The following is a 139,148-nucleotide window of genomic DNA, read 5'->3' as shown; positions in this document are numbered from 1 at the left end:
TCCTGGATTAAATCAATTTTGTTCCCTACCAGTTCACCCCTGACGTTAAGCCCCAGTTTACTCAGTGACTAACAAAACCAAACAAAGGTCTCAGCAGAGCATGGCTATTAACCCCTTTGCTCCCGCATTCAGAATCAGTTCGCTCTGAGATCCAGGAGCAGCAGCCCTGGGAAGTGAGTTTGGGCGTGGGGTCGTCAATCCAATATCAGTGCCTGGAGCAGTGACACTACCCGGGACACTAATGGGCAACACGTGGGTCTTTAATTGGGGTGAACAAGGTGAGAGCACTAGGGGGCAGGAATAAGCCACTCCCAGAGAGCGCCGCAGCTTCTGCCATCTACCAATGCCCACCCCACAAGGATGATGCAGGGGAAGGAGCTAATCCAAAGACACCTGGCTGGTAGGGGGAGCTCGACCTGCCAAAGCCAGCGAGGACTCATCCCCCACAGCCCCAGGTCACTCAGCAGGGGAACAAGCTGGTCTCGCCACAGGGCAGCTGGGAGCGGAGAAAAGGACCTCAAAGAAGGGCATGATATGCCCTTGTAGAGTCCACCACAGGGGCCGTGCAGTGGGACCCGGAAAGGGGCAGAAGGGCTTTGTTTCAGGATGAAGAGCTCCAAAGCTCTCCTGCCCTCCAGGGTGTGTGGGCGGGCATGGAGCTGTTTGAGGTCCTTCCATTTCTCCCCAACCCTCTGGTGGCTGTAGTTAGCGGGGGAAGAGAGCCAAATAAGGGGGGAGGCTGACGGCAGAGAGAGAGGATGACAAAATAAGAGAACAGCCAGACTGAGCTTGGAGCCTGTTCGCTGTCTGCATGGAAACGTATGTGTGTGTGTGGCGCAAGTCAGACTGTGCGTAAAAGAGACAGTGGCTGAGATCCAGCAGACTCATTCCACTGATGACCTAAGGGCAGGACTGGAGAACTTTCACTCCTTTCCTCTCCAGCTGATGCCTTATCATCATCATTGTGGCCCCGGGTTTCCCAGTGACTAGTGATTTCGAGAGATGCTTTAAAGGGGGCCTGTCAGACACCCATGCTCTGGAAATCAGGCCCCTCCCCAAAAGGGCTCATGTTGGGCCCCCACAGTCCCTGGCCGCTTCTGAAAGCCCTGGCCTATCTCTATGGCTGTAGCACCTTTGGGCCCAAGTCAGGAATCAGGGCCCCAACCAGGGTAGATATGGCCCCTGGCCCAGCTCACAATTCAGCACGTAGTGAAATATACCCCACCTTTCTCATTACGCCCTCTCCCCCCACAAACACAGGCCCTGGTGGGCTTCTTCTGCCTGACGCAAGACCCACCCCCCTCCACTCGGCACAGCCACAAGCTCGCTGTCCCTAGCCTGGGCCCTGGCTGCCAGCTGGCACCCCAGAGCTGGCCAAGGGGCCGAGCCACAGTGCTAGAGAAACCCTCTAAGGAGGGGAAGAAGTCAGATTGCAGGAATTCTCCTGTGCTGCCAAGATTCCTGATACTTCAAGCCACCGAAGGGCAACATGGACGCCTCTCTGATCTCCTCCCCTGGGAGGAGATCGGTCCTGCCCATGGGCACCTTGTGCCCCACCCCTCGCCCCATCTGAACCCCCTCGTGGCTTTTGGGCCTGCTCCAAACGCGCACCACAGGTGAGCAGGCGGCCCCAGAACGGCGGTCGCAGTACCACCCTGCTGCCTGCTGCGACCGCAGCTTCCTCAGGTCAACGGGCAGCCGCCCCGAGCCGGAGCCACAGCTCAGAGCCAACGGGAACCTGCCTCTGAGTGGGGCGGCTCAGAGCCCCCAAGGCCTGGCACTAGGGCCCAGCCTCACCTCCCATCGCCTCCTGCCCCCTCCCATCATCACCAGTGAGGACAAAAGCATGAGCACTGGAGGCTGATTTTATCCACCCACAGGCCAGGCCCAGCACGGGCAGGGCTGGTGCCAGCTTCTCCCAACACTGCCCTGCCAAGGGACCTGTGGAGAACTGATTACTCATATGGTGCTAATTCTCCTCCTTGTTTCAACCTGTGGAATCATATTAGAAGGCGGCTAAATACCCCCCTCCCCCCGTTACTCATTTTCTGCCTAAGCAGTCCGGCTGCTGCCATGGAAATGGTCTGAGATCTCCAGTGGGACTGGAGGTGGCCCGTACATTCGTGAATGGGAGGGAAGCACCCACAGCAGGTGGTAACAGTACCTGGGTTTTCTGGGAGGCTTCCTTCTGGCCCGGAGTTTTAAACCCAAATTTTCAAAAGCTGTCCCTGATTTTGGGTGCACAACCTGAGGCAGACACCTGATTTTCCGAGGTGCTGAGCACCCACGGGTCCCATTGATGCCGGTGGTGGGTGCTCGGCCCCACTGAGAATCAAGCCCAAGATGCCTTGAATTGGGTACCCAGAATCGGCGGTCACTTTGGAAAACATGGGTCTTGCAACAGGTGTGCCTGCCACTGCATGCACAGGAGGAGGAGTCAGGAAAGATTCTGATTCACGTCCAGGTTGCCCAGCTTTGCTTCCCTTACTGCTCTTTTCCCCTGGCGCAACTCCAGAAACCCACAGCCCTTTCAAAAGCAGCTGCAGGAGCCGGTTCTGAGCCGCTCGTATCATTACAACCTGCGTAACATTCCCTGCTACAATCAGACCCAATGGAAGAGAAAACCTCTCTCAAGAGATAACTGCTGTTAAATTAGTATTTTGTTTTCTCTCAGGGCCTCAAACCACAGCCATCAACACAAACTCCCTACAACCCACATGAGCAGTGTGTCAAACTCCCTACAAGCCACACAGGCAGAGCGGCAACTCCCAACATACTCCTTACAACCCAGCCAAACGGTGTGAAACTCCCCACCACACGCCCTAGGCCCTGGGAAAGCGGGAATCCAGGCCATTTTCATTTCGCAGTGACGCTGCCAAGACTCATTCATTCAGTTTTACTCATCAACCAAACAGCTTCTTCTCTCACGGTTGCTCCTAATTAACACACCCCTGCTCCTGGAAAAACTCAAATTGGTTTCCTTAATCAAAACGTTCCCCTCCATCGCAACAAACACTGTTACTGTAGGTTGGCCCCTGACCCAGGCTGCATGGTGGTTACAGCAAGGCTGCTCAAGGATTCTGGGTGGGATGCTAGGCTATGGCTGATGTAGCTATGGGTCGGTGAGCCCAAGGGGGCTAACTGATTTTACTTGCAATTAGCTATAACGATAGTTAGCTTTGGTGCTAAGATCACATTGGTAGCAATGGAGGGGCAGAGGGAGTGCCTTGTGGTACTGCAGGTTTGGACTGGGAATTATCGACTGTATTAGCTGGATCGGTAAACTGGAGGTGGGATCCCTGCTGAACGACTGCTGGTGGTGAAGAGCTTAGAGGAATCCTGCTAAGAGGAAAGTCAGTTGCAAAGGATCCTGGGAGCCTAGAAATAACCACAGCAAATCAGATGAATGGTCCACCTAGTCCAGTGTCCTGCCTGACAGGGGCCAGCTGCAGATGGTCAGAAAAGTGCCCGAAACCTCACAGGGGACAATTATGGAGTGGGCTGCCTACAGCCGGAGCATTGTGCCTGTATCAACGTGACCCTAGCAAGTGATCATAGCGGGAGAAAAGGGGCCCATGGCTTTTAATTCAGACAAGTGGTCCCTGAGAGCCCAGTTCGGTCAACCTCACTCACGCCAAGAAGTGCTTTGCGCTCCAGGAGTAACCCCAATGATTTCAATGAGGGGTTACCAGCCAACCATGGTATTACGGTGAGCAAGGGAGACAGAATCAGGCCTCAAAGCATTGTGGACTGTGTTTTTGGGTGGGAGGGGGAGGAGTAGAGAAATCCATCCAACTCGGACATCTGAACACCCCCACTGAGGAGCAAGTTGAGTCTTTTTGGACTTGGATCCGCTCCAATCTGCTCAGCTTTCCACGGCGATTCGACCCCACGTCTCTACTGCTGGAAACGGCAGAACTGGAGCGACAAACCTGGGCAGGCGAGGAATCAGAACGCAAGGGTTTCTCAGCACCTACAAGTAAATGACGCTCCAGCCTGGGGCAGGGCAGCCCAGAGAGAGCAAGAGGAACAAAACCTCCACTGCAAAGCTCAGACCAAGAAGCAACCTCATCCGCCAAGTTTGACAAACCCCACAACAGCCCCGTTACCCAAAACCTGTCACCTGCTTCCAGACTTGCATCTGAAGAAGTGAGGTTCTTACCCACGAAAGCTTATGCTCCCAATACTTCTGTTAGTCTTAAAGGTGCCACAGGACCCTCTGTTGCTTTTTACAGATTCAGACTAACACGGCTACCCCTCTGATACCTGCTTCCTACGAAGACTCTTCCCCGCTCCCCACATCCCTAAGGAGACAGAACTTAAAGCCACTTGTATTCTGCACCACGATGAGAATAACTTCAGTGACAGGGGCTACTTGCTACCTTCTGAACGGGTCTTAGAAAATCTGCTACCTGATCACTGTCTGTCTGGGCTGCTGTTGGCGGAACCCTTCCCATGTGGGTGCTGAGCAAATCCGAAAAATCAGCCCGTAAATATCCTCCTCTTTGGCAGAGCTAGGCCGAAACCAACCCCGCCGGATCAAAACACCCCCCTCCCCCCCAGACTTCCAGGCGGTCTCCAGCTCGGGTCAAACATCAGCCTTGGGAACAAACCTGGCGAGAGTTAGGACCTGGATCCACACTTTGAGGTTCAGGCCCATCTGACTCACTTAGCCATAGCCTAGGCAACAGCTATAAACAAAGCTGTGATCACCACAGCACTCAGACCCGGCAGCCTCTTGCTTAACACGAGTCCCCCGCACGCTGCAGGAAATCCCCACTGAGGCAAAACAGGGCAACAGAAAGTCTAGCTGCTTTGGGGGCAGGGGCGACACGAACTGTCAGGCACAGGAGAGGCCGGACGGCCAGGGGAGCAAGCCAGAGTGCACAGACAGGCAGTGGAACAAGCAGCTGTGGTGATGAGAGCACTCGAAATGCTCAGGCAGCCTGGCATGCCCACCCCACACTGCATCCTGCTCCCCTTCTAGCCTCTCTAGCCTGCGTCAGCCCGTTTCTTTCTCAGCTCTGCTGCCCGGGACTGGGCTCTGAGCAAAGACCCCAGATATTCCAACCCACCAGCTGGCGAAGTGCCCGACATCCGGAGAGTACAGGGGCTGCCCCGTTGCCAGCAACCCTGGGGGAGCAGAAGCAGTGGGGTTGGAAGGTTAGATGCACTCACCTGCTGCTGTCTGCCTTCTCCGTCAGTTGTTATAGGAGCCACTTTCCACACCCCCGAACGCAGCCTGGCTCCCTGCTTTGGGTCCCCAGAGCCGTGCAGCCCCACGGAGCTCAGATCACCTCTTTCCTAAAGTCTCTCTCTGGCTCTCTCAGGCGCCCCTGGCTCCTCTCCAGCCTGTGCTGTCAGATGGAGGAGCCTCTCCCCACGCGCTCCCTCCCCGCCCCCAATCTCGCTTTCGAAGGCAGAAGCAGGAAGCGTGCAGGCAGATTTCCTACAAGTTTTCATGTGCGTGCGCGCAGACAAAACTTCTTAACCCTGTAGAGCCCTGCACAAGCCCCGTGTGTCCAGATAGTTCAGCCCGCCATCCTCACCTCTTCCTGCAGCCATACTATAATCCCTTCCGGGGACTCCGTCTGAGACGCAGCTTTAAAATGGATCCACTATCTCTGGTGAATTGAGTGCTGGACTCTCACCCCTGGAGCCCGCTATCCACAGAGCAGGGGCAGCAGAGGAGGTGGTAGGGCCAAGCTCCTTCCATGCTGCTCAGCCAACATGCCACCTCTAGGGGCAGCATTCAGTGCCCGCTGCGCATTCAGTTCTTGGCATCTCTGGTGATACCGCACAAAGATGCCTAGCTGCATATCTCCAAAGAGGGGCCCCTGGTGAGAAAACCGGGGCCACCCCTACAATACAACAGGGCTGGGAGATGTCTTGGAGGTGTAGAGTGGAGAAAGCGACCGATGCTAAGAAACCAGGGACCATCCCTCCTAACCAGGGTTTGGCAGATATGAAATCAGCTTGTGCAACGCGGTCTCCTCTCTCCGGGGAACTGAACGGCGAGCGACCAACTTGTGTCATTGAATGACTCGGACGGTAACAGCCTTTGGTCGCTAATGACCTGCCTTTGGGGATGTTCACAGTGGGACATCCCTCCTTTGTAAAATGCTCGTGCTGACTTGAGCTGGCTTTTAAGATTTCGCTCCTCCCGGGTTGCAGTTTCTGAGGTTCCTCTTAATATAAAGGGTTCCTTTGGGTGTCACGGGTTCCTTCTGACATCGTCTATGAAGTGGCAGCTTGTTGGGGGTCTCCGTTTCTACAGCCCCCGCCCCCCAGCATCTCACTAGCACACATGGATGTATCCTCGCCATACCCCAGGGGAGGGAAGTATCCTCCTCCCCGTTTCACGGATGGGGAAGTGAGGAACCCAAGGTCACACAGAAAGCCTGTGGCAGAGGCAGGACTTGGCCCCAGATCTCCTGACTGCTAGTTCTTGTGCCTTGACCACAAGACCAGGCCTCTTCCTACATTACTCCGCGCCACCGCCTGCATAGCGTGGTGCAGGCAGCTGATCTGTGTTTACGAGCAGCGCACGGCGCTTGTCCGTTCTGCCCCAGGGGCACGTGAGGAGGAATACGACACACACCAAAGTGAAGGGGTAGTCGGAGCTGTGCAAGAGGTGGGTCTCCTTAAAGAGCAGCTCCGTGTTCTGACCCGTACGTCTCAAAAAAAGTAAAGAAAATAGAAAACAAATGCCCCACGCAAGGCCAACACGAGACTTGTTTTATTTGCCACATCCTCGGGAGCCTGCAACAGGACCCTTTTCATAAGGCGGTTTGCCCCCACACAAACTGTTGTCAGGGGCATCTAGGCAGAGGACTGTTGCATGGGGACTCCTCACCCTAGACTATCTTTTTTTAGCGATAAAAGGCCTACTGAGGGAGATGGCACGGTCTAGTGGATACAGCACTGGACCGGGATTCATGAAACCTGGATTCTATTTCCACCTCTACACTGACCTGCTGGGTGACCCTGGGCAAGTCGCTTCGCTGCTCTGTGCCTCAGTTTCCCCTCTCACCCTTTGTCTGTCTTGTTTATTTAGACTGTAAGCTCCTTGGGGCAGGGGCTCGCTCTTACTCTCTGTTTGTACAGCACCTCGCACAATGGGGTTCTGATCTTGCTGGGGACCTCCAGGTGCCACTGTAATACAAAAATTCATCAGCCTAATACTGCGGCTGGGTCGGGGGCCTGTTAACGGGATGCAGTGTTTTTCACCATTAGGTTGCCAGTTCAAATACAATCCAGGTTGGTAGTGCCAAGGGCTTTGTGCTCACAGGCGCTGAGCAGCCACACCACCCGCTGAAAGCAACGGGCGCTCTCTGGTTGGTCTTCGGTGGTCGTGGAGAAAAGAGTGGGTGCTCTCAGTCTGCGGCCATCCCATTGTTTACTCTACCTGTGTGTTATAACCCTTCCCTCCACGCTGCGACTGTCTTGTCTATTTAGATCCAAGTCCAAAAAGACTCAAATTTAGATTCTCAACTCTCTGGGGCTTCAGGCTCAGTCTGGCACCAGAACACATTCTGGCCCTTTGTTTTCATGTTTTTTCATTCTTTCTTTTTAATCTTCTCAGCAAATCCAAATGCCACCCAATGGGAGTTGTGAACAGGGAGGGTGACCCCAGGAACAGTGTGCCGGGTCCTTCATCGGAGCAGAATGCAATTCCCAAACGGGGCCAATGCAGCGCAGAGCACAGGTGGCAACTCCACTTAGGAGAAATCCTCTGTTCACGGTGACGTTACTTTGACTTCCCTCTTATTCTAATTATTATTGTTAATGAGCTGTACTGCGGTAGCACCAATGAGCCTCAGTCGATGGTCTACATCAGGGGTAGGCAACCTATGGCACGTGTGCCGAAGGCGGCACGCGAGCTCATTTTCAGTGGCACTCACACTGCCCGGGTCCTGGCCACTGGTCCGGGGGGCTCTGCATTTTAATTTAATTTTAAATGAAGCTTCTTAAACATTTTAAAAAAACCTTATTTACTTTACATACAACAATAGTTTAGTTATATATTATAGACTTATAGAAAGAGACCTTCTAAAAACATTAAAATGTATTACTGGCACGTGAAACCTTAAATCAGAGTGAATAAATGAAGACTCGGCACACCACTTCTGGAAAGGTTGCCGACCCCTGGTCTACATAATGCTTAGGGATGGTCATACTTAGTCTTGCCTTGAGCGCAGGGGACTGGACTATAAGACCTCTCGAGGTCCCTTCCAGTCCTATGATTCTATGAAAAAAGATGATCACGGCCTCTAAGAACTTGTAATCCAGGGGTCCCCAACGTGGTGCCCGCGGGGGCATCTAAGTGCGCCCGCGTACTGGCCGGCGGACGAGCATCCGTCGAAATGCCGCGTCATCCAGATGCATCGCCGCCAAAACGCCGCCGATTTTCGGCGGCGACGCCTCTGGATGACGCTGCTTGTCGGCAGCGACACCTATTGACGTTGCCGCTTGTCGGCGGCACTTCGGCGGATGCTCGTCCGCCGCCACGGTCCTCTGTGGCTCATCGTCTGGCGGGCGCCAGACGAAAAAGGTTGGGGACCACTGTTGTAATCTATAATGCCTTGTCTCCACTTGGAAAAGTGACTGCCTTTAGGTTAGGCATAGCCCACATGGACTAGCTAAGCCCAAACTAAACACACACTTTTCCCCCCACCTAAGAATATAACCCGTGCACTGCACTGAATCTATCTGGGTATTCCGTTCTTCTAGAAGCGAAGCTGCCCCCGATTTGGAGTTGCCGTAATCAAGTTCCACTGTACCCCAAAGCCAAAATAAACCCACTTGAAATCAAATCAAAACAGCGAAAGGAAACAGGCATGTTAAGAACAGAACTCTTAGGAGTTATTGCTAATAAGGATGGGGGACAATGAAACGATTCTGTCAATGTTCTGGACAGGAGCAATGTTTTGATAGAGAAACGGAAGGAAATGACTGGGCATCAGGCAGGATACGAGCCCTGAAATTGTTTGTGTGCCTTATTGTGTACACGTTAAAAGAGGGTTTCAAACAATTAATGTTTCCTATCAGTGTGGGTAACAAACACCTGAGATTGTTGCAGTGAGAGAATACAGAAGCTCTGAGGAGCGGCACCTTTTGTTTGTTGTGCCTGTGCAGTGCCTAACCCAATAGGGCTAAGGTCTCTAGGCACTGCCATCATCCCAAACACTGGGGCAAATTCTCAGCTGATGGAGACCGGCATAGCTCCAGTGACCTCAATGGAGTGAGACTGATTTACACCAGCTGAAGATCTGGCCCCTAATTCGCTTTTTGACGTTTATGTTTGGTTTTGCCCCAATGGTATGGAACAGCGTCCCGGCACCGTTTGTGAGAGCCAGTATGGCGTTCCAGTGTTTCTCATTACCAGGCCGCCATCTCTCCTTCAGGAGTGGGGAACCGGGTCACTAATCCTGTCACGCTTCCTCCCTTCCTCTGCCATTCACCCCCACACGCTCTCTCCAGACAATTACATACCCCACTATGTCCCATAAATAGACAACCCTGGACATCTCCGAAACAGATCACCCGCAAAGTCCCTCTCCCCCAGAGAGACACCCACTATATCCCCCAATATCCTCTCACCTACACACTATATCCCCTTACCCAGAAGCTCATCCCGAACACATCCCCATCACCAGCTCTCTAGTTCACCCCATGTACCACAACCCCCAAACATGCCCTCATCCATCCACAGCCTCCCCCTGGCATATCCTCATACTGTCCACCTCCCTTCATCAGACAAACACCCCGCCACAGTCCTTGAAACTGTGAGTTCCCCCACACTACTTTAGGGGGGGCTAGAGCACAGGACTCGACTGGTCAGTTTCTCTCATTTCTGGTCAGTTTCACTTGTTCACCTGCACTAGCACAATCCTGCAATGTCTGAGTTGCAAAGGGCCTTGCTAACTGTCATGATTTTATTGAGAGTCTTGTGATACTTGGTGGTTTTCTGAAAGCCCCAGCTACTGAAGTTCATGTTTTCGTGAGAATCTCAGCTTTCCTTTTATCAAATATGAAATTTCTGGCCCTCATGGTCGCAGAGCAAAGTTTGAAAACGTAAACCCTTATATGCTCAAAAATCACACGGCAAACAAAAGATTTCCAATGTTGTTGTTGTTGTTGTTGTTTTAATCTCATGATTCTTTGAGTACCTAGGTTTGGCAATACTGCAAACACAGAGGAAGATTAAAATTAATTAAAAAACCCTCTTTCTGTATGAATTCTTCTTGCAAACTTGTGTGTATTGACTTGGGTTTGGTAAAAGATGATTGTTTTACAAAACCTAACCTGAGAACCAAATTTGCTCTTTCCCGCTAACCTATAAGCAGATGATACATACGATCACAGTGACCTTTGGCTGAAACTCAAGAACCGTTTCTCACCTCTTCTCCGGAAGTTAAAAATCAGAAGTCACTTTGGGACTTTGGGGGCGGGGGAGGGGTGGTCTCCAGTCCTGGCCTGTGAGTGAAAATGAAGGAGACAGGAAGGACCGGTAGAAATGATCAGATTAGAGTAGACACCCTGCCTGCCCTCCCCTTCTATGAGAGAAAGGGAAGCGGTTTAGGTTTCTTTGCTGCAGCAAAGAGAGTGATGGAAACGGGAACCACGACTGTTTGAGACAATAAATAACAAGTAGCAAAAACATAACATAAGAATTGGGAATCCTTCCAACCCCAGCGACCCTGAGGGTGACCACAGATGAGAGGGGCTAGGGAGTACGATCTGCCAGCCAAACAGGGCTTTGCTCAGCAGTCTGTCCGGGCATCACACACAGCATGACACTGACAGCTGACTGAAAGGGGAAGTAACAGGAAGGGAAAGCACCCTGCCCCCACTTTGAAAAATCAGCCTGGCTCTGCTAATCTGTATTATCCATCGCTGGCTGCAGGCTGCTCGCCCCCACACACATGCAGACAAAAGCCCCATGCACCAGGCGTTCCCTTTGCTGGGAAGGCACCGGCTGAACATGGCTTCAGCCGCTTTCTGGGAACATGACCCAGCAGAGTCTTGCTGGAGGCAGGCAAAGCTTGGCGTACCTTCACGTGAGCGCCAAGGCAATCATTGCATTTATTGGCTCCTTCCTTCTCTGTGCCCCTGGATGTCTGTTACTTTCTCCCATGCACTGCCTGGCCGATGCACCTCGGTCCCACCCTGCAGCACCCTCTGCTACTCCTGCCTGGTCCGTGCGCTGCTCTGCCAATATCCCACGGTCCTGACTCAGAGCGTTCCTCTGCTGCTCCAGCCCTGGGCTCCCCCCCCCTCTACAACCCAGCTTTGCGAGTGCACTCTTCTATAGAATCCTAGAATATCAGGGTTGGAAGGGACCTCAGGAGGTCATCTAGTCCAGCCCCCTGCTCAAAGCAGGACCAATCCCCAGACAGATTTTTACCCCAGATCCCTAAATGGCCCCCTCAAGGATTGAACTCGCAACCGCGGGTTTAGCAGGCCAGTGCGCAAACCACGGAGCTATCCCTCACTCAATCCCGTCCTGCAGTCCTCTGCTCGCCCAGCCCAGCCCAGCCCGCACACTGCTCTGCCAACAACGCACCTCAGCCCTGACCCGCAGCACTGCTCGACTGGGCCACAGCTCTGCCAAAGGGCCCTGGAGGGATAAACTTCCAGCTCCCCTCCGAGCGGGTCACGCCCCCAAGCAGTTCACCTCAGAGCGAAAGAGAATTCCAAGCGAGACACTAAGCCTCACTTCAGGCTGAAGGTAGGGGAGCCAACGCAGGAGGGGAGGGGGAGGCTAGAATGCCAACCAAAAGGGCCTGCCCCACTTTCCGAACCACCAGTCCTCCAACAACCCAGGTCCCTTCCCCTAGAACAGGGATTGGCAACCTTTGGCACGCAGCCCATCAGGGAAAGCCCCTGGCGGGCCGGGGCGGTTTGTTTACCTGCAGCGTCCGCAGGTTCGGCCAATCGCGGCTCTCGCTGCCCACGGTTTGCCGTTCCAGGCCAATGGGAACTGCGGGAAGCGGTGTGAGCCGAGAGACGTGCTGGCCGCCGCTTCCCGCAGCCCCCGTTGGCCTGGAACGGCGAACCACGGACAGTGGGAGCTGCAATCGCCGAACTGTCCCGGCCTGCCAGCGGATTTCCTTGATGGGCCGTGTGCCAAAGGTTGCCGATCTCTGCCCTATAACATTCCTCCCAGACAGTCCACCCCACCTTGCCACATGTCACCTGCCCAGCGAGAGCCCTTGGAAAAGTGTATTGGTTTGGAGATTAAACACCTGGCTACCCTAACTATCCCCTGTGGGCTACGGCAAAAACCGACTGCACTTGTGACCCCGTTCTCTGGAAGGGAGCGGCAAAGCAAGGGGGGCACATATAGACCCCTCGGGACACCCGGCCGATGGGCTCGGTTCACAGGACGGAACACTGGTTTGAACCCGGTGCCATAAGAGCGGATCATAAGACCTAATTCTCTGCATGGAGAGGGGCAGTGGCCAGACTCTCATTGCTGGCTTGTCAAACCCTGGAGAGGGAGCAAAATCCCCAGGGATGTGTCTCCTTGAGAGATGGGCGAGGGATTCTCCCAGACACGTCTCCATCTGTCCTCTCAGTTGAGCAAACACAATCCCAGCTCAGGAGTGAGACGAGATAAGCAGTTCGTTAGCCCGAGGCACAGAGTTTCCGAGAGAGGAGTCTAGCCAACACCCTGCTCTCATCTGGACCAGACTCCTGCCTCCTACCATAACTAAGGGGCCTAGAGGAGAAGGAGGCCGGAGACACCTGCTAATAAAGTCCAAGGAAGCCCCGTTAAAGCCCAGCCCTGACTCCCTGCTGCCCATCTCTCAGGTTCACCTCAGGGGAAGGTTTTTCTCTTAGCAGCCAAGGAGTCTGCAGGTGAGTCAGTTTAGGAAGAGGCGTGTCCCAGCTACACGGCACTAACACGCCCATCCGCTGTGTCAGCCGGGTCTATAGTGCAGCCGGACAGCGAGAGGGGGCTTCGCTCCCAGAGCAGGGCGGGGCAGGGCACTTACTGGAGCAGCACAAGGGTCCCGGGGGTGTCGCCCAGAGGTGTAAGAGGAAGGTGAACTTGGGAACGGAAGGGCTTGATCCTGCAGCCACCGAAGGCAGTGGGAGCAGGAGCAGGCTCGGAATTAGGCAGATCCTGAGCGAACAAACCACATGAGTCCCAGGGCCGAGAGGGGAGCCCAGGAGCAATGATCTCGATGTGGACTTTGGCTTTGCTGCTGAGAAGAATGCCAAAACAGAGGGGCGGGCACCCCGGTCCCGCTAGGAACTGGACCGAGACCCCCTTCCCCAGCGGAAAGCCTGGCTCTGCCCTGAGTTGGGCAGATTGGAGGGATGAAGAAACAGCTGTATTTCCACATGAGCTGCAAGAACATCCAGGTGAGCAGAAGGCAGAAGAAAAACTGCCCGTGGCCCGGGAAAAAAAAACGGAACAAAGAGCAGAGCTAAAAAACCAATGGGATGCCAGAGGACATGGCCACGGGAGCAGAGACACATACACTGCCTGTCTCCCTGCCTGGGCACAGGCAGCGCCTCCTCTCCCCTCCCCAGCTACCACAACCCCTCCCTGGGCACTCCCACCCTTCAAGCTAGGCACAGCCTGCACCCTCCTTTTCCTCTCTCCTCGATCCCCATGGGCACAGGCTCTGTCCCCCCTTTTCCAACCCCAATGATCTCCAGCCCTGACTCATCCCAGTGCCAGACTCGGGGCAGCGTTTCTGTAAAGCAGGATATAAGGAATGGCGAATTGTCCCACCTCCGTTCATTTAGCTGTGAGCCCTCATTAGCCAAGCCATTTCTCAGCATGGGCATGACCCCAGGAAACAGGCTCAAACCAGCATGATCCCATGAAGCGGGCAGCGGGCACAAATTTACCTCTGCTCAGGAACCCTCCGCGTTGCAGTGAACCCATGTAGCTGCCCCAGAAAAGCATCCCTAGCAATTCCATCCCTACACGAGAAAGCTGCTAGATTTCCCCCAATCCTTCAGAGGCTGCCACAGACCCAGAGAAATTAAGTCCCTCTAGGTCTTATGCACGCTGATGGCAGCATAAAGCCGTTTAAGCTTGATTGTTGCTAGCAGGGCTCGAGCACGGATTCCCTGACGCAGTAGCGACCGGGATTTGCTTTGCTATGGAATATCCTCCACAGCTGGTTCTCAAACCCTTGTCTGCAATGGGGATTTAGCCACTGGTGTAGCTACATCAGTGCAAATGCCTAGGTGCATGAGCGTCTAAAGCCTCCACTCTAGGCAAGACCTAAAATCAAAACCAGAATCCTGTTGGCGACCACCACATTTAAATCCAGCTATTGCGGCGTGGTTCGGTCCCCACTGCGGGCGGGACCACAGCATAAGCTTTATCAAAGACATTTTTCTAAGTGCCAAGTGCTTTTTATTACTGAAGGCCTGGTCAGCATCTCGAGGCACGCACCCCTCCCCAGGGGGAGAGAAGAAGGGAAATAATCCAACATGTCTGTGGGCCCAGGATTTTACTATGCTACACACCGTGGCTACTGGGAGCTCCATAGTTAAGGTGGGAGAGAATTTTCACCCTCCTTCCCCAAAACATAGGCCATTAGTACTACAACTAAAGAAAATCTCCACTAACTGGTAGCAGTATAAGACGTAGGACACATAGTCGAGGTTCTAATTCCATCAGTAGAATGTTTTCTCTCTCTCACACACACCCACACACCCTGCATTTTCATTTATTACGATAGTGCTGAGCCAGCTGGCCTACTCCTGCTCTATTTTACATGTTGATTTCTATGGGACCAGTCGTGTACGTAAAGTTAAGTGCACGTGTAAGCGACTGCAGCACTGGAGCCCCTATAGTTACATCATGCTGTACATCAGTCCCCTGCATCAAGACCTTTGTGTGTGCGCCGTTATCCCCAGCTTCCTTTTCTCCTAGGAACTTAAAGAGAAATCGAGTTTCCTCCAAACCCCCAGGGGTGGGCAGCCCAGCTGAGCTTTCACTTTTGGCACATCCACCTCCCTGCTACAATTACCCTTCTTAGAAATACTTGCCCGGTCTGTAAATTTATCCAAAGATAATATCAAAATGAGCAACCCAGCAATGCACAGGGTTGGCGGTAGCAGCAATAATCCATCTGGATGCTCACCTGATCCACCCAGCCATAAAACCGACATGGTCTCCTTTATCCTGTCACACTTATCTTGCCCCTCTGCCATGCAAAAGATTCCCGCCGGAGTTGAAGGGCCAGATTCTGATCTCAGTTATGCCGGTGGACTTTAATGGCATGGTTCCAGATTTACACTGGGGTGAGATCAGAATCTGGCCCACAGACTCTGCAGCCTTTTCTCTTTCCTCTCCCTGAGCAATGCTCACTAAAAAGGAACGCTACCGGGTTAAATATGGTCCAAAATATACGTTTTGTGAGTTCAAGTCTTTACACAACCTTAGACCAACAGAAATGTTTCCAAGATTTAATACAAACACTTTTCACTGGACTTTAAAAGTAAAACACCATTCACCTTCTGTACCATTTGTATGCCAAAGGTTGCAGGGTTCTGCTAGTGGAATGTGAAACTGACCCAATACAAAAAGTGAAACTGACTAGTCAAAACTGACCATTGCAATCCAGGGAAGTTAGGAGGCTAAATACCTTTGAGGATCTAGGCCAGGTTGTCTAAAGTTAAAGCCCCATATATGGTCACCTTAAGCAGTGTTGCCAGCTCTTGCAATAATCTTGATATCTGGTGTTTTACTTAAAGCCCAGGGCTGTCAACTGAGGAAGTGAGAATCTCAGCGTTCATTATTTAAAAGAAGTAGTTTCTAGTCCTCCTGGTTGCAGAGAAAAGCCCGAAAACATGCTTCGAGTGAAACCCTAAAGGCTCAGCAACTAGAAAGCAAGTGGAAAGATAACCCCCCATTTTGTTATTAATTACATCATGTTTCAGACAATGATATGATTTTTTGAGGCCTGACTTGTGATTTTTGAATGCCTGGGGTTGGCAATCCCGCAAAAGTGGCCCAGTTTTCCAAAGGCACCGAGAACCCACAGCTCCCATTGTTTGCAGTTGGATGAGGGCACTCAGCATCCTTGAAGATCATGTTGTTGTTCTTTAAATGATTATATATGGAGCCAAGCATTAGTAATAATGAAATACCTAGCTCTAATCTAGCGCTTTTCATTAATAGACCCAAAGTGCTTTCCAAAGGGATGGCATCCCATTATCCCCGATTTACAGATGTGGAAACTGAGTCACAAAGAGGGGACATGACCTGCCTAAGGTCATCCACCAGGCTAGTGGCTGTGCCAGGAATACAACCCAGGTCATCTAAATCCCCCGTTCTCTGTCCACTAGGCCATACTGCCTCCCATTAGGGACCCCGCTTTAAAAATGTAGATCTATTTTCACTGTCCAAGCTGAGCAAAACACAAAAAAGAAACTAACAGAATAAAGAGTGAAAAATACACTTTAAAAACATCTTTTCTGTTTAATCATCTAATGTCTCATTATGCCGAATAGAGAAGGAAGTTTTCTGCAGGATTTTTAAACCCGCCAGTGTGCCTTGGGTGTTAACTGAAGCTGCAAAGGGAAACTTGATGGAATGATACCCCCTTGTATCTGGACATCTTCATACTCCCAGGCCTCAAGCACTCTCAGCACATTCCATATTCAGTTTGAGTTTTTGTCTATGCCACTATCATTAATGGCACGTCAGCATTTCCAAACCTCTAGCTTGGGGGATTTTAAGTAGACCATAAGAATGTGTCCTGGCTGACATTTGGCACAGGGAAATTCTCAGTACAGTAGGGAATTATGCCTGGCTTATAAAACTTTATATATAAAGTTCAGTCTATCTATCTATCTATCTATAGACTGAAGTTGTATGTGTATAAAAGAAAGGAAATAAATGACAAACAAACCCTAAACGTTATTTCTTAATTCATAAACTATTGTAATTTAAAATTAAATGGAACATTTATCGTGGAATAAAGTTCATAATAGCTCTTCTCTAGCAGTTTTCATTAGTAGATCTCAAAGTGCTTCACTAAGGAGGTCAGTGTCATTATCCCCATTTTACAGATGGGGAAACTGAGGCACAAAGTGGGCAAGTGACTTGCACAAGGTCACCCAGCAGGCCGGGGGCTGAGCTGAAAACAGAGCCCAGGTCCCCTGAGTTCCAGTCCTGTGCTCTATCCTCTCGAGCGTGGCCTCGCATCCCTTATATTAACACACACAAAACCTTCATTTCGTGACAGGTGAGGCCACAGCAAGGCGCCCCCCACCCCCCCTAAATCTTCAAAGCATGGCAAGAAGCAGCTCAGGGGAAAGTCCCCCGCAGTCCTTGCCACCTTCACAATGCCGACAGTGCTGTCAAGGACACTCCACCAAGCTTTGCATCCGTCTCCAACAGGCATTGAAAAGCAGCACAGGTCTTATCCTCCAACAGCCCAGGCACTCTAACCTCATACCTGAACACCGACTTTGCACTCTATTGTACCAAGAGCCTGGCACATCCGACTGGCTTGCAGCCCACACCTTTCCCTCGAACGGATCATCCCGAGTGCATGAGAAATGACACCGAATGTTCACCACCTCTAGAATATAGGCCCCTGGGGTAGAGTGTAGCAGACATTCTGAGCCAGCAACTATAGACATGGGTGTTTTTCCAGCCCCCACCCCAAACCCCTTTTAAAAACAGTGACGTAAAATCCCAAATGAAACTACAGGGGGTAGTTTTAGGCTGGCAGTGGCAGGGTGCAATTCATTACCCAAGTAGGGATTTACCCATCACCAGGCCTTTAACTACATCTCCTGTAAAAGTGCCCTAGGATCTGTAAGGCATGGACTTTGGTTTGGCATCTAAGATGAGAGCTGCAGTACATTTCTTCCCCACTATCCCCCTTAGAAATGTGCTAAGGGATTATCTGGTGTTTACTCTGCAAGGACCTGGTCCCGTTTATCTGGCTCATGTGAGTGGTGCCCTTGAGTCCATCAGCTCGACTCACTCAGGGGACACATAAAGGGTCTAACACAAAGCCCAATGGAACGACTGTCACTGACGTCAGTGAGGTTAAGATCTGGCCCTAATTCGACAGCCTGTGACCTACCCAGTCAATAACCTGCGAGGTAAAATGCCTGCAGCTGCATAGGCCTTGACATGAGATCAGCTGCGGCTGAGCACAAATAAAACCAAGCATCAGGCCAGATGTGCAGCCTGCGCTTTGCACCTCCTGCCTTCTTTGCCTGGAACTCTGACCCTAGCAGGGGTAACACCCTTATTTCAGCACCCACAAGTTGCACACCTAAAAACCTGGCAGCTTGCAATGCAAATCCTGGGCCGTGTCCCCCTCCCCATCATGGCTGAAGCGATGTTGGGTTTATTTCAAACCAACAACATTTAGCCCCTTCTGAACTTCCCAAAGCCCCAGTGGTGCTCAGTGGTGAATGGGGATTAGCGGGGGGGGGGGGGGTCAATACGCATGCGCTTGGGGTGCTCGGCACTGATCTTCAGGGTAATTCCAACACCAGGAGGATGCGAGGTCATCACACGTCACTCTAATGCAGCTTGACAAGTCTCCCTGCCAGTAATGCTGCTCCGGACGCTGGCCTTAATCCCTGTCTAGATACAGCTGTCACCACCAGCAAGAGAAAGCCTCCGGTAGATCCCCTTCCAACACCAGGGCTGGGAAGAAGCAAATGGGATGGACCACACAGATGGCAGGAAAAGGGACCATAGGGCAAAGTGATGGGGCAGAAAGCATGGCAGAGAACTCTCAGATTACATTTTATATGAAAGGTACATTTTAAAAATAGTTTATAAAGGGTTAATAAGTGATGAGCTGGTGTTTTAACAAATAGTTAATCAACTGCTATAGGACCAGTTGATTCTGTAACAAGTGATGAACTATTTATTCAAACATCTATTCATCATTTAGTAACTGTTTTTGAAATGTACCCTTCATCTAAAGTGTGGCCATCTTATGAATTCTGGGGTGCTGTTAATGGTCCATGTTTAAGGAAATAAGTATTTTTAAACCTTTCTTTTTTCTCAGAAATAAAGGGAACTGAAACTCAAACCAGCCCTTGCAACATCCTCCAGGCAACTACATGCAGGGCTAGATACCAATGTCTTGAAATCCCCCTATTCAGCCCCAGTCTTGACTTACTGCCACATTTCCCGTCAGTGAGCAGAGCAAACTGATGAAAGGATCATGAAATCATCTTGCCATGCTCTTTAAGAATAAACTTTAAAGTGCAGCAGACTTTAGGAGTTGAAAGAGACTTTAAAAAATATGTACAAGTTCCGCCCCTGGCAATAAACATACTTTAAACAGTTGCCGGTTTATAAAAGAAACATGCATAAAGCCCATAGTGGGGAAAAAATCTTTGGACCTTTTGAACGCAGCTTGGATTTTAGTTGCCAGTTTGCGCAGCTGACCTTTCTGTTGAATGCATAATATAGGAGTCCTGAACCTCGCTCTCTAACCACAAGAATACGCTCCCTTTAAGCAAGGGCTCCTACGATCCAATTCCCCTGATCAAAGCAACAGAACATACCCCCTCAAAAAACAGGAGTTCTGACTTCCGCTCTTTTGGTCTAACCCCCCGATTACAACACCCCATCCCCGAGGTGGTAACGGAACCCAGGAGTCCTGCTTCCCAGAGCCCTGCTTTAACTACCAGACAACAGCCCCCTCCCCTCTTTGTCTCCCCTGAGATTATCCATAATAACCAAGCCGCTTTCCCGCCTCTGCCTCCCCCAGAGACCAAGGGGCGAGGGAAGGGGTATACAGGTTTCTGGGTGAGGGAAGCATATTAGGTGAATCACAGGTTCTTGTCAAGCAAGTCATTAATGCTTGGAGTGTCTCCTTGGTTGCCTAGTGAGCTTCACACACACAAACCAGCCAGCATGCCATGGCACTTCTAAGTAACCACAGCAACCAAGGCTTCAGCTCCGGGACACACACACCAAGATCTGTTGCATGAAGCTGAGATTCTTGTCAAGACCCCCCCCACCCCCACCCCCACCTTTTTTTTCTTCTTCGGTTTTAAGAGTCTTCTGCACCTTGAAACACGAATGTAACAGCAATAAGAAACCAAAACAAACTCACTCAAACCAGAGGTGGCTGCCACATTTGTCTCTGTATCAGGGGGTAGCCGTGTTAATCTGTAGCTACAAAAACTACAAGGAGTCCGGTGGCACCTTAAAGACTAACAGATTTATTTGGGCATAAGCTTTTGTGGGTAAAAACCTCACTTCTTCAGATGCGTAGAGTGAAAGTTACAGATCAGACCTATGCATCTGAAGAAGTGAGGTTTTTACCCACGAAAGCTTATGCCCAAATAAATCTGTTAGTCTTTAAGGTGCCACCAGACTCCTTGTTACATTTGTCTCTGTACATGGCCAGATGTGCAAAGTTTGTTCATTTTTAAGCCCGTTTTTTAAAAGTCTCCCCCCCCCACCTTGTGGGAGGAAGGATTTTTCGGGGGGAGGGGGGGCGATGAGGCATTTTTACAGTCTCACTTCGGATTAAATCTCTGCCCCACAGATTTGCTAGTCAACTTCCGAACCTCCTCCCACTGCAAACGCACATGGGATTTTGCAGCGCGGCGGGCAGCTGGGACTGCAGGAGGGGGGTGAACCCCCGGCCCTCTGCTCGCCTTGCCTGCAGCTGGGCTCTCACCTGAGCAGACGCAGGTTCGAGTCCCCCTTTCACCGGACCGAGCAAAGTTTCTCCCGCGCTCCTCTCCTCAGTCAATTTCCTGGAGTTACAGATGGCAAACAATAGTCTCCAGCCTGAGAGGGGCAGATGGGAGGGGAGGGGCCTCAGCCCTCATTAGCATAATACATCAGATTGCCCGCAAGAGTAGCTAAAGGGCGGGGTTTTGCTTCGTATTTGCATGGCACATCGCAGGTGTCCAATCAGAGCGCTAAGGGGTGGGGTTCGCTTCTATATTTGCATAGTACAGGGCCTGTCTCCAATCAGAGATTGCAGGGGCGGGGTTCCAGGCTATTTCGCATAATATACTAAATATCTCCAATCAGAGCTGCTGGGGCGGGGCTTTGATGCAGCAGCTGGAATATACTCGGGTGTTTTCTTAATTAGTGCCTCAAACCTCTGCAGCGCCCTGGGATTGGGCAGCAAGAGAGAAGGGGCGGGGCAGAGATTCATCCCTCCCTCCCCTATTCAGCTGGACCCTCCCCTATTCAGCCCACCATATGCCCCCAACTCACCCTGTACCTGACTTCCCTCCTCTAGGGGCTGCAGCAAGGGGGGAAGTGCAGACAGCAATTCCCCCTTCTTCTTGGCTGGTGTGAAAGCTCCCCCTCCTGTTTCGCTCTGCTTCAGCTGCCCATTCCCTTTCCCTCCCCAGCCTAGCCTCGCCAGCTCATCTATTGCAGGGTTTTATGGGGCCGCCCATCACTGCAGTATCTGAGCCTTTTCCATGTTAAATCAACGGCAATAGCAGCGTCTCTGGCTTGACTCCCCTCCCTGAGTCAAAGCTCTCCTTGGGGGGCAGGTTTTTCAGGGAGGGTTATGGGGGGGCGGTCAGGCTTCGAAGGGGGTGTTCGTATTGTGAGTGTCACTTAGGGTGGAAAGGCTCTGTCCGAGAGGAAGGTTTTGCAGCGTTTCCTAAAGATAGTCACACTCTGGATTGGCCTAGTGTGACCAGACAGCAAGTGTGAAAAATCGGGACAGGGGGTGGGGGGTAATAGGAGCCTATATAAGAAAAAAAAAACCCAAATCAGGACTGTCCCTATAAAATCGGGACATCTGGTCACCCTAGATTGGCCTGATCCCCTCGGGAAGTTTGTTCCATAGCCGGATCCCCAGGGTACAGCATGCTCTGTCCCCAGCTCTCATGGGCTTCGTTCTGGGATTTGGCTAGGCATTGTCCCAAAGGAGCACCACTGTCTCACCCCCTCCTCCCTACTTCTTCTCTGCTTCCTCTCCATCTACCCCCTTCTTCCCTATCCCCCTCCTCCTGCTACCACCTGAGCTGGAGGAGAATCCCCATTTGCTTTTACCAGGACAGGGCCTTTGGCACACAGCTGAGTTGTGCTGATTCCAGCCAGTAGAGGGGACGGACAGATAGACAGACACACACAAAGCTCATTCCCATAGAAACTATTGTTCACCATACAAGGAGAGTCACTTGCGCAGTTTGCTTTCCTCCCCAGTGTTTTATCTGAGGACAATGTTTCCCAATCTCTTCTCCGCAGAGCACTTGCTGGCAGTCCATGGGGCTGGCTCGCTTCATTTCCAGCTGCTTTGACGCACGTCCACTTAATGCATGAACGACATCTAAAAATGCATCACTTTCCCAGTGTTACTTTTCCACCTCAGCACTCACTGCCAGAGGGCTGCTGTGGGCTCATGAATAGGAGAGGAGCTGGTCTGCACTGTGGTGAATGGGCGGGGAGACAGTCTCTCCAGGAAGATATGGCCCACCCAGTGGAAAAGTTTAAGAGCCCTTGATATAGGAAGCAGTGAATGAATCACAGTCGTAGGAGGCAATGCTTTGCATGTACCTCTGTGTCAGGGCCGCAGCCAGGGCCGGCTCCAGGCACCAGCTTCTCAAGCAGGTGCTTGGGGCGGCCGCTCCGGAGAGGGGCGGCAGGTCCAGGTATTCGGCGGCAATTCGGCGGAGGGTCCCTCACTCCACCTGGGAGCGAAGGACCTCCCGCCGAATTGCCGCCGCAGATCGCGATCGCGGCTTTTTTTGTTTGTTTGTTTTGGCTGCTTGGGGCGCCCAAAACCCTGGAGCCGGCCCTGGCCGCAGCTCAAAGCGATCTGGGGCTGCATACACACACAGCAACCTCAATGCTAGCCCAGCTAGTGGCGGGCATCATGGTTCGGAGCAGAACTGGTGACTACTTTTGGTTTCCAAAACAAATGCACCTACTGTACTTACCAGGTGATCTTACTCCCCCCTTCCCATGAGCAACACTTGCACCTTCTAGCCAGCAGAGGGTGCATTGTAGACATGCCAACCCCAAGAAAAAAAAACGCAGAAATTGGGCTTGTTTTTGGCTTAATTGGCTTGTGAGTTGCTTGTTGGCTAGTTTTAGGCTTGTAGCTTGTTGCTTCTTTTTTTTGATTGGCTCCCGGCAAGCAGGGGCAAAGTGGGGAGAGAGTCAGGGGTGCACAGCGGGCCCACCCCAGTCCCAGACTGCACGCCGGGGGGATCTAGTCACACAGAGTGTTGGGGTTCTTAGGGATTGGCTTGTTTTGAAATGGGATGAGCTTGATTTTTGGCTTGTTGCGAAAGCCGGGGTGCTTATTTACCGCCTGAAAGTTGGCCACTGTGGTGCATTGATCCTAAGCGATTGATTAGAAAAGGACCCAGGGCTTCCGGCAGGGAGGTGGAGAAGATGATAATATTTAGCAGACCAGGCAGGTCGGAGCGGCAGAGACAGGGTGCTGTGGCACCCGCCTTGGAAAGGTGCCGATCACTCTTACCTGGCTGTCGTGAGCAATACACGCTAACAAACCCCGAGGCAGAGAAAGAGAAACTCGCTGAATCTTCAGCAAGCGCCATTAGCCTCTCTGCATCATGTGGCTGGCTGGGCTGGGCTGTTCGGGGGTGGGGAATCGGGTTCAGTTGCCCTTGGCTGCCCAAAGGGGCAGGGAAAGTTCTAAGCCCTGCCATGAGATTTCGTGTATCCGAAGCTGATTATTAACTGCATCCCTCTTGTTCCGAGGTTCCTAAGGCTGCTGCTTGGGCTGGTGCTGCATCCTCAGTTATCTTCGGGTTCTTGGAGTCAATACCTGGAGCCAGTGCTGAGGACCTTTGCATGGGCAGTTTGGACACCCACTGGCCAACCAGTGAGGGACCCTTGAGGTCAGGGTGGTGGTACATTGACAGGAAAGGCTGTACTGGGCTGCCTGCCAGGGACGGTCAAACTGTGCAGCCCAGGCAGGGGTTCTAGCTCTGGACTCTCGTCTCTGGGCCACTCGGGCTCTCGGCTCTGGATCTGTTTGTCTATCTCTGATCTGAATCCTTGTTTTTAAATGTAAACTTGGCTCCTAGCTGTATTGACTGCACAGGAGACTGGAGCCCTCTGGCTTTCTGTGCAATGGGTACAGGGTGGGCAGTGGCAGGACACGTATCCCCTAGGTGCCCCCGCCCATGTGCCCAACCACTCTGTGACACTTTTCACCCTTGGCCTCTTTGCTGAGAGTGCCATCAGGGGGCAAATTAGTGGGGGGGACGGGGGAGCTGAGGATGGTGTTGGAGATACGCAGATCTGGTCTGAGAACCAGCAAACTCCTTTCGACACAGAGAACCCAACAGCTGCCAGGTGACCCAACGCTTCTGCACGTGAGATGCCTTGGCTCTGATGCCTGGGCCGGAGAAGCCGCTGTCCGATGCCATCTTTACAGCCGGTGCTGGCTGCATGCTTCATGTGTTCTTGGAAGGCAGAATCACCCCAGCAGCTCCCATTGCAGCTCCTCGGTAAGCAGCTGCCGCGTTCCCTCCCGTTGTTCTTCTCTGCCCAGCCGCCCGAGGTTCTAAGAACGCTGCTGGGGCACACGGTCTGTCTGGTGCTGCTGCGCTTTCTCTGGTTATCTTTCTGGGAGACACCAGAGGGCACCGTGAGACGGGATTTAACCGACTCCTTACAAAGCCATTCGCGCGCCCCCTGCCATCTGCATGGCCCGAGATTGTGTGTGACTTTCCCTCTCCCCACACTACACGGGCCTGGCCAGAAGTGGAGCGGATGATTGCGGAGGGGGCTAGGGGAAGAGGGGATGTGAGTCCCTGGGATGTGCCCCCTGTAGAGACGTTCCGGTTAGGGTGACCAGACAGCAAGTGTGAAAAATCGGGATGGGGGTGGGAGGTAATAGGAGTTTATATAAGAAAAAGCCCCAGATATCGGGACTGTCCCTATAAAATCAGGACATCGGGTCACCCTAGTCCCGGTTTCCCTGAAGACTCAAGTTCTCTCCACAAAGAGCACGAGCAGCAAAGATCACACTTAAATTTCAACCCACCTCTGGGGGCACAGGCCCCCGGACGAGGACTGGGGCGTGGAGCCTGTGACGGCACTGTCTGCAGCTGGGCCTGGTGATGGGTCCAGGGGCCTGGGCATCTGAGAGCCATGCCGTGGGCAGAGTCAGACAGCCCTGGAACTGTGCACAGGGCGGCCCACCTCTGCCGTGGACATCCCCAGGGGCCAGACCAGCGACAGGGCTTAGTAATATATCCCAGGAGAAGAGGGAGTGTTTGCAGGCCCCCCCACCCCGGCAATCACACGGTCCCCACCTGCTGGCAGCGACTCAGGCCCAAGGGCTGGAGGTTTCTGCCCTGACTGTTGGCTTAGGGGGAGAGGGCAGCCGTGTTCTCACTGGTGGGGAGAGGACTGACCCATCGCCAAGGGGGCCTGCCTGATAGGGTGCTGGGAGCAGCACGGGAATGGGAAGGTCCCTGGCTTGCTCAGGAGTAAGGCTGAGCCTGCAAGGATCTTGCTGGCTTGCACAACACAACACAGAACAGAAGAGAGGGAATATGTGTGCAGCATGCATGACCCCTGTACATGGCCATTTCTGTGCTCTGCACACACGCGCACACACACACACACACACACACACACACACACACACACCCTTTGCATGTAGCACATTTATGCTCTGCACTCACACACATACACGCCTGTGGTACACACCTCCTCTGCACACACACTGCACGTGGCACAAACGTGGTCTGCACACACACACAAACACACACACACACGCGTGCACTACACCACGCACACAGTGCCCACGCTGCTGCAGAATGAATGCATGGCATGGGGTGTGCACCTGGGTTTCTCTGTTCTCCTTCCCACTCTTTGTCTGTCTTGGCTATTTAAATGCGAGCTCTTCGGGGCAGGGACTCTCTCGCGCTGTGTCTGTGTAGCGCTGAGCACAATGGGGCCCTGATCTCCGTTGCAATTCAAACAACAATAACAACGCTTAGACTGGGGACCCCTGGGTACAAACTGTTGAAACACAGAGAGCAACCACCCCTGCTCAGAGCTGATCGCCACACCTTTGCAGCCGGCCAGGATCGGGAGAGGCGCCCACTCGCCAGCCGACTTTTTTTCGAACCCGTTAGATTTATTGAAAAATTAAAAGCACAAGCTCTGTAGATATAAATACACTGACACTGCTGGCAATTTACAAGGCATCCATTCCTGGCTGTACACGCTGGGACACGGGGCCTGGAGCCTGGATGGGGGCCTGTGCCACATGCCTGCCACCCAGCCCCCAGCGGACAAGCCCCCAAGAGAAGACATTAAACCAGTGATCACCAAAGAAATCTCTCCCCTGTTCCCCCCACTCCCACTTCACTATGCCATTAGCAGCCGTGGAGTCCCCTGCGCAGCATGTGTTGCACTAACATTACTGCACGGCAGAGCACCCTGCACCTATGGCCCGCACCCCTTGACCCCATCTGATCTCCCAGGCATAGAGGGATTCTCTGTGCAGAGGAAGGCAGAATAACAGAGGGGAGAGAGATGCTGGTGGGGCGGTGGGGGAAGGGGCAGGGTAGGGGGTGAGCTCTCAAGGATGTGGCTGACTTCCCTACCTCCACATCGAGGAGAAGGTGCAGGGAAAGACCATCTGGAATATGGCTTAAACTGGGAAATGAATCTGAACCACTGAAGAGAGACTGAGGCAGGGCAGTGCCCAGAGTAAATGCCGAGGCAGGAGATGCAGGGATCAGCTGGAGTCAGGATTCTCCTCTCTCCCACACTCTCCGTTGCTTCCTCGCCCCGCCCTCCCTTTGCCCCCACACTCTCCCGCAGTCCTTCTCAGCCCTGGGGCCCATCGCCGGCACCACTGTACCGCGAAGCACATGCCTTGGGCAGCCCGGGGCTGGCCGCCCATGTTCTGTGCCTGGAACGTGTGTTTGTGTGTGTGTGTGAGCGGGCATACGCTGGACAGGGGACAGTGCCAGCTCTGCCATGGAGGGTGGCTTCTGTGCTGGGGCGTGTGGGTGCACGTGTTAACCCGCGTGCCGATCCGCCCGAAGCCCCGTCCGATCCAGCTCCCTCGCTCTTCTGTCTGTTTGGCTCGGGGGCTGCCGAGCCCCCTAAAGTGCGACGTTAAACTCGGTGACCAGGAAATCGATGTGATCCTTCTCTTTTGTTTTAAAGGCCTCGGCGATGACACGCGCGGCTTCCCGGTGTTCCTTTCCCCGCAGCGTCGTGCCGTTCACCTCCAGGAGCACGTGCCCCACCTTCAGCTTCCCGCAGTTGTGGGCAGATCCTCCTCGCTGTAGCAGGGCAGGAACAGACGAGAGGGAAGTGCTCACGTATATAGCAGCCTTTATCCCCAAATGCTTCAGGGGTCACTTAGGCCCAGATCCTGAATGGTATTTAAGTGCCTAACTCCCACTGATTTCAACTCAGGCACCTAAATACCTTTGAGGAGCTAGGCCTTAGCCCACTCTGAAATGCAGCGATCTCTGGGGCACAACGGCTGCTTAACAGCTTCATGCAACATTACACAACAGTTTAGGACAAAGAGTGAAGAATACTGTATCCAGTCAAAAAATAGGGACCTTTAAAGAGGCAGAATGTAATTCCCTGGGTTGTGATCTGGCCAGTGGACCTGGGTTAGCCTTAGTTTTAAAGAAAGTGCCCAGGATGTTGGGACATCGGAGTAGGACACAGGAAACCCAGGGTCTAATCCCAGCTCTGGCCTGCAGCAAATCCCTTCACCTCTCTGTCATCTCCCTCCCTGTGTCTATTCATTCTGTAAGCTCTTTGAGCTGGGACTGTCTCTCGCTGTGTGTTTGTACAACGCCCGGTGCAGTGGGGCTCTGATCTCTGGTGGCCTCTTTTGGCGTTACTGTGATATGAATGAATGATAATAACAGAGGTAGTCCAATAGCATTGTGCGGTCTTTGGTTTGCCAGCTCCCCCTGATTGCTGCATTTGCGTTAGTATTTGTTACGTGCAATATACTGTTATTTAGCTGGACTCACTGATTAGTCTGGACAAGTAGTTCTCAGCCTGTGGTGGTCGCCTGAACTGTTTGCTTTGCTTTTTTGCACATTGTGGTGCCTGGCTGCTCGTATAATATCAATGCTGCTCCCTCAGTGAACCAGCTTTACTGGAGGTGCATGAATAGCGGATACCAAACACCCAGCCACGAAGGGCACAGCTTTGCCGGCATTGCTGGAAAGCCATCACTCAAATGAGTATTACGGCCACCCCAGCAGCTGAAGTGATGGTTTGGAGCTCTTTGCAAATCTGCTGCTTCATTTTTTGAGCACAAGGGGGCAGGGCTGCAGAGTTACAATCAGAGAAGGGCAAACCTTTTCCTCTCAAGCTTTTTTTTCAGTGACACATGCAGATTCGGTACATTTCACAAAGTCACGTTGGTTTCCCATCCATTCTGACCTTCTCAAAACGCAGTGTTTCACTTTGTCGGTTTGAAATGACTTTTCGTTTCCAAACGCCTTTCATTTTCTTTTTTAAATTTTTAAAAATGCCCCAAATGTTTAGTTTGACACTAAACTCATTTTTTTAAACATTTCAATTTACTGAAAATTTCAACAAGTTTTCATTTTCAGTTCGAACCAAAACAATCTTGTGTTTCAATTTGTAGGAATTGCCAATGAACTGAAAAACCCGTTATTCAACCAGCTCAATGACTTGTCTTCATCAGTGGCTCTCAACCTTCCCAGACTACGGTCCCCCTTTCAGGTGTCTGATTTGTCTTGTGTACCCCCAAGTTTCACCTCACTTAAAAACTGCTTGCTTACAAAATGAGACATAAAAATACAAAAGTGTCACAACACGCCATTACTGATAAATTGCTGACTTTCTCATTTTTACCAGATAATTATAAAATAAATCAATTGGCATATAAATACTGTACTTACATTTCAGTGTATAGTATATCGAGCAGTATAAACAAGTCATTGTCTGTATGAAATTTTAGTTTGCCCTGACTTTGCTAGTGCTTTTTATGTAGCCTGTTGTAAAACTAGGCAAATCTCTAGATGAGTTGATGTATCTCCTGGAAGAGCTCTGACGTGTACCCCTAGTTGAGAATCACTGCTCATGGACACTTAGTCCAAGACAGGCTGGGGTGTTAGTCTACCCTGCATTAGCCTGCTGCACACTAAGTGTCCACGTGGACCTGCTACCGCACACTATCAGTTCCTTAGTGCGCTTTGATCTATCTCACCTGGACACTGGAGTAGGTCAAAGTGCACCAAGGAACGGTTAGTGCGCAGCAGGGTTCAGATGGACACTTAGTGCTCGGCATGCTAGTGTGGGGTAGCTTCACACCCCAGCGTGCCATGGACTAAGTGTCTGTAGACAAGCCCCAAGTTACAATCTCATCCCCTAGGGGAAATGCAAGATGAGCCTCCTCTCCTGGACCTAGCTGACTTTTATACTCTCCTCTCCCTGAGAACATGCTCGCCCTCTGCTGGAGACGGGAAGAGCTGAACAGTGGCCCCACCCTGATATGAGAGGGACTACGTAATCAACAGCCAGCATTCTGTCGCCATCTGCTGGTGAGGGGAACGATAAGCCCAGCAGGTGTAGAAGACAGGAGGGAGGCTGGATTCTGGGCGTGTCCCTGTTAGAAGAACCCAGGTGTGAAAATCTCACAAGACCTTTCAGAGCTCAGAGCCACGCAGGAGCATCTGCATCGGACTACTCCCGTTCCCAGCACACCGTACCTGTATGGTGACTATCCGGGGCAGAGGCTGCCGGGTGTTGGCGCCGCCCTCGATGGCGATCCCCAGGGTCGGCGCGCTCTTCGCCACTCGAATCAGACATGATGTGGGCTCCAGAAGGCCAGGCTGTGGAGGGAGAGACAGCAACGCGACTGAGGAGGGCTGGGTGGGGAGCCTTCTCTCCAGGCCATCCTGCCCCGCCCCCAGAGAGACCAGACCTTGGTCTGGGGACCCTATGCCAAGCAGGTTAACCCTTTCCAGCCTGCCTAGCTGTGCTTGTATGGGGCCATTTTCAACGACGGAGGAACGTGGCGCTTGCGATCCCTCTGGCCACGGCCCTGCAGCCTGTTCAGTGACTTGGTGGGAAGAGCAGCGGAATGAGCTGATTGGCTGATGCGAATGAGACTCTGGGCTGCAGAGATCCGACATCCTCGGCTTCGCCGCTGAAGTGGGACGTCGCAGCATCCTGGGGGCAGCCGGAGCAGGATGGTCTCCAAAAGGCCGTTGGCCCTGAGGCTCACCGTGCATGGCAGCTGGGCGGCCAGCACCTCAATACTACAAACTCCGGCCCATCCCCGCCTGCTGTTGTGTGTATGGGCCCGTCTACACTGCACACTCCCTATGGTGGCGTGGAGAGTACGGACGCTGCACGCCCCCAGCACGGGGATAAATAGCAGACTAGATGGTGGGGCATGGTTAAAGCAAACAGAGTCCAGACATGCCACAATCCCCAGGCTATATACCCTGCATGGCCCTCTAAATGCCCAACAGCGCCTCCTCACTGCTATTTTTAGCAATCATAGAACCATAGAATCATAGGACTGGAAGGGACCTCGAGAGGTCATCTAGTCCAGTCCCCTGCACTCAAGGCAGGACTTAAGTATTATCTAGACCATCCCTGACAGGTGTTTGTCCAACCTGCTCTTAAAAATCTCCAATGATGGAGATTCCACAATCTCCCTGGGCAATTTATTCCAGTGCTTAACCACCCTGACAGTTAGGAAGTTTTTCCTAATGTCCAACCTAAACCACCCTTGCTGCAGTTTAAGCCCATTGCTTCTTGTCCCATCCTCAGAAGTTACGAAGAACAATTTTCCTCCCTCCTCCTTGTCACAACCTTTGACATACTTGAAAACTGTTATCATGTCCCCTTTCCGTCTTCTCTTTTCCAGACTAAACAAACCCAATTTTTTCAATCTTCCCTCGTAGGTCATGTGTTCTAGACCTTTAATCATTTGTGTTGCTCTTCTCTGGACTCTCTCCAATTTGTCCACATCCTTCCTGAAATGTGGCGCCCAGAACTGGACACAATACTCCAGTTGAGGCCTAATCAGCGCGGAGTAGAGCGGAAGAATCATTTCTCGTGTCTTGCTTACAATGGAGCGTCCTGCTGCCTCAGCCTTTCCCTGTCACATGTAGCCACACACCACAGTGTGGACGCAGCCTGCTTTTCCCTGTGGCATGTAGCTACACATACCCTAAAGCCACTGCCAGCGGTGTGCAGGGCAGACGTAGCCTCTGAGTGAAGGACCAGTGGCTGGGTCAGCTAATGCTAGCAGCTCCATCATCTCCAGGGCAAAGGGCTGCATGCTTATGGGTACGATGTCTCCACTGCAATCAGGAGTGTGACGGCCGCATGTGTAGACGTACCTGAGCAGCGAAGTGGCAGCAGCATGGACTTTACAAGCCCGCCTGGGACCCTGGGGACGCTCTGCTTGGGCTCGTGTTGCTGCTGCTTTGTTATCTGACCTCGCTAGAGCAAAGCTGGCTCAGGCCTGTCTGCGCGTGCTGCCGTCACACCTCTGACTGCCATGTAGACCCAGAGCACGAAGGGCCCCAGGTTCTAGTCCTGCCTCCCCAAGCAGGGATGAGACGTGCGGTACCTTTATACGCAGCCTGTCTCTTTGCCCAGCAACAACTACAGGTGAGTCCCACTGCCTGAGCTGGCTCTGCTGGGTGCCTCACCGGTTTGGAGGCTGCCTCTGCTGGCCCATCACTTCTCGGTGCCTCCTTGGGGCTTCGGCTTTTCCCAGGGATCTGCTGCCGGTTCTTGTCCCTGCCGCTCAGCTCCACTTCGCCGATGTCCACCCCGCTGTCCTCGCTGAGGGTCTGACCGCTGTCCGACAGCTGGGAGAGCGTGGAGGCTGGGGGAAGAGCGGGACCAGGGCTGTTAGCAGGAGGGAATGAGCAGCACGGAGGGAGACTTCACATGAATACCACAGGCTTGGGCTGGTCCACGCCGGGAACTTACACTGGCATAGCTGTGTCGCTCAGAGGTGTGAAAAATCCACCCCCCTGAGAGACGTAGTTAAGCCGACCTAACCCCCAGTGTACGCAGCGCTCGGTCAATGAAAGAATTCTTCCCTTGCCTTAGCTGCCGCCTCTTGGGTAGGTGGATTACCTACGCCGACGGCAGCGCCCTCCTGGCAGCCCAAGCAGTGTCTACACTGAATCAAACTTGAAAGCCAACACACGTTGAGCCAAAGGGTCTCCTCCTCCGTCTCTGGAAGGAAGATGGGTCCAGATTCAAGCAAACTGGGGCTAATTCATGGGGGTTGTAGTAAATCCACATTCAGTTTGCAATTTCATAGGTTTTCAGTGAAGTTTCCAGTGAGATTTGACACAGTCAGAATTTCCTTTGGGGCTTGTTTGAAAATGAATCACCAAGCACAATGTCGGGGGTTCTGCACTCAGTGGGTTGAAAGCAGGCCCCCAAGCCCCAGAGAAATGGAGCCCCCCAGTTTTGCAGAGCTGAGCTTATCTGCCTTACGCACATCAAGAAACACAGCGAGCTGCCGAACAGCTTGCATCGCGCCTCAGGCAAGCTGATTTAAGACCTTCATTTGCATACATTTGCATGAGATTTATTAACCAGCAATAAATTATAAAAAACTACACCTGCAAATTGGGTGTAAATCGCCAGTTTTTATAGACGCACCATTAACGAGGGAAACCGCATTTCCCATGCACTGCAAAGGCTGAGCAGCGGGCCCAACCTCTTTGCCGCTGCTCTGGGCAGCCTTTGATGTCCCCCTTGACATTACACTGGGGCAGCGTTCCTGCCCCCGGCTGAATGCAGGTATTTTCACCTGAAGTCCCTGCCGCATTCTGTGCAGCAATCAAATGGTTAATCACAGAACTCAGCAATGGAAAAGACCTATTAGGACAGTCTAGGTCAGGGGTAGGCAACCTATGGCACGCGTGCCGAAGGTGGCACGCGAGCTGATTTTCAGTGGCACTCACACTGCCCGGGTCCTGGCCACCAGTCCGGGTGGCTCTGCATTTTAATTTAATTTTAAATGAAGTTTCTTAAACATTTTAAAAACCTTATTTACTTTACATACAACAATAGTTTAGTTCTATTTTATAGACTTATAGAAAGAGCCCTTCTAAAAATGTTAAAATGTATGACTGGCACGCGAAACCTTAAATCAGAGTGAATAAATGAAGACTCGGCACACCACTTCTGAAAGGTTGCCGACCCCTGGTCTAGGTGAAATTCACCCCATGCAGATGGCCAGCAAAAGACCTACATGTCACTTAAACCCTCAGATGAGGTCCCATGTGGCATAGAGGCTACATGGTAGCCCGTTGCAGAGGAGAATTTCACCCATAGCCCATTCCTCCAGACAGTGCAGGCTTGTCTCCCCGCAGCCCCTGCACACAGCAACGCTTCTCTGCCGCTGTGAACCTTCAATCCCATCTGCAGAGGTTAAGCACTCAGACCCAATCAAAGTGTCGGCATGGCTGTCCACAGTTCTGGATGGACATCATCCATGGTCTACTCCACACACACCTTCAGAGAGTGGGTAGTTCTGCCCCTGAGACATTGCAAAGTAGAGGGGTTCTACCAGGTCTTCAGGACATTTGTTGGAGGGAAATGACCTCAGGATACGGTGGGGCTTCTTGACATGATTACGTACTAAGATACTGAGGTAAATGACTATGAGCTTCATTGCTCAGCTCTACTCTGCTTGGGTCCCTCCACGGACTAACTGAGCTCCCAAAGCCCTATCCAGCATTGGGCCCATGTAGAACCTGAGATGAGTTCTCTTCTTTGCCCCTGGTTAGGGCTGTCCCAGGACGTTACAGGTGCGAGGGACGGGAAGGTGAGGTGGGAGTGGTTTGTGACTTGCAGAATGCAGTGCTCAGTCAGGCTATCCTTGACAGTGGTTAGGAGGCAATCTAGGGGAGTGCCGGGAACCGGGAGAGAGTCTGTGTGTCCGCGCCTGTTTGTGCAGGAGATTGGGCTGATGTCTATCAGCAGAAGGCTCGCGGAGGTGCCTCCACCCACAGGCTCAGCAACAGGGAATCGAGGTCAGTGTCCAGGTTGAATGTATGTAACAAGAGCTCAAACTGGACTTGAAATGGGTCTTGGCAATGAAAAGTCAGTTTCTTACCAACCAAGCCACCGAGCGTGCGAGGACAGCTAGCAAGGCAGCATGCGCTGGTGGATAAGGCACTGAACTAGGACTCAGGAGAACTGGCTTCTAGCCCTGGATCTGCCACTGCCCAGCTGAGTAACCGCGGGCAAGTCATTCCACCCCCTTTCCTTTTCCATCCTGGGTCTGTCTGTATTTAGAGTGTTAGCTCTTCAGGACATGGCCGGTCTCCTATTATATCTGTGTACAGTACCTAGCGCAATGGAACCCTGACCTCAGCTAATGCCTCTGCTACTCCTGGAACGATAATAATCAGTAATAATAAATCTGAACAAACATTCTTAATGGGATTGCAGGCGGGGACTCAAACCGTGACTGGGAGGAAGAGGAGGAGGATGACGGGCTGTATCCAGAGCTGTACCTGGCCCTACGAACCCGTTAGCAATGCTATGGTGGGTGGCCAGGCAGAGCATCCTATACAGAACAGAACGGAATAGAAAATCATGTTATCCATCGCCCACCAGCAGTGACATCTGCAGTGTGTAGATGGTATCACTAGAGGGCAGCAAAGCCAACTGCATGGAGTGTTTCCAGAGCCTGGTGCCAGGAGAAAGATAGAAAATTGCCCTTTGGGGTTCCCAGGGGCTCGGGCCAGAGTCCATTCCAAGTGGGCACAGAAAGCCAGTTCGGGTGTTTCCCCCAACTGTATTTTGAGTGAATCACCAGGAGGCCTCTGCCTGCCACATAGTAGGACAAACTTTGGGGCTGATTCTCATTTACACGAAGGCCCCTTTACAGGTCTCCGGGAGGTAAAGCGAGTCACTGACAGCGTAAACAGGCCCCAGTGACAATGAGAATCTGGGCTTCTGACTTCACAAGTGCCAGAGAAATCCAGTCCTGGAGTCTTGGTCACGCCAGAGCTGGATTCTGGCCCGGGGACACCTCAGCCAGCCACAAAGGACTGGGCAGAGGGCCGATGAGGTAGAAGATCAGTTGACTCAAGCGTGAGAGCAACTCTAGGGGTGTCACATGGCAACTCACTCCTTTGGGACCTCCTGTGTTTCCTTTTGGGTAACTTTCCCTTGATGTCCCCTTTGCACTTCTCTTACCCCCCTCCACCGCCCCAAACACACGTTTAAAGGACCAATGCCTGATTAAATCTGGCCTCCAAATTTAACTTTTTACCAAGCAAGCTTTTCTCAACCCAGACACTAATGGAAAAAGTCCCGGGGTTATTCCTCTTTTCTTTTAGAATTCCATCAGAAACAGATTTTATTACCAAACGCAGCAAGACTTGCCCAGGAGACCAGAGGCAATCAGCTGCCTAGCAGAGCTTGGTCTTTAAGTAAAGGTCAGGTAAAATTGCACTGGAAAGCTTACAAAAGTTCACTGAGCACAAGGTGGTAGGGAGGCAGGGTGCTGTAAGGAGTGCCAAGCCCCTCATCCCGCTCTGACAGCATTGCCAATGCCAAGCACTCTGAAATCAGCTTAAAAATCATGGGATTAAAACAATAACATGGGACTCTTCTGATTTGCCCTCTCAGTTTTTGATCCTAAAATTTAATAATTATAATGATACAACACCTAGTTATAGAAGAGCTAGGTATTGTATCATATTAATTATTATTATTAAAGGTGATTTCAAACTTTGATTCGCAATTAGGAGAACTAGGTAAATCTGATATTCTCACATGACTCCAGCAGCTGGGGCTTGCAATAAATCGGGAGAGTTGGCAACATTGCTTCTACCACCACAGGCACACGTTGGGCATTGTCCCAATTTACCTCCTTCCTGCGGTTTAAGTAAAGGGCTTGCTTACATGAGGAAGTTATTCCAGAATAAGGTAGGGCATGAATTTAAAGTGCAGTAGCTATTCTGGAGTAGCTCCCCCTTGGACATTCTTATTCCAGTCAATTTTCCCGTGCAGACAAACCCTTCATAACAAAGGCCCAGATGGTAGTGAGGAACCTAAATGCCTTTGAGTATCTCAAGCAAGGCTGTATTTACAGATATAAGACTCAGTCCTCAAACTCCCCCATCAACTGGCTGTTCTCAAGGGTTTCTCCCTGCCCTTCCCTCTAGCTCTCTCTTGTCTCAGAAAAACTCTCAGCCTTTTCTAACCCAGATTTGGGACTAGTGGGGTGTCTCTGTTCTAGCTGCCTGGGTGAGGCAGCAGAATAGCCCTGCTTTTTCCCTCGGGGCCCTCAATCCTCACTGCAAGTCCTTAGAGGAGGATTCACTGTCCATTCCTGCCCCCTGTGGCATTTGCAATGCTAACATCCAGGCCTTGTGCGAGATCAGGGGAATCCGAGATGCAAATTGACTAGAGGGTGGCTGTAAAGAAGCGTGAAAGAAACCGACTAGTCTCATTGTCCAAACAGAGCAATGCAACAGGGGAACAGAGAGCGAACAAGCCCCTTCAGTGTTAGTCGCCTGAGTGGCAATTTGTACAGTGGTTCTTTAACCCGGCAATGCCCCCTGGGGTCAGTCCAGCAGGCAGAGCCACCCACCTCGGGCTTGGGGCAAGGATCTCACTTCGTTCACGTCCGGCTCGCTGTTGGGCCGATGCACCTCCACCATGATAAAGTGCTGGTTGATCGCTGACTGCGGGCTGCCTTTGTCTGGCTCCGGGTGCGACGGGGGATGGGGAGGGGACCGAGGAGCGGGTGCTGGGAGGCTACTGGCTGGGGTGCTCTCAGGAGATGGGCTCTTCAGTCTGGTTGGAGACTGAACTCTGGGGAAGGGGCCTATCGGGTGCTGGTTGACCAAGGACAAGTGGGCACCCAGATGCCTCCTGGAGCTGAGAGTGGCAGGGGAAACAGCGGCGTAGACGGTGCTGGAGGCAGAATCCGCAGTGGACGCAGAGGCCGAGGTGGAAGTCACGCTGGCTGTGTCCTTATCGGGGTGGCTGGGAGGCGGGGTGGGGCTGGGAGGGGCCACGAAGAAGAGGCCTGACTGGGAGGATTCAGAGGAAGGGCGCTGGGGTGTGTCTTTCGCTGTCTTTCGGAGCAGGGCAGTGGAGGAGTCCAGTGCTTGAGCCGGAGAAGGAGGTGGGGGCTTAAAGCTGGGCGGTTCCTCAGGGAAAGACGAAACATCGTCCTGTGAAAAACCAGAACAAAAAGCCATTAGACGCCACTATGTGGGACGATGGGCCCTTTCCCCTCCTGGAGACCTGAGAACTGGCCCATCACCCCCGGAGCCTGGTGTCCTGTTACCTCCAGTGACCTGCCTCAGATGTTTCTTCCTGACCTCAGGAGCAATCTGAATATCCCCTGGAGTGTGAAGATTGATAGAGGAATAGTCCTGTTTTTAGCTCCAGTAACCATGGATGCAGTTCTTACTCACAAACCCCGAGTCCTTTTTTCTAATTATGCTATGTCATTTGCTTCAATTGTGCCCTGCTGCAGTGAGTTCCACAGGTTAGTGATGGGGGAAGTATTAGAGAAGATGGTGCCTTCAGTCAGCACCCGTTTCCATTTGAGGAAGCACTGGATAGAGAAGGTGAGATATCTTACCAGGGAGATGTCCGGCAGGGCATTAATACTGCTCTGGAGTCCCTCTCCGCTTCCCTCCAGGTCTGCGGTGTTCTAGGCACACAAAGGAAGGGGAAAAACAGTCACTTTACAGTACAGCAACACAAAGCAAAGCAGAGGCCGTAGCACGAGAGGCTGCCCACGGGGTTAGGGTGAATCTTGGAAAAGCTCACACGGACAGAAAGGTTTGCAGCAAAGGGAGGTTTTCAGTTGCAACGACAAAGGTTTGTATTCATGGCAAGGTCTCCCCTGCAGCATGGGAGATCCAAGCAGAACAGCTAGGGCAAAGCAACCCAGATGGGAAACTGCTTCTGCTCCACGTGCAGACTAGGCGGGCAAGGCCTTCGGCTCAAGCAGGAGCTTTGTGGGTTCAAGCCCCGCTGACACGCATTGGACTGTTGTTACGTTTGTTTGTTTTAATAATGCAAGGGACCCCTGAGGCCTGCTGCTGCCATCTGCGTGTCCCCAACCCTCCTGTTGATTTCAGCGGGGAAATTTAGGGGAGCAAGGGATGTAACCATCCAGCCCACGTTTTTTAGCTTGGCAGCATCCCCTTTAAAAGCAGCCCTTTGCTGAAGCCAAAGGGCTGGCTTCTCTGCTCGCCCACCCCGCTGGGAATCAGGAGCGCCGCCGCTGTGAGCGAGGAGACACTCCAGTCCGGTGCAGCGTCTGCAAGGATTGATCGCCGGTCCATGGGCGCAAGCCCCCTTGAGTTCAATGGAGGAGGCACTCCTGTTAGTTAAGAGCAGAATTTGGCCTATGATCTACGTAGTGTCAAGTGCTCAGAGCCACCATGGTGGGAGAAGCGTCCTTCCAAGTAAGTGGATCTCTCAGGGCACTGTCTTTGCTCAGGCCTGGGCCGTCTTCAGAGGTGCTGCTCCAAGGATTGGTGGGGATGGAGCCTCCCAAGGACTAGGTGATGGTCGTGGTGCGTAGCTGCGCTAGACTGGGGAGGGGGTGCAGGGAGTCCTTTTCCTGCTCTAGGCTACCTGGGGAGTAGCCTAGCAACGAGGGTGGGGCATGGCCGAGCCCACACGCATTGGTAAGGTGCACTGGCTGTGACCTCGCTGCTCACGGTGTGAGCTCACCGCTGAGTGTTTGAGGCTCGCTCTCCAGGTCGGGGGGTCCGGTTACTCTTTGGACTATGGGCTTGTCGGCGCTGGGGTGGGAGCCGCCCCCACAGCAGCCTTGTGTGGGTGCCTTGCCCCTGTGACTTGTCCTGGTGAGTAGGGCAAACCCTGCTCCAGGACAGCTTAGCGCTGGAGAGATGTGTCTGCAGTTGGGGTGTGCAGAGCCCAGCCCCCGCCGTGGGCACAGCCGCAGACCGGACTGCCCCTGAGTCTGCAGTGACTGCGAGGTGGTGTGTGCGGATCTCCCTCGCTGTATCTGGGCCTCTCTCCAGGCCCAGGCCTCACTTTCCGTCAGGGATTGCAGCATCGCTGCAAAGAGATCACCCGCTTCCCTTTCCACATTCCCTTCCATTTCACTTCCTTCTCCCCCCGCTTTCCCCCTAGCAAAATGCTTCTTCAGGAGCCCACGTGCCCTGGCAGCCCAGCGCCTTTGGCTCGCTCCCCTTGCTCAGCTGAGCCAAGCTGGTGGTTTGAGCCAATCATATTTTCACTTCCTTGGGGGATCTTCCACTCTTTGGGGGCAATGAAAGGGTTAAATCAAGATGCTCCCCCCATCGCGCACGCACACCTCCCTGACACGAAATCAGACCAGACAGTCTCCGATGCAAATGCGTGCCAGATGTTGGGTGCATTGGGTGGTTTTTTTCCCCCCCCCATTATAATTATAGCCAAAATTAATTATCAAATGTCAAAATACAGCCTGGAATTTGTCAACGCCATCAGCAGAGCCTGAGAAATCAGCAAAAGAATTCAATTAGTTCGTTAGTCTCTCGGCTCGGCGGGGCTGTCAATCAGGGGCAGGGGGGAGATGGGTAACGGCAGCCGGAGGAGAGAGGCTCGGAGCTGCGAGCGCCTGGCTAATGAATTCAGGGAAATGTCATGTCCGTGCACGGAGGGGTTGTGCAGATCGGCTGGGCTGAGGCAGCACTCCGCATGCCAATGGGGCTGGCACAGGCCCAGCAGAGGGGAGGGCAGGGGCCCTGGGCTCCAATCTGACTCCAACACACAGCGGGAGCCCGGGGGGGGTGGGGGTGGAGTTTGCCTCAGATGGGCTGTGACCCCTGTCCCAAGGCCAGAGCCATCACTTTCCTGCCACCATGGCCCTGCTGATTAGAGCAGCTCCCTGTTGGGAGTGTGACTCCAGGCACTAAGCACTCGCTAGGATTTCAAAGCACCTGTCAGGGATGGTCTAGGTAACTTACCCCTGGCACAGCAGGGGTAAGGGGCACAACTTACCCCTGTCAGTCTCTGCAGGCCCTGAGTGTGAATCCAGGCACAAGTGCCCTGGAGCGTGTGAGTTCTACTGCACTCCACGCTTGGGAGTGTGAATTGTAACACGCATGGCCCCTGCTGGGTGAGGCCCCCGGCGCTGATAGGCTGGGAGCATGAATGCGGGCACCAGGGCGCCGGGGTGTCATTCTCACTGCGTGTGGGGGCAGGGAAGGAGAGAGAAGGCAGGCCGCTGTGTCCCCCTGCCCATAGTAGTGTGCTAGGGCCCTGTAGCAGAGCCTACCTTGATTTTGTCTGTGTGGAGGGGACAGAATTGGGTTAAAAGGCCAACGACCAGATTCACCCTGGTTTTAGGCCAGCGTAAAGCCCGGCCGAGGGCCCAGGTGGATGGTGGCAAGTCCTCCACAGCATCAGAGTGGAGTGGCATAGTGGGACTATACCCCCACATGTACTAGGGGATGGCACAGACTCCAAATGCTGGCAGGTAAGCCCAGAATCAGCCCAAAGCAAGTCCTGCTTGTGTAATACCAACAGAGCCCAGTCGTCGGCGGGTGGGATCGAACCTGGGACCTCTGGAGCTAAATGCATGAGCCTCTACTGCATGAGCTAAAAGCCACATGGCCCTTAGCTAAGCCTGTAGATCAGGCTCATTAATCTCTCTCTAAGTGGTCTTGGTGCCACTAAATGGGACAGAACACCACACCCTGGAGGCGCGTGGGTTGCAATTGCAGAGTAGCTGCTGCTTGCAGGGTTTAAATTGGCTTCCTCCCGCAGGAAACATGAGGGAGGGCAGTGGTGGAAAGAGCTCCTGTGGGGTGAAACTCCTGGGTTTCAATAGCACCCAGCACTGCAGTATCCAAGCCCTGCAGCCTCGCTCCACCGGAGGTGGAACTGACGCCCAGGAGAGCGCATGGCTCTGCAGTGTGGTTATAACACCTCTTGATCCCATGAGGCCAGGCAAGAGCCAATCATGTTCTCCAACACACTATCGTCTGGAGGGAACCTGGTCAACTGGATCCTCTTCTTCCCAGCCACTGAGCACAGAGAACTCCTGGGCACTAGCCACAGGCCACGAGTGCAATGGGATCTGTCTACTGGGGGAGGGCGCAGGGGGCACTGGTGCTAGGATCCACGTGCCCAGCATATAAGCACAATGGGATCTACATAACAAGGGAGCAGCATTTGCACCAGGATTCACACTCACGCTCAAGGACAATTCCCCAACCAGGTAAAGTGTGTAGCCCAGAGGGGGGCTAGTTAACAAGCAAATCAAATGTCATTTGTATTCCCATGGGAACCAGTTTATTCTCCTGGCAGGGGCATGTAGAAAGAATAAGATACAGCTCCTGTTGGATTAGCAGAATGCCACTGAAACCTCTTCTAGTTAGACTGATCTCGCCTTCCGCAATTAAGTCAACAGTCAGGCAGTTTACATCAGCAGAAACCACTGATCTAGAGAGGCTGCTGCTGCTACACGGCATATTTCCTTTCCCTCACGCTAATGAGGCTGTTGGTTCATTTGTGCTGGAATGGGCAGGGTCCTGTCTGTGTTTAATGGTTTAATGTTGTCTATTGTTGGATAAACAATTGGTTAGTTTGAATCTGTGGTGCATGTGCATTTCCCCATCTGCTGGAAAGCACTCGCCCCAAGGCCTTCCACCCGTTACATGGCTCACATCCAAAACAGGCCCAGGAGACAATGAAAAGCACCCTCGGCAGGGAAAACGTGTGCAGAAAGTGCTTTTCCTCCGTGCAGCTTTAGGACAGGGAATAGGGGACGGGGGAGAACAAGGGTGTGAATGGACATGGTTTGAGAGCAATGGGAAAAGTGGTAGCGTGGGAGCCCATCCCTCAGTCTGAGGCTAGGTCTACACTACCCGCCTGAATCGGCGGGTAGAAATCGACCTCTCGGGGATCGAATTATCGCGTCTCGTCGGGACGCGACAATCGATCCCCGAATTGACGCTCTTACTCCACCAGCGGAGGTGGGAGTAAGCGCCGTCAACGGGAAGCCGCGGAGGTCGATTTTGCCGCCATCCTTACAGCGGGGTAAGTCGGCTGCGATACGTCGAATTCAGCTACGCTATTCGCGTAGATGAATTTGCGTATCTTAAATCGACCCCCCCCCCCCCCCTGTAGTGAAGACCTGCCCTGAGAGGCCTGCAGGATTAGAAAGCAGAAAGCCTTTGTCTCAGGGCAAGGAGTTCTCATTCCCAGCTAGCCCAGTATTGGGCCAAGGGTTATTTGGCAAGGAGGACAGGTTTCAGTGGGATTAGGCTTTGGGGACAGATAGCCCCAGCAATGGATAGGGGATGATTCATCCTCAGTCCCAGCCAGGCTAGCCGTGGGGCAGGAATTTCAGGAAGGGCTGATTGCATGCAGGGTTAAGGTGGGCCAGTGGGTGTCAATGGAGGGGGACGGACAGTGATTTCAAGATGAGACAATTTTAGGGAGTGTGAACTTCAGTCAGCCCCTCCTCCCCCCGCCTTCCACCCATGCAATCCAACAGAGGGGAACATAGAATTGGGCTAAGCACCCACAGAGAGCTGCACCTTCTTACCCCAGCGCCGTACCCCCTCGAAGGAGAGAGCCGCCTAAATATCACCATCTCCTCCTTTATATGATCTCCAGCTGCTGCCCCTAAGCCTATAATCCCACCAAAGGGCTTGTCAATAACCACACAGGAAGTAGTGGCATTTCCAGTCCCCTTCACATGTCGCTGTTGGGGGTAGGCAGCTGGGTCTGTAACCCTTCCCTGGCCAGATTTTCAATTGCCTGCCTGATGTGCCAGAGACAAGAGCTCCAAGCTTTCAGGCTGCCACATGGGCCAGGACGTTAACAGTGCACCAGACACATGCAGCTCGGAGAGCTTCCAAAATGCACATGCTAGACCCCCAGCACCTTTGAAGCCTGACGTCCTGCAGGGTGAAGTCCACCGAGTTCCTGTTCAAAAGATCTTCCCCTGGCAGGATGGGTGAAATATTAAGACTCCAGAGCCTTATAAATAGGGAAGCTTAGGAGACAGGAATCGAGACCCACCTTTAACACCATTGAGCTAAAAAAGCTTCCAGGGAAGGCGGAGTGAAGAGAGAAAGTATTTACCAAGAGAGTAAAGTCTGCTCCTCCCCGCCAGGCATGTGTGGATACGGACGGCCTGACAGCTCCCACTCCCAGGAGTCTATTCTGGTTCTTACACCATGGCCATCACCAGGAACCTGGTCCAATGTGCAGTCTCAGATAGCAAGTGTGAAAAATCAGGACGGGGGTGGGGGGGGGGGTAATAGGAGCCTATATAGGAAAAAGCCCCAAATATCGGGACTGTCCCTATACAATCGGGACATCTGGTCACCCTAAGTCTCAGTTTCAGCACGACACAGGTAGGGGAGTTTGCACTCTGGTCTGATGGAAGCACATTGCAAAGCTCTCCTGTATGCCGCATGGCTGCTGCTTTCCCTGCCTGATCCGGATGCAGTTCTACTCCAGCCAGGCTATCTGCCTCAGAGCTAACGTGCTTGGTGAGGAGATTGGGTGGGTGGGTGGGTGGAAGGGAGGGAGGGAGGGAGGGGCTGTCTCTGTAGCACAATTTGGCTAGCCTGGTTCTCAGGGGAAATAAACAAAAAACGCTGCCCACACTGATCAGGGAACCCCTGGAGAAACTCTGCCAGTAACAACCAGGCCTAGGCCCAGGTGCAGCTCGCTCAGTCTGGATTATCAGCAGGACCTGGGCTTTCTGGTGACTGCGTCCTCTTCCCCTGCAGGGTGAACAGCTCTGAGTTCCTTCCCTTCCTGCAGGACGGGAGGTAGGGTGACCAGACAGCAAGTGTGAAAAATCGGGACAGGAGGTGGGGGGGTAATAGGAGCCTATACAAGAAAAAGCCCCAAATATCGGGACTGTCCCTATAAAATTGGGACATCTGGTCACCCTAACGGGAGGATTTCTCAAGGGTCACACTGCAGCAGATCTTTATGCTAACCCATAAGCAGGGTCCTACCAAATTAATGGTCCATTTTGGTCAATGTCACGGCCATAGGATTTTAAAAATTGTACATTTCATGATTTAGAATCATAGAATCTCAGGGTTGGAAGGGACCTCAGGAGTCATCTAGTCCAACCCCCTGCTCAAAGCAAGACCAATTCCCAACTAAATCATCCCAGCCAGGGCTTTGTCAAGCCTGGGCCTTAAAAACCTCTAAGGATGGAGATTCCACCACCTCCCTAGGTAATCCATTCCAGTGCTTCACCACCCTCCTAGTGAAAAAGTTTTTCCTAATATCCAACCTAAACCTCCCCCACTGCAACTTGAGACCATTGCTCCTTGTTCTGTCATCTGCTACCACTGAGAACAGTCTAGATCCATCCTCTTTGGAACCCCCTTTCAGGTAGTTGAAAGCAGCTATCAAATCCCCCCTCATTCTTCTCTTCTGCAGGCTAAACAATTCCAGTTCCCTCAGCCTCTCCTCATAAATCATGTTCTCCAGCCCCCTCATCATTTTTGTTGCCCTCCGCTGGACTCTTTCCAATTTTTCCACATCCTTCTTGTAGTGTGGGGCCCAAACTGGACACAATACTCCAGATGAGGCCTCACCAATGCCAAATAGAGGGGAATGATCACATCCTTCAATCTGCTGGCAATGCCCCTACTTATACAGCCCAAAATGCCATTAGCCTTCTTGGCAACAAGGACACACTGTTGACTCCTATCCAGCTTCTCGTTCACTGTAACCCCTAGGTCCTTTTCTTCAGAACTGCTGCCTAGCCACTCGGTCCCTAGTCTGTAGCAGTGCATGGGATTCTTCCGTCCTAAGTGCAGGACTCTGCACTTGTCCTTGTTGAACCTCATCAGGTTTCTTTTGACCCAATCCTCTAATTTGTCTAGGTCCCTCTGTATCCTATCCCTACCCTCCAGCGTATCTACCACTCCTCCCGGTTTAGTGTCATCTGCAAACTTGCTGAGGGTGCAGTCCACGCCATCCTCCAGATCATTAATGAAGATGTTGAACAAAACCGGCCCCAGGACCGACCCTTGGGGCACTCCGCTTGATACCGGCTGCCAACTAGACATGGAGCCATTGATCACTACCCATTGAGCCTGACAATCTAACCAGATTTCAGCTATTTAAATCTGAAATTTCACGGAGTTGTAACTGTAGGGGTCCTGACCCAAAAGAGGGCTGGGGAGGAGTTGCATGGTTACTGTAGGGGGGGTTGTGGTATTGCCACAAGCAGCCGCCCTGAAGTAAGGATGGCGGTGCTGCCTTCAGAGCTGGGCTGCTGAAAAGCAGTGGCTGCTGGCCGGGAGCCCACCTCTGAAGGCAGCGCCACCGCCAGCAGCAGTGCAGAAGAAAGGAGGGCATGGTGTGGTATTGCCACCCTTACTTCTGCACTGCTGCCTTCAGCCCTGGGCCCTCAGCCAGCAGTCACCACTCTCTGGCTGCCCAGCTCGGAAGGCAGCAGCGCGGAAATAAGGGTGGCATGGTATGGTATTGTCACCCTTACTTCTGTGCTGCCGTTGGTGCGGTGCTGCCTTCCGAGCTGGGCACCTGGCTAACAGCTGCCGCTCTGATGGCACCGCAGTGCTGACGGCACCGCAGAAGTAAGGGTGGCAATACCGCCACCCCCCTACAATCACCTTGCGACACCCCCCCCCCTGCAACTCCCTTTTGAGTCGGTATCCCCAGTTTGAGAAACGCTGGTCTCCCCTGTGGAATCTGTATAGTACAGGGTAAAATGACACAAAAGACCAGATTTCACGGTCTGTGACGTGTTTTTCATGACCGTGAATTTGGTAGGGCCCTACCCATGAGGATACATCCCGCCAGTTTACTCTGACAGAGACTACAGGACTCCTGTGGTTTTACACCCATTCCACCCCAACTCCATTTCGATGGGGCTGTTCCTGTTCTGGATCTCAGCTGGAGACGCCTCCAAAATGTTCTGCTGCGGCAACGGGCCTTTCAGGGAAAGGGCTGGCGGGCTGCCTGTCTCCGGCCATGCCAAGGCAGCCTGCCGGCCCTCTCTTTGCTCAGGCCTTGCCAACAATGCTGCTGACCCCGGCTGTTTTCGGTCCGTCTGCGTGGAGATATAAATATCGTTCCATTTTTTGCTGAGCTGCCCTAAAAGAGGACTGGATTTCCCTTACGCCTAATATTTCTGGGCAAAATAGAAATTGCTTCTGGCTGTAAAAGGGAATGGCTTTTAAGCAAAAATGTGCCTTTAGGCGCTCACTCTATTTTAAGATCATGTTTTATTGGCTCTCGCTTTAAAAAGGCCACTGAAGCCTCATGCCACAGCTTCGAAAAACAAGCGTTTAGAAACAGCTCTGCTCCTATCAACAGTCAATTTCTCCTCCCTCTAATGTATGTTATTCATGGATCCTAAGGGCAGAAGGGGCCTTGGTGATCCTCCAGGCTGACCCCTGCAGAGTACAGGCCACAGCGTTTCACCCACTGATTTCTATACTGAGCCCAACCTGCAGCGGAGCTAGGGTGTAATCTTTCAGAAATATACCCCGTCTTGCTGTAAAAACTCCAAGTGATGGAGAATCTACCACATTCCTTGGCCATCGGTTGCAATGGTTAATTAAACTCACTGTTAAAAATGAGCACCTCCTTTTTTCCAGTTATTGCTAACGACAGGAGCCGGGCAGAGAAAGGTCCTTCTGTTTCAAGGAGGATTTTGGTATTTGAAATCTGGTTTGATTCAGATTTAGAATAAAATTCAAAATTCGCCATGAAAGGGCATAAAGTCTCGGCGTTGGGGCAGTGTGCCCGGTGGGCTGCCACTGACTCACCCACTCCGGGGATACCAGGCTCTCAGTTCCCTGGCAGCCCACAGGCGGACTGTCGGGGAGGTGGGTAGGCAAGATGGCAGGAAACCAGTGGAAACCTGGTTTCTGTTGGAACTTCGTCAAATCAGACTGTGTCCACAGAACATTTCAGTTTTGACAAAACAAAGTTTGTCAAAGTTTTTCCAACCAGCAGTACTAACAACACAGGCACGGACACAGGGTAATAATAAAATAACTATTTATATGGAGATGTATTTTATATTCTCAAGTCCCACTGCACTTTACTGACATATATTGCTATACAACAGGGATCACTTCACCCTCTGCTGAAAGGCGACCATTTCTGGTGTGTAGCTTGACAGTAGTTTAACACCTCTGAGCTAAACTACACATCAATGTCATTTTAGCACAGGAGATAACAGAGATCCCATTAAAACAGTGAATGGGGGATTCCAAGTTAGACTTTGGCCAGGACCTGTCCCTGGTCTTACAAGCACCCGGGGGAGAGTTAATGACTGCAAGCAGTCAAGACCACCATTGTCTGCCTCATGGATGTGTGTATTCCCTAGCAAAGGTCACACAGCAAAACAGTGATAGAGACAGGAACAAGGCCTAGATCTCCAGAGTGCCAGGCTCTGGGTGCTGCCGCCCTGAATGAGGCTAAGCGTGGCGTGGTATCATCCCCTTCCCAGGGGCGAGGAAGGCTGGTGTCACCAGGTCCGCTTTGACACACAGGATCCGTTGGACTGCTCCTTAATTCACTACAATAGCAACCAGACCCTCACTTGGGACTCAAGGTATGTGGAATATGGGAGGCCGTGGTACTAACACTGTGCCCCCTTCAGCTCAGAATCTCTCAGGGACCCCACGGAGAAGGGGATTAAAAGGGGTAGCCAATCATCTAACTACCCTTGTGGTTCATTCGTAAAAATGTCCAAGAGACCAAATAACCAAACGTAGCCAAATGTATTGTCTAAAGACAAATACAAAAAGGAGATATACATGCCTTCCTTCCAGGAAGCAAATTCTTATCTTGGAGCAAGTTCACTTCCCACCGAAGGTGTGCGCCAAAGCTAGACATTTCAGCTAGTAGAACTGATAGTGTGATGTTACAAGTTACAAAACTCTTTACACATCACTTCAAATGTAAGTTTGTCCCACTAGTTTGTGCCAGCTTGTCCTTGGTACCTCCATATATTTTCCAGATCTCATTTTGACTGCTACATTCCAAGCGTTGATGAGCCATAACAAAAGTACGCTCCGGCTGTACTTGGTACGAAGTGTTCATGCATCTTTGCCTTGACAAGTTTCCTATTTTTTAATTCCAAAGCTGCCTTCAAGCTTTGCAAAGTGTTGTGGGATATCTGACATGGGTGAAGAGAATTGTGGGAAGCGCATAATACATTCAATTAACATAACTTCCCAACACCCATATATATATAAAATATATTATATAAATACCATGTGCATACTGCCTATTAACGTGCTGTATACTACACCTAACATATATACATTGGCTAACAGAACCCAAACCACTCCATCTAACCTTCATGGTGCTAACTTCTCAGACTGAACAGCACCTTTCACCAAACACTGCGCTATCCCCTCGTCATGGGAGCACTCTGACCATCTAAGTGACTTCCCAGAGAGCAGGGGTCATTAGATGGGGAGGGGAAGTGCACAGCACGAGGCATTTATGAAGTTGCTCCTCTTTCCCTAGAGATGCCCCCCAGCTCACATCCAGGGCAAGGGTCACTACGCCCATCTGCACCAATGGAGACACCGACCAGAGTTCATGGCGAGCGAATTCAGGGGTTAGTAAAGCAGCTTGAAGCCGTCCAGTGAGGTGGTTCTTATTAGCCCACTACTCACTCGAAGCTCATTTAATCAGACAGGTCTGAATTTATCTCCGCCTGGACCAATTTCAAGCCATCCAAATGCAGGCACGGTTCCACTGAAACCAATTACTACACCAGCTACAGTCCAGGTGCTTTAAGATTCCACCTGCCCTGCAGGGTGAATTCCATCCAATAGCCTTGAGATCCCTCCCTGCCGGATAGAAGGGGCTTTTAAAGATCCATTACTGGATGCGCTCAGCCTCACAAAGGAGAACTTTCAATCATTCACTGTACAGTGGGGTCTGACTCAGCCCCTGTGTGATTCCCGTGCAGGTCAGGAGAGCTGCACTGGGGATGAGTTTAGACCAGTGTTTTTACACACCTGCACCCCGTCATTCAGCCTGCTGTCGTGTCTGATTCAGCCCTGGTTGCAGCCTTTTGGGGCTCTGTGTGTCTGGCAGATGTTCTGCGGATGGATTAGAATTGCAGTACATGAGAGTGCCGGGCTTCTCCCCCAGTTCTGTCCTAGAGCCCATGGTACAACAGAACACAGTTTCAGGAGCCCCGCCCCAAAACATTTTGAGACCCCCGCCCATCTAGCCATACCGAAAAAGGAGAGTGGTCGTGCCCCCTAGGTTAAGAACCCATGCTATTATGCATTGCTCTTTATGGCACTTGAACCCAAGACAATGTGGACCTAAGACCTTCAGGAGAAAGTCATCCTCTGCCTATTCTCACCTGCCTTAGATGGCCAATGTGACCCCCCCAGCCAGGGCATAGGCTGGCTGATTACACAGAGCAGCCGACAGATGTGGTGCCATGATGGAAGGAGCAGGTACAAAGGTATCATGAGACAAGCTGGAATGAGACAGTAGGTAGAAAGGACAATCGGGGATAGATCAGATCAGACCAGGAGACTGGCGCTGCGCTTGCCCTTCCAATCTCCTACTGTTGCGCCATCAAGTGCACGGGGAGCTTTTGTGTAGACAGCGCGCCCACATTTTGACGTGGTCCGAATCGGGTCACAGGGCATGGCGGTAAAAACGTCAGTGCCTTGTCTACACTGGAGCTCCAAACATCGCTGCCCCGGCAGAGCTGCCCCGGCACTAGTGGCAGAGAGGGAGATGCTAAGGAAAAGCTGAGTGTCGGCAGAGGCAAAGGAAGTGAAAGCAAACACCGAACGGGGCTGCCGCTGTTCACACAGAGCACCGAGAGGCATCAGCCTCTGGCAGCAAACAATTGGATTATGCCCCCCCCCATCCCTTTCACTATGGAAACCACAGCACGCAACTCCCCACCCCATTGAAAGGACCCTACCTCCATCAGGTCTATTAGCCACAAGAGCCGCTCCTGGGGGAACAGATTCAAACAGACATAAAAGGGAAAAACAAAATGTTAGGGAGGAAGCAGAACAAACAAACAAAACACTGCACAACTCCCTCTCCCCCCACCCCCAAGCTCGCCATCCCATGGCACATTAATTGGGTTCTCTCCGATGCATTCAAATAAAGGCAGCAACCGCTCCGTTCAGAGAGAAGCGCAGGGAGATGGGGCCAAATAACTAGCATCGGTGGACTGCGTGGGCTCTTTCTTGGTTTGCACAGAAATAACAGGCCCCCTTGAGTTCACCCTCTGTCATCTCCTCCTTCGGCATTACTGGGCAGAGTTAAAGCAAAGGATCAGGGATTTAGGGGCGGGGAAGGAACAGGAGCTGGCTGATCTGGCCACACTGGTTGCTGTGGGTACACTAGTCTGAGGCTGCAAGTCTCACGGGTGGAAAGGAAGAGCAAGGATTGTCTGAGGAGTGGTCGTTTTGCATGCCCTAGCTTCCCTACGGACCCTGGGGCAAACCCGGGGCTGATTTACACCCCAGGCAATCCCACTGATTCCTATGGGGTCTGGCTCCATGTGCTCCAAACAGGGTGTAATTTGCAAGGGGGTTGCTCACCCTGGCTCCCGCATTCTGAAGCTCTAGCCCGTGTACCCAGAAGCAGGGATCAGTTGGTTGCTGCAGAGGACAGCCAGAGAGTGGTGGATGAAGGCAGGAATGCATCGATCTGCCCCTTTGGGATGTGAAGGGGTCACCCAATATTTTCCCAGCCTTCCCTATCCCCCTGGTAGCCATTTGACTTCAAAGAGCTAACACCACTCCTTGTCGAGGATTGTTATTTGCCAGCACCCTCTCCTGCCCTCCTATCTCTGGAGATATTTTGATGGCAACCCCCTATGTAGGGTGACCAGATGTCCCGATTTTATAGGGACAGTCTCGATATTTGGGTCTTTGTCTTATATAGGTGCCTATTACCCCCCACTCCCTGTCCCGATTTTTCACACTTGCTCTCTGGTCACCCTACCCCTATGCCCCAGAGTGACTCTGGAGTTTCCTTGTTTGGCTTGATCCAGCGTGTTGCTTTAATCCACTCCAGGTGGTGCAGGAGGTATTAACTATGGGACTCCCATTAAAGGCTGAAAAAACCACGCCCAGTGCCATGAAACTTACGCTCGGAGCTCAGACCGGGCTGCCTCATCCCCAAGAAAGGCCCCTCTGCTTCTCCCCTGTTGGCTGTAGGGTCTCCCATTAGAACAGAGCTTGGCCTGTTTTCCTACTGCCCCCCTCGCTGCGCTTATCTGGCAGCAGCCACGGTCGTCTGGTCCTTTCAGGGAGGTTTTAATTTCCAAGGCAGCTAATGCGTTTATGATGAAAGGCAATTTACGGCCGGGAAATTAATTTTGTGGCCGCGCCGGTGCATGCTTAGAGGTGATTATGATAACTTAATTAGACAGTGCACGCGGCGACGGCCCCGAGACATTGCAAAGGAGTCACTTCCGCGCCGGGAGGAAGAGGACTGGCAGGGAATGCAGATGGCGCGATTTCCACCATCCCTGCTGAGACGGGGAAGGGGGTAATAGGGAGCATGTGTGTTTATGGGGGCACGGGGAAGAGGGGGACTTGTTTAAAGGGACAGCTAGAAAGGCAGTTGGAGCCCAGACCTGGTCAATGAGAAAGGGAGGGCGGTGATATAGGGCGGGATTTTCAAGCGGGCTCAGTGTTGGTCAGTCTCTGCTGGCACTCCCCACTGACTTCAGCAAGTGAGTGAGAGGGGGGGTGGGTGTCCTTAGGGACCTGATGAAGTGGAACAGCTCAGCCCTGCTCTCTCCAAGACAAAGGGCCTTATCTCCAAGCTCTCCCAGGACCTTTAAGGAGCACTCCACCAGGTGCATCACCTCTGCGGTCCCCGGGACCCTGAAAACGGCCCTTTCCCAAAGACCGGGTGTGTCATCTCCAAGGTCCCGCATGACCTACAGCTGACATCTCCTTACAGATCCTGGACACCACCCCGAGGGCCCTAAGGACTTACAACCAGACCCTCCCTAGAGGAAAGCAGGTGCCTCATCCTCCCGCTTGTTCGGTTCCCTTTGGCCCATAGTGGCAGGAGAGTGGAGTCCAGAGGGTGATTCAATGCACTGGTCTCCAGCACAGCAGAGCTCTGCCCCCTCCTGCCCCCATTCCCACCAGAGCTCAGGGGGTGGAATAGCTCAGTGGTTTGAGCATTGGCCTGCTAAACTCAGGGTTGTGAGTTCAATCCTTGAGGGGGCCATTTAGGGATCTGGGGCAAAAATCTGCTTGGGGATTGGTCCTGCTTTGAGCAGGGGGTTGAACTAGATGACCTCCTGAGGTCCCTTCCAACCCTGACATTCTATGATGATTCTATGTGACTGCTGAATTGCTTATGGGGTGTCCATGTGCATTTTCCATGTGCTTCAAGGGTCTCTCCGTTTGCCCTGGATGGGGTCCACCAATACCACTTATACCCAGGTCAGGGGAGATCTCGGGGCACGAGTCTGATGCTTCAGCCCCCACCTGTTACTGAAGCCATGCATATGGCATCGGGGGTAGAAGTGCTGTCATGGAGCCTTTTGAAGCAAACCATATATTCTCTAGGATTATAGCTATGCCTCTGTTGTTCAGGGTTACAGGGTTTGCCCAACGAGAGCCAATCACTGGCCAATCAAAGCTAGAACCTTGCCATCGACAGTGGCACAGTATCTCTTGCTTCAGAGGGAGAGATTTCCTCTTCTCTCAAACAATTCACTCGGCTGATTCTGCCATGCTGTGGAGATGGAGGAGGGGATGGGCCAGGGGGTTGGAAGGCCGATTCTTCCTGGATGCCTGTGGCAATCTGCTTGTGCCCTGAAGCATGTTCGGTTTGATCATGTTGATCTTAGCTTCAGAGCGGTGGGGGCAGTGAATGGGCAGCACTTTTAGAGCTAAGCCGGCAATGCTATTCTCCTCCCCCGCAGGCACCACCTCAGCGCCACCTCTGCATAGAGACTCGTGTGATGTCTCCATGATGCCTGCAACCCGCTGCCAGAGTGGAGCTCCTGCACCGTGTGAGCGCGGAAGGCGGGAGAGAGCGGGTGAGCTTGGAGAGCATTTTGGAGAGCTGAGGGGGAGCAGGTTTGTGGAGGGTTGGGGGGGGGAATGGGGTTTTTACAGGAGGACTTCACAGGATGGGAGGGAAGGGGTAGGGTTTCAAGGAGAAGCAGGATGGTTTGGGAGGCTGACTGGGAATGGCAGGAAAGCTGAGCGCACTTACCCGAGCCGAGCTGACCGTGGTGGAGGTGAAGTGGCTGCTAGTGGAGGAGCCGGTGTCGCTGTAGGACGTCATGGAGTAGGAGTCCGCACTGGGCACCGAGGGCTGCCGGGCCTTCATGGACTCGATCTCCCGCTTCAGAACCAGGTTATTGAAGCGATCGAGGTCCTGGGGGGCTATCACGCCCCTCACCTCAGATAGCAGCGAGAACTGGATGTGGGGGGGAGGGAACGGCCAACATGGAGACAGTGCATGGGACAGCTGGCCGTTCGCTGCACCATGAGGCCATGCATTTTTTTAACCCCTTAGGGCCAAGTGTTGGAAATCCTAACAGCAGCCACCACCTTTGCAGCCAGGCCTCCTAAGCGGACCCCACAGTATTTTCAGGTTTGCACGCTCCCAAAATGACCATGTGTGCTCCAGCCAGCAATGATGCAAGCTGATGACCATGGTGCACGTAGAAATGCACAGATGTGCATGTGCAAATGCTGCATTTACTAACCGCGTCTGTATCAAACCCAGCTGAGCCCACAGCCCCCTTCAGAACAATGCTCTCCGCTCTCAGCACAGCGGGCGCGTTTCACAGCCGCACAGAGAAACCCCAGTAAATTGGACAGCCATTTGCTTTTCACTGTTCCTTCCTCCGGCAGCGAACTCCTTTTACTCCCCTTGTGGCCAGGAGCCTGGTCTCATTATGCAATCGGCAAAAGCAGAGTGAGCTTCTGTCCCGTTTCTTAACCACAGCGCTCCGCGGATTTAGAACGAGACCGGCCCATTGTTTAACCGCAGCGAGAGTGGGAAGGGTATGCGGCGCCTCCTACTCTGCTATCACAATGGGGGACAAAGGCTGGCCGCCCTGTTACCTGAGTCCAGTGGGGTGGAGGCTTTGTATTGCCTGCAGCAGCCCACATCCATCCGGCACTAGTTCGTTAAGAGCAGTACGGGGGGGTCAGGGCAGTCAGTGACCACCCCATTCCCAGGGAGCGGTGTCTTTCAGGATGTGCCCCTCCCACTTTCTCGCCCCTTTGCTCTGCCCCCGCATATAGCCCTGGGTGATTTCATTGTCCACCTGGTGGCTGTGGGAACGGATGCCCCATTGCCCTCCTCCAGAGACACGCTCCAGCATGTTTGCTGGACTTGCCTGGGCTTAGAGGGGCTGAGTCCAGGCTCCTGCCCTCTGTTGGCTCCAGGGTTCCCTCCCAGCTGAGAGCGAGCACAAAGAACTGTGCCTGGCCAGATCGCACAGGGGCTCTGCCGCTGTGTGTCACGGGGACCCCAGCTATCTCCAGCCGTATGGCTGGAGCGACTCTAAGCTCCTCACACCCTGGCACAGAGTTTGTGCACCAGGGCATTCTGGAGAGGTGGTTCAGGCTGTAACCGGCTGCCATCACAGCCCCTTGTTTCAGCCACTCCCTGCACCCATAATCAGTCATTAGTTGTGTTGTGGCAGCACCTAGAGGCTCCAGATCAGGGTCCCATTGTGTTAGGTGCTGCCCAGACACAGAGAGACAAAAAGCTTACAATTTAAACAGACAATGGGTGGGAGGGGAAATAAAGGCCCAGAGAGGGGCAGTGACTTGCCCAAGGTCACGCAGCATGTCAGTGGCAAGGCTAGGAACAGGCTCCCGGTCTCCTGGCTCCCAGTCCAGTGCCCTCCCAGCGGATCATACGGTATTTCTGCTGCAACTTTGGCTTGGGGAATTAGTTGGCCTACAAAACCGCCCCGTTTACTAATGGCTCGCCAGCTGTGGTGTCGCTGGAGCCGGGCTGACTTCAGCCGCTACGCGCGGTTCCATTCGCTCTGCTGTGGGTGAGCTGCGCTTCCCTGGCGCTGGGGGTAGCTCTGCCTTACCTTGGCGTGCGTGTTGAGTAGCTCAAAGAGAGCCATCACGAGGGAGTCAACGGAGATGTTGGTCTCCTTGTATTCGTCCAGGTAGTAGGCCATGGTCGCCCGCTCCTGTTCGTTCAGAAGGTGGCGAGCTTGCTCCTCTAGCATGACGCGGGTCTGGTTCACCAGGCTGCTCAGCGTCACCTGGGAGCCAGCCAGGCCCCTGTAAAACACGGGCTGAAAGAGAACACATGGGAAAGGGTTTATCCTGGGGCTGGGGCTGAGAAACTGGCCTCAGAAATGCAGCAGCAACAGTAGACAGAGGTCAACCGTAGCGCCACGTTAAAGGTTACATCCTCCCACCCAGGGCCCCTGCTCAGCCATTCCTGGCCAGCTAACACTTCTGTCAAGGCTGACCTGAACTGAGAGCTGGGGAAAGGTGCCTGATTGGCGGCCGGCCTATAGGCTGAAGGCCTCTTATCTTCAGAATAGGTGCAATATGGACAGCGGCAGAGCCATCTTCTCTCCAGCCCAGAGTTGCCGCCCCTCAGCCCAGGCCGGGAGGGACCAGGTCTGGGTTGAGAGGGGAGTGAGGCCTTCTGGTCTGTTTGATTCTCGGCCGCCCGGCTCAGGCTCCCGCTGGTGGTTTTTGTGAGGCGGACGCTGAATGGAGAGCGCAAGCTCATTTCCCGCCGGCCACCAGGTGGTATTGACTAAGGCCTCCTGTAACGGGGGAGTCCGCCACTGAGCGCAGCAGCGCCTGGTGGTCAGCCCACCCCACCGGCTGGCATTAAGGGTGCACAAGGGTCCAGGAGATACATCTAGACCTAAGGGTCCTGGGAGTGAATGGTGCTTGGGGAAGGAATCTGGACACGGTACCTCTAAAGGCCTGAAACCTTGCAGAGAAAGCAGGGCAAGTGGCCCCTCTCCTCCAGCTAACTGGGAGAAGGGGAGCAGCAAAGAGGCCGCCGGCTCCTCACAAAGGGCAAGCGCTGGCGGGAGGAGGAGTGGGAGGCTAATTGGGAAGGGTGTTCTGCTGAAGGGAGCTGGCAAAAGCCTTGCAGTTCACTTCATTCACAATCCCAGTTCCTGAAGGCCTGGGGAGGGAACTCTGCCTGAAGCAGGGCACAACCGATGGACCTAAAGCTGAGAGGCCTGGGAAAGAACCCTACCTCCAGAAACAGGGCTGAGGGGGAGCTCCTGCCTCCAGGACAGTAGGACTGACCAGTCCCAGGCAAGAGGCAGAAGAGAGACTCTTCCCAGGCCAGCTGCTGCAAGAAGGGCTGGGAGCAGCTCCTAAGAGGCACCTCCACAGCTGCCAAAGAAGAAGTGGAAAGAAGCCCTAGATTCCAGGCAGGGATGGTAGAATCCAGAGAGCTGGGGAAAGATGTTGACAGGCTTGGCAAAAGGGAGGCGCAGCCCCGGGAGAATGGCAGGGGGACTGAAGGAATAGTCCTTGGCCGTCTAAACAGGGCTGGAACCCAGAACAGAGGGCGGGCCTGGGTTCCCCTACCCTTCCCCAGGCCAAGAGCGAAGGTGTGGGCATCAGACAGAGAAGAGGCCAAACATCCTGGGCCCCAGATGGAGGTTGAGGGGCCCAGGCTCAAAAGCCACTACATTGGGGGTCCTATCTGGCACTTTTCTGTTAACCCCAGAAGGGGAACAGACTGAGCAGTGCCCTGGCCATAGGTCATGTATAATGACAGACCGTCGTGGCATCGGAAGGACTGCAGGGGGTGCTAGACTGAAAAAAGCCCTGCAACACCACACCCAGGCCCAGGGAGGCACTCTGGAGGTGAGGTCTGACAACACCCCCATTTTCAAAATCAGCCTCTCCTTTTGGGTGTCCAGCTCTGGCTCTCCAGTGGCGCTGAGCATCTGCAGTTCCCATGGGCTTTCATTGGAGCTCTGGGCACTCAGCCTGCTTGGCAAACAGCACCCACGTGCTCAGGGCTGGGCACCCACACGGGACAGCAACCAGCATCAGCGGCTGCTTATAAAAAATGTTGGCCTTCGTTATTACTGGGCTGGAGTTGACCTGGCCTCTTAAAGGGGAGGGAGCTTTGTAGCCTACGACCAATCCCCCTGAGCCATCCAATCTTCGTAGCTGAGAGCAGGCTCCTAGCTGAGATGCTCCACACCCATTACATGCTTCCAACAGAGCCATCCTCTTTATAAAGCATCGCGGGAACACAACCCAGCCCAGATTAATTCTTAGCCCTGAAACAAGAGATTCATTATCAGCTTTACGGTGAAGTGGCTGCGGAAGCCACAGGGTTTTAATATTAACCTTTTCCTCTGGTCCCAGTTCACATTCTTCCATGGGACTAAAGCCTGATATTTAAAGAGAACGTATTGATGTCCTGCACGTGGCTCGTCTCAACAGCAAGCTACAGAAATCCCTACTGTTCACTAAACAATCGACTGTAATTGCAAGGTGTCTCTTGACTGAAATCAGATGGATAGCTCGGAAAGGGGTGGTGGTGTGGATAGCTATCAGGTAAGAGCTGCTCATTAGTGCTCTGTGTAAGCTCGGAAGCTTGTCTCTCACCAACAGAAGCTGGTCCAATAAGAAATATTATTACACCCACCTTGTCTCTCATTTTTGTAGGCATTTGGCAATCTGCTTTCCTTCAGAGTTGGCAATGATCCAGACCCCCTCCATGGTGCCCAGGGCTCTGTGCCGAGATGTGTCACTCTAGTTTGAGGGGTAAGATTGAGATCTTGACCGCTTGCAGTCATGAAAGACCTCCCGGCACTATTCACAGTCCACAGCCAGCCGTCCTGGCCAGATTCCAACCTGGGTCATTCAGCCAACCTGACCTCCTGGCATTGGAACTGGTTAGGATGTACCTGCCCTGTTGCTGGGCACTGTTAAGCAGCTGCCGTGTTTCACGGCAGAGGTGGCTGCCCTTCAGTGCTGGGCTAAGTGATTCCTTTATAGAAAAGTGTAGGAAGTGCTTTGGCTCCATTTGGATGGCAGGGGATACAGCAAGGAAAGATCTTTACCATCCAGTAGAGCTAACCTTATGTTTCTAAAAGCAACGGACACCTCTGTGGCGTAGGATGCATCCCAGCTGAGGATGCATCTTCAGTGCATCCCAGCTGAAGATCTCCCGCCCTGGAGGTGAGCAAACTGTATTCAGATGGACAAACTGAGGCACAGGGAAGCAGGACTGCTCCCTCCTCAGCTGTGACTCCCCGACACCAGCTCCATCGCACTCACAACCATCTCTGATCATCCCTGGGATGTCAGCCACACCCCTCCTGCCAGGACCTGGCCTAAACACACCACCTGTTGGCCCTCTGGAGCCATGCCCTTCTGCAGGGACTCTGCTAGGAGATGAATGTGGAAGAAAGAAGCAAGGGAAGACATTGAGGAACAGGACTCGGGAGAGGAGAATTGAACAAGTGAGCAGCTAAGATCAAGGGAGAGCTGCTAGCGCCACTGCATGTGAGCTGTGTGACCTGGTGGGTCAGAAGAGGTCACTGCAGCGAAGTGAGGAGAGGTCATTCAGTGCAAAAATCAGTGGGGCTTAGAGGCCACTATGACTGTCACGCTACATGTGAGAACAGAGAAAGGTGGATAGGTACAAACAGAACTCAGGAGTCCTCACTCCTCCTCCCTTAATCTGACCCTGGACCCACCCACAAGCAGGAATAGAACCCAGGAGTCCGGAGTCTCAGGTCATTGCTCTAACCACTGGACCACACTGCCTCTGCCAACAAGTGGGTGATGTGGACCAAAATGGCAGTAGCCCTAGGTTCCTGCCAAGAAAGTAGTCACCCCCCTCCCCCCAAGATTAAAGTGTGACTATCTAAACCTATAGCTATAGAGCTAAAAAATTACTGCACAGCAGCTGGAGAAACAAAGTGTTTGCCCTGCCTCCTTCAGCTAGCCAGGAAGTTATCCCTTCCATCGCTACTGATTTAACATGTTAACCCCAGCTTGTATTGCTCCCTGGGTGGGCGAGTGCCAGGCTTCCTTCTAGGTAAAGGGACAAAGGAAGATCAACCCCAGTTCCCTCCCGCCCGCCCCCACAGATGCAAGCTCAGAGCAGAACCCAGACTGAAGAGCCTGCTGAGTACAGAAGGCAGCCAGCAGCTCCCAGCTGAGTGCCAGGGAGCGTTAAAGGGCTGTTGCTTTTGGAGCGATTTCTAACCTGACGCATTCCCTGAACAGACCAGGGGGCTGTTGTTCAGCCTTCCTACATCAAGGCTGCAAATTGTTGTAAAGAAACAAAAGCCAAGCGAACGAGACACGGGCAAGCCGGGGAAGCAGTGAAAACCTCGCAGGCTGTGAAACGTGTTTTGCCAAATAAGGAGGGTACAGCGGTTATCAGCGCACGCCACCTGTGAAACTTTCCAACTCCTTTCCATTTCAAAGGAGGACGCGGCACACAGAGAGAGATGCCGATAATCTCGGCAAAGCGGCAAATCCCCGTCGCCGGATTCCTGGCTGCGTTGTGGCATGCGGTGCTGGGGTGGGGAGCTCCCCTGTCTCAGAGGCCTGGCTCTGCTCAGACTACTGGGCGTTGGAAAGGCCCTGGGTGTGCGAACGTAACAGCTGGTCCGGCACAGGCATAGCCAGGTAGAAGATTATGCTGGTGCCCAGGATGTTTCAGACTTCGCAGCTGGCAGTGACAGGGCACTGCTGGGAAGACACCAATACTGGTTCTGCTCTGTCCTTTTCTCAGTGTGTAATTATTCTCATTAAGAAGGCAGTGTGATCTATTAGAACTCATTAATCACAGTCTGACCCCGCTGTTTTCCCTGCACTCTGAGTTCATAATTACGCCCCCCCCAGCTTCTCCTCCCAGGCACAGCGCCACTTCTGGGTTCCCGGATCACTCTCCTGCGGATGCGGCTTCGATTTTGCTCCACCTCTGGGGTGCAGCTCAGTAAAGCTGCCATAGGGAACAGCCCTGGGAGGGCCAGCAGCACCCCACCACTCACTTGCAGGAGGGAACTCACCTACTACCACTGCAGCTCTGCACCCCAGTTGAATGCAAAGCTGTCTTGGGCAGAATCAGATTGAAGAGCATCTCCGCTCTCTAGGGACTTGCCGGGCTGACTTTGGTGGGTGAGAGTCATTTAAATGTAGCCCCCCCCCAATGATCATTCATGGGAGGCGGCGTTCCATTCTTCACACCCACTGCTGCAAAACGGACCTTCAAACTCATCAGCACGTTAAGATAATCCGTTCCCAGGCCCCTCCTCTGAGCACGGATTATAGTGTAGCAGCAGTCCCGGCCCTGTCGTCTCAACCCCGAAGGGGAGCTGGCAGGCAGGTGACAGAATGGGACTGCTCTCACCCCTGGGGCGCTCCAGGGCTTTGGTGACCTGGGACAGCACCGGGTTGGATGAACCAGCCTAGGAGCCAGAGAACCCCAGGGTCTCTCCCGGGCCAACAACCTCGATACAAAGAATTTCGTTGATAGTCATTACAGCTGAGTCCCATCTCATCTTGCCTGGGGTGGAGGAGGACTCCCGACGAGCTGAACGGGGGGGCGGTGGGTTATCAAGCCATGGGATGGGTCCAAGGGCTGCTCCCTATGGCTGTTCTCTCCCGTGCCCAGGGCTGAGCACTGTATCAGTACAGCAGCAGCCGGCAGAGAGACAGAGACAATAAAAGAACCAGAGCGAAATGCAGGAGGGAGCACGCCTGCATCAGGCAGAGCTTTGCCGATCTCCCTTCTGCCTCCAGTCTCCTTGCACGGCTGCGTGAACAGCCTCAGAGTGCAGTCTAGCACAGCACATGGGCGCACGCGGCGTGTCAGGCCTGCAACGTCAGACACCCTCATGACAGACGAGACTCTCTTTCCACCCACAGCCTTGAGCAGTTTGGGCCTGCCAGGTTTGACAGGGCCCTGGACTGAGTCTGATGGTTGCCAAGTAGCCCCATAAGCTCAGCAGGTCGCTGACCTTCACTTGCGCCCACAGGCTTCCAGCAAGCGAGTATAAGCCAAGGACAGGGCTATTGTTAGAGCCGCTGAAGGGGAAAGACAGAGCTGGTGGCACATAGCTCCCTGCCACCACTCCCACCTCCTTCCCCATGCCCAGAGAAAGGGCCCCTGGATGGCTGGGGGTGGGCACGCAGGTGACGGGGTGTGGCTGCTAGCTCTGGCCTGGCCTGGCTGTGCTAGTGTGTACCAGCCCTCTGGAGCTCCAAGGCTTGCAGACTTGGTCACCCATCTGCCCCCACTGGGACCCAGACCAGTGGTACACACTGTCCCAGCCCCGAATGGCTGGAGACAGAGGAAGGGTTGTGATAATGCTTCAGGATCAGCCTGGGATGGAGATGGCTGAGATTAGTCTCTAGGATGTCCCCTCTGCCTACTCCCTTGTAGCGAGGATGCACCTGTTGATTCCCGGTTGGTCACAGGCGCTGTAAGCGTGGCAAGAGAAATCCAAACCCATCCATCATCCTCTTCCCCCACCCCCAAGAAAGAGCACTATCAGTATAATGAACTGGAGTTATGGGAGGGGGGGGAGCAGAACCCCTCTGTCTTTGCTAGTCCATCCTGAGAGTCTAATTTCCACAGCGCAATGGACGAAAGCACCGCCAGCGAGTTATCCCATTGCCCAGCAGCCTGGGTTGTCTCGCTCACAAAACCATGCGATACAGAGATATCTGCAGCTGCCAGCCCTATCCAGGGCCTGGCAAATTCACTCTTGGGTTCAGCTGTGGTCCTTTATGACTCCCCCCTGAACTGACACGTCCCCAGGGAGACCCGAAGAGTGTGGAACGTGAAGCTCCCCCTCGCCTTTGCAAGAGTTTTGCTCCGTCCTTCTAGCTTTTGTCTCTTTGAATGTCTCTTCTTTGATGCATATGAATGGCATGGGAGATCCAGAGATAGGCAACCCCCAAAGTAGCAGAGCCCTCCCCTGGAGCAGGGCTTTGGCCAGGCTTCCCCACCTCCTCACCTTTTAACCCATCTGGCAATCAACTGGATTGCCTTGCCAGATGGAAACTCAGAGCATCCCCATCCTCACTGGAGTCCCAATACCAGTCACTCCCCATGTGTCTGCAGCACTTGCACCGGTGTATGGGCAAGAGGGTCTAATGGGGGAGGTCTAGGTTGGATATTAGGAAAAACTATTTCACGAGGAGGGTGGTGAAACACTGGAATGGGTTACCTAGGGAGGTGGTGGAATCTCCATCTTTAGAAGTTTTTAAGGCCCAGCTTGACAAAGCCCTGGCTGGGATGATTTAGTTGGGATTGGTCCTGCTTTGAGCAGGGGGTGGGACTAGATGACCTCCTGAGGTCTCTTCCAACCCTGAGATTCTATGATTCTATGACCCTGACCACAGAAGGTGGCTGGTGGAAAGGAAGGCAGCAGCCAGTTCTCATGATGGAAGGGGATCAACCTCTTCCCTCTCTCCTAGAGAAGGGTCAGACATCAAGGCCAGCTGGAAAGCACTGACGAATCAGGAAACATCTGCGTGCTCTTGAAGAGCAACATCTGGGTTGTCTATCAGAGCGGGTGAAAACATGTTTGTCTCTTAAGGTTCCTTCTTCTTTCCTGCAACTTTCTTATTTCCAAGCCATCTCTTCCCGTTTTAGAGCAGAGCCACTGGACAGGATACAGAGCTAAGCACTGCATGGGACGGTAGGACCTCGCTCTGCCTGAGTTATTAAAGTACTCTGAGATCTATATCACTTTCCATCAAAGTGCCACAAAAGTGCTCTGTATCATTATTTTGTCATCCTTGGAACTATAGAATTTACCATCTGGGATCAGTCAGTTGGTCCATCCATTCCCATATCCTACCTCCAAGGTGACCAATACTTGATGCTGCTGGAGGAAGATGAAATTCCTGCCCCAGCACACAATGCCCCGGGTAATTGTGCCAGGCTGCACATGAGGGAAGGGAAGAATTACTCCCCAAGACCCTTAAGCAATAAGTTTATGGCCTGGAGCATGTGATCTGATGATCATTACACCTTAGCTTGCATGACTGCTGCTATTTCTGTTGGCCGTCAAAGCTATTTAAAAAGCCAGCCACCATATGCATGCTAGGCAAGATGCATCTTCTTTCAGCACCAGATCCTGATGAGAAGTTCTCTTCAGAGCCGACCCTACTGCCAACTCAAAGATCATTGGGAGGTGGCACACACAGATCTGTGTACCTACTACCCTGTTTTTTATCATGGCCTGCAAAACCTCTCGGAAGGTTGGGATCCAGAATCGATCCTTGGCCACTGCAGCATTTCCCCAGAATCCTTTGGACTGTCACACTATTGAATCCCAGAATCCTTTGCACTGTCACACTATTGCATCCTGCCACTGCCCTGTTGCAAGACCACCATCTCATGCCACTGAATGTCACTGTTTATCTATCACTATCAAAATCACTGTGCCCCATGAAAACCCACAGCTGATCCCACCGTTTCCCCCCTCCCCAGTGATAGGAAATGGAGCAGAAACTGCAGTGCCCAGGCAAAGGATTGAAGAATCAGGGCATCATAAATCACAGCAGCCTGCAAAACTCATCCTCCGGGGGGAGGGGAGAAGGAAGGTCAAAGAAATGGAGGGAGGAGGGAGAGAGCTGGGAATGTCTGAGGGGATAGGGGAGGGAGCTGAGAACTGCTAGGGTAATTAAGAGCAACTTACAAGCTTTTAAATGTTTTTCCACAAGATAAACCGCTGACAACTGGACGTCAATTACCTGCCAGCTGCACCCCACAGAGCAGTGGCTTCCCTCCCAGATCCCTGCTGCTCCAGTAGGCTGGCCCTAGCTTAACAAGAGATGAGCAGCTGGCGAGCATTAGGAAGAGGAGGCTATTGAAAGGAGGGGAATGGCAAGAGGTGCAATGGAACGAGGGGGCCGAGCGATGGGCTATCCCAGAGCTAGAGTCTTCAAGCTGGGAACATGCTCAACCCACAACACGCAGAGCTGCATTTCCAGCACCTTGAATTGTTTGGGTCTTTGGTTCAGCGGGCTTAAACGAGAGGGCGCTGGATTTGGATCTCCTGCACCGGTGCTCCGTTCGCTTGGCTGCAGGGACACCGCACGGCCGCCGGTGTAACAGCGATCAGAATTTGGATCAGGACCCAGGTTCGGATTCTGATCTCTCAGAGCGCGAGATATGTACTGTCTGACCAAAGAGAGCAAGGCAGCTATGCAAAGACGGCGCTCCTCTCCCCGTGGAAGCTGTGCTGCCTTTCACGCATTCCTGGGGTACAACTGGCTCTCCAGCCTGCCCAGGCCAAAGCCGAATTCCAGCCCACAGGGACCCTGCAGGCGTCCCCTTTCATCTCCCCATGTCTGGAGTCCTACCTTTGCCGTTGCCTCTGCTGTGTGATCACCAGCTGCCCTGGGAGGAGAGAGAACAACCTTTAGCACCGAGCCAGCTCAGACCAGCCCGAATTGGCAGGGTGGGACTTATTGGCATGGACCTTATTAAAAAGGCTGTTTGCCCCTCCCCTGTTGTTCTAGGTTAACACTAGAATATTAAATTGCAGGCCATACGTCTCTGACTAATGGCTTCTAGACCAGGGGGAGATATGTTCTAGACTCCATGGCACTGTCCCATACTGCTGGGTTCTAGGCTATGGGCACAGTCTTCTGGATTCCAGAATATGGCCCTAGGGTATAATTTACCAGGTTCTAGGATGGGGGTGCTACGTTTCAGGCCACGGGTTGCTGGGTTCCAGATTACAGGTACATATAACAGGTTCATGGACCATAGCAGGCCAAGTCATGGAGTACAGGCCATTAATCTCACAAAACGACATCCAGGCAACTCTGTACAGAGTACATGGGATGCTGGCTTGCAGGCCATACAAAGCAAGGTTCCACAGATCCCGCACTGAATGCATACAAACCCTGCTGTGTTCACCGGGGTCTCTCCGATCTGGGAGCTCGCTATCCATTGGGTCTCATCCACTGTGGTGCGGGCGTGTGGCAGCCTTCCGATGTCCTTCACAGTCATGATGAGGTGTCGCGACGACTTCAGCAACTTCACCGCCTCGTCGTGGGGGATGCTGAGGAAGCTTCTGCCGTTCACCTCCAGGATCTGATCTCCCACCTGCAGACACAGGGACAAATGAGTGACCTGGGTGAGCCCGGCAGACCTCCCAAGCATCTCTTCATGTTAGAGCCAAGCATTCCTCTCGCTGGTGCTAATCTGGTGTTACCAGGTATCCACCGCATATGCTGGTGTCATGCCTTATCTACAGAGCAGTGCCCCTCTCCTGGCATTACTGGGGAGGGATAGCTCGGTAGTTTGAGCATTGGCCTGCTAAACCCAGAGTTGTGAGTTCAATCCTTGAGGGGGCCACTTAGGGATCTGGAGCAAAAATCAGTACTTGGTCCTGCTAGTGAAGGCAGGGGGCTGGACTAAATGACCCTTCAGGGTCCCTTCCAGTTCTATGAGATATAGGTTTATCTCCATATATTTCCTTTCCTCTTGATATAGTTGCAAAAACCTTCCTGTGATGGTCACCACCTTGGCCAACTCACTGAGGGATTGAACTGGGGACCCGCAGAACTAAAAGCGGGAGCTACTACAGCTTAAGCTAAATCACCCAACTCATCTTCTCTGTGGACCAGGCATAGAGAGGCACCCATAACACATGCTCACCACTGGGTTACATTTCCAGGGTAAGATATTCTAAAGGGATCAGCTGCCTTTAGCAAGTGAAGGGGTGAGTGTAGTGTGGGTATCCCTACCGGTGCTAGCTTTAATCTAGCTAGCAGGGCTAACAACAGTAGTGTAGAGATGGTGGAACAGGCTAACAACCAATGTACAAGCCGGCTGGGGAACCTGGGTATGTACTTGGGTTGCTGGCCCAGGCTGCTACAGCTACGCTATTACTGTATGCCTACACCTGCTGGAATGACACCCTCCCTTGCAGTGTAGACATACTCTTATAGGGACCAACTAAGTGGCCGAGTTTTCCAAAAAGTTCAGCACATGGGGTACACACCAGGGGGTGAGTGCTTTGAAAACCTGGTGTCTAAATAAGTCTACACGGCAATGAGACACCCGCGGCTGGCCCATGCCAGCTGACTCGGGCTAAGGGGCTGTTTTATTGCAGATATTTAGCCTTGGGCTGCAGCACAAGCTCAGGGCCCCTCCCACCTCACAGGGTCCTAGAGCCCAGCCTGAATATTTACACTGCAATGAAACAGCCCCACAGCCGGAGACCAATGAGCCCGAGTCAGCTGGCACAAGCCAGCCATGGGTTTTTAACTCCAGTGTAGACATACTCTAAACAGGAGTGGAGCTCTTCTGAAAAGCCGGTCCCAACCGTGCGTGATGAGCAATCACTATCCGGTTGCCCACTGGGCACAGAAGTGAGGGATGAACGTCGCTTTGGGGGAAATACTGATTTTTTTTTAAAAATGGAACATAGTTTAGTATTTTTCACTGACTTAATATTTTCCCCTGACCATCCCTCTGCTAGCTGCTGTGGGCTTTCCCCATTATCCTGTTGTGACCTCCCACTAATCCCTCCCTCACTGAGTTCAACCTCTACATTTATACTAGCTCTAAGCTTGCCCTCAAATTCTCTCACAGTTCCTTCCCTCTTTCTCCTCTGGCTGGCGTCTCAGTATCACAAAGCTGTTCTCAGCCGGATGCAGAAATCAGTTGGATGGTCCCTGGTTAGCTGTATTTGTCACCCAATAGACATGTAGGTAATTAAAGGCTTTAGAGCTCCAGTGGGGCTGCATTGATTCCTCCAGTAACCAATCTGTGTCGCTGCTGATGGCTTCTCTAGCTGGGACCTGACATGAGCTAACACACCCTGCAACCTCTTCTCTTTGTGCTCCCTGGGGGAAATCACCTGTTTTATTACCATCCTGTCCCTGGGAGTCTAAGCCTCATCTCATTCAAGCCAGCAGGATCTGGCCCTAGGTTCACAGGCTGGATTAACGCTGTCCCCTTATTCTGTAATCACTCCTAAACCCCCAGCTGATTTCCCAGCCCCCACACGGCGCTTACAAACCAAGCCAGTTAAACAAATCAGCCAGGAGCTGGGAAAACACTCCACTCCCCTGATCAGTTTGCATGTCAGCTGTTCACCCTTCCAAGTCCGGATGAAATCTGGGCTTGGTTCCGTTTTGAGCTGCAAACCCTGCTCCGTGGCTCTGGGTAGTTCACTCCGGGGGGCGCACATTCTGCATGATACATTGCACTGTTTTTAACAACTCTGCTCTGTTAATCCATTTGCACCCGGCACCCACTCAGAGCAAGAACGGTTGCTGCCTCCCGTGGGCTGGCCTCCTGGAGCTTCATCACACGGTCGTAGGGGAAACCAATTTATAATCTCTCTGGCTTGGGCTTCCATGCTGCTGGAGACTGTCATTTTGCAGCCAGATGGTGGCTGCCTGGAGTGTCACATGGATGCATAATTTTACAGCACTGCTGAGAGTTTTATCTGCAGCAAGAAGTCCATCTCTTGGCATGACAGGGCACAGCCCTCAGCAAACAAGGGTGTGGCAGGCACCGCACTCTCACTCCGTCTTGAAAATTTAATGGGGAGTCACCTGCAGAGCGAACAATTGGCCACTTCAAATTTCTCACTAGCCTGTCAATCACGGCCACTTGGAATATCCTGGCAACAGCAGGGACAGAACTCAGATCCTGAACCTGCTGCAAAAGCACAGCCACTACCCGCTGAGCTAAGGGAGAATACCCATCAGCTGTTAGCAGTATAACATATATGACACACAGTGGAGCAGTGCGGATTCTATGCAGTAAAGGGCAATGGGGACACATTGGTCAGTTCAGCACAGTCACTGTGAACTTAGTTCTTCCTTCTGGAGTTTTGCTCTATGTTTGCGGCTTTACGTTAGCAATAGGCAGTCATACAGTTAGCCAAAATGGGCCAACCTGTGAACCTTGAAGGAGCTTGTACCCAGGGTTCCAGTCCAGACCAGGGCCGGCTCTAGGCACCAGCCCAGCAAGCAGGTGCTTGGGGCGGCCAAGGGGAAGGGGTGGCACGTCGGGCTGTTCGGCGGCAATTCGGAGGTGGATCCCTCTCGGAGGGAAGCACCTGCCACCGAATTACCGCCGAAGAAGAAAGCGGTGCAATGGAGCTACCGCTGGAGTGCCGCCGATCGCAATTGCGATCGCGGCTTTTTTTTTTCTTTTCTTTTTTTCTGCCGCTTGGGGCAGCAAAAACCCTGGAGCCGGTCCTGGTCCAGACCAATCTCCCCACTCCATTTATTAATGTGCAGTGCTCCAAAATCCCCCTTGGCTAAAGATAACTCCAAATTATGCAAAGATAGACAGAGGTCTTCTCCACCCGCTGGTAGTCCTCCTGAGCAGAACACCGACAGCTGACATCTTTTCAATCTCTGTCCCTGCCCACTTGCATGCAGTCGACTGGCCATAGAGCACCCGCCAACGTTGTGAGACTCCAATCCCTCATTGCAGCATCTGGGGTTAATTCCATAGTGTCTCACTCCTGCTTCCAAACCAGGCCAGCTTTGGGGATGAGGATGATGAGCTTCGGGGATGACTAGACTTCATCTTTCTTCTGCCTCTTAATCCTCCCTGTCCTTTAATGAAGATCATCTGTCATTTCATTTCATAGCCCATATTTCCACTGTAATCAGAGACTTCCTCGGGCTGCTCCACACTGCTTGATATGCAACATTGTTTTGGGCCCTTTTTTTTTTTTTTTTGGCTTCCAGTGTATCCAAATCAGCTCCTCCCTCCACTCTGTATCACGATCCCCTAAGTTTCTGATAAGCGGCTTCTTTGAAACAGCTCTTTCATATCTGCCTAACCACAGCCTTCTGTTTAGACCTTTGTTCTGACAAAGCTGTTGTCTTTATGCTTCGATTTCAGAGGAACAAGCCGTTACCTTCAGTAACTCCCTGTTTGGAGGGGAGCTGAAGCTAAATATAATAAATATAATAAAATGAAAAATCAATTCCAGTGTGGCTCGTTCTGCCCACCATGGCGGGGCTCAGAGCTGGCTGGCCGGGTCTTGGGGGTCCTCCGGGCGCCGTGGGGACAGCCGGGGTTCGGGGCTGCTCCAGGCGCTGGCTGTCTGGCAGGGGTTTGGGACTGCTCCAGGTGCCAGCCGGGTTTGGGGCTGTGCCGGCAGTCCAGCCTGCGAGAGTGGGGCAGTGGAAGGGGCAGAGCCTTGGGTGGAAGAGGCGGGATGGGGGCTAGCCTCCCCAAACAGGGGGTGCACGCGCTGCCCATGAGTTTTACTGCTGTAATTCCATTGATTTCAATGCGACAGGGAGCAGAATTTGGCTGTGTGTGTCAAGGATAAAGCATCAGGAGACCTAGGTTCTTTTCCTGACACTGACTAGCTTGCAAAAGTCATTTAACATCTGTGCCACGGGGTGTGGGGGTAATGATCAGTCGGCTTACGCTGCCACTGTTATCTGAGCCTCACCCAACCCTTGAGGTCTGACAGCGCCAGCACCCTCATTTAACAGATGGGGAGCTGAGACCCAGAGGGACTAAGTGACTTGCCCAAGAATTAAACTCGGGTTTGCCAAGCCTGCGACTAGCATCCTAACCACCGGCCCGGCCTCTCTTCAGAACAATGTTCACGCAACTTGGTGAAGTCCACCGAGAAAAATGCTACCCATTATTACTGCATTTATTACTGCGTGTGTCAGGGCAGGGGGGAGCTGCCAATTACCATACGCCACGTGGCACCAGAAAACATTGCAGCCTCGGCCTTGAAAGGTCTCTCGTTGGGCAACACTGGAGCAAGGCCAGTCTCTACTCTCCAACCATGAAGCTTTCAGCCTGAGTTCCCCAGCCTACCACGAAGGGTTTGAGGGGGCTGTTAGTGCTCTGAAGGAGTTAGATAATCCGGTCCCAGTGCACGCTGGCAACAGAGACACTTGCTCTTGTTTGCTTTTGTCATCCTGGTGCCATAATCTCCTGCTGAGCCCCTAAAGATGCAAACGGCTCCTTTAATTGCACTGCCTAATGCCAGCCAGCCTGCGCTGTGATTGTTTTCCCCTCCTGGTGCCGGCTACTGAGAAATTCCACGAAACGGATCCGAATGGCAGCAGGCCCAGAGGAGAATCCTCGGTTAGCTGGGTTCTAGGGTCTGGCTCACGAGCTCAGTCCCCTTTCCTTCCCAATGCTGCTCCCAGGCGAGGTGCACGTGTTCCACACAGAGAAACGGGTTAGAGGGCCAGAGGACTAGCTCGCACCGCTCCCTATCCCAAATTCGCTACGTGTAATGGACTGTACCAGGGGTTCTCAATCAGGGGGTCGTGGGGTTATTACATGGGGGGTTGCGAGCTGTCAGCCTCCACCCCAAACCCTGCATTGCCTCCAGGATTTAGAATGGTGTTAAATACATAAAAAAGTGGTTTTAATTTATTGGGGGGGGGGGTCGCACTCAGAGGCTTGCTGTGTGAAAGGGGTCACCAGTACAAAAGTTTGAGAACCTCTGGACTATGCCTTTAAGAGATTTGGTAATGGATCATACTAGGAAGCGCAAAGGGCTGGATCTGGGTGTGGTTCATGCAGAAGGAGTAAAACTGAAATAAAGGGCTGGTGGACCCTTCTGGCTTGTCTCTCTGTTGCACTGAAGCTCCACCCTGGTTGTGTTGCACAGCATTGCTCTGATCCATATGGAGGTGCTGTTCCATCCCAGAAACGGCTGGATGTCCGTCGTAGGTGAACTGATCCCTGTGTATAATTTACAAAGTGCTCTGGGTTCCTCTGGCATGAAATCCCCATCCCACAAAGGAGACTTCTAGCTAATGACTTGCTCTCTGCCTGATAAACCAGGACTCATTTGATCCCTTGAGATCTCCAAAAGTGACATGGAAATCAGACCGATATTAGTAAATGCACATAACTATGTGGCTGCGACAGAGGATTGAACACAAAAGCGTCAGGAAATGAAACCTGTGAGGGGGGAACCCAGGAGAGGCAAGATTTGTGGATGACAAAATTATTCAGACTCAGACAACAAGAAGGACCTAACAAAGTTGGGGGCTGACTGGGCAACATACTGCAGGTAACGTTATTTGTAGAGTAGTGTAAGGTCACACACATCGCAAGGAATGACACACGCACTTTGCTGGTCAGGAGAAAAACCTAGGCAGCATGGTGCACAGTTCAAGGAACATCTGCTCAATATGCAGCGGTGGTTTAAAAAAAAAAAAAAAAAGGGGGGGGGGGGGAACAAGATTTTGTGTAAAGCCAAACATAGAGAATAGCCCCCAAACTGTTCTACAGATCAATTGTATGCCCTCACCCTGAGCACACCCTTCAACTGTGGTCACTCTCGTCTCCGAAAGGATACCAGCAGAAATAGAAAACGTCCCAGAGGAGGGCAACAAAGATGATCAGCATCATAGAAAGGCTTCCAGGCAAGGACAGATTAGAAAGGTTAGAACTGTCACATTTAGAGAGCAGACACAGGAGAGGGGAGGTGGCAGAGATATCCAAAGTACTGAATGAGATCGAGAAGATGAGTCGGGTGCTTCTCACTTACCCTCTGTCATAAGAAGAGAACAAGGGGCATTCAATTAAATGGAAAGGCAGCACATTCTAAACTGATCAGAGGAAATCAATTGGGATTCCATGCACGATCTGTGGAACTCTGTGCCGCAAGTTAGCACTGAGGCTAAAAAAGGCATTTATAAGAGCTAAAGGCACAGTACTGTAACTCAGCCAACCTGGGTTCTATTCTCAGCTCTGCGCTTGGCCTACTGGGTGACCCTGAACAAGTCACCCCACCTCTGTGCCTCAGTTTCCTCCTCTGTAAAATGGGGATAAAGATACTGACCTCCTTGGTAAAGTGCATTGAGATCTGTAGATATAAATTATTTTATATCCATATAAAATAAGTCCCTGAGTTTTTCATGAGTAGATCTCCAAGTGCTTTACAAAGGTCAGAATCATTAGCCCCACTTTACAGATGGAAAACTGAGGCACAGGGAAGTGAAGTAATTTCCCAAGGTCACCCAGCAGGCCAGTGTCAGAGCCAGGAACAGAACTCATGTCTCCCAATTCCCAGGCCAGGGCTCTAACCAGTAGACAACAGTGCCTCCCCTTCTATAGTTAAAACTAGAATAAAACAAAATCTGTAAGGGATACAAGCCCTCATGCTTCAGGTCATTAACAAACCAGTGGCTGATGGGGGTAAGGCAGAAACTTTCCTTGTGAGCAGGTTATTCCATAAGTGTCCAGTGTCTGCTACAGATATAGAGTCCCAGTCTCTTCCTACGTGCAACTCTCCTGGAGTCAGAGTTAAGCTGGGGTAATGCCAGCATGAGCTGAGAATCAGGCCCAACGTTTCCTGAATTCTATATAATTGCAGGTGTGTTGGAAACCGATTCTGCCTCTCCCATCTCTGCAAAACCACCCCATCATGTGCCATTGCAGCAGAGGGCATCTGACTATTGTCTCTCTCTAGCAAACAGGTCCGGTGCAGTAACCCCAACCTCATTCACGCAGCCCACGTGAAAATGGCACTTTCCAGCCAGTTAAGAGTCAGACTGTAATAGCACCCACAACAAGAGTTCAGTCAGCAAAGACAGATGCAGCTGCTCCTCTTGGCTGGACCATTCCCCCCCTTCTGAATACCACCTCCTCCCGCATCTTGCCTGGAAGGAGCGCAAAGTGCTTTGACAAGAAGCATCATCATTATCCCCAGGCAGCAAGAATCTCCCAGCATTGAGCTCATGGTTGCGGAGAGGATCATTAGGGTTCGATTATTGATTAATGAAATGTCAGATAAGCTAAGATCAATCGGCTTTATTGGCCAGAGAAAGGGTTAATATGTTACCCAGTCCTGGGAAGCAGTTTTCAGTCTGTGTCTGCTCCAAAGGATGGGCTTCGTTGGAGTTATTTGTATAGGGTGCTTGTTTACGACAAGCAAGAGATTAATATACCTCACTCCCTTTTTCGCCTCTGTGTTCCATACACTGCCATTCCGGATGCCAGGAGACCGTAAAGTACAAATAGTATTAGACCCATAATGTGAACTACTGTTTTGTACTCCAGTGCCTAGCAACATTCATATATAATACTCCGGAGAGGATCCCACAGGCACGTACAAAAAAACCCAGCCTTGAACAATTTAACTCCTCAGTAAATTTCCTCAATAAAGCTTAACATAAATGCAAAAGCATGCAGGGAGCATAAGCATCCTGGTTCATTTTATAATACTGGCTAACAGGATGGTGGTAAAACACCAGTAGCGGCTGATGCCCTGTGTGGTAGCAGCCCCACCAGCTGTGGAGCTGCTTGGAAGAAAGGACTGGTGCAGATGAGGCCAGAGACTCACTCCAGACCACACCAGGAGTCTGAAATAGAACTCAGGTCTCCTACCTCCCAGTTAGGGTGACCAGACAGCAAATGTGAAACATCGGGACAGGGGGTGGGGGGGTAATAGGAGTCTATATAAGAAAAAGACCCCAAAATTGGGACTGTCCCTATAAAATCGGGACATCTGGTCACCCTACTCCCAGTCCCCTTTGTCACTAAGCAGAGCCCACTAGGACATCAGTGCTGGCAGTACCAGGGGAAGAAGAAAGCCAATAGTTGTAACATAGCCTCTGAAAGACAGTGATACAAAACGGAGCTGGTGACTGGTGGCCTGGAATCCCAGCTCCCCACATTTCTGTATGGCTTCTTGCTGCCTCTCCTGGGAACAGCAGCACAAGGTTTGGAGCAAGAGGCTCATAACAGTCATTCGCCCTGCTCAAACTTGCTCTGTTCCCTCCTCGGCTTTCCCCAGTGGAAGGTGCTCCAGGATCAGGCGCTGAGTTTCTACGCTGGCTCTGGAAGCAGATCAAGCTGAATGTGTCTAAGCTGGTGAGATACAGAAACCAGGCAAACTGGAGAAAGAGCTGCAGATGGGGTCAGGCAGACAGCAAACTTGGCAGCCCCGCTGCTTTGTTAGAGTGAGTTTAACTCACAAATGTCATGAGTTCTGATGTCCTCAGAGAGCAGAATTCACAAATTCCCTTCACACACCACTGGCTTTAAACCAGCGTTCAGAAAATTCCTAACCGCCATAGAAACAACTAGGGTAAATTACGCAACAGCCTAACCGGCTAAGACAGATGCACGTCGGGGTGAAGAAGCCTTGAATTAAATGTGCAATGAGCATCACCTCCTGGGCCTCTTTAATGCACTGAGCAATCCATACTGGAATGGAGTTTTGCTGCTAAAAGAAGGAGTGTCTATGGCACTGCAGTACTAAAACGATGACAATTCAAGTTCTATCAAGGAGTTTTATTGCAATTATGAATCTTTAATAGTTTTTCATATCGAGTATTAAATTTTCATTTTTTTTGTACAAGACAGAGATGCAGTTTTAATGAGCCATCTTATAACTATTTCATAGAGGTCCAAAACGCCAGCAAGCCCTTTCCATAATAAGGAGTCTAGGGAGGGGAGCAGACAAAGGAAATGAAGGAGACCTAGCACCATGATTAGATCTGGCATTACAGGTGCTGGAGCAGACGCCTGTGGTGGGGTGCAGCACAATCATTTTGTGCTGTTATAACAGTGCCTTGGGGTGACCGGAGAACACCGTCTTAGCCAGCAGTTTCTGGTGCTGTTTTGTGTGTGGTCCAGCAGAAAGGACACTAACTTGGACTCAGAAGACCTAGGCTCTTGTGGCCTCTGCCACTGACCTGCTGTGTAATCTTTGACAGGTCACTTCATCTATCAGTAACCTGTTTCACCTCCTGCTTGCCCTTTCGCTATTTAGCTTATAAAATATTCATGGCAGAAACTGTTGCTTACTATGTGTTTTGCATAGTGCCTACCATCATGAGGCCCCAATCTCCATTAGGACCCATAAGTGCTACTGGAATAATAATAAGAGAGGAGAAACTACATGCAAAATATACCTATAAGTTACAGATCCTGTAAAATAGTTATTGATGAAAAGCAAATGATGGAATACTTGGAAAAACTGAGCATACACAAATCAGTCAGCCCACATTCTACACATTTTTTGCCAGGGATTTTACTAATTAACACCAATAACCATTTTTCATAAACCAAGGACAACTAATGACTAGTGAAGAGAAAATGTAGTACCAGGTTTGGTTTGGTTTTTTAAAGTTGATCCTGGCAATAACTGTACTGTAACTCTAGCTCCAATAAGGGGAATAAAGGCAGAAATAAGAGGAGAAGTATTCAGAGAGAAAAATCACTGCGCCGGACATTGTTGGACAGATTTTCAAAGGGCTCATCACATTGGGTGTCAACAATGGGAACTACTGGGAGCTGAGCACTTTTGAAAATCTGCCCCAAAATATTGGCGCTGAGCACTACCAATAGAGGGCAATGGAACCAGCAAGATGAGTTTATAAAGAGCAAATCTTGCTGGACAATCTTGGTGGCTTGTTTGGAGAGAACTGCAAGATGACTAGATGAAGGGAGATGCAGTGGATGGAATATAGATGGATTTCAGTAAAGAATTGGACACTGCACCTTGAAAAATTAATTCAAACTGGCTTGGGGAGGACTGAACGTGAGCGAAAAGCCTTGAAACGGAAAGGTAATGCTAACTAGCATTTAATTGATCTGGGAGCGAGGTGGCTAATGGGATGCTACAGGGGTTAGTGTTAGGACTGGCCTCCTTTAACATCATTAATATACCAGAAGATGAAGGTGAAATGACATTAATATCTATTAAACTAGAAGGAGTTGCAAACCCTAGCCAAGATAGAGAACTAATACAAAGACCCAGAGAGATTCGAAACATGGTCAGAAAAGAAAAAAAAAAGAATCAACTTGGAAGAATGTGATCTAATATATAAGGGGATATAATCCGAGACGCCCAGACTCAATCGGTGGGAGGCAGTAATATTGAACAGACCTAGAGTGATGGTGGATAGCAAATGAGACCAATGCACTTGTCATCTGGCACATGCAAAGGCATCAGATGGCAGAGCAGGGAGGTCATAGCCCCTCTCTATGAGCATGGTCCAGTTAGAGGCTTTCCATTCACTTCACTGAGCTGTGATTAGCCTCTATAAGCAGCTGCTGACCAATCACACCTGGAATATTACGGTCTCTGCTGGGTGCCACATTACCAGGAAGGTGACCGGAGTTCAGAAAGCAGGAAAAGTGATCGGGGGCTGGAGGGACTGATTTATGAAGTAAGATTAGGAGAGCTAACTTGGTCTAGCTAGGCAAAGGAATAACTAAGGAGGGGCAGTCTACCTGGATGGGGAAGGAATTATTTACAGGGATTCTCAGAGTTAGGGTGTGACGTTGCAGTCTATATGATTTTATAAAAATATGCTAATGGTGAATATAATGTAACTGGAATATGCTTCATGCAAAGGGTCTCTTGTAAGGTTTCATTACAAAGCTTATAACACTGCTCTACAGTCAAAATGCTTCTGAAATAAATGTAGTCAAACTTTACTAATTCTGGGTCACTGAGAACGAAAATGATGCTTAAAATTGTTGATTGGCTCTAGTTTTCAAGATATGCTATTGGGTCAGTATATACGACCCTTGACTTGGGAATGGCGGAGGATAAGTGAGTTATAAAGGGAAGGGATCTCAATTTAAACCAGAAATGACTAAAATACCTCTTTGACTGGATCTATGAATAAATCTATGACTGGGTTTGGACAGTACTTGCTTTTTAGGCAAAACAATGAATGATGCAATCTGAAGCTGGTATTGCGTCATACATGATATGAATTGCATCATGTTATTCCTAGAAGTCATGGATGATGCAATCATAACGAAGCTTACATCACTCTGCTGAACAAATTGCCCTATATCAGCTCTAGAAATCATACAGTGTCGTGCTCTCTTATTTGTCAGTGTTTGATTTTGCAAAGGGACACATTTCTGTTTAGCCAAAGTGAGCAGAGATGCCTCGTACTTGTGTGAACAGTGCAGATAACTTCTGCTATGTTTGTGGTGAAGTGACTTTTGCATCACAAAAGCGCAGTATAACCACTATGGTTAAGAAAGCCTATCACCTTTATTTTGGCTGCAAAATTGGAGATCAGGACAAGAGGTGGGCCCCACACATATGCTGCAACACTTGTGCAACAAATCTTCGCCAGTGGTTGAACAGGAAAAGGAAATCTACGCCTTTTGCAGTGCCAATGATTTGGAGAGAGCCAACAGATCATACCAGCAATTGTTACTTCTGCATGGTGCCTCCAGTTGGGAAAGGTGTGTCAAAGAAGAAAAAGTGGACTGTGCATTATCCAAACATTCCATCAGCTATACGCCCAGTACCCCACGGAGAAGGACTGCCGGTTCCTGATGCACCAGAATCATTCTCACTTGAGTCAGACGAGGAAGAGGAAGAGGATGAAACTTCTGGTCCTGAACCATCAATGTCACAGGACCCACATTTTCTCCCATCCTCCTCCTCTGAACCACACCTCATAATACAAGGTGAACTGAATGACCTTGTCAGGGATTTGGAACTACCCAAGAGTAAGGCAGAGCTGTTGGGCTCCAGACTACAGCAGTGGAATCTCCTGGCAGGTGATGTTAGGGTTTCCATGTTCCGTGACCGTCAAAAGGATCTTGTCCCATTCTTCTTCATGGAAGGTGATCTTGTAGCCTGCAACAACATCGATGGTGTGATGGCAGCCCTCAACATCATTCACGATCCAGATGAGTGGAGACTGTTCATTGATTCATCGAAGACGAGTCTTCAAGCTGTTTTACTGCATAATGGCAATGTTTTGCCATCAATTCCAGTTGGTCATGCAGTCCATATGAAGGAAACCTATGACAACATGAAACAACTTTTGAGGTGCGTAAACTATGACCAACATCAGTGGCAGCTTTGTGGCGATTTGAAGGTTGTTGCTCTCTTGCTTGGTCTGCAGACTGGATACACAAAGTACTGCTGTTTTCTCTGCGAATGGGATAGTCGTGCAAGAGATTCCCACTACATCAAGAAAGATTGGCCACTCCGACAGTCATTGGAGCCTGGGAGGAAAAGTGTTCAGCATCCACCACTTGTTGAATCAAGGAAGATTTTGTTACCACCCTTACACATCAAGCTGGGTCTGATGAAGAACTTTGTCAAGGCCATTGACAAAACACAAGCAGCTTTCAAGTACCTCCGTGGAAAATTTCCAAGGTTAAGTGAAGCTAAGATAAAGGAAGGTGTCTTTGTTGGTCCTCAGATTTGTGAACTTCTTCGAGATGATGCATTTGACCATGCACTGCGTGGCAAGGAAAAGACGGCATGGAAAGCCTTCCAGTTAGTGGCAATAAATTTTCTCGAAAACAACAAGGCAGACAACTACAGGTTGTTGGTGGAAAACCTCCTCAAGGCATACAAAAGCCTTGGTTGCAACATGTCACTAAAGATACATTTTTTGCACTCTCATCTAGATTTTTTTCCACCGAACTGCGGAGCAGTGAGCGACGAGCACGGCGAGCGATTTCACCAGGACATTGCAACAATAGAGAAACGCTATCAGGGCAAATGGAGCCCATCAATGCTTGCAGACTATTGCTGGACAGTGACAAGAGATGCTCCATTTAATGAATACAAGAGACAAACCAAGAAGCGCCGAGTGGACACTGAATAGGACTAAACTATGTACATAATAGTTTTTTGCCTTTTGTTTCATAATAAATTTTATTTATATAACCCTTTTGCTGATTTTTAAAGTGTTACATAAACAGGACAGGTGAAATATTATCATGTAAAGCAACCATAAACACATGAAAAGACCTAGGTTTACAATTTATGATTAAAACTCTACTATCTACACAATATACATAGACATAAAATGTAAAAACTTAAATATCTTAGAAACAGTAGCCAATCAGGTGTTTTAATTGTCATATTTGAATTCAGCACATCAAAATACATAATAAATAGCACATTTTATCTCTGAAGCAGACGACTTCTCAAAAATTGTAGACCAGTGTTATTTTCACATAAGGAGAAGAGAAAACCAGCCATCGTGGAGGGAGATTGGTTCGGTCGGGTCCCTCCTCCCCACTTTGTGTCACCTTCCTGTGGATCCAGGGGGCTGGCAGGGGCTCTTTGAAGCTGGAGCCTGGAAGTGTTTCTCAAAAATTGTAGACCAGTGTAATCTACTGAGTGTGGTCATCCTATTTGTATAAATGTATCACTCTTGTATCTGAAACTAGAAATATGAAATATAACTCTGAGGGCCTACTGTAATTATGCAAAGTGTGGGCCATTAATGGTGGTTTGGAATCTTGATGGCTCCCATCAACCAGGACAATTGACTGTGGATGGCTCTGTTTGCAGGCAAGCCTTCCTGTGAGTCAGGCTGGGAGGAATGAAGGCTTGAAGTCTTGCAGTGACATGTGATCCTGTCACGTGAACTGGAATCCATCTTTAACCTGGTGTCTTTCCATTGAGAAGGAGGGGGTGGGAACCCAGAGAGGAACAAAGGATTCCTGCCTTATGCAAAAGATATATAAATGGGTGGAACAGAACAAAGGAGAGAGCCATCATGAAGAACCCCCAGCTACCACCTGAGCTGGAACAAGAGCTGTACCAGGGGAAAGAATTGTGCCCAGGCCTGGAAGGTGTCCAGTCTGAGGAAAAAACTTACTGAAGCAGCTCTAAGGGTGAGATTATCTGTCTTCAGTTTGATTAGACATAGATTTGCGTGTTTTATTTTATTTTGCTTGGTGACTTACTTTGTTCTGTCTGTTACTACTTGGAACCACTTAAATCCTACTTTCTGTATTTAATAAAATCACGTTTTACTTATTAATTAACTCAGAGTATGTGTTAATACCGGGGGGGGGGGGGGACAAACAGCTGTGCACATATCTCTGTTAGGGTTATAGAGGGCGAACAATTTATGAGTTTACCCTGCATAAGCTTTATACAGGGTAAAACGGATTTATTTGGGTTTAGACCCCATTGGGAGTTGGGCATCTGAGTGTAAAAGACAAGAACACTTCTGTAAGCTGCTTTTAGGTTAAGCCTGCAGCTTTGGGGCAAGTAATTCAGACCCTGGGTCTGTGTTGGAGCAGACGGGAGTGTCTGGCTCAGCAAGACAGGGTGCTGGGGTCCTGAGCTGGCAGGGAAAGCAGGGGCAGAGGTAGTCTTGGCACATCAGGTGGCAGCTCTCAAGGGGGGTTCTGTGATCCAACCCGTCACATAGGGTTAACCATTATCCTGGATTTTTCATTAAAGAAACTTATTGAGGCAGGTTCAGAAAAATCTGTCAAAAGTTTCATGACAAAATAAACAAAATATGACCTTGGGTATAAATATTTCAATGTTGACCATTTATAACAATCAAGGCTGTTTTCTTGACACCTGAAGAACTCTCTGTTTCACGGCTGGGATGTTCTAATGTTCTGAGGCTAGTACTTCTGAATTGCAGTAGGATTTTAATTAGCTGGGATTCGGCTTTCACCGAATGCTTTGTATTGTCCATGTAAGGATCAGGCAGCCCTTAACAAACCCTTTGCCCCTGTGAGTAAGTAGTATTGGGCTTTGAGGGTACCCAAAGCACAGAGAGGCTAAGGATGATGCTTTCAAGACTAAGAAAGTACAACGCCCAGTGGGTCTCTTGGCGGCTCAGACAGTGTTCAGCTCCTTTGAAAAATCCGGCCATGGGAGCTGAAATTTACACATTTAAACCCCTGTTTGTGCTCTCCTCATTTGTTTATTGTCTCCATTGGCTGCTTTTCACCAAATACTGTTGGTCTGTAAGTGACTTGTCCCAGGTCACACAGGGAACCTGTGGCAAAGCTAGGAATGAAACCCACATTCCCTGAATCCCAGTCTAGTACCTTAACCATAAGGCCATCCTTTAGATGGCTGATATTTGTTGGCTCCTTGGGTGAACACTTAATAGGACAGGAGTTAATGATCCACTTATAAAATTATCATTCACCATATTAAATATAGCTGAGGGCAGATAACATAGTTTAATATGCATAGAGATATCCGGTAATTTAGGACCTTATCCAATGCCAGTTGACGTCCATTAGGAGTCTTTCCATCAACTCCAGCAGATGTTGGATCATGCCCCTAGGGAACAGAAGTCTTTCTATTTTCCTGGTATAACCCGTTACTTGGAAGGACTTGTTTAACTTCAGTTTCTTTCTGCATCTTAGAATCATGTCTCTCTGTGCCTTTGCCCATATTAGCTTACGGAGTGTGCATGTGCATTCTTTAGTCTAAGTATCATCCTGTGTGGATAATAACAAGACAGAGGCCCCTTTCTGTTCCTCCCTCCACCAAATATTTCCAAATTTACAGCTTGCAGTGTATGCAAATCAGGGAGAAGGAACTATACACAAGCATGCAGAACCCGGTGTTCAGCAAAGCGTCAGGCTTCTGGCACGCACAAACCAGTTACAGGAAAACAGCACAGCGAGGAGCAAGGCATAAAGGATCAATAGGCAGAGATGTAATGTGAAAACAATGCTCGCGGCATGAAGCCTTGCATAGAAAACGCCGCCACCTCTTAATCCTCACCTGGCCAAGAAAATAACACAGGATTAGACGGTGCATTTTTATAGAAGCGTCTCCAATTATTTCCTTCCCTCCACTGCCTGGGAGATGAAATGTTAGGTGGAGAGAGAATGCAGTGTATTATAAATGGAAATAATCAGAGAGGGTGATAATAGAAGGCTGTATTCTTGATATGGCCGCTATTATTTTTTCCTATACGTATTTCCCTTGGCCCAGATGTTCCATTAGCTGCTTTGGCTTCCTGGCTGAGCTAGGAAAGCAGCAATTTTCTCTGGGTGGTGACGGGGGCTGGTTGGGGGAGCTTGGTGGAACATGGAGGCATCGATTATGAAAATCATCTCAGGGAATGGAGACCAGTTCCCCTCCCTCTCCTGCCATTAATCTTGCAGTGTTTACAAGGGGGAGCCTGACAGGTCGGTGCTGGGAACACATAGGTTTGATCTCACCTCAGCCCAGTGACTTGCATTATGTCCGAAGGCAGCCCCGGGTGGCACGTCTGTTTTCTTTTTACATTAGGGGGAAAAAATGCAGCTGCTGTGCCATGGTAAATATGAATGGGATAACGTTGCTGCCCTGAGATTTCAGCTGCCATGGAGCACTGTTCCTGCTGCCCCTCATGCACATGAACTAGGGGAAGTGTCAATGTCTCCCCAGGGCCAGGGGTGTGCCTTTATCTCAAAGAACAGCTGTTTTTAAAGATCTGGCATGTAGGCAGAGTGGTTCCAAAGGGAGAAGCCCACAATCCCAGAGGCCATGTGACAAGGGTGATATAAGAACTGAATAGAATGGGGATGGTCCAACGCTGAAGGTTTGTAGGGCCAGTTGGGAGTAGAAAGACTGAAGGAAGATTAGCTCTCAGTCTATGTAAGGTACCTACCTGGCCCCCAGCACGGCATTAATGGAGCACCTCACAATCTTTAATGGGTTTATCTGCACAATACCCTGTGAGGCAGGGCAGTGTGATCATCCCCATTGTACAGATGGGAAACTAAGGCACCAACAAGTTGAACGACTTGCCTAAGGTCACACAGGAAGTCTGTAGCAGAGCAGGAATTGAACCTGGATCACCCAAATCCCAGATGAGCCCCCTAACCTTTGGCCCATCCTTCCTCTCCAGCCTCCAATCTCAGGCAATTTAGCACACGCTGCAGTAGTGTCAGAAGGGCAGTGCCGGGACGTGGGATGAGCGCTCCGCTGCAGAAAGTTTAGCAGCGGTGGGGTACTGGGAGTAATTTGCCAGCCCATCACAGGGGAAGTGGGATCAAGGTGGATTACACCTCGATCCCTGATAATCCAGGCCTTTGTCAATGTCTTGAGGGAACATAAACAGCTGATCACAAGGAGTTTGTTATCCACCAGTCCTACACTGAAGCAATAGGCACAGTCTATTAATTCATTTCCAAGGGAACCCCCCACAACACCTTACCCTCAGTCACTGCTGAATCACACTGAAATGGAGATGAAGAGCACAAAGTTGCGATCCTGAGGAGATGGGCCATTTCGAGAAAGACCAAACAGAACTGGGTTATTTTGAGCAGCACAGCCAGAAATTACAGCCTGTAAAACCTGCTTCTGAAACACGCTCCCAATCAGAGGAGCTAAGGACTATTCCAGAGTCCAATGAATCTCTTTATAACTCCTTTACAATTTTCCTGTCTGATATTAAATCATTGTCTATTGCATCTGCCACCAAAGCCTGAGCCATCCGCTGAGCTCCTGCATTTCCCTTGCCGAGACCTCTCTCCTGGCTAAGGGCTGGGCTCAGGGAGTCCCTTGAACCAAGCAGAAAAAGGGTCTTGCCTTATGCCACCTCAGCAGTGACCGTGCACCGAACCCTGGGCACGAGGGCAACCCAGCTGCAGAGAGAATGCCATGGGAGATGCTGTAGCAGATCCTCTGAGTTCTTGTATCTCGGAGACAACCTGGAAGCAGGCATTTGTCCTAGGGTGACCAGATGTTCCGATTTTATAGGGACAGTCCCAATTTTTGGGTCTTTTTCTCACATAGGCACCTATTACCCCCCACCTCCTGTCCCGATTTTTGACACTTGCTGTCTGGTCAGCCTAGTTGGTCCTAACAGTAGGAATTGAATACGGCGATGCGGAAGTGGCCAGAAGCAGAGGCAACTCGCATCAATTTAGGCTGCCTGCAGCCGCGCACAGGCTCAGCCTTGGATTTGCCACCTACGGTGCCAATCATTAATGGAGATTATTCTTGCGAAGGTCACTGAAGCGGAAAGAAACCAACATAGACATAGTGTCGTGCCGGCTGCTGCTACTGTGAGTGCAGCCCCCACCCCCCGCATCACTGCAGCTAATGCAGTCTCCCAGGGAAGTACTGAGAGGAAGGAGTTAGGGTGACCAGATAGCAACTGTGAAAAAACGGGACAGGGGGTGGGGGGTCATAGGCACCTATATAAGAAAAAGTCCAAAAAAATGGGACTGTCCCTTTAAAAATGGGACATCTGGTCACCCTAGAAGGAGTCCAAAACTGCAGCTCCGAGTGGCTAGCAATGGCAGGTTTCTCTGATCAGGTCGGAATGAGAAAGATGCACTGGGGGGGCACCAAGCCCAGTCACTTTAATAGAAAAAAGTCTCTTCTCTTGCAGCATGGGGAGACGGGAGAGTGACACTTGCTTGTCCCTCCAGACGCCAGCCTAGCTCCTGGTGGAGAGACTTCCATTCGGATGGGAAACAAGGTCGCACGGGTCGCCACGGGGAGTGCACTAGTGCAGAACGGCAGGTGCCGCCTGCTTCGGAGGGGCTGCGTCCATTGTGTACAGTGCCCCTGCACACACACACACACACACACACCCCGTGGCAGCTCTTCCAGACTGTTTTTAACAGCCCAGTGTAAAAAAATCAGCCTGTAACCATTCATCCGTTCAGTAGGAGCAACGCCCAGCGCTAGGGGGATTGCTGAGGTGGACTCCTAGAGGCCCAGTGCAGTGGCTGGGTTACTGTGTCGGCAGCATGAGCACGGAGACTCACATCGGCTGGAGATCCTGCTCTCTAAATGCATTCCCAGCTCCCAGCTGAGCCCCAAACCTCCCCCCCCCCTTTCGCGCTTGCCTCTCACCTTCAGGCCGGTGCTTTCCGCTTCCGAGCCCTTATCCACCCCGGTGATGTAAATGCCCAGCGCATATTCTGCTCCTCCGCGGATCATGAGGCCCAAGGACTTCCCTTCGTTCAGCACCAGGTTCACCTGTGGAGAGGGAGAGCTGGTATTTACGGAGCCCTGCAGACATGCCCGGTACTTTACAGGTGCAGGGAAGAGGCACTGCCCCTACCCCACGTCTCGGACAACATGGTGTCCAACCACTGGCCATCTAGGCCCTACGTCATGGCTCGAGGGAGATGGTGTTTAGAAGACAGCGTGTACCTAGAAACAGAGAATCTAGCTGATTATGAACTGAAAATGTGCTCCTTGTACAGGGTATGAATCAGCCCCTTTGCTATGAGGAGGAGAGAGGGGGGAACGCCTCCCTAGCCGCCTCCAGCCATCTCCGCGGCAGCCCCCGAATGGTTCTGGTGTGCTGCGGCCACAGTCTTAGCAGTGGCTGTCCCTTCCCTGCTACAGCAGCTCTGTAGCGCCCCACCTGGCTTCCTGCTGCATTGCAAGGGAGGGAAGTGAGTCATTCTAGTTTTTTGCCGACTTTCCTGCCACGCTAGCAGAGTCCCGGGGAGAGCAGGATGGCGAGGGAAACAGCTGAAGTATTGGTTGTGGGCCCTTGCCATGTTTGGGTGTGTGATTATGACAAATAAAAATAGCAAAAAGAAGAAAGGTCTCTCCAACCTGGAGCAGAGAATCGATATCAGACTTCATAACAGTCTAGGTAAGACCCAAACTACTTCATTATTAAGGGCAAAGAGTAATTATAACAAAAACAATCTTTGACTGGCTAAAGAAATTTGCCTGCACAATGAGCAATGGTCATTTTGTTATTCAGCCCTGGGTTGGGGTTCTCTGTAAAGTAAGATCATAAACTGATCACCAGAATGATTCCCTTTCAGAGAAAGAGAAGCAGAAGAGAAAGAAAAGGATCAAAAGAAAAGCCTGAAAGGTAAGTAAAAGAGGCTAGGAGAGGAACGATATGGCAGACAGGAGGGAGGAAAGAGGGAAGGGATAAATTGAGAGATGGAAGGGAATTAGGGTCTTGGGGAGCACAACAATAAAAGGATTACTCAAGAAGCAAGTTGATCATGCCAATACTTCCAAAAACGGGGGCCATTTATCCGTAAATGTATCTTGCTTGTTTCTATTGCAAAATGCTGTTTGTTCCTTTGCCACCAGGATCGCCAAGTCACAGTACCATTCTTCAACAGTTGGGTGCACTTTGGACTTCCACCATGGCAGAATTAGATGTTTGGCTTCTCTGATCAGAGGTCTACCCACCCCAAGTTTTTTCGAAGGATTTCAGTTTCCAAGGTGGATTGGGTAGGCCTAGGAGGGAATGACCAGCCTGCTGTTCAGTGAAAAGAAAGCAATAGGCCCAAATAGTTGCCTCTGTCCAGAAAAAACAGATTGCAGGGCAATTCCATAGCATGTGGTATAAGTTAGTGCCTGCCACATTGCAGCACTAGCCTGTGTCAGACCCGGCTGCTCTGGACCTGGAAAGTCGCTATGGAGTCTAGAGCATATTCCTCTGCTGGATCAATCTGAACCCAAATCTAGGGAGCAAAGCTGCATATCGGAACAAATCTGATTCCACTGAACGTGGGTAAGGGAAACGGAGAACTCTTGTTCCTGTTTCCTTCCAACATTTCTCCCTAAGGAGAGGAAAAGGCACAAAGGAATCATGTTCAGTTATGTGCTCAAGATCCCTTTCGTAATCCAGCCCAGAACAGGTCGATGGGCCATTAAAATGTTCCCGTTACCCCAAACTGAAGGCTGAATGTCATTAAGGAGGACATCTAAACTTAGAAGCAACCAGATACCCGGCTTTCCTTGCGGCCACAACTGTGACGGATTTCTCCTCGGGGAAACAGGAGAAGTCTGAGTTTAGGACGGATGCTAGTGGGAGCGGGGCTACAATTTCCAAAACCAGCTGTGTGATCAAAGGATTGAGATGCATTTTGCCTATTTCTTTTATGTTCCCAGGAAAGAGGACTCCCAAGTACCTGACTTGCACCTGCTGCCAGCAAAAAGTGTTACCCAAGAGGGTGGCATCATGCACCCTTCTAGAGATACCGAGCGCCTCCGACTTGTGCCACGCCATCGATATCCTGCGATTTCCCCGACCATTTCAATAGTTTGTTGAATATGTGGGGGATGGTCTGAAGGGGTTTGCTGATGAATAAACGTAAATCTGCATAGAGGCATATTTTTGTCTCTTGGGGCTCTATTTTATCCCCTGTACCTCCTAACACTATAATTTTTATTGCCAGAGGCTCTTAGGCCCAATCACACAGGAGTGCTGACTGCTACCCAAGAAGGGGAGATATAGTGATTGGTTAAGACACAAGAGGTAAGACTGGAGTACAAAAGTCTAATCCAGAGCAAATGACAGCAGCAAGGGAAATAGAAGATAGTGCTGATTAGAAGCTATTTTCAGGTAAGTCTGTCTTTTTATTCACTGTTTGTACAGCACCTTGCACAATGGGTTTAAAATCAAAGGCCGCCAGGGCTAGACCGAGCAGCTGTTATACTTTCCCAGACTTCACCTGGAGAGACTGTCCACCCTGTTGATGGCTCAGATCCAGGTCTCGCCGGACACACATCACTATGCACACAAAGGGGCATATGGCTGTGACCATCTGTCCTAACGCAGCCCACAGAAGCAGAGTAGGAAAATGTGCAAATGGAGTGAGAAACTGTTGGAAGAGTACCTGAAACAGGACTGTCTCTCTGCTACTCAGACACCTCTGGCACGTCCTTTTGCTGTGCCAGAGGCAGGATACGATTCGCCCTGGTGAGGGTATAGGGGAGATCAGAGCAAAAGCTAGCTCTGAAGAATCTAAAAGCCCTGGACTTGCCAGGAACTCTGCATGGGATGAGGGTCAGCCCAGTCTGAATGGCCCGGGACCCAAGTGATGCAGAAAGGCAGAGGCAGGCTCTCTGGAGACCTCAGAGTAGATTTTCAAAATGGGCGAAAGCAGGATTTACATGGATACCTGCTCCCATACACTGGGAAAGAGTTCAGAACTTAGGGACCATGATGTAAACATTAGGGGGTGAGGAGTAAATAGGGAAAGAAATGCAGAAGTGCTGCATCCAAAGGGTAACACCACCTCTCAGGAGCTACCTCCATGAAGTGACTCAAGGAAAGAGCAGGGAAGAGATCACAAGATGGCTACATGTGTTTTTGGGGGAGGAGACTAAGGGAATCAAGTAAACAAAAAAGCAAAAACCTAGAGACGTAGGTAGCCTCGTGATTGAGGCCCTTGACTAGACACAGAAGATGTGGGTTCAATTCCCAGCTTTGCTACGAAAACCCAGGGCAAGTCATTCAATCTCTTGGTGCTTCAGTTCCCCACTTGTAAAGCAAGGAGAGTGAGTCTGACTTTTCTGTTGCATTTGAGCTCTTTGGAGCAGGGCCTGTCTCTAACTATGTGTTTGTGCAACGCCTTAGGGCAAGGGAGAACCTCCTCGATTGGTGCTACCAAAACACAAATCCTTGAGACACACCCAAGGCTGGCAGGGTGGGTCAAACAGCCTTTGTCTCCCCACTCCAACTCCCCCCCCCCCAACACCCTCCTAACTAATAAATGATGGAGAATAACCACACTCAACATACAGCCGTATATCACCTCACCTTCATAGCTCTCCCAGCACTTGACACTTACTAATTAACCCCCCTGTGAGATAGGCAATGATTATTGTTACCCCCAATGTATAAAGGGGGAAGCTGAGACACAAAGAAATAGTGTAACTTGTCCAAGGTCACACACAGAGTCGGGGATAAAACTGGGAAGAGAACCCAAGAGTCCTTGCTCTCACATTTGCTTGTTCTAGAGACGCTTTCTGAGCCGGAGCCTCAGCTGGCAGATCTCTTCCCTGCTCTTTCCTTGAGTTGCTTCATGGAGGTAGCTCCTGAGAGGTGGTGTTACCCTTTGGATGCAGCACTTCAGCTGGCAGAAATCTGTGTAGCTCCACTGACTTTGATGGAGCTGGGCCAGTTCACAACAGCAGAGGATCTGTCCCACTGCCCATGTTCTTATGTAAACATGAGATTACAAATGAGTTACACACTTTTATATGGGTTATGAACTTGACTGAGAGTTCTCTCTCCCCTGTATGCCAGCACATAGCCTAGGAGTCAGACAGGAGCAGTGGCTACAAAGGGGCTCCAGGTGACCTCTTCTTCCAGAATGACACAATAAAGGAACAACAGGATGAAAAGAGATCCTCAGAAAGTTGGGGAAGGCCTTTGGATCAGAGCTCCCTGCAACATCCCGCGCCACTGTTAGTGAAACAGGTACTGATCTGCAAAGCAGAGGCTGTGGCTTCAAAGCAGAGTGAGGCAGAGATGAATTATGCAGGAAGTAATCTCTTCCTTTCTCCCATACAAATGGCAATTGCAATTATTTTACTAAGGAAAAAGGGATTGGGGTAGGAGAAGCAAATCAGCTCCCCAATTCTCACTTAGGAAAGCTCCCACTGATTTCAAAGGGTGCAAGCAATGCTCTTATTTCTAAATCACAGGACGGCGAGATGGGGGTTGGGGGTCTATTCCCAGTTCTCCCACAGACCTCCCTCCCCAGGCAATTTTGGGTGCCCACCTTGAGCCACCTCAATGTATTTCAAGTCTGTCAGGAATTTTTATAGGGCCAGATTTTCGAAAGGCTCAGTACCCACAGTTAGAGCCAGACTGTCAAAAGTGCCAACAGGTACCTGGTGTGTGGAGCTTTTAAAATCTGGCTTACAGGTGCTGTATGCCTTCTGGGCCCTGGCCTGGTAATGGTGCTCTACTGTGTACACCTGTGTGAGACATCACACGGGAGTTAACTCTGTGTTTGCTCAAGGGCTTCAGGATCCCCCTGGACATGTCTGTTGTTGTTCTCACTAATGAATAATACAAACACAGACTCCACCCTGCCCAGGGACAGCTGGCACACATGCTGCAACAGACAGGTGTTAATTACTTTCCACAGACATCTGGCAGCACCATTATCAGGCAAACGTAGGGCTGACATTTTCCCCCTGACGGAGGCAGACACTCTAGACCGTGGAGCTGCTTTTACAGAGTTTACAGTTATACCCTGTTTTCCCATAGCCTCCCAGATAGTCACCCTTAATATTTCCCTGAACAGTCTGCTCTAAAAGTTTGTCTACATGGGGACAATCAGGAAAGCTAATCCAAATTAACTAAATCTGTGATTTTAAAATGGGTTAGTAAAGCCACATCAAACCCTTGTATGGATACCCTCATTCAGAATGAAAGTGGCCTTAAATCAGTTTAGTTTCCTGAGTGTTTTGTTCCCATGTAGACAAGCCCTAAGTGCGGTTGGAAGACTGGGTTTAGTAGAAGACAGGAGGCCAGGTCTCCGCTACAAAGGTTTGTTGACATAGATGTGTCAGACAGGGGTGTGAGAAAACCACACTCCCTACCTGACAAGGCTATGCAGGCAAACCCCCCAGTGTAAATGCAGCTATAGTGACAAAAGAGTGCGTCAGTCAGCATAGCGTATGCCATTCTGGGAAGTAGTGTCACTCTATGGGCAGAAAAACACCTTCCAATGGTATATGTGGTGTCTGCACTGGGGGCTCTGCTGGTATAGCTATGCTGGCAAAGCATCTGCAAGGTAGACAAGGCCAGAGGAAGGGAGAGCAAAGTGGAATTCTTGTCATTGTTTAGGTAGCAACAGTGCCTGCAGTGCGCTGGATACTTTCCAGACACGGTCCCTTCCCTTGAGAGCAAACAATCCAAGACAGGGGTTCTGAACTCAGCTTAGCTCACTCCTAAGAGAAATCAATGAAGGCTGGGATTTTCTAAAAAGCCTAAGGGAGTTAGGCACTCAATTGATTCCATTCTATATATGTTCTTATACACGTGTTTGAGCACCCAACTCCCATGGGCTCTTTGAAAATCCCAGCCCAAGGATATAAGAGGAGGACTTAGCTAGTTTCTTGTAGGTGACACGGAAGAAGTGGGAAGCCCATACACTGGCCCTCACTCTGTCTTCTGCATCGCCCCTGGTGGCTCATTACAGATCACATCATCACCCAGTGAAGCCAGTTCAGCTCCAGAGGGGACTTAGGAGAAAAAAAAAAACCCACATGCCAACCATCAAGCTGTCTGGAGTGGCTCACAAACGTGGGTTCCAACCTCAAGGCAGAGTGTGACAAACCAGGGCACAAACCTCAAACTGGTTGTGTGTTCTATCATTAGATTTCAGCCACCAAGTATCAGGTGTGAGCTCCTCAAGCATTATAACAGCCTTCACATGGAGTCACTGACAGTCACCTTGGGTATGCCAGTCTATCTGGTCACTCAGGCAAGCTGGCTTTGTGATAGATGGTCCCTTACACCAAAAATCACAATAATATTCAGGTTACTACCAGTCCCAAAGGAGCAGTCACATAGCCCAGGTCAATTGTACCTCAGATCTCTCACCAAAGACAATGCTTGTAGCCAATCCTATATTAAACTTTCTAAGGATTTATTAAGAAAAAGAAATAGATTTATTTACATGGTTAAAGCAGGTAAACAAATGCACACAAATTAGTCTTAGGTTCCAAAAAGTAATAGAAGCTGTGGTAATGTGTAAGCTCTATATGTCCTGTAGGGCTAACTCAGGCTAAACAGCTTGTGATCCCTTGCTTATGCTTAGAAATATTGCCCTCTCCAAATTCCAAGCAGCACAGCAGTCCAGTGCCTTCTGGGATTTTTATTCCCTTCCCCCAGAGTTGAAGCTGTGATGGGACAAGCATTTGTGCATGTGCCTTCTTCATGGGTGTGAGGAAAACAATCAAGAAAGTATGTTGTCCACTGATGTTCCACAATGGTTTGCCTGGTGTCTATAGGCCTTCTTTTGTTGGGCAGGAGATGACACCTCTTCTGGTAAACTAGTATTTCACATTTGGTAATGCTTCTCCCCTGACTGTGTGAGTTTCCAGTTTTATAGCAAACACGTTTATAGTTACAAAGCAAATACTTAAATCTTGCTTTATAACATGGGATGCAGATATATAAGTGAGATTAATGTAGGCAGCAACTCACAAGCATTTCATAAAGTCCAAACACTAAACACACTCTTATAAACTTAACAGCTGTTTTAACAACGCTAACACACAGGTGAGCCAGATGTTTCCAGCTATGCATTAGTCAGTGTTCAGTGAGGCACAGGAGCCTTGGCATGAGCTGGCACCTGGTCTGCCAGCGTCACAGTGAACTGTCAATTGGTGTCTTGGCAGCAGGGCAAAATTCCAACTGAGGACTATTCATTGCATTTTATAAGCTGGATCCAAAGGCAGTTCTCATTTTTATAACCTGATTTTACAGCTGCTTTGCAGGCCTGCTAATGTCCCATTGTCACCCATTCAAGTTTTTACGGGACTGCCAGCAGCCAATCAGATAATACCACGGTGCATATTAATGGACTCTGCAGAAACTGCTCCATATCCACCCCAGCCTTGTATTTCCTCACCTGTTGTTCCCTTTTATCACTGCTGGCTTGTAGAAAGAGAGGGGAGAGGGCTGCTAAGCTGACTTCACACTGTAGTATGGACATCATTAGCCTTATCAGGGTAGATGAGAAAGAATGAGAGGAAGGCTTCCTAGCCACTGCAGCCAATTCATTCATGCTGTCTGAGTTCCATGGAGTGGCTACAGCTGTGAAGGCTAGTCAGTCATATACAAGAAACTAGCCAGCTAGGGCCTCTTCTTACCCATGCCTCCAAAATGTTTATATCCATTGGGTTTTAACCCATTCATTGCTTTTAGGGGCACAAGGTCCTGAAATCAATTCTAGGGTTACATAGTCATGAAAGACTTGTAGCAGGCCCGCTGCCCTACATGTTAGACAGGACAGCTGGACAACATTTTTCAACCAAAATTTTTTTCTAGTCAAAAATGGGATTTTGGCTTGGTGGAAAAAATGCTGTTTGGGACCAATAAAACTGATTTTTGAGGGGAGATTTTTCCCCCCCGTTTCGTTTGTTTTGAATTGAATTTTGTTGGGTGCTGTTTTCTAAAACTGAAAAATATCTGATTTTTTTTCATCCTTTTCCTTCTTTCTCATTTATTTATTGGCCAGTGACTGCAATAAACTGAATTATATTTAGGTTTCCCTTCCCACACACATTTTTCCTCTCTTTTCTTTCTTCTTTTTCCCTCACTAACTTTTCAAATCTCCTCCAACTTTGAAAGGGTCACAGAATGGGAAAATGAAAAACAAAACTAACTCAGCATAGTTAGACGAATCAGTTCTATACTGTTCTTATATCGCACTCATCACACAGTATCCGAGTGCTTTCCAACAGTCCATTAAGCAACAAGACTAACATCTGCTATGTGCTTATTTGCCCACCCTCTCCCCTGGAGGAGAAGTGCATCCAGTGGAGTCTCTTGTTTCGGTGCAGTTAATTTTTTTAATTTGGTTTAAACATGCGCTAAGACCACACCCCCCCCCTTTCCCAGAAGATCCAGAATGAGAACAAAGAGCTAGAACAATGCAGCCCAGAATGAAACAATGGTGCAGGAAAAAGAATAGCCTCGTAACAATACCGGCAAACAACTATAGGGGGTGACAAATCCCCATGGTCTGAGACTGTTGGGTACCTCCCAGCTAGTCACACATTCATAGGAAACCTTGGGTGCCTGTAATACCTGCTGCCATTTTGCTAGGGTGCTGGATTTTGGGGGGGGGGGGGTATGGGGGGAGGCAGGGGTTGTTTTTAATATACATGCTGCTAAGTATTTAGAGAAGACAAGGTCAAAGAAAGGTTAGTGTAATCAACCGCACGTTTCATGTGCTTAAAGTTCGGCACCTGCTGAAGTACCTTGCTGAGTTGGTGCCTTAAGGATCAAGGAGTGAAAATAACTAAACTCAGGACACTGGCAATTAAAGAATACAAAGCCCTCTCCCCTACATCATGAGCCTGAACTACTGTGTAAAACCCCCCAAGCACGGCTTAAAAATATACACAGCCGCTGGCAGTCACAGAAGGCTGGGATGGCGAGGACTTAATTGCATTTCTTAATCAACTAATACCGAAGGCTCTCAGATAAACGCTGAAGACGACCCAATTTATATTAAACTGCAGGCTGCCAAGGAGAGCATCAACTGGCAGTGAGGGACAAAAGAAAACAATCACATTTCGAGTGCCTGACTTCTTGACAAAAGGCAGATCCACGCTGTAGCCAAGAAATGAAAAGGAATCAAGTATATAGAGGAGGAGATCTATTTCTTCTCTGATTTGGGATCAGTAGCCAGGCAGAAAGGAGGAGGGCTTAGAAAACGCTCCAGGACCTGAACATTGGAGACAGGGTTATTACACTTTAATACTTACTGTACTAAATGAAGAATGAAATACAAGGATAAAAGCTACTGGCTTTGAGATAAGGAGTCAGAAGCTTTGCCAGAAAAGATGTAGATTTTATGCAGGAACCTCACAGTTCTTAGGGCTTGATCCTTCACCACTGAAATAAATGGGACTTTTGCCACTGAATTATATGGGAGCTGGATCAGACCCCTTAAGGAGCGAAAAAGGTTGAGGCTCTTCACAGAAGGCCGAGTCTGGGATGGGGCAGGTGGCTGTCAATCACCTGCCTTCCATAGGTCCTTGAACTGGGGGTGCTGCCGCAACCACTGGCTTTAAGTGGTTTTCATCATATAACGGGTTTACAGTTTGGTTCAATGGCGCTCAGTACCCCCACTGCACAAATTGTTCCACTCCTGCTTTCTTCAGATTCTGCACTGCTTCAGGGGCCAAAACAGCCCTGTATAAATTAGAGCAGCCCCAGGTGCTCTTTTACTGCAGCCTTCCTGGGCCTGCCCTGCAGTCTGAAGTAGTACAAAAGTCTCCATAGTCATGTGTGCTACAGATACTCCCCTGTCCCACTCCCACCCCCAGCACATCCTCTGAACTGCAGCTAGCCAGGGCCCCTTTGCAACACGCTGTCAGCCCCTGTGCACGGCTGGAAAGGCAGACAGCAGGCAGGGAACAAAATCGGTCCCTGAATTATTTGCATCAGCTTTAACTTTAGTTCCACTCACATGGTTTGGGGCAGTTGGGTAGAATTGGTTTGATCTATCTTCAGGTTTTATAATAGCCACCCGGGTATCTAAGTGTCTTCCATGTAAAATTAACAGAAATAACAGAGGCCCTAGTGAGTGGAATTCATGGAGTCTCTGGCACTTTTCCCTTTTGGAGGGAAATGCTTGTCGGGGTAGGTTTTAAGATTTGTATTAATTTCCTCTTCTTGGTTGGGACAGAAGGAGGTGTCAATGTTGTGTTATTGTTAGGGTGGAAAGTTGTGTGCAGATGTGTTTTTATCGGTAACCATCAGAGAAGTTTAAACTCTGTACACTATCAAAACAAAACACTCCCACTAAGCTAAATAGACCGGGTCAAAGATTTATTAAAACTTTCACCAAATTTTGACACAAAAGGAAATATTTTGATGAAATTTATGCTACATCCTCCCCCCTGCCCCCACCCTTTTTTAGCCAACTCTGCTGCTAACTATAAATTCAGGGCCTACACAGCTGCCATTTAGCGTGGGGGGGATAGATTTACCTCTGCCTGACCCTCCTCTTCCCGGTGCCCCCCCATTAGCAGCCTGAACCCCCCAAGCTGATAAGCCCCAACACCCACCCCCTCCAAATCTGAGTGAGTGGTGTTGTGACCAGGCACATAAGGTTGCAGCGTTTGGCCCAGCAAAATGGTCTGGCCATGACCTAGGTGGTCCCCCAGCTCTGGGGGCTATGGCTCTGAGTGACAAACTACATTATGGCTCGATATTACAGGGACACAGAATCGTTGTGAATTGTACTATCATCGTTGCAACAATATATACAGATGTAGGCTCCTAACATGCCCTTAACGTTACATGCCTGAGAAGCCCCAGTTGAGTTCAGTGGGGCTACTCCCATGTGTAAAATTAAGTATGTCTAAGGCTAGGTCTACACGACAGCTTATGGTGACATAATGTGTCACCCAGGGGTGTGAATAAGCCACCCCCGAGTGACATATGCTACACCGGCATAAGCACCAGTGGGGACCGTGCCATGAGGCCAGGGGAGCTTCTCCTGCTGACATGGCGACCGCCTCTCACGGAGGGGGGTTTATTATGTCGCCAGGAGAGCTCTCCCATCAGCATAGGGCAGGGGTGGGCAAACTTTGTGGCCTGAGGGCCACATGGGGGAATAGAAATCGCATGGCAGGCCATGAATGCTCACAAAATTGGGTTTGGGGTGTGGGAGGGAGTACAGGCTCTGGTGGGGGGGTGTGGGCTCTGGGGTGGGGCTGGGGATGAGAGTGTAGGAGGGGGGCTCTGGGCTGGGACCGAGGGGTTCAGAGGGTGGGAGGGGGATCAGGGGCTGGGGCAGGAAGGGGTGCAGGTTCCAGCTGGGGGTGTGGGCTCTGGGGTGGGGCTGGGGATGAGAGATTTGGGGTGCAGGAGGGTGCTCTGGGCTGGGATTGAGGGGATAGGAGAGCGGGAGGGGAAATCCCGGCTGAAGCATAGGGAGAGGCTCAGGGCTGCAGGCTCCGAGCGGCGCTTACCTCAAGCGGCTCCCGGAAGCAGTAGCATGTCCCTTCTCCGGCTCCTACATGTGGAGCGGCCCCCGACTCTCGGAGCGGGGCCATGCGGCTGCTTCTAGGAGCTGCATGGTGCGGCCCCCGACCCGGCACCCTGCCTGGAGCGCCGCCGAGCCCCAGACTCCACGCCTCAGCGGGAGCTCACAGGCTGGTTTGATTTGGCCCGCGGGTCGTAGTTTGCCCGCCCCCGGTATAGGGCATCTTCACCAGACATGCTGCAGCACTGTATGCTTAGACAAGCCCTAGGTGTTTGCAGGATCAAATCCATAGTTAACACTGGAACTTTCTTCTTCTCCCAAGCAAGGATGGAGACAATGAAAATGCCATCACAGCATCTTCAATAAGGAATTAGTCTTAAGTCAATACTGGTGAGATTTTTTGTTGTTTGGTTTATGCAATTACCGGGAGAGGGATTCAATATCTTTTAGAAAAGCATTTGCAGGCAGGACTTATTCTATACTAGATCAATTCTATATGTGACTGTGTTCCAATTTTTAAAAGTTTCATATTGCTGATGTTATCTTGATGACATTACTGCTAGAATACAATAAAAATAAAGTTTAAAAAGACACAAAGTCCCATTCTCCTCTCATTTATACCAGGATAACTCTACTGACTTTAACAAGGTTATTACTGATTTACACCAGCATACGGGAGCAGAGGATCAGGCCCATCCACTTTGTATCTAATCGAATGCACAGTACATTTGGATTGGCAAAATTCAGATCCGAGAAAAACAGGTGAAAGGAAGAACTGAAAAAAAGTAAAAAATGAATCTAACTAAAATTCTGCACACTTGATTGCCTCTAGTAATGACACTATTGTAAGCATTAGTGTTTTGGACATTATTAGGGCTTGTAAAAAAAAAAAAAGCAGGGGAATGATTTTTTGTGGAAGATGCCTGCTTTCCTCTCAAACTTTTGATTTCTCATTGGAAACCCAATCCTCCTCCGCCACCCAACAGCTGAATTTGCAGCTCAAAGCAGAAGCAAGAAGTAATAAAAAGCCCGAACAAGGAGGAACTGTATCTTTCATGCTGTTAGGACTTTGAGGGGGCAAGGATGACTAAGCATAACAAAAGATCCCCTGTGCAGAGCTTGCTTATTATAGAAACTTCTATTACCTTTTGAAACTTATGACTAACTCATCTTTGTGTGTGTGTGTGTGTGTGTGTGTGTGTGTGTGTGTGTGTGTGTGTGTTTACCTGCTTTAACCTTGTAAATAACTCTGATTTCCTTTTCCTAGTTCATAACTCTTTAGATAGAGAGCCACTCCTATAATAAATTACAAAAACTGTGGTTGGTGTGAGATCTAAGGGGCAATTGAGCTGGGGTAAGTGACTGGTCCTTTTGGACTGGGAGTAACTTGAATAGTATTCTGATTTGTGTTAGGGGTCTATCTATCACAAAGGCAAGCTTCCCAAGGTGACAAGAGAGATTGGAGTACCCAAGGAGACTGTCTGAGTCCATCTTATAGCGCCTAAGAAGTTGACACTGGATACTTGGTTGGTGAAATCTAAGAACAGAACTCTCAACCAATTTGGGGTTTGTGCCCTGTTTCACAGTCTGCCCTGAGGTTGGTACTCATGCTCTTGAGCCACTGCAGGACAGCTTGACCATTGGGGTAGAGCTTTGTTTAAACTGCTAGGTCCACGATTTCTTGCCATGTGAGATGCTGAAAGCATGCGGTCAGGGTGACTTCTGCTAAGGCAAGGCCTTGCTGGGAACGTTTAGCCATCCGCTCAAGATGATGCGTATGATCTAGAGTTAGAAATCATGAATCCAGATCCCTGTAGCATGCAGCAAAAGGGACAAAACAATGATCTAGTGCAGCCAAAGCAGCCCTTGCCAGAAGGACCTAGGGCCAGATCTTCAGAAGAGTTCCACACCCAACGTGCACCTGATGGGTTGAGCTCTTTAGAAGATCTGGCCTATGGGGCATATCAAGGCTTACAGCTTCTTCTTCTTCTTCCCCCTTTTCCCCAGCTAACTGAGGTCAGGTCTCCAGATCATTCTTTTCCAGGCTTCCTGTCCAGCACCCGTTGCATATCCACTCCATCCTCCCAACTATCCACCGCTTTCTTGTTCTTTGTCCACAAACTCTAGTCTCAATTGCTTCCTTAACAGGATGTCCTTCTTCCATTCTTCATATGTGCCCATGCCACCTCAACTTCCTCTCTTGCAGCTTCTCTCTCCTGCAGACCTTGATCTCACTCCTGGTGACATTATACCATGTATAGTCCAGCAAAGTCACCCCTCTCACTGCCCTCCAACATCTCATTTCAATGACTTCAGGTCTTCTCAAGTGCCTCTCTTTGGTCACTCAAGTCTCTGATCTGTATAGAAGCGCTGGTCTTGCCATGGTTTTGTCCAGTGCACCTTAAGTCTGGGCATCTGCTTATAATAAATCACTCCACTTATCTTGACCCAGACTTCCCCTACACTCAGCAGCCTTGCTTGCAGTTCTCTGATAAAGGTCTCCATTTGCTGCTAACCAGCTCAAAGGTACTGACATGCAGAGACCTGATTTAGGCGCCAGCCCTTAGCGCTGATATTCATCTGTCTTGGTTTTGCACAAGACACTCATATGACTTCAGTCTTTTCTTTACTCCTTTTGAGGCCTTCGTTTTTAGTTCCCTGTTCCAGATATCAATTGCCTGGACCAATTCTCCCTCGCTATCAGTGGTCAGCTCAATATTGTCTGCATAGATCAACTTCATACCATTTTCTATTTGTATTTGCTTACTTATGAAGTCCATCACAATTCTGAATAGTAATGGACTAAGTGCTGATCCCTGGTGGAGATCAACCTTCACCACAAAACCCTCTGTTACACCGAAGGGCATCTGCACCTTTGCCATGGAACCACCCTACAAATCAATCACCATCTGGAGCAGGTCCTCCAGTGCCCCATAGAATCATAGTAGAGGCGCTAGCAGTCACCTATGTACTTTGTCTAAGGCTTTCTCCGCGTTCAGGAAAAAGCAACTGTGCTCAGTGTTCCCCTCCAGTTTGCCACCAACTATCTAGCAATGAACGTACCATCTATTGTCCCTTTTCCTTTCCTAAAACCAAACTACTCCTTCCTAAAATGGGCTCTGCTGTTTGGCAAACGCAACTATGATTCTGTTTCATGCAGTAGGACAGCAACTTAATTTCTCGGTACTTTGAACGGTTGTATATACCACCTTTTTGTTTGTCTGTTGGTACCAGTATGGACTTTCTCCATTCTCTTGGGATTTTCTTCTCTTTTCAGACTATGCACAGGACTCACGTGAGCCAGCATAGACTAAACTCTTTCAAGGCTTTGATAGTTTCTGCTGTGACTTTGTCTGGACTTGCTGCTTTTCTGAGTGCCATCTTCAGCAATGCAGCCTTGACCTCTGCCGCCTACCGCTCATGAAAAGCCAGGATTGCTGGTTCACACAATGGCAGTGTAGCATATGAAGAGTTCTCATCATTAAGCAGACCCTCATAATATTCTTGCTGTCAGGTACGTACTAGCAGCCTGCCCCCTGCATCCTCCATAAATGATGTGTCCACTTGGTCTTTCTTCCTTTTGTTTTTTGTCCGGAACCATCACTTATATTTTCTTTTTGGGAAGTTGAGGGCAGATGTTCAACTTATCATACAGCTTCTCTAAAGTTCGGTTTCTTGCCTGTCTGACTGCAACATAATTCGCACAAATGTGGGCACACGCACCCACAAAACCATCCTTCTCCATACCTTTGACCCTCTCTCACTCACACACACACTCACTCCTGCCTCTCCCCAGATTGGTTACACTGCTCCCACATCCCCTCCTCCCAATAGCAGCCGTTTCCATTTCAAGCCTTCCTTATAATGAACGCTTTCATCTACAGATACGTGAGCTTGTTAAACAATGCTACAGACACCTTCCTGCCGGGCACACAGAACAGCAGTGCCAGGGAAGAAAGCTGGCTGGGAACATTTCTACCCTGACAGGTGTGCGATGCCTGCTTGGACCTTGAGTTTAACCTTGCAAGAACAGAAAACGACAGGAGCATCACTGCTATATTTAGCTACATCTCCTCCTTCTCCAGTTAACCTTCTGTTTTGCGTCGCATCTGTCGCCAGCTCTAGGGCTGAATTCAGATCTCTGAACTGTTCTTCTCTTTCAAATGCCACTCATTCAAGATGTCTGAATATTTATTCCCAGACATCCAGGCTAATTAGAAATGGAAACTGGGGAGGCGGGGGAGGTTGCCAACCCTTTCCAAGGATTTTAAAGCTGGCTAGACATCGGACACCACCCTGGGCTTCTGTCACTCCTGCCTGGCAGCACTGAGCTATCCAGGGACATGGTGCATTTCCATGACATTTGTAATCAGGACAGCCGCAGTCATAATGCCAGTATGAAAAGCAGAGCACAGCCTGGGTTAGGGCCTGATCCCGAGGATCCAGTGGCTCCTGTTGAAATTGATGGGAGTTACGGGTGCTTAGTACCTTTTGGGCTCAGGTCCTGGGGACTGGGGCATGTTTTGAGTGCTCTGTGGTGCATGCTAAACCAGGGCAAAACGACCTGGATAATTCATCCCTTAAGTGCACCCTTGGACAAATATCTCCAGAACAGCCTCCCCAAATTCTCTTGTAAGGTCGCACTCCTCTTCGCTCCCAGCCGTGGCTATTGATCCTTATAGCGCCGTCGTCAGTCATTAGCCGGCAGAGCGAGGCACCGCTCGGTAATCAGCCTGCCGGGCAGCACTGAATAAAATAAAGTGTGCAGCGGCCCATGGCTTTCTTCCGCTCCACACACTGATGAGGCTTCAGGAGCAGATTTTTCTGCTTCGCTCAGAGGACAGAGTAACAGACGTACCATGCTCTGCATATTGCTGCTAAAGAGCATTAAGGGTTGGCTTGCGAGGCAGGCGCTGAAAATCGGGAGAGCTTTGAGGGAGAAGGAGCCCCAGCTAACAGGAGCCCACCCCCTTCCTTTGGCACTTTTAGCCTGTAGCCTCGCACAGCAGCGGGCCAGGCTCAGAGACAGCAGGTGCGGAGGGCTCTGGCCTTCTGAGCATTTTGCGTTCATACAAAAGGAAGAAGAAGAAGAAAGAGAAATGAAAGGCAAGAGGAGAGTGACATGCATGAGAAACACTTCCAGGCTCCAGCTTCAAAGAGCCCCTGCCAGCCCCCTGGATCCACAGGAAGGTGACACAAAGCGGGGAGGAGGGACCCGACCGAACCAATCTCCCTCCACGATGGCTGGTTTTCTCTTCTCCTTATGTGAAAATAATGGCCCCCTTCTCCCTTGGGGCCGGCCGGAATATTTCATCAGCGAAGCAAAACATCTTGTCCCTTCACAGATTTTTCTACCTGACCGCCAGGAGAGGTGTGAGCTCACAGGTGCCTCTTCTCACATCAGGCCGCGCTAACAGCCTCTTGGGTGAGCAGTCAAGGAGCTGGGAACTGTTAAAGCCATTGAGGAGAAGCCTCACCCTGAGTGGTTAGAGGCACATTAAGGCCCAACCAGCACTGAGTCTCAGAGCCTGGGTCAATTGCCTCAGGCTTGTGGGACTGAAAATAGCCCTGTAGATGTTCCCCTTTGGGCTGGGGCCTGGTCGCAGAGACCCTCCCCCAGCCACTGGGTTCTCACTCCAGCTGCAGCCCGGGCTCTGGAACATCTGCACTGCTCTTTTTAGCCCTACAGCCCCAGTCAGTTGACCCAGGCTATGAGACAAAGTTCCGTGGGTTTTATTTGCGATGTAGACATAGCCTTAGAGTTGCTCCACAAATGATGCTTCCACGGGTCACAGAATGAATGGGTCCCCCAGGCACTGACATCGATAGATACAGTAGATGGATAGGCAGTTCTGTCTAATAGAAAGATACTCATCTGTATGTCTGTCCAGCCACATACATGTCCCTCAACATCATTGTAGTGTCTGAGCACCACAGTCCCAGCAAACTGAAGAGAGCAGTGCTTCACCAGCTTTCTTCCACGGGTAACGCCAATGCCCCTGGGTGGGTCAGTGTTAATGGGGATCAAAGCTGGGACCTCTGGATCTTAATGCACAAGCCTCTACTGCCTGAGCTAAGACAGCCACTTCTTAGCCCAGGCTATAGCAGGTTCATCCATCCGTAGTTGGCCTAACACTCTAGAGCAGTGGGCTCCAAACTTTTTTGATCGCGCACCCCTATCAATAAAATTTTTTTGAGCACACCCCCCCTGCCGCGCCGCAGGGCCGGTTTTACCATTTTTGCTGCCCCAAGCAAAAAAAAGCCGCTCGGACTCCCGCCCGAACTGCCGAAGCGGCGCTGCTCCGGCGGCGCTCCTCCTGCCGCGCACCCCGAAGGATCCTCTTGCGCATCCCCTGGGGTGCGCGCACCCACTTTGGAGACCACTGCTCTAGAGGGGGACATGGCTTACATGTCTCCAGAGAATCAGAAGGATGGAGAGGAAACATCTGACTCCCTTGGGACCAGGCAGTTCTGCACAAATGCATCCAACATTGGCTTCCTTTAAAACATTTCTCGTTTCAAGAGGGAGTGCTATCCAGTGACTAGGGCAGAAGACTGGGACCCAGGATGCCTGTCTCTGTTCCCAGCTTTGCTAGGGGCCTGATCCAACTGCCATTAAAGTCAACAGTAGTTGGACCAGTTGCTGTCTTGCTGCGAGTCCTTGAGCAAGCCACTCCATCTCGCTGTGCCTCTGTTTCCCCATCGGCAAAGTGGATAGAATACCTACTTCAGAGGGGAGCCGTGAGGTTTCTGGCTCGTAAAGTGCTTTGAGACCTTTATCTGTAAGGAGCTATGGAAGCACAAAGCATTATTTCAAATCTCAGCCACTAAATACATTATTTTTTCTGGTGTCAAAAAAATAAAATAAAGAAAATTAAGGCAAAGCCAAGCTGGGTCAATACACTTTTCCCCCACCAAGCCCTGACTCCTAAGCTTTCCATTTTGAGGAATATCTGGGAGATGGACAAGAGAGGAAGAGAAGTGGAGGAGCAAAAAGGGTGAGAGAAGAAGAAGAAGTAGGATTAAGTGAGAGAAAGAGGAAAAATACGAAGGTATGAGAGAGGAAAGGAAAGGACGTTTGGAATAAGTCAATTTCCCCTCCTCCCCTGCTCTCTCAACTCACATGCATGCATACAAGGTGGTGTCCAAAATTCACCCCTTCTTGGGAATTATGGTTAAGTACAAGTCTTTGCTTGGCTTATTCCTAGACCTTCTATGTTCGTCCCCAATTCCCTCTAAGAGCCATGACCCTGGATAGGAGCTAATGAGCCTCCCCATATCTGGCTGTCATGTGAGTTAGCCAAATAACCCTGCCTCTCTCCACAGAGTCCTAAACCCAGATCCCTTGACAGAGAAGAAAAGCAGATGAGAGGCACTATATTTGGAGAGAAAAATCCTGATGTTCTAACTCAGGCTTTTTCCAGCCTTTATGCAGGCAAGACTCCCACTGAAGCCCCCCTACCCCCAAGGTTTCAGCATTTGGCCCAAAATTAAATGGTGAAAGAAAACAAAAATGATCTGAGATGGAGGGAAAGCAGCAATAAGTCCTTTTGCTATACAACCATCAGAAGAACCATGCCCCAAACCACCACAAGAGGAGCCAGTGTGGATTTTTTCATATCAATCAGATTTGTTATTGACATCAAAGTTAATGGTCAGCCTGGGAAACATCACAGAAACAGTTTCTGGTCTGATCAGCATCTTCCCAGCTGCAAGTGCCACAGACAGTCCTATTTGCATCTGAAAGAGCCTTGTTTCCATCTCCGTTCAGGAAAGGTGTTGGCTCTTTGATGTTCAAAACAACCTTTGATTCTGAAAGCCTATAAGAAGGGCCTCATTTTCTATTCAGTTCTATTGAACCCGGTTATATTTTGTCAGGGCCTTGCTGGCTTCATTCCCATTCAGTTCTGCATGATTCTGCCATTACAGGGACCAAGAAGCTGAAGCTAAAATCTAGAGACAAAATCACAGAGGGGTGTTTTCTGGGCATGACACGGAGAGTCAAGAGAACAAAGTTGTGAATTTGGGGAACGGATCAGAGAGCTGGGGGTCCTCTTCTCCACTGCCCTGCCCACTTCTGTAGTTATTTGCACCACTGCAAAGTGAATGCAAAACACTTTGGAAGCATTCTGCACTATGCACGGTGCAGGGCAATGGCACAGGACCAGAAGCAAAGGGCCAGCCCTGGCTCTGGTAAGAACCGACGATGGAAGATGGAATGACAGAGTGGAGGGGGCTTGAACTTCTATGGCAAGAGAAGATGAGGCCCCAGGGCTTGAATTTCTCCCTCTTGCTCACCTTTTTCTCATCCCCCTCTTGCAGAAGCTGGAGGTGACTCCTCTTCTCGCCGTCCTTCCGCAGGGAGCTGTTCTGGTGCTGGGGCAGGCTCATGGGTGGGGATGCACTCCGACCCTGGGGATCCACCCAGGTGTAAATGTGATTGGTGACATAGCCCCCAGGGATCCGCCCAACCGAATGCACCGACAGGTTCAGCTTCTTGGAGCCTTTCAGAGCCTGTGAGACAGTCCGGGAGAAAAAAGGAATTAATTCCAGAGCCCAAGGGAAACAACAATTAATGCAAATGGCATTTCAATAATGCCAAAGCTTTGCTTTGCTATGGAACTGTTCATCTGGTGATCTCCAAGCACTTTACAAACATGGATGGAGCAAGCCTCACAACTCCAGGACTTGGACTCGGGATCTCTGAACCCTCTGCTGAAATGCAGCCACTTCTGGGGTAGATCACAACAGCTGTTTAACAGCCCACATTGTCCCTATAGGACAAGCAGCAAAGATGAGCACATAACTTGAAACTGAAGCAGGGTCAGAGGGAAGCATGTTGGAATGAGGATAGGACATTGGAGTTAACAACCCTAATTCTTATGCAAAGCACCAGGGGATTGAGAATGATCTCACATGGGCAGGATGCTGTATTCTGTCTAACGTAACTGTGGGTACCAGATGGGTCTCCTGAGTTGCAGGCAAGTGCCCTAACCACTGGACCATCCTTCCTCTGCAGTATTTGGATCCAGATCGACTGTATGCTCTTGCCATATTTGCGGACCAGCCACACACTGTTACCCAGCGTTACAATAGGCAGGGTGCAAATGCTTTAGAAGAGGTATACATCTCCGTGTCTCCGGGCATAATCCAACCCCTACAGCCCGGGGTTAGGAAGCAGTTTCTCTGATAGGCAGGTTATTCCATACTCCCGCACTAGGGGTTCTCTTTTCTTGCACCTTCCTCTGAAGCAGTTGGTTCTGGTCTCTGATAGAGCCAGGCTCCCAGGAGAGAGGGACCACGGGTCTGGCAATTCCCCAGGCCTGCTCAGCCCAAATTCCCCACTCCATCCTCACCACATCCCAACAGCAGGACTCCTGCAGTCGTCCAGGACAGGGGACCTCTGCTGCTCACGAGCAGCCTAGGACTGACCCAGATCTGGAGACGGAGCCATTTCTCCTCCTTGGGAAAGCAGGCCAGACCAGGCCAGGGCTACATCAGCGACAGGGACTGCTGTTCGTGGAAACCTGCCCTGCCTCTACCCAGGCCAGGGAAGACAATTGGAAAGATTCCCCTTGACTTCACTGGGCTTTGGAGCAAGCCCATGAAAGAGAATCTCAGTCTTGGGTGCCGTTCCTTACCGTACACCTCACAAGCACAAACAGTCAATTAACACATGAAATAATTAGTTTAAAAACCTCCACCCCACCCTGAGGGGACCAGGAGATCCAGCGGGGCCTGTTTGCCGGTTGCCCCTCTGGCTAGTACTGCAAAGGGCTGATAGCTGTTCTGAAGTTAAATTTCATGTAATTAATGTTAGGGGAGCTCGACCAGCTGCTCACAGGGCTCAGTAACATTAGGGTGACCAGACAGCAAGTGTGAAAAATCAGGACGGGGGGGGGGGGGAGGGGGGTAGTAGGCGCCTATATAAGACAAAAGCCCCAAATATCAGGACTGTCCCTATAAAATTGGGACATCTGGTCATCCTAAGTAATATCGAGGCAGCTTAGTGTTTGGTAGCGGCCGGAGGCTGCTTTGCCGGTTTAATATACATATGCCTGTGGGGCAGAGACAGCAGATGCTCACCTTGAATGGGGAGCAGGGAGTGTGCGCCAAGGAGCCCAGGGTGTAGAAGGGGCTTGGGCAGTGGCAGCAGCAGGGCTGGGGGCAACCGGTGGGGCAGGCATTCGCCTTGGCCCCAGAGATGCACAGCAGACTGAGGAAGTGGACCAGTCAGGGAAACTGTGGCTGCAAGATATCACCGCTCCCCAGCCCCAGGCATTCAAAGCAGCTGCCTGCCCAGCTCCCGCTGCTGTTGTAGGTATATTTGGCAGCAGACCCACCCTCTCCCCCAGGGGAGACAGCCCTCCCACCAGCCCAAAATGACACAGATCTGCCTGGCTGCCCCTTCCCTGCCCAGCCCAGAACCAGGCACCCACTTCCAGGTGTTGAGGGAGTTAGGCCAGAAGAGAAGGGGGCCCAGGCTGCCCCACCTCACACACTCTCCAGGTACAAAGGGCATATTGTGGGGGCAGAAAAAAATAGATCACTCCCCTCTCCAGAATTTTTCTTTCCCTGGGATGTTAGCCCCCACCCTCCTCCTGGTTCTTCCAGCCAGGTTTGGGGGCCAGGTCTCCTGTTGAGCCGAACTAGAGCACCATGCCTGGGGTAGGAGGGGACTTGCCAAGAGGTGCTGGTATTGGCCGCTCTCAGATCCTGGAAATGGGATTAGCTAGACCCCTGCACTGTTCTGGTGGGGCAGCTCTGAAGCTCTCCCTGCAAGCAGATCCCCATGTCAGCTGCAGAGAGGAAGCCCTGGATCCAGCACATGACCCATTCCACGCTTCACCACGGGGAGCCATTTGGCTGCAAGTTCCTTCCAGCCCACTCTGGTAGCTGAAGGGAGGTGTCACTGAGATTGGCCACCACTGCAACCCAGCTCCAAACATGTGCTGCCAGACCCAGTCACGGCGGTTTAGTCCTTTTCAGCAAAGGTTAAACAACCCACCAGAGAGCAGCCCTAAGCCAGGACCGGGTCCCCAGGCTTCAGGGCCACCCCTCCCAGGGGTCTCTGACACTCCAGCTGCTGGCAGCTTCCTCACCTCAGCCAGCTCTGCTCCCTCCTTGGGGCAACAGTCCCAGGGTAGCTTCTCTAAGCCCTCCCCATGGGAGTTAGCCTTTGCTACCCAGGACTTAGTTTATCTCAGCCCTCCTCTCAGCTGCCGCCTATCAGCCCTTTATAGACCCAGATGTAGCACAGCCATCTTTAATTAGCTGGATTAGGCTCCAGTCTGGGGCACTGGGCTCAGTCTAGCTACAGAGACCAGCTACCCTGTGATGGGGAGGGGCTTTTAGCTGTGGGCCGGCTTGCGCCCGCCCACTTCCCAGCACCCAATAGGGAACTACCCTGGGACAGGAGGTCTTTAAAAACAATCCACGGCCTTGGATTAATTGCAGTGACTTCTAAACGCGGCAGTCTGCTCAGGGGCTGCACCACGACCTCCACTCCAACAGGTACCTATGGAGAGAGCTAAGCCTCCAAACGTGAGTCCACACTGGCTTTGCCTTAGCAGTGAGTGCTTCCTCAGAGCTGAAATGAAGCAAATCCCAAGGCAGCCCTGTCCTGAGCGAGGAATATAATCAAAAATAATACCCGGCACCTATATAGCAGTGTTCAAGCATCAGCTCATTAATATGGCTCGTGAACTAGTTGATCTGTTCAGTAGGAGCTAACATCCAAGTCAGAAGACCAAGAGAATATCTACACTGCAAAAAAACCCCAACCAAAACAACCCCTCCAGCCGCAGCAAGTCTCAGAGCCCAAGTCAACTGACTCATGTTTGTGTTATGGGCTAAAAATAGCTGCCTGGCGGCCCCTGCTCGGAGCCCAGGCTCCAGATGCCACTTTAAAATAAAATAAATAAATTAATGGAGATATCTCATCTCCTAGAACTGGAAGGGACCTTGATAGGTCATTGAGTCCAGCCCCCTGCCTTCACTAGCAGGACCAAGTACTGATTTTGCCCCAGATCCCTAAGTGGCCCCCTCAAGGATTGAACTCACAACCCTGGGTTTAGCAGGCCAATGCTCAAACCACTGAGCTATCCCTCCCCCTCTACTAGCCAGTAACAAAGCTCTGAAACCAGCAAGCCCCAGATGGGTGATGGAGACCCTGAAAACATGCCACAAAGACTCACAATGTGAAGGAGCGCATGTGAAAACCCCACAGCACTCAGCCTACAGTGATGGGCAGCAGTGTAAAAACACTAAGATAGCAGCCCTAAAACAGAGACTGTAACAGAAAATGAAACTTTGGGAGGAGGGATAGTTTAGTGGTTTGAGCATTGGCCTGCTAAACCCAGGCTTGTGAGCTTAATCCTTGAGGGGGCCATTTAAGGATCTGGGGCAAAATCAGTACTTGGTGCTGCTAGTGAAGGCAGGGGGCTGGACTCAATAACCTTTCAGGGTCCCTTCCAGTTCTATGAGATAGGTATATCTCCATATTATTATTTATTTTTTTTAACCAACCTATAAACCATAGGTTTCAGAGTAGCAGCCGTGTTAGTCTGTATCCGCAAAAAGAACAGGAGTACTTGTGGCACCTGAGAGACTAACGAATTTATTTGAGCATAAGCTTTCGTGGGCTACAGCCCACTTCTTCTATAAACCATAAGAATTCTTGCCCTGCTATTCAGTCCTACATAGGGTGACCAGATGTCCCGATTTTATAGGGACAGTCCCGATTTTGGGGTCTTTTTCTTATACAGTCTCCTATTACCCCCCACCCCCTGTCCCGATTTTTCACACTTGCTGTCTGGTCACCCTAGTCCTACAGCGTATGTCAAAACAACCTACAGAAAGGGTCGTGTTCTCGATCAAATGCTGTAGGGTTTTAGAGCAATTTCTTTAGAACCCTGTTACATTTCTATATTCTATAGAACACTGTTCGTTTCAGCAGAGACAACAAGCCACGGTCAGCAAGGTCTTTTCCTTGCAGAGGACTATACCAAGTAATCACAAATAAATGCAAAAGAGCAGGAAAACAAGCAGAGATGGTTTTGTCTAGTGGATAAGCCACCAGGTTGGGAGTCAGGAGACCTGCATTCTGTTCCCGGCTCTGCTGCATGACTGGCTAATGGCTTCACCCCCTCCTCTTTTCCCCTCCCACCTTTATCTATTAGAGTGTAAACTCCTAGGGTGTGGTCTACACTGCATTGTAAACCCAGGTCTGTGGGATTCAGGCTTGTGGGTATGTCTACATGGCAACCTCCCCTCCCCCCCCAATGCAGCAGGGTCCTCGGCCCCAGGTCCTGAGTCAGCATGGGTTTAGTGTGCAGTGTAGACATACCTGTAGGGGCAGCCAGGGGTTGTCTCATTCGGTGTTCGTACAGCCCCTAGCACATATTTGTTTCCACAGAGCCGAGCGCAATGGGGCCTTGATCTTGGTTTCTAGGTGCTACTGTTACTTAACATTAATAAAGAGAAAACTCCCCACCAAAGGGTCAGCTCAGACTGATGACCCTGGCTGTGTAGCCCACCCTTCCCCAGTGCATTCTTCTCCATCTGTCTCCTAAGCATCCATCCCATGGGGCCCAATTCCCCAGCACCGAGGGCCAAGCTGCACACCCAGAATTAGTGCAAGCTGGTGCACAGCTGAATCCTTCCCCAGTGCTTCCTCTGATCACCTGTGCAAAGGAAGGGGGGAAGCTAAGCTGGAGTTAACCCCTGATTTGCCATGCAGCAGATCATGCCTGGCAATGGTGAGGCTAGAGAGAACCTGAGCCTGCCTGAGAAAGCTTGCCCAGCCATTGGCGTGACCTTGCTTAGGTTCCCAGCTGCACCACGCCTGGCCTTGGTCTGACACGAGCCCATACAGCCATGACTTTGCAACACATTTAGGAGATAAAAATGCCAGAAACGGCAGGGGGGGAACCGGGGAGGGACAAGCATGACCATTGTCGGTGGGAGGAGATGAGCGGAGGGGTGGCTTTTCCCTTCCTTCTGAGCTCCCTGTCAGCCCCTGACAGAGTGGGAACACCAGGGAAGCTGCTCTCGGAAAGCTGGGTAAACAGTCTGAGAGGCTGAGTGGCCGGAGATTTACAAGGTACTTTTAAGGTCCCCCGGTGTTCCCCTGACAGTACTGCCCGGGAAATGGAATCTCAATTAACGGCCAGATGTTTTATGTATGAAGCTGACAGCAGAGACTCCGGGAGGCTTGGAAAGCGAATGCAGAGCCCTGCCTGGCAGCAGGCGGCTGGGCCAGGGCTCCCAGGCAGCAGCAGGGAGTGGAAACGGAGGTGCTGTCTGTCACCAGGCCGCTGCAGGCGGCTTTCCAGAGCGGCTCTCCCAAAGGAATAGGCCAGGCCAGCCTGGCGGCTGTGGGACCCAATTCATCAATGTGACCAAGCTGAAACAAGCACAGGACCTGAGGGTGCCTCAAGCCACCGTTGCTCCTTCCTTATTCTGGGGCCTAAGGCTGCCCTGTTGTACCCGGCTGCTCACGGCCACAAATGGCTGTTATACAGCAGGTCACTGACCAGACCTGTGGTTTCCCCGGAACGGCGCCGACACCCCCGCACTGCCAGGGACTGCCCCAAGAAGTGCCGGGAACCCTTGTGCTGTCTGCGTAAGGACTTGCCCGACGCTGGGGGAATTCCCCAGGATCAGGATCTGGCTCTGCCAGACTCACAGCCCTTTGCACCAACACAGCTGGCACGAAGGGGCTGTGAGCAGGCCACCTGCCCAGACTGCCATCAATAGAGGGACCCCTGTGACAGCAGCAGCCTTCTCTGAACAGCCCAGCACTATGGGACCCTGACACAAGTGCCCTGCATTGACCAGCACAGGGACAGTTATACAGCCCCACCTAGGATGAGCAGGAAGAGGACAAGGACCTGCCAGCCAGGAAGGGTCTGGAAGGGAGAAGATGTCATATTTTAAAGGGATTAGAGCTGACTTTTTAGTGGCTCCTGTCCTCATTTATCTCCAGTTTATTCTCTCTCACACCCATCTCCGTGAGGCAGGGCAGTGCTGTTATCCCCATTTTACACATGTAGAACTGAGGCACGGGGTAGATTAAGTGACCTGCCCATGGTCACACAGACAGTCTGTGGCAGAGCAGGAACTGACCCCAAGACTTGAGTCTACTAGACAATCCTTCCTACCCCTCAGCCAGGGGGTTGAGCGAGCTGGAAGCAATCACCATGACGCACAAATCCCAGCTCTGGAGGCAGGTGACCTATCCAGTTGTTTTGGTAGTTGGGTTTGGTTTTTGCTCCAACAAAGCAAGAATTAGAAACAAATATAAGAGAAAGAAATTGGCTCTGTAATCCTGACATTGCATTTGCTAAATCTAAGCAGCCACATCTAATGGGATGCCGGCGCAGTTTCCACTTGAATACTGATGAAATTGCTCCATTTGTCCTTAACTTCACAGTAAAGGGGCTGCTGGAACTTTGCCCTTCACTCACAAAATCCTCCTGTCTCAGCTTTTAAAAACAATTGGTTACTTACTTCAAACTGCAGCATCAGGCAGGGAAGTTAATCACCAGCGACAGCAGATAATGAGCCCCCTCTACCATCACCAACGGTGGCTTGAAAACATTTATGCCTGCTACCCAAACGAGATCTTTTCTGCCACAAAAATAACATTTACCTCCAAGCTACATTTCTTCCTGTGAGCTCAATCGTGGTCCCAGCTCCCACCCCAGTCTATGCTCTGGTGAGCTCAGAGGCAGGCAGGAGGCCTCCTAAGGCTGCTAAGTGGGATGGAGTCACAGCTCCAGCAGCCTCCGTCACTCCTTCTGTAGCAGTAGCTTCATAGCAAATCACCGCCCCCTCCTGCATCCTGTTGTGCTAGGTGCTGTGCAAACATGTGTGAAAGGACCGTCCTTCCCTCAACGAGGGTATAACCTACACAGGCAAGATGGACAAAGGGTGGGAGGGGAAAATGAGACAGAAAATTGCCCAAGGTCATGCAACAGACCACTGGGAAGCTCGGAATAGAAGCCTTGCCTCCTGGCTTGATGCCCCTTCTGTTAGGCCATGCCGTGTACAGACTGGGTTAAAATAATCCTAGCAAGAGCCCTGACCAGCTCGGTGCAGCTTTGTTCTGCAGGTAAAACCGCACCTCCCTCCTCAGGTGCACCTGCCTGACACCATTCAATTCATGGGGTCCATGGGTGCAACTGAGGCTAGAATATGGCTCTGGATGTCGAGATTGTTCATCTGTCAATCAGACCCGGTGTGCAGCTTATATGCACCCTGTCATCACACACAGAGACTCTTCTAATGCCATAGGACAAAGGGGTGAGTTAAGGATTGTCTGAGATCTTCCTGACATGTGTGGGTTCATGCCAGAAACTTTATTTTAATTCAGCCTTTATTGGGTTAATATCCTTTCCAAAAAATAAAGGTCATTGTAACAATAAATGGATAAACCTTTCATGGAAACACATGACATTGGAAAAATTGGAAAGTAAATTTATATACCACCTGAAGGATCCCAAAGCAGAGTATTAAATGTGTGGATATTTATGTGAGTAACTGTGTGAGTGTAATAAATCACTTCATGCACCATTGAAAATGCAGCCACCTCTTGAGTAGAACATGGCAGCTGTTTAACAATGCACAGCAACACTATGCACCAGTTAAGGAAAGGAAGAGAAGAATACCATATCCTATTAAAAGGTGTGTTTTTTTCCTCGTGGAAAACAAACCTATAGGGGTTCTCATTCAAGAAGGCACTTAGGCATGTGCTTAACTTTAAGCATGTGCTTAAGTCCCACTGTCGTCAAGAGGAAGTCAACAGGAGCTTAAGCACATGCTGGGAAAGTGCATTCATAGATAGGCATATTTATCAAAGTGGATTTTTTGATTCATTAGATTGTGCCAACTTGGAAAGCATTTTAATCCAGCTATTTCACAAAATATTCTGTCTGGAAATGCCTCATAACCATCTGCAGTATGGAGCTATAAAATATACGTATTAATAAACAATAGTAACTTTGCCAGTGGGTAAAAATACCAGGGACTAAGTTCAATCCTGGACACAGCTCTGTTGCAGTCAATAGTTACACCTGAAATGAGTTTGACCCTAAGGTTTCATCTCTGGGGACAAATCCATCTTTTTATATAGGTCACAAATCAAAATAGATTGGGGAGTCTCATCCTTAAATCCCTAAGGGAACGTGTCCACATTGGCAAGCCACAGCCCAATTCCCTGCTCAAGACAGGGCCCGAAAGTGGAAGAGTAGGGTAAGGTGCTACAGGAGCCAGATGCATTTAGCAGGGTGTGTATGTTAGGACACAAAGGCACTGGTCAAAGCAGCTTGGATTATTATTCTCTATGCTTCAGTCATGCCTAGAGGCCCCAAGCAAGACCAGGGCTCCACTGGAGAAGATGCTGCAAAAGTACTTAGGGTATGTCTACACTGCAATCAGGAGATGTGATTGCTAGCGGCACAGGTTAGCCCGCTCGAGTATGTACCCAGGATCCTAGGCAGGTGGGGCTAGCCCCTGCCTCAAAGAGTTTACAATCTCAATAGACAAGAGGAACAAAGTAAGTATTATCATCCTTGTGCTACCGAGGAGGAACTGAGGTACAGAGAGATTAAGTGACTTGCCCAAGGTCACACAGCGAGTCTACAGCGGAGCAGAAAGTTGAACCCAAAGCTCCTAAGAGCCACTCCAATGTTGTAACCACAAGAACATTCTTCCAGGTGTAAGTGCATTAGCAGAATAGACCAGGGCAATGGAGAAAATCTCTCCCGAAGCCCTGGGTGTATCAACTGTGGGTCAGACAAGTGAGTACAAGGTCCAAGTTACTCCAGGATCAGAAATCCTCAGGGCATCTGGAAGCTTTCAGCTCCTCTGGAAGCAGCAGTGGGCGTGGATGAATGTCGGTGCAGCCTGGAGGAGGTGAAATGGTGCTTTCCTTTGAACAATGGCACTGGGCATGTATGGGAATGAAACACAGTAGGCACAGGAGCTCTGGCACAGATTTTGAACGCATTCACGCGTCTGTCCACTAAAACAGGCCGTTATGAAACACTGGCAGGCAGAGCTGCAAAATTAAGAGGCATTGGAGAAGCTTCAGAAGATTCCCAATGCAGCTATCGATCACTCAGACGCTTTGGCAAGCCCCAAGTTAACCCAAATATTTTACTGTTTTCCCTTGCTGGGGAGGCTGTGTTGGCCTCAGCCAGAGTCCCCCTATTTCCTCCCACCTTAATTTTCTTTTCCGCTGTCAAAGATGGCCGGCTAAGAGGGGCCTCTTCAAAGTGCTGCTTGTGTTCTATCTTACGGGCTTATATAGCCCCTGTTATTCTAGTACTAGATAGGGTGACCAGATGTCCCGATTTTATAGGGACAGTCCCAATTTTTGGATCTTTTTCTTATAGAGGCTCCTATTACCCCCCCCCCCCCGTCCCGATTTTTCACACTTGCTGTCTGGTCACCCTAGTACTAGAGCACCTCAGAACAGCCCCACAATACCTGTGTGAGGTAAGGAAGTATTCTGTGTACGGTGAACAGAAAGGCTAAGGCCCAGATCCTCAGGGAGTACTTAGGCTCTTCATTCCTATCGAAACTTTGTGTTTCATTGGATAGAAATGAGGAGCGAAGCATGAGTGACTTGCATAAGGCCATATGGGAAGTCTGTGGCAGAGCAGGGACTTGAAGCTGGGTCTCAAATCCTAAGCAAGGGCCTGAACTACTAGACCATCCTTCCTCTTGCTCATGCTGTTGGCTAGGTGGGGTACGGTAGAGACTTCAAGTGAACCCGCCCACAGAATGGGCAGAGCACTCCCACTCTCAGGGCCTGATTGGCTGCTCCCCTCCACCTTGCCTCCTCATTTACCCCAGTGCAAAATGACTGGAACACGTTACCATCCTGATCTGGGAGCATTTCACACTTGTCAATGCCTGCACAAGAGCAGCCATGATTCAGGTCCTCCGTCTGCTCAGGGGCAAAGGACTGACCTGAGGCTCAAAGGCAGATCCATGGATCAAGTGAGTTATCAGAGCTCGTGCTTTCAGAAGCGGGATAATAAAGAACCCTTGGGTCCATCCCCCCCGCTGCATTGCACGATCATCTATGTGCATTATAGGATTTTTTTCTTTTGTTTTCCCCAGAAGTACCTTGTATTGGCCCCGGCTAGGGGCAGGATGTGGGACTTAGTAGCCCAGGATCTGATGTTGCTGGGGAAATCTTAGACTTGCCAAACCCCATGTATCCAACGCTCCATATTGTTTGAAATTTGTTTCCAAATTACTATCACCCCCAACGTTTGTTTTTCTAGCTCCCACCCCAATGTCCCAAAAGCTGCAGTTTCAAGGACCTCTGCAGAATCAGGGTTTACCTGGATGTCCCTCTGTTGCACTGCATTGCCCCAGCATGGCAGACCCAGTTGCTTTTGTAGTTAATAAACTTATCTTGTTTTGTCTTAAACCAGTGTGCCTGGAAATCCGAACTGAGGGCAGAACGCTGGATATATTCCTCTCCGCATTGAGGGAGGGGGCGAATTTCATGAGCTTACGCTGTACAGTTCCCTGTGCAGCGCAAGATGGTCTAATTTGGGGTTTGCACTCTAGAGGGGGGTGGGCGCTTGAGTAACTGGGCAGTTCCTTAGCTGAAGCCTTCCCATGCAGGGGCTAGTCAGAAAGCCTGTTTGCATGTTACAACAGCTGGGTGTGTCCCTACGTGTGTGCTGGTGAAAGTGTGAAACTGGGAGTGTGTCTGCAGCTTCTCACGGCAGTACAGTTGAAGGGAGCCCTGGCTGGTGGGTCAGGTGGGCTCAGTGGTACCCCAGTTCCCAAGTGGCACCCCTGGGGGAGGGGAACCCGTCACATCCTTGTCCATCCTCATTTATTCTCTTCATTCCAGTTGGATGTGCATGGCCATCAGTGCTCTCAATAGCTTTCAGTATCAAGACGGGGGTGGCTGACTTTACTTTTTACCAGGGAAAAAGTTTGCAGGTAATTTTCTTATTCACTGAAAAAATGTTACCTGAGGCCTTTTGAAAGTTGTCAAAGGAAGAGAAGGTAAAACAGCCCTCACTTACTCCTGACAGCTGTTTTTGACAGCTGTGTAGCACTAGTGGAGAAGACTTCCTCCAAAGGATACCTCGGCCCATCGGGCCACCTTCAAAGCCACCAACACGGGCAGGGCTGCGCCCATAAATTATTTAATTCCACCCTGGGCTTGTCATCTTTTACTGCTTCAGCAGGGGGACGCTGAGTGGATTTAATGGTGCAATTTAATGCAAACGACCAAGGTAATGAAGTGCAGCCTGTAGATGTACTACTGCTGGCTGAGTTCTTTTGTAGCTCTGACACGCTAAACAGAGCTGCCCCTGATTGACATGTGGATGGGAGACCCGCAAGGAGCTACAGGGAGTGGTGCTGGTGTTTCAGGAAGTGGTGCTCTTCCCTCTCGTTCGGCACTGAGCTGTGTTCTGGAGGCACCGAGGTGACAGCTTTAGAATGAGATGTGAAGCGAAAGTCCTGTCACAAGATTCCCCTCGACGCTGTCTGGGCTGAAAGGCGCTATGTAAATGGAAGCTGTTCTTAGCCACTGAGCCAGAGGGAGGCAAGCGCAAATGGGCTGAGACAGAAAAAAGGCAATGGTGGTAGAAGTCTTTCTGCGAGCCCTCGAGGGGCCCAAGGGAGTACGAAATACCCCCATTCCTTTGTTCCTTGGGAACAAACCCAGCAAACACCCCGCACTGGGGACAGTAGAGGTTCAGCTACTGACTGCACCGGCAAGACACACCCTTGACTTCAGGGGAATTCCCTGGGGACCGCCCCTTTATGCCAGCAGGGAGCCATTGGACACCAATGAATGGAGCCCTAGGTACCCAGCGTTAAACCCAGAGAGCAGACTAGAGTCTCCTCTCGGTCACACCAGGGTAGGGTCGTACAAATCTGAATGCCCATTTGCTCCATATGGTTCTGCAGGGCAAACTCCTGTGCCAGCCTACCTCCTTGGGATCCCACTCCTTTCAATGGGCTGTGTACACTGGGGTGACAGGAACACCTAGAGGCCTTAGTCAAGATCAGGGCCCCATCATGCTGGGCGTTGTACACACACAATGAGAGACAATCCCTGCCCCAATGAGCTGACAGTCAAAGCAAAGGGTGGGAGAAAGGAAGCAATGTTACCTCCTTGTCACAGATGGGGAAACTGAGGAACGGAGAGACTAAGTGACTCACCCAAGGTCACGCAGGAAGTGTGTGGATGAGCTGGGAATTGACCCTAAGTCTGTACCAACCTCAGTATGTCACAGGGATGAAGTCAGCCCTGTGGATGGGAGACCCCCAGCTCCTGCAGTAATTGCTTTCCTTTCCCTGCACTTCTTACCATCCACTGACTGTGAGTGGTTCCTGATCTCAGCCCAGCTGTTCAGACATGTTGCAAGCAGGAATTGTATCCCTCTCTCTTCTTTATTTTATCTTTCAGTGGATTCAGCCCTGGTGGGAAGGGGCTGGGTTGACAGCCCTGGCACCAAAGGCCTTTCAGTGAGCCACAGAACAGGCACCCCATGGGCAGCAGCCAGGCCACCTCCCCGCCAAAGTGTCTTGGCCCTGGCTGAGGGGACCATCTCCAGAGAAAAGAGAAGGGTTCATTCCCAAGGCTCGGCCAGCTCTTGGCCTCTCTGCTACATGTCAGCAAGTGGGAAGCTCATCTTCCATCCCCCGCTGTGCCTGGTTTGTTTCATCCACCGGTTGTACCCAAGACTGTAAGATCTCTGGGGCAGGGACTGCCTTGGCATGAGTGTTTGCATAGGCCTAGGGGGCCTGACTGGGCATGGGTTATGGGCGCAGCACTGGCTCCCTGGTAGAGGGGAGGTTGTGGCCAATTTCCACCAATGCAGCTTCTTTAGTTGGTAGATGATCAGCAGGGGCCTTGCAGCAGGACTCACACCTCCTGAAGCTGGAACAGATCAGGCCTGGATTGGCAAAGAGGGTGAGAGATTGGGATGAGACAAAGGAAAGGTCAACAGACTGCTCTCGGTGTGAAACAGGAAAGGGAAAGGAACAGCTGTCCAGAAGTCCAGCTTCCCATCACCAGGTTCCGGGAGCTCATTGATTCTTAGACAACAAGGGCTTCCAAACCCTGAACAGATTGATTCCTTGCTGGTGCCATCAGGCTGTTCGTAGCGAGCTGCTGCCCATCCAGATTCTCCTTAAACCCCTGAGGCCAAACAGGGTCTGGGGGTCTCCTCTTTCCCACTCAAAATTTTTTCAGCCTTTGAAAAATGCTGGTTTCATGGGGTGGAATTCAGTCCTGACATAAACTGGTGCAACTCCATGAACTGCAAGAGAGCTTTACTCACACCAGAGCTGAATTCTGCCCTTATCCCAAATCTTAAAGCTGTGTCACGAGCCTTCCTTCCCTTAACCGAGCATTCGTGGCTGGGGAAGACTGAAATCGATAGCAGAAATCAGACAGGGCAAGCAGGAGCCAACCAACAACTGTATTCCCTGGGGCATTGAGGCTGATATGAGGTAAGCTGGCGGTTCTCAGTTTTCCACACCATGACTCCATGTTACAACAGGGAAAGATTTGGGGATCTACTTCTTCATCTAAGAAAGGGCAGGTGGTTGTGAGGCCCAGGTTGAGAGACCATGGTGGAGAACCTTTACATAGGCTCAGTATGTGAAGAAAAACCATGGTGCAGTCCTCTTAAAGTCATTAAGTTCTCTCTCGGCCCTTGAAAGTAGTGATACAGGTACTAATGCGGAGAGTGGACTAGATGACCCATCTGAGGGAAGGGAGCAGAAGGAGACTCCACCGATTGGAAGGCAAAAGATGCACTGTCCTAGGGATGGGGGTTCCACGACCACCACTCCCAAAAGGAGGAGGAGGGTGGTGGTGGTCGGGGACTCCCTCCTCAGGGGGACTGAGTCATCTATCTGCCGCCCCGACCGGGAAAACCGAGAGGTCTGCTGCTTGCCAGGAGCTAGGATACACAATGTGACAGAGAGACTGCCGAGACTCATCAAGCCCTCGGATCGCTACCCCTTCCTGCTTCTCCATGTGGGCACCAATGATACTGCCAAGAATGACCTTGAGCGGATCACTGCAGACTACGTGGCTCTGGGAAGAAGGATAAAGGAGTTTGAGGCGCAAGTGGTGTTCTCGTCCATCCTCCCTGTGCAAGGAAAAGGCCTGGGTAGAGACCGTCGAATCGTGGAAGTCAATGAATGGCTACGCAGGTGGTGTCGGAGAGAAGGCTTTGGATTCTTCGACCATGGGATGGTGTTCCAAGAAGGAGGAGTGCTGGGCAGAGACGGGCTCCACCTAACGAAGAGAGGGAAGAGCATCTTCGCCAGCAGGCTGGCTAACCTAGTGAGGAGGGCTTTAAACTAGGTTCACCGGGGGAAGGAGACCAAAGCCCTGAGGTAAGTGGGGAAATGGGATCCTGGGAGGAAGCACAAGCAGGAGAGCGCAAGAGGGGAGGACTCCTGTCTCATGCTGAGAAAGAGGGACGATCGATAAGTTATCTTAAGTGCCTATACACAAATGCAAGAAGCCTGGGAAACAAGCAGGGAGAACTGGAAGTCCTGGCACAATCAGGGAACTATGATGCGATTGGAATAACAGAGACTTGGTGGGATAACTCACATGACTGGAGTACTGTCATGGATGGATATAAACTGTTCAGGAAGGACAGGCAGGGCAGAAAAGGTGGGGGAGTTGCGTTGTATGTAAGAGAGGAGTATGACTGCTCAGAGATCCGATATGAAACTGCAGAAAAACCTGAGAGTCTCTGGATAAAGTTGAGAAGTGTGAGCAACAAGGGTGATGTCGTGGTTGGAGTCTGCTATAGACCACCAGACCAGGGGGATGAGGTGGATGAGGCTTTCTTCTGGCAACTAGCAGAAGTTGCTAGATCGCAGGCCCTGGTTCTCATGGGAGACTTTAATCACCCTGATATCTGCTGGGAGAGCAATACAGCGGTGCACAGACAATCCAGGAAGTTTTTGGAAAGTGTAGGGGACAATTTCCTGGTGCAAGTCCTGGAGGAACCAACTAGGGGCAGAGCTTTTCTTGACCTGCTGCTCACAAACAGGGAAGAATTAGTAGGGGAAGCAAAAGTGGATGGGAACCTGGGAGGCAGTGACCATGAGATGGTCGAGTTCAGGATCCTGACACAAGGAAGAAAGGAGAGCAGCAGAATACGGACCCTGGACTTCAGAAAAGCAGACTTTGACTCCCTCAGGGAACAGATGGGCAGGATCCCCTGGGAGAATAACATGAAGGGCAAAGGGGTCCAGGAGAGCTGGCTGTATTTTAAAGAATCCTTATTGCGGTTGCAGGAAAAAAACATCCCGATGTGTAGAAAGAATAGTAAATATGGCAGGCGACCAGCTTGGCTAAACAGTGAAATCCTTGCTGAACTTAAACGCAAAAAAGAAGCTTACAAGAAGTGGAAGATTGGACAAATGACCAGGGAGGAGTATAAAACTATTGCTCAGGCATGCAGGAATGAAATCAGGAAGGCCAAATCACACTTGGAGTTGCAGCTAGCAAGAGATGTTAAGAGTAACAAGAAAGGTTTCTTCAGGTATGTTAGCAACAAGAAGAAAGTCAAGGAAAGTGTGGGCCCCTTACTGAATGTGGGAGGCAACCTAGTGACCGAGGATGTGGAAAAAGCTAATGTACTCAATGATTTTTTTGCCTCTGTCTTCACAAACAAGGTCAGCTCCCAGACTGCTGCACTGGGCAGCACAATATGGGGAGAAGGTGACCAGCCCTATGTGGAGAAAGAAGTGGTTCGGGACTATTTAGAAAAACTGGATGTGCACAAGTCCATGGGGCCGGATGCGCTGCATCCGAGGGTGCTAAAGGAGTTGGCGGATGAGATTGCAGAGCCATTAGCCATTATTTTTGAAAACTCATGGCGATCGGGGGAGGTCCCGGATGACTGGAAAAAGGCTAACGTAGTGCCCATCTTTAAAAAAGGGAAGAAGGAGGATCCGGGGAACTACAGGCCAGTCAGCCTCACCTCAGTCCCTGGAAAAATCATGGAACAGGTCCTCAAGGAATCAATTATGAAACACTTAGAGGAGAGGAAAGTGATCAGGAACAGTCAGCATGGATTCACCAAAGGGAAGTCGTGCCTGACTAACCTAATTGCCTTCTATGATGAGATAACTGGCTCTGTGGATGAGGGGAAAGCAGTGGATGTGTTATTCCTTGACTTTAGCAAAGCTTTTGACACAGTCTCCCACAGTATTCTTGCCGCCAAGTTAAAGAAATATGGGCTGGATGAATGGACTGTAAGGTGGATAGAAAGCTGGCTAGATCGTCGGGCTCAACGGGTAGTGATCAATGGCTCCATGTCTAGTTGGCAGCCAGTTTCAAGCGGAGTGCCCCAAGGGTCGGTCCTGGGGCCGGTTTTGTTTAATATCTTTATTAATGATCTGGAGGATGGTGTGGACTGCACTCTCAGCAAGTTTGCAGATGACACTAAACTAGGAGGCGTGGTAGATACACTAGAGGGTAGGGATCGGATACAGAGGGACCTAGACAAATTAGAGGATTGGGTCAAAAAAAACCTGATGAGGTTCAACAAGGATAAGTGCAGAGTCCTGCACTTAGGACGGAAGAATCCCATGCACTGCTACAGACTAGGGACCGAATGGCTAGGTAGCAGTTCTGCAGAAAAGGACCTAGGGGTCACAGTGGACGAGAAGCTGGATATGAGTCAACAGTGTGCTCTTGTTGCCAAGAAGGCTAACGGCATTTTGGGCTGTATAAGTAGGGGCATTGCCAGCAGATCGAGGAACGTGATCGTTCCCCTTTATTCGACATTGGTGAGGCCTCATCTGGAATACTGTGTCCAATTTTGGGCCCCACACTACAAGGAGGATGTGGAAAAATTGGAAAGAGTCCAGCGGAGGGCAACAAAAATGATTAGGGGTCTGGAGCATATGACTTATGAGGAGAGGCTGAGGGAACTGGGATTGTTTAGTCTCCAGAAGAGAAGAATGAGGGGGGATTTGATAGCAGCCTTCAACTACCTGAAGGGAGGTTCCAAAGAGGATGGAGTTCGGCTGTTCTCAGTGGTGGCAGATGACAGAACAAGGAGCAATGGTCTCAAGTTGCAGTGGGGGAGGTCCAGGTTGGATATTAGGAAACACTATTTCACTAGGAGGGTGGTGAAGCATTGGAATGCGTTACCTAGGGAGGTGGTGGAGTCTCCTTCCTTGGAGGTTTTTAAGGCCCGGCTTGACAAAGCCCTGGCTGGGATGATTTAGTTGGGAATTGGTCCTGCTTTGAGCAGGGGGTTGGACTAGATGACCTCTTGAGGTCCCTTCCAACCCTGATATTCTATGATTCTATGATTCTATGATACTATTGGGCAAAGAATAGCTTAGGTAATTACAACATTTAGACTGTAAGCTCTTCAGGACAGGGTGTGTTTTCTATGTCTGGAAAGCATCTAGTACATTTTGGCTGGATCAGTAAATTAAAATACTTCTTCCTCCTTAAATTCCCCCTGCAGTGTCAACTGGATACAGACTCCTTCACTTCCTTTCTCAAACTGTTGTGTCAACTTGCTGTGCGCTGTTGGCTGCTGTGATCCACCCCAGAGGCAGCTGCCTTTCATTAGTGCGCAAACTGCCTGTAACGTGCTTTTGAGACCGTTAGATGAAAGGCTCTGTGCAAGTCTGTCAGACAGTGTGTGTGTGTGTGTGTGTGTGTAGGGAGAGGAGCTAAAGGAAACAAGTCAAGCGGCGTTGGAGAATGGTAGCATCAGGGGACCACCCTTACAAAAATCACAGCCGGGAAGCAGACACTAATCATCCGTAAGTAGTAGTATGGGAAGCAAGTGCCAAAGACAGGGACAGGACAGATTTTATAAGGCTATTGATTCCCTCTATTCTTTAATTGTCTATTCAGTCTTTCATGATTTAAGTAGATTTCTTTTATTTTAAAGCACTTTTAAAATAGCCTATTTACCCCAAAATCTCTAGCTTTAATGAGTCATTAATATAAATACCCTGCCTGCTGCATGGTGCTATTAAATGGATTTGCAATACAGCATTTTATTTGCTAGGATCAATCTTCTGACTTATTCCATCCTTTGGGAAAATTCATTTATGTCAATAGTGCCCAATGAGATCGACAGAATTTGTTTCCCTTCTCCTCCCTGCTTTTTCTTTTCTTGACCAGTCCTCGCTCTGAGGAAGCTGAAAGAGAGAAGCCTTCTTAAAACTTCTCCCTGGCCCTCATAAGCCCCTCAGCAGGAATGCAGATGTCATAAATCAATGGCCATTAATCACAACGAGTTTCCTGGCAGCCTGAATAAAAGGCCCATCTCAGACGGCTGCGGCTCACTCGCTTACCTTCGCTGCTAATGAAATGAGCAATCTATTCCAATTCATTTGGTTAGTGGCACTGCTGTAGAACACAGCCGGATACAAGGAGCATTAACTCACGGCCATCCTTCTATCCCCCCCTTTTCCCCTCCCACCTTTTCTTCTATCAATAACAGACTCTATCAATAACAGACCTGTTTGGTTTCTTGAGCTATTCAGAGGGTAGGAGTGCATTCCTCTGCCTGGGTAATTATCCCCCGTTTGCAAACTGCAAAGACTAGTGCTGAGGTTCTAGATAATTGAAAAACTCCCACACAGTTTTGCATTGATTCCATTCAGAATAGAAACATCGGGCATGAAAGAGTGAAGGAGCGAGAGAAAGAAAGGGATTGAGTCTTAACACATGGCAGAAACAACACGCAGAAGTTTGCACAACCACTGTTTCATGCATTCTCCTGGCATGTCCCTATTAGAAGAGACGGGTGAATCAAATAGCTGAACATCCTCGACTCTTGGCCCTTTGGACCCAATTAGGCTGGACAAGAACAACCAATTGTCAATAGCACAGAGGGAGCTTCCAGCATTGTTATGGAGGACAGGTGAGGGGGGGGAAAGAAATGCACTTTTAAAATGAGACCATTTGCTGCCTGTGGCTTAGAGCGCCCCTCTGTGCCGATGGGAGGAGCAGACAATCCAGGCATACAAAAGGGGGAAGGGGCCTGGTGTCACTGAAGCATGCACTTCTTATCTCCCAGAGACCTTCTCCCTGGAGAGGGAACACACTTATTATTAATAGTATCCCAGCAGCAACTAGATGTCCCAGCTGAGCCTGGAGCCCCTTTGTGCTGGGCACTGCACGAACATACGACAGACACTCCCTGTCCCAAAGAACTTGGAGTCGAATAGGTGAGTCAGACAAAGGGCGGGAGGAGAAACAGGCCCAGAGAGGGAAAATGAAGTAACTTCCCCAAGGCCACAGAGCAGGTGGGTGGCCAAGGCAGGGGTAGAACCCACAGTTCCTGAGTCCTATTCCGGAGCCTTATCCAGACTGGGTCGCAGTTATCACTAACTGCTTCCCTTACTGGCAGCCTATGAATGACCTATGGAGGCTGCTCTCCCTCTAGAGAGGCTCCCTCTTGGCAGGGCTGTGAGGAGGCAGTTGAAACGGCCCATCCTGTACCTGTGCAGAAAGAGAGGCCTCCGTTCCCCAGGGCTGCCAGCCCAGCACCTTTCACCAATGCCAAAAAATGACTAAGAGACAACAAGAAGCAAACCAAACCTAGCGGGGGTCTGGCTCCATCCTGATCAGAACTGCAGCCCCAGCAAGCCCCCGCTGTGTGACTGGGCTGTAGTCGTCCGTCAGGCTCACGTGTGACCTGAGTGGGAATATCTGATGGCAGAACTGGGCCCAGAGTCTTCAAGCTACTTGGACCTGTCTGGCAGTGCGATGAACTGAATTGAGCTTATACCCTTCCAGCGGGGGCTGAAGGACAAGGCCGGGGGAAATCCTTTACTACAGCAGTTCTGAGTGTGGTTTGTATCGTGAACACAGGGCCTGACACATTTCTGGGCCGGCCCAGTGACTTTGCGGCCTTGACTCTTCCCATGAAGGGCCTGTCTCTGACCTCCTCTCCACAGGGTTTCAGCTGCACCCACAATCCCTCATTGTCAGTACCCTCACTGTGTCTCCCCCATTCACCCTAATTTCTGTGGCTTCCCACTAGAGCAGCCTAGCCCCCGGCTTTTGTCCGAAGGATCGGGCTTTCCACTCTTTGCCCCGGCCCCATCCCTGCCTTCTGCTGCTTCAGGATTTACTTGGCCAGAGCTTAGTCTTTTTCACAGCTTTCCCTCCCAGCTGCCACTGGAGCCTGCCCTCTCCCCTTTGCCCTGTGCCTAAAGTGTGTGTGCTATGGGACAGCTGGGAAGGGACAGAGACAAAGGAGATGGGGCAAGAGAGCTGGGGACAGAAATAGGAGTGCGGGATGGGGGAGCAGACACAGAGAGGAGGCAGACTTGAGATTTCTCAGGGGAGGACGAGCAGTGAGAAATGAGAGAGGGAAAAATCACAATGGGGATAGAGACAGGGGACGTCAGGTGAAGTCTCCATTTTTTTAAGGAGTCTCTGGAGTCAATACAGGAGGGAACAGCCAATCTGGCCCTGAAAAATGTGGAAATTAAAATATATTTTGGTTTTCAAATAGTCGGTGAACATGCAAATGAGCATACATACTTATGTAAATATATGCACATTTGTTCACAGGCCTTTAGAGGGCCCAGTGTGGGGTGTAGGCAGGTTTGATCCCCACCTCTTTGCTAGGTGCAGGCACCTGAGGATGACCGAGGAAAGCTCCAGGTCCCCAGGGCGTTCTCCCTGGCTACCTCAGAACCTGGCTGCATGCTGCAGTAGAAGAAGCTAGCCCAGACTCTGGCACTACCCCAAATCTCTTTGATGCCCAGGCCTGGAACAACTGCCCTGTGAATCCTTATCACCAGTACAGCTAGTCAAAGACTAGTGAGGATTTTTCACTGAACGTTTGAAAAGAATTTTTGTTTTGTTTGAAATTTTAATAATAATAATAAATAATAAATAAATAATAAATACAATAATAAAGCAAACACACACACCCCACACTGGATTTTTGACCATAATACAAAACATTGGCATTCTCTATTTTTCCCCCAGTTCTTCCCTTTTTCTTTTCCCTTTCCCCTGCTGCTGAGAAAAGGGGGGAAGGAAAAATTCTAGTGTGTGTGTGTGTGGGGGGGACCCAAACGCAACATTTTTTGGTATTTGGTTTTTCATTGAACAAAACAGAAAATAATGAAAGCAAATTCATGGAAAATGAAGTCCTTTTCCATTTAAAAAAGAAAATCAATCAGGTCTAATTACCAGCAGCCCACACAGCCCTTTCTATTGCTGGCTCCCTTCCCAGTGTTGTGCAGAATGCAACATTTTAAGCCCAAATAGTGAGGGTTGTGGGCTTGAGAGGAAAATGGGGTCATTGATGTCTCTGTATTCTAGGTGGATCCCTGATTCATGAGCTGTTGATTTTCTTTACAGTGGGATAATATGTGCACTCTGCATTTGTCAATGAGGAACATTCGGGTAATGCACCATCTAAGAAGCAAAGCAAAACAACTCTAGTAAATGTGTTGTCAGTTTAAATGAGACTGCCAGTGATTTAGACTTCTGTAATTCTCTGCGTAGGCATGACATTGAGAAAAGTACCCCAAATCCGTCAGCCTAACTAGAAGGGAGGGGGGACAGAGAAAATAAAGAATTTAATCCATGAATTATTCTGCACCCTACATTTTAGTTTTCTTCTAATACATAGTTGGGCTGAAAAGAGAAGTTTCTCTGTTGGGTCAGTTTGTGTATTTCTTCACTGATGCAGAAATGTTTCTTTACGACATTCCAGCGAATGTCACAGGATTTTCTTATCATTTATATTCCAGCATTGCCTACTGGCCCCTAATGTACCAGGTACTGTGTACACAAATGGTAAGAGACAGTCCCTGCTTTGAAGAGCTTACTATCTAGCCAGACTAGAGAGACAACAGGTGGGAGAAATGAAGCATTATTAGCGTTGTATTACAGCTGGCAACCTGGGGTACAGAGAGACGTAGGGCCTTACCTCTTTTACACTTGTGTAACTCCGTCGATTGCAAGAATTACTCCTGATTTGCTGGTGTAATTAAAAGGAGTAGCATTTGAAGAGCATTAAAACAAAGTTAAAATACAAACGTTTCTGACTCAAATAGCCAACCCATCCCCTCTCCTCGACTGGAAAATCCTGGGGACTCTGATTACTTCCCCTGTCCCCCTGTGAGCTCAGCATGCTGCTAGAATTCAAATGTACATTGCTTGCAGGAGAGCGAAACAGAGCAGAAGCCCAAGGCTATTTTTTTAGATGTCTGTGTTTGGGATCATTTTTTCCTTGTATTGATTTTGTTGTTGTTGTAGTGCAATTAAAAAAACAAACAAACCCACACCCACCCAAGATCCATTTACCAAGGATTCAGATGTCGCCTCCAGCTAATTATCGGGGGAGATGAATGGTAATCCTACTATTCACATCCATCTTGTCCTTGCTGCAACCACTCTAGAGATTCAGTTTTGGCCACTGGTTTGTACACCGGCTTCTAAAATGTACAGATGAGCTAACCCAGCACAATCTGTATGAGTAAAAGCTTTTATAAGAACAAGTCTGATACCTTTTGGGGAAACGGGGATCTCTGTCTATCTATCTTGCCTCACCAATCATTTGTCTGGCAGTCTGGAAAATGCAAGTATCCGGAGGGTTAAAGAGTACACTCATCCGTACAAACTGCTTCAGCTGAATGTCTGGTGAAATGCAATGGCAATTATCAATCGTAGCAAGGAAGGAGTGTCAAATATGCTAATCGATTAATTGGGCAGCAACCAGAAACGACAAAATGAGGCTCGTGTTCTTTTAAATTGTCTGGCAGGCAGGATTGTTCTAAATATATTTTCAAGCTTCAGATCAGCATGTCTCTTTTGTCGCTTCTCAGCAGTGCCTTAGCAATGCTGCACGGTGCCCCACTAGAGAACCAGCAGCTGGAGCTCTTTATAACTTGGACAGAATATTATAGCCTTTTAAAAGATTGCCCGGCTTACTGCCTTGTGTATCCAAGTGAATAGACTGTTAAAAATAATTCAAAGGAGGTTTGATTTGATTTTTTTTTAAAACGCCTGCTTGGCAGAGGCAGAGTGTGAGAAGAAAAGAACACCTCTGAGTGAATTAACACCCTGTGTACCAAACTGAGGCAAACAAGGACAAATGGATAAAATCCACCCTTTGTCCACCTGAACCTCTTCCATCACAAACAAGTCTTCTCAGACAGAACTGCACAAGGGGAACACACCTGCTAAAAGGATAGACTACTTGTGAGCTGTCACATCGCTCTACTGTATTCTGTATTTATTTTGCTTTCCAGCACAGATCTGTCTCCTCACAGCCTCTGCCCTGGCTCCTTATCCCTGAAAGGAGATCACAGAATCCTTTCAAAGATGCTGATCTGAGTTACACTGGTGCAAATCGAGGGTGGGTCCACTGACTTTGGTGGCGTTACTCTGGATCTTCACCAGCAGGAATGAGATCAGAATCAAACTCATCAGGCCAGATCCTTTGTGGTAAATCCATGCAGTTCCATTGATTCTGGTGGAGTTACTCTAGATTTACATTGGTGTCGCTTAGATTGGAATCGGACTCATTGGAATTCTGCTGATTTACGCCAGCAGAGGATCTGGCCCAATTATCTGTTTCCTTCAAACTGAAACAAATGAGCTGCAAAATAAGAACCTGACAATAAGCTAGGGTGACCAGACAGCAAGTGTGAAAAATCGGGACGGGGGTGGAGGGTAATAGGCACCTATATAACCAAAAGCGCCGAATATTGGGACTGTCCCTATAAAATCGGGACATCGGTTCACCCTACAATAAGTGAAGAGGAGAAATGTCTCCTTGTGTGATACATAGCTCACATTGTTTTTGAATTGAAAGTGTGTTGGACAAAATATTATGGCTTAGTGAAACATACACTCATTTGTCTGTTGCTAAAATACCCAGGATATACTGTAGCAAGAGTAAACACCACCAGGTGAGCACTAGAAAGCATAGAGACAATGCAAACATCTTCACTTAGAGCATGATTTAAATTACAATGTGCTTTTGATAAGCCCCTGAGTGCTAGAGCGATGGAGCTACAATTGTAATGAAGTCATTTAATTTTGATTTGGATGAAACACATACAGACTACGGAGCAGGCTAGGCATAAACCCCCAGCACTCGCACTGGGTTAAGAAGCCAGTCATTACGTGTATTTGATTTGGAGTGCTCAGGTAATCTAGCTACTTATGTCAGAATCCTACTTTTTCTCTCATTTACACTAAAATAGCTTCAGTCCAATATCCAAGTCACGGCACAACAGTAAATTTTCAGGTGGAATGGTATGTAACTCATCAATTTATGTCTCCTTTGTCTGGCTTCGTGGCAGTCTTATCTTGGAGCCAAGTTTCCACTCTCAGGATAGCCTGTCGTTGTAAGACTCGTTTGAAATAATTACTATTCTATGGATTGTCTATGGGGACAGCAGCCAATAGAAAGAGGAACTACCCCATGTCAGACTCGGTCTCTCTCGCTTCCTTCGTGGAAGAATGCAGGAAAGACTAGATTATTTTTGCAAGGTCAGATACAGGATCAAATGCTAAAAAAAGGCGAAAGTGACTGAACTACCTTGGCCTACTGAGATGTATGTATTAGTCACTCTGTGAATTCATTTAATAGACTCCATGAACCTATGTTTTTATTTATCTTATCTGAATGACTGACGGTTTGCCTATGCTTTTGTACAGTACCCATCATTGTGTAATCTGGGCATCTGGGAGATGCCATATTGGATCAGACCACTGGCAGGCTATGATTCTGTCCGTGGTCAATATGTGATGCTTCAGAAGAAGGAAAGAAACCCATAAATGCAGCAGGCGAGGGGAATGGCAGAATGACTAGAGAGGAAATTCCTTCCTGACTCCTGTGGTGGTCACCTTGTACCCTGAAGAATGAGCTTTGATTGCTCCTATCTTACGGTAGCATGCTTTGCATATACTTAAGTCTCCAGACACAGACAGTGGATTTTCGCTGCAGGACAATTAAGATCAGAATGCAGTAGGGAAGGCATACTCCTTTTCAACTAAATGGGGAACCAGACTAATACCCCTCAGAAGGCTGGAAAGCACACTTTAATCAGACCGCTTTAGAAGGAAAGCTACTCTCCCCTAATAATTTAAAGCAAACTTCTGGACAAGACAATGTTCAGGGAATCTTATTAGAGTGATTTATGTTTTTGTGCTAGGAAAGGACCCCAGCTGGTACTAAACTCTGCTCACATTTTATATCAGCAATAACCCTAAGTCACAGGAAGAAAAATCGCACACATTTCTCTGGGCCTGAATTCTTGTGCACCTTAAACTCCCAAGGGCCAATTAGCCCTGGCATTAGCCCATTGGACTAAATTCTGTTATCATTTATGCTGGTGTAATGCACTGACGTAGGTGGAGGTTTCCAGATTTAGCCTGGTGTAATTGAGACCTGAATTTGGTCTATTGACTGTAGTGGTGTTGCACATGCTTACGCCAAGGCTGAATTTGATCTCTATTGATTTCAGGGGGAGGTTGGGCAAGGAGTAAAGGACTGAACTGTATCCTTAACTCACTTTGTCATTGCAGCTCAAATGGTGTAGACGATCTTCTTAAGTTCTCAGGAACCTACTATAACTGCATACAACACAGTGAGTTATGGACAGGGGGGCTGGAACCATTTTTATAGTGGGGGTGCTGAGAGCCATTGAACCAAACTGTAAACCCTGTATATAATGGAAGCTACTGCAAGGCAGGGGGTGCTGCAGCACCCCTAATTCCAGCACCTATGGTTATGGATGGCGTTTATACCTTAACCCTGAGTTGTGTCTTTTGAAGTCAGATCCCTAACGTTATTTGAAATAGGTTTTCAGCTTTGCATTTCCTTGGGGTTTATTTCAAAAGCGGCACAGCAATACGATGCATTAATTTCACTCCGTTTTAAAATCTCCCGAGGCGTCACCCTGGCTAGCTATGTGAATCGTTATGTGATTGCCTTTTAAAAGAAGGAGCGGGGTTTCTTCAGTGCCATCAATGTGTATTATACGCATCATTCTTCATCAACGGACCACAAGAGCTCTGAAAGATGCCCGTTACCCTGAATATGTGATGAAATGGTTGTTTGAAAAAGTTTCAGCCCATGTGTAGATAATTTCTGAGCTTCCATTTTGTATCCTGATCATTTCAAAATACCCACCAGGAGACCTTATTATGGAATAGCCCCTTGGCAAAAAATTTTATCGAACACTACTGTTCAGACAAGAAGCTCCGAGTGTTTTACACAAACACTAATTAATGAAGCTTAAAAAGATTCATGTGAAGAAGGTAGATATGGTTATCTACATTTTACCAGTGGGTAAATAGAGAGATATTAAAAGTTACTACAGAGAACTTTTTCTGGAGGGTCTGGCTGGAGAATCTTGCCCGCATGCTCGGGGTTCAGCTGATCGCCATATTTGGGGTCGGGAAGGAATTTTCCTCCAGGGTAGATTGGCAGAGGCCCTGGAGGTTTTTCGCCTTCCTCCGCAGCATGGGGCAGGGGTCGCTTGCTGGAGGATTCTCTGCGACTTGAAGTCTTTAAATCATGATTTGGGGACTTCAACAGCTGAGTCAAGGGAGAGAATTATTCCAGGAGTGGGTGGGTCAGCTTTTGTGGCCTGCATCATGCGGGAGGTCAGACTAGATGATCATAATGGTCCCTTCTGACCTTAAAGTCTATGAGTCTATGAGTCTATGACAGAGCTTCTTAAGTGAATTGTCCAAGGATACAAGGTTGAGTCAGTGGCAGAGCTATGAATGGACTTCAGGAGTCCTGGCACCCAGTCCCCATCTCTAACCACTGCACCATGCAACAGAAATTTTCTTTCAGTTTTGCGAGCACAGAATAGCATATTAAATTGATAAGATTTCATTTTTATTCTCCTGTAATTTTTCTTTAAATGTTAAAAACTTCAGTCTGGTCCTGAGATTATTTATACCTAAATTTCAGCTTGGAACAAATTTCTTTTGCCTGGGGGTAGAGATTTTAAAATGTTGGGAAGGGGAAAGTTGACAGTTTAAAAATGAAGGGTTTGATCCTGTACATTTTTATGCAAGCAATCCTTACTCACCAGGTCATCCCCATTGAAATCACTGTGACTACTCACAGGAGTAAGGGATTGTAGAAGCAAGTGCTGGTGAAAGGTACCAAACTGACTGGGCTGGAAACCAAAGTGCTTCAGTTATCCACAGAAGAACTAAAGCACAGACAACTGCAAGACAGACTTCCAGCCCCTGACCTCCCCTCCCCAGCTCTGCCAACGTACCTCAGCCCTATGGGCCAGCCTGTCAGGCTCATTGACCCCTTGGCTGTTCTGCTAAGATTGCCAACTATTGTGCCATGGGAAGTCTCCGAATTGAGCCCACCAACCTATTTCACCAAAACATCTTGCTGTCAGATGGCAACAACTTTTGGTCACTCGAACCTGAGTTAGGTTCGCATCAGCGAGCTGCGGCTGTAAAATTCCTTCTGTGGATACCCGCCACCTAGTCCCCTGGCTGGCGAACTCTGACTTATGGTGCCACGGTCATTCTTATTTATTTGTATTACAGTCGCTCTCAGGGGCAGGTTGGGGAGCCGTTGTACGGAGTGCATGCAGGGAACGTTCCTGAGCAGCCGGCAACCCAGGTGTGTAACTATTCTCTTTATCATTCTGGTTTAGCGGTAAGAAAGGGAACCTGGGTTCTGTTCCTAGCACTGCCACTGAATCACTGTATGGGCTTGGTTGGGGGGTGAGGGGAAGTCATTTTGCCACTCTGTTCCTCAGTTTCCTTACCTGTGGGAGGTGGTAGGATGGTCTAGTGGATAAGATACGAGGCAGATCCAGTTTTAATCACTGATTTCCTGTATGACCTTGAGCAAGGTACTTAGTCTCTTTGTGCCTCAGTTTCCCCAACTGCAAAATGAGATGACAGCCCCACAGAACTGCAATCTGTGTGTGTGGGGGGGGGGATCCATGAATGTTACTGAGGTGCTCAGACTCTATGGTAATGGGGTCTCTAACTAGATAGACAAACATTTGGAAATAGGATAATGATACTTGTCCACCTTTGAGAAGCACTTTCAGATAGTGGTTGTGTGCAGTATATTCCCACCCTTTACTATTTATTACAATCTCTACAGTAAACCGACTGGCATGTCCCTGTGCATTGTTAATGCCAGTTTTTCGCCCTTCCAGCATGCCCTGGGAGTGATTCTGATCTCTCCTTCAAAGGGGCAAACCAGGGGCCACGCCGCTGAATGTTTGGAGTTGCTCAGGATTTACACAGCTGTGCCAGAGACAGAATCCTGCCCACGGTCTTCAGGGGTCTAAGGTTCACAATCTGGGGGTCAAAACCATGCTGCCCTCCCCACCTTGCTCAATGGGGGGAGACGGTGGGAGGATCCAGGGTAGTGAGGAGGGTGGTGGTGGTCTGGGAAGGGGTGAGAACCACTGCTCCACATCTCAGCTTATTCAGCCCAATCGCCAAAGAAGCTCCCCCCCCCCCCCCCCCCGCATTTCACCTACCTTGACAGCTTCGGCGTGGGTCACCCTGTCCAGCGACTTGTCATTGACCCTCAGGATCTGGTCCCCGACCCGGAGCCCTTCTTTCTCTGCCAGGGAGCCCGGCTCCACCAGGGAGACGTAGATGCCCACCCCATGCTCAGCGCCCCCGCGGATGCTGAAGCCCAATCCTTCGTGGGTCTTGTTCCTCTTCAGGCTCACCTGCCGGACCGCCCCGCGCAGCTCCTCCGAGGCGGGGCCCGCCAGGGGAGCTGTCCCGTCGGCGGCGGTGCTGAAGTCCGGCCCGGCTCTCCTGGGAGGGGGCAGAGGAGCGGGCTGGGGCCAGACAGGAGCCGCGGGCGGGGGCGGCGCAGCCAGGGGGGCGCCCCCGGCGCTGCAGCCGGGCAGGAAGCCGGACTTCAGGTAGAGCCCCTCCGAGGTGTACTGGTCGAAGAGCAGCTGGTCGGAGCGGGGGATGACCAGGCGCAGCATGGGCAGCAGCTGCCGCTTGTCCGGGCTGTCCAGCAGGACCTGGAGGGTCTGCACCAGGTCGAAGACGTTGCGGCGGGCGTGGTAGACGTTCAGGCAGTGGATGAACTGCTCCCGCTCGGGCTCGCTCAGCAGCAGGTTCAGGGCACGGTGCAGCTTCCGCACGTTGGCCGAGAGCAGCCGGCTGCCAGCCCCCGCCGCCGCCGGGCCCGGGGAGCTGGAGCCGGAGGAGGTCACGGACATGCGGTCCAGCCCGGCGCTCATCGCCCCGCAGCCCAGGGGGACCCCGCTGCCTGGGGCCGGGGTGTGCCTCCCGGTCAGAGCATCCTCCGGCAGCCCCCTGCTCTCCCTCAGTCAGCCCAGAGCCCCCGCCGCGGGGAAGGGGCGGCTCGCCGGCTCGGCCAGGGGCTCAGCCCACAGGGCAGAGGAGCCATGAGAGAAGGGGGAAGCCCCCTCCCCCGAACACACCCTCCCTGGAGCAGAGACTGGGGCTGGGCCCGCGCCGTGCACAGCGGAGAAGCTGGAAAGTAGCTGGAAAGCCCCCCCCCCCCCCGGTCCCCAGTCTGCCCTGGTCCCGGGTCTCCTGCAGACAGTGTCCGGGGAGAAGCGATCTCTCCCCACGCCCCAGGCGCTGCAGCGGGGTCCCCCCCCCCGGCTTGTTCTTCGCCTTGGCAGAGGCGGGGAGCCCCCCGCCGGGCTGTCTCCAGCCCCCGCAGCCGGGAGCAACCTTGGACCTCGCTCCCAATCTGCCCCCGCGGGCCAAGAGCGGTGCCCGGACCCTCGGCTCCCTTCCTCCAGGTCTCCTGCTCTCCAGTCCCTTTCTCCCGCCGCTGAGCGGCCGGGGTCCCCGCCCGGCCCCGGAGCCCGCGCCCGGCTCCCGCCGGGCCCCGCTGCCGCTGGATCGGGCTCCGGAGAGCGACTTTGCCAAACTGTTGAGCCAGCGCCTGCCCCGGGTCCCGTCCGCTCCCCTGGTGCCGGCTCGCCAGGGCCCGCCCCCTGTCAGCAGCTCCTCCGGAAATGACGTGTTACCTACTGCTCTCCGGTTGCCAGGAGACGGGGTGATACAGTCCAGGGTGATACAGTCCAGTTCGGGGATGGGGCATGGGGGCCTCTCACTGTTGCAGGCTCATTGTGGGCTTGGATACAGGAGAACTGCGGTGCCTTTTCTTTCTTTCTTTCTTTCTTTCTTTCTTTCTTTCTTTCTTTCTTTCTTTCTTTCTTTCTATTTTGTAAAAGCAGAGACAACCTCTGCAATCCCCCATTGCCATTATAACTGCAGGGGACAAGCAATTTCACACAGTAATTTCGCATGCATGGAGAGACTCCTAGATCAAGGCAGCGAATTGTTTATTAAGCAAAGAGGACGTGAGAGAAGAGCAGTTGAGAGGAAATACAATGAATGGATTTGCAAATTTCACAGCCGGGGATGTGCTGTTCTGGAAGGGGATGTGAAGTGTCTCTGAGTTTGAACGTTGTGAGTCTGATGCTGCTCTTATCCTGTACACGAGGGTAAATCAGGAGTGACTCCGTTGAAGTCAAAGGAGATACGCCAGTGCAAAACTGGTGCAACTGAGAGAAAGGTCAGACCTTCTCTTTGTTGCCAGTTGTTTAGACATACTGAAATTCTCTTTGCTACCTTTTTTTAAAAATGTACAAACAAGTTGTCTGAGGTGCCACTGTCAAATGTGGGAATGAATTGTCTACCCAGGAGCTAATTTCTGTGGCATGCGGTTAATGTTCAAACGTCCTTAGCTTGGTTTTCCCATTATACTCAAAATAAAACTTCATATTTACCCAGCACTTTCCATCTTCAGTGTGCTTTAGGAACATCAGGCAATTAATTCTCAGCACACATCTTTGCTAGGTAGCTCCCATTCCCTGATATGCTGGTGAGATTTCAGAAGTGGCTGGTGACTCTGAGGGATACAGTTTTGGGGTTCACACTGAGGCACCTGAGCGAGGCCTGATTTGTAGAGTATGAGTGCTGACCACTTTCTAACATCAGGCCCATTTATAGTCAGGCACCAGAAAATTAGGCAACCAAAATCACGAGTAAATCTTGGCTATAATAAGTGCCTACAGAGACAGATGGATAATGATCACTCTTGTTTAATAACATTGGAAGCAGAGAGATGAAGTGGTTTGCCCAAGCCCACAGAGGGTGTTTGTGGAAGAGATGGACTTAGATGTTTAGGCCATTAAACCATGCCGCTCTCCTCTCCAATTATAGTTGTCATGACTGGGTTTAATAATTCATCTCCATATGTGATTAACCTCTAATCTTTTTACTAATAAGGATAGTAGTTGTATTATGGGGTTCAGGGACCTCAACTGAGATTAGGTCCCCTTTGTGTTAGGTGCTGTACAGACACAGAGCAAGAGACCATACCTGCTCCAAAGATCTTACAAACACAGGTCCCAACCCTGCATTGTCAGCTATATGGGTCTGCCCACATGCAGAGCCCCATAGAGGTTAATTGGGCTCCATGCAAGTGCAGGGCTCTGTCTGCATGCAGCCCATTGCAGGATTGGAGCCTAAATAAGGGGTTTAGTATGTTTGTTTTGTTTTGGGTAATAACAGTGCTGTACAGTCTGAGACCTGATCCTGCCTTCCTTGTCTAGCCATTGATTTCAGTGAGAAAAAGAGAGTGCCAGGACTGGTGGATCAGACCCATTGTAACTAATGAGTCATTGCCTAGGGAAGGATCAGGGTGTGAAAATGGTGAAACGGGATTGTTTCCATCCCTTTAACATGCAAAATGTGTTTGTGTGTGTATGTGTGTGTGAGATCACAAGTCCTCACCGTACACTGGCAACAGGCTGGAAGGGGAATAGGCTGATATTTCACTGGTAGTTTCCCCCCATCCATCTTGCATAAGTACCTTCAGATCTGCTCGCAAACTGTGCAGTTTACTCTGGTGTTTTGTGCAGCTGGGACCCAGAATTCTGTTTCCTCCCTGATAGTGAATGAATTGTTTAGAAATGACATGATGGGAAAGGAAGATCTCAGTGTATCTAAAAGCTGCTCTGGGCCAGCCTATAGGTCAGAGAATAAGAGTCAGTTTACACACTGTTCTGAGGAGAATACCTTGGTTTGGATGTCCACTGCCCCTTCAGAGTGAACTGGTTATTTGACCCTTGAGAGTATTTTTTCCATTGCTGATGTGCCAATCCAAGTTGTTAATAATAATAGTAATTAATAATAGCTAATATGTTTAATAATTATTAATTCTGGTTAATAATAATAATAGTAATAAGTCATCTACACTAAAGCTGTGATTCATCAAAGCATTTAAGAACATGCTTAAATTTAATCATATTTACATCCCATTGATGTCAACAGGACTTAAGTACATGCTTACTTTTCTGAATAGGGACTGGCTTATGTCCCTGCTTAAATTGAAGCAGGTACTTAAATGCTTTGCTGACTCTGGGCCTAAGGGCCTCATCCAAACCCATCAAAGTCAAATGGAGTCTTTCCATCAACTTCCTTGGTCTTTGGATCATATAATACAGCTCCGTTCATTTAGGAAACTCAAAGCACTCCATAAACACTGGCTAAATAGCCTCACAAAATCCCCATCTGGTACATTCTGGCTATGTAGGGTCCATTTACACTTACCATTAAATGCAGTCACTCCTCAGTGGAATCCTAAAGGCAGCTCCTAAACATCGCATGACACAGCAATCTAGGACAGGAAGTAAAGAAGGATACTACATCCAATTATGACAGAAAGAAGAAATGTAAGGGAGAACATTAACCCAGGGAGACAGCTATGGCAGAAGGGGTAACACCCCCATTTCTAAAGAGAAATGTTATGGTAGCTTAAATGACCACAAACGATCAGGGCATTAATGAAGCAACATGGTCTAGTGGGTAAGGCAGTAGTTTGGGGCTCAGAGGAGCTGGTTTCTGGTCTACACTTTGCCACCAACCTGCTGTGTGACCTTGGACAAGTTGCTGAACCTCTCTTTCTGCTCCTACACAGTGTCTGTCTTCTCTGTTTGGATTGTCAGCTTTTCTGGGCAGGGGCTCTCACTCACCGTGTGTGTACAGTGTCTGGCACAATGGGGCCTTGGTCTTAGGTGAGGCCTCTGTATGTTACCGTAACATAAACAAAACAATAATAAACTGAGAGATGGACCTTCCGGCAGCACAGGGTCCCCTGGCATGACACCAGGGGATTGGATCCCTTCCCCTATCTATACTCTGGAGGTCTCCCATCCAAAATGGAGCCAGCCCATTGCTTGAGGTGGAATGACTGCAGGCCACGAGCGTTCTTCTTTCCAAGGTAAGATCATACCTTCAAATTCATTTCACTTGTGACCTTTGCTAAGCTTAGAACATGAAGCTTCAGGAGAAAAATCAGTTGAAAAATGCATTGTGACTACAGGGTCTCATTGGTTGATTAATTTGTTTATTATGTACATTTTCATTTAATCTTTCCTTTTCCTCTGTCTTTGGCACATGAGCGAAAACCATTTTCTATTCCAGAGTCATTAAAGTCTCTCTTTCTCTCTATCCTTTGCTGAAGTGCCTTCTATCCAAAGCAATAGAGGAGGATTAAACTTAATCTATCAGATGCATCTCGATGGCAATAGAATTCATTTTATTCACGGATATAATGAAAGGGCTTTAACAGCTGCATTACAAGTAGTTTTATGTATCAAAGCTTTGTTGGCTCATTCAGGGCTTTGTTTAAAACAAAACAAAAACTGGCAGATTCCTAATTTGGGTTCTAACTCTGATAAATAAGCAGATGGAACAGCCAATGTAATTGGGAAAAAAGGACAATACAGTATATGGCAGAAAAGTGAGCAAAACTAAACAACACAACAGCAGCAACAGAAATTAAAAAAAACAAGGGAAGGGCAAAAAAGGTAAAGAGTTAACAGTAGAATAGAATCCCTTCAAAGTAGTTGTTACCGACCACACATTAATGCCTAAAAACCGCCATGGAGAATCTGTCTATCTAGCGTATTTGTACGCCCTGTGACAGACCCAGACCAGTGGGGTACAGGAGTCTGGTAGAGGGCAAATATACTGGTCACTGGATGAGTAGTTTTCTGC

The 139,148-nt window shown here is 50.3% G+C and overlaps 1 protein-coding gene across 1 annotated transcript; it reads right to left on the bottom strand.

Annotated features, from left to right (window-relative positions):
* Positions 1 to 27,060: 27,060 nt before the first annotated feature.
* On the bottom strand, positions 27,061 to 134,341 carry WHRN (whirlin). The gene is made up of 13 exons (XM_065418909.1): positions 133,937 to 134,341; positions 133,613 to 133,831; positions 104,375 to 104,590; positions 84,471 to 84,596; positions 64,827 to 65,029; positions 64,279 to 64,315; positions 55,017 to 55,229; positions 53,168 to 53,374; positions 37,566 to 37,637; positions 36,561 to 37,149; positions 31,633 to 31,811; positions 29,671 to 29,793; positions 27,061 to 27,243 (listed from the first exon to the last, which is right to left on the bottom strand). Exons 1-13 carry the CDS (start codon positions 134,339 to 134,341, stop codon positions 27,061 to 27,063), a joined length of 2,772 nt encoding a protein of 923 aa, XP_065274981.1.
* Between the last annotated feature and the right edge of the window lie 4,807 nt (positions 134,342 to 139,148).

Source organism: Emys orbicularis, chromosome 18 (genome assembly GCF_028017835.1).
Source record: "Emys orbicularis isolate rEmyOrb1 chromosome 18, rEmyOrb1.hap1, whole genome shotgun sequence".
Taxonomy (NCBI): domain Eukaryota; kingdom Metazoa; phylum Chordata; order Testudines; family Emydidae; genus Emys; species Emys orbicularis.
The sequence above is the reverse complement of the archived record's forward strand: the minus strand, read 5'-3'. Positions and strand labels throughout refer to the sequence as shown.

Coding starts and splice junctions, on each gene's coding strand:
- WHRN (XM_065418909.1), bottom strand. CDS start 134,341: ATGAGCGCCGGGCTGGACCGCATGTCCGTGACCTCCTCCGGCTCCAGC. Junction 55,230..64,278: donor CAGCAGAGGCAACGGCAAAG/GTAGGACTCCAG, acceptor GTTCTCTTTCAG/CCCGTGTTTTACAGGGGCCT. Junction 29,794..31,632: donor CAGAGGCAGCCTCCAAACCG/GTGAGGCACCCA, acceptor CTCCCTCCACAG/CCTGGCCTTCTGGAGCCCAC.